The sequence below is a fragment of the Miniopterus natalensis genome, chromosome 11 (assembly GCF_054644295.1).
Source record: "Miniopterus natalensis isolate mMinNat1 chromosome 11, mMinNat1.hap1, whole genome shotgun sequence".
In the NCBI taxonomy this organism is placed as follows: Eukaryota; Metazoa; Chordata; class Mammalia; order Chiroptera; family Miniopteridae; genus Miniopterus; species Miniopterus natalensis.
Genome location: NC_142091.1, coordinates 44,504,234 through 44,631,250, shown reverse-complemented (window position 1 = coordinate 44,631,250; position 127,017 = coordinate 44,504,234). Strand labels below are relative to the sequence as shown.

Below are 127,017 nucleotides of genomic sequence, written 5' to 3'. Positions count from 1 at the left end.
ACAGCCTGGGGAGATGTCGATGGATTTACATGTGCCCCAAGGGTCCTAAGTGCTTTGTAATCAAACCTTCTTAGGTTGGGGTTGCTGCCTGTGTCCTTTTGCAATCACCGTGTGGGTTACCTGGAGGTGCCCAGTGGGTCATGGGGTTCCGCACACTTTTCTTCCAGCCCCTGTTATGTAAAAGCAGCCCCACATCTTCCTGCTGATCAAATAACCCTCTTGGTCCCAGGGCACAGGGATCCAAAGTGCACCAAGGGCAGCTGCAAACTGTAGTCCCACAGGACCCTCGCTGTGTCCCCTCAGATGCTGTGCTCTGTGGACGCCTCGCCTTTGCACCAGGCGAAGCCCAGGATGTGCTGACTGAGGCTGTGGTCAGGAAAGGAAACCCAGACCCGGAATGGGTCTCCATCCAGATGAAGACCGCGCTGGCCCTTCCAGGACTGAAGGGGCCAGTGTAGTTGACTTGGGCCCGAGGTGAGTCGGTGGCCTCAAGAAGTAGCCACATCGGGGCTCAGCACTGGTCTCTGCTCCCGATGGGCTGGCTGGACACTGAGGCAGCGGGACCTGGAATGGCCTTGGTATGTGGGAGTCTGAGCCGTTGGGCCCATGTTATCCGTTTTATGGCTTCTGGCTCTGTGACTGCGGCCACTCCACTCATATGCCCAGTGACAAGGACCGCCGAGTGTAGCCATCGAGTCGTCCTGTTCGTTTATTTCCCGGCTCCTGTGTGGGGGGCGCTTTCCAACGGACATTACCATGAGGCGCCAGAATCTCCGCGCTCATGCTTCCTCTGCATGTCACGCCTCCCCCACACCTCCTTGCCCCCATCTTCCAGTCCTGCCTCGCCAGGCCCCCGACCATGTCCTCTGCTCGCAGCTCCACCTGATGGCAGAATTTTCTCTTCCCCTTACACCTTGGTCATGCGGCCACTGTGCCGTGTCAGCCCATTTACAAACCAAGCTCTGATTTTCCCTCTTCTCTTAGCTGTTTGTACAGGACCCTATCTGTGACCAAAGGTACAAGCCAGGGGACAGGCTCTGGCTACATCCTCACGCAGTTTACTTGCGCCGTCAGCCCGCTCAGGCTCAGTCCTGGAGGTAGCCTTTCCATGTGGTGACCGACTGCTGCTGGGCCCATCTGACCTCATGACCTGATGCACCCAGGAGACCCAGCTCCCACGGGCGGTTTCAGGTGTCCCACCTGCTGAGCCATGGTCACCTGTTCTGCCAGAGCTGAGAGACATGCCAGAACTTGTTTCTCGGAAGGCGTGCCATCCTGCTGCCTACGGCCTGGCTTGCTTTGTGATTCTCCCGCTGGGACTTGCCACAAGCTCCATACGACATCTGTTTCTTTTCCCAAGACTGACACCCCTGACACCCAAGAGTCTGCCAGCCCTGTGACCAGCCCTGCAGGACTGCCTGCACCGAATCTGCACCTTCGGCAGAGCCTCTTCCTGTGAGGGGACCCACCTGCAGCCGGCAGCCTCCATGTCACCTAGAAAATGTGTCCTTTCTAACCCCAAAGAAGGGTACCATGCTCTGTTTTCTTCACTGTGCTAAGAGCTAGAAGAGGCGGCAATTTCTTTGACCTGGGCGGGGATATCCCGGCACACCCCTAACCACTGACCCCTGAAAGCTTCCCTGAAGTGGCAGGTCGGACTCCTCATCCTGAGTGCCTGTGACTCAGCTGTGGCCTCCAGCGTGGAGGCACCCCCTGCTCCCCCTGTGTAATCAGCATTGTCACTGACGTAATGGATCCGGGTGGTGTTCTGCGGGATCCAAACAGCCCTGAGCTCTTGGGATTATATTATGACAGAGAGCAAGACAGTTGCCATAGCCCTGTTACGGCAAAACTGTAAATGAATACTGTTGTCTCCCACATGGGTGTGAACTGTTCCCGACCCTCTTTTCTAATTGGAATGGAAAAGAACATTCGCTAAATGACTACAAGTGAGCACATACCAGAGACCTTTTGAACCTGCGCTGGCAGTGGCTCTGCGTCGGCCGCAGCAGCCGTGAGCAGCTACGACTTGGTTAAGCCCGAGGCTGTCCGCAGGCCTCCTGCAGGCTCCCGACGTCTGCAGAGGTCAGACTGGTGGATTCAATGGAGAAATGGCAGGACCGCCACCCCTTCACCATTTAAGATGTTAATGGCGACATAACTCGTGCCACATCCCCTGGGATGAGATGTTACTTTTTTCTTTTTCTTTAATGTTTTCATTGATTTCAGAGAGGAAGGGGGAGGGAGAGAGAGGAACAGAAACATCAGTGATGAGAGAGTCATTGATCGGCTGCCTCCTGCACGCCCCCCACTGGGGATCGAGCCCGCAACCCCGGCATGTGCCCTGACGGGAATTGAACCGTGACCTCCCGGTTCATGGGCTGACGCCCAACCAGTGAGCCACACCAACTGGGCGAGACGTTACTTTTAATTACTGTCTTGGGCAGGGTGAGGGAGTAAGGAGAAGGCAGTTTCAGAAGTTTCCACTTGGCCCTCTCTGCTCCTACCTACTTGGCCAGGGACCCAGTGTGGGGGTTACTCCGACTGTCAGCGCACATGAATGTCAATTAAACGCTAGGGTACAAGGGACTGCTGGCTAGCTTCATGGACCTAGTGAGCCCACTGCAAGCCAGACTCTAGCCAGGACTCCTCTTACAGCCTGGCCCCCACAGGCCCCGTGGTGCTGCTCTGAGTCTCCAGACGTTGATGTCAACTCAGGCTGTGTGTGTACGAGTCCTCAGGGGTTACGTTCTCCTTTCTCTAGTGGGCAATTACCCAGATAAATGGCCATAGGCCTTTCAGGGCAAAGCCTGAAGGAATCATTGGGATACATACCAGAGACCTGGCCCCTCTTCACTGGGTTCCAGCTCTGAAAACTGGCTCTGGTCCAGGAAATGAGCAAGGGACCATGAATTTATTGGCCCTGCCTCCTGCTCCTCCATCTCTGTCTGCTTTTTGGTTGTGTGGTGAGCAGTTAGACCCTAGCAGAGCAAAGACAATGGGCCAGGTACAGAAGGTCACAGGGGCAGAAAGCCCCAGGTGCTTAGCATTGGATAATTGTAGGGTGGGACCTTGCCCCCAGGGTGACTTTTCCTCCCCTGGCATATCTCTGGTCATATGGTTTGGACCCCCTGAACTTTCCTCCCCAGAGATAACCTCTAGGCCTCAGTTGTATTTCAGCTCTAGGCCCAGAAAAGCAACAAAGCCAGACCAGCGACCCCACGACTGACCTCAGGACCAGCTGCATTGGATAATGACCCCCTGCCCGGGTACAGCCACTCAATCAGTGGACGCCCAACCCTGAAAGGACACACCTGGAAAGCTGCTGAATATTCTATTAAGATCTTCCCCTGGGACCTCCCCTAAAATCTTCACCCTTAAAACCCTTGGGACGGAGGACCCAGAGGAGCAGGCCTGCACCTTTCCCTGTCCCTTCCCTTTCTCCCCTCGCCAAGCGCGTTACCATTAACTTCCTCACTCCCAAACCAAGGTCCCTTCTGTTGCCTCTATAACACATTTCCTCAGCCCATTTCTTCTACAAATTACTTTTTTTTACCTCTGTGATTTTATAAATCAATGTTCTCTTAAAGTTGGAGTCTCGACTCCGAATTCTTTCCTAGCCAGAAGTCAAGTACCAAGGTTGCTGAGCCAGGTCCCGTCTGACCTCACCAGTCTAACAGCTGGTGCTGCTCTGCCACCCACAACAGTTGTAGACATGAAGCAGAGCCGTGTCGGCCGCCCATCTGGTTTGCCCCCGGGGACGCTATGCTCCGTTCACCGTCTCCACAGCTTCCCGTGGGTCCAAGCCCCTTGCCTGCCCTGTGGCCTTCTCAGCCACACTGGCCTTATATGCTACATCCACTCCAGCAAGCCCACTTTCTCCGGCTTTTAAAATTTCTCCTCTCCCCTCTCCCAGGAGAACTCAGGTATTAACACTTGACTGAATGTTGGCTGCTACTTTTCCAGACTACTAAGAGCCACCCCAGGAGAGTCTGCCCCATGCCCTGGTTCCTAGCTAGGGTATTAAATCTCGTGTCTCAAGAAAGTGCTCCCGAGTCCATGGATTCTTGTTTATCCAATCATATATCCCAGCCCCCTCCACCAAGCACTGTCAAAATCCAGTCCCAGCTACGCCTGGCCCTTCCAGCCTCCATCATAGTTACTGTTTCACGGTGTCGTCTCCTACCTCCCTTATGGGGCCCAGTGTGTCCCTTGCCTGATCATCCTGGAATTCAACCCTAATTGTTGTCCTTGGCAGCCAAGAGAGGAAGTGGGGCAACTCCTGAGGGAGCACCTGCTGCCCTGCAGGGGCGAGGCCTCTGTGGCACCTCAGGACAGCAGAGGTGGTCACTCTTTCAAGGAAGGGGGGCCACTTCTGCAAGTCAGGGGGCCAGGGAGGCACAGCACCCCGTCCTTGGGGGCTCCCATCCACATGTCTTTATCTCACATTTCAGGGCACGACCTCCACATTGCTGGCTGAACACTCGGACTTATCAGGAGCCCCGCAACTTAACAATTTGTCTTCAGCCGCCACTCCGCTCTATCTGCTCTCCGTGGGAGATAAGGCCTCTTTGGAAGCACCCACAGAGACTGTCTGCCTCTCACGTTCACCGTTAGCTGCTTGTTAGTGGCCGCAGTCCCTCTTCGTCCCTCTGCAGGACGTCAGTATGAGTGGGCAGTATCCAGCGGTTTCTGAAGGCATGTTCCTCCGTATATGCCAAATGTCCACATTATCACAGCTGCCCCAGCACTCCCCTGCCTAGCACATTTTCCCAGGTCCTCCCCAGTGAGATATTTAGCATTTGAGCTGCTCCAGGGACTATGTGGGGCCCTACCAACCAGGATGTCACCTTCCTCCCCATTCCTTCTGATTGAAACTGTCCCAAATCCCATCTAACCACTGTTTCCTCAACCCCCTCATACTAGTTCAGGTCCTTGAAGAAACAGACACCAAGGCAGGATCCTGTGTGCAAGAGATTTATAGGGAAACACCTGTGAGGAAAGATGGGCAGGGAGCTGGGGGCAGCTGGGAGTGACTCAGAGTGTGATATAGGTTCGGCCCCTGTGGTTCAGATCCAAGAAAGTATCAAAGCTGGTGGGGAGTCTCTGCCAAAACTGAATTCCACACAAACAGTGATGGACATCAGCCCACAGCAGCAGGGGCCAGTCTGAAACCCAAGAGGTGCATTTTCAGGCTAACGCCTGGGTTCTCAGGGCTTCTCTCTTTTCGAGCTCTAGGCCCAGAGGAACAAAGGTGTCAGCGTTTTCTACCTGAGGTCAGTGTGTGCTGAAGCTTCTGGCTCTGTCACCTACCAGCTTCCTGGCCTTGGGTGGTTCCTAATGTCTCGGAGCCTCATTTTATTCTACTCTAAAATGGGAATAAAAACTGTGATGATGTATGTGGAAGTAGCCAGCACAACATGGACTCTCAGCAAATTGTTGGTTGAAGCAGATTCATTCAATAAATGGGTGATGACCACCTCGTGTAGTCTGGGCGCTGAGGGGTCTCTGGAGGAGTGAGATGCAGCCAGACCCAGAGCCCCCACTGAAAGAAGAGACAGGCCATCTGCGGTGGGCCCGGTGACGGCCCCCAAGACGTTCATGTCTCATCCTCAGGGCTTGTGAACATGCTACCTGGCAGGGCAAAGAGAATTCAGGCTGTGGTGGAACTAAGGCCCGCTCTTAGCTGATCTCGGGAGATTATCCTGGATGGACCCAACATGGTCACAGGGTCATGAGTGGAAGGGGAGGCAGAGCGAGTGTCCGAGTGACATGACATGAGACAGACTCCCCAGCCGTTGCTGGTGTGAAGATGGACGGGGCCATGCACCGAGGAATGCGGGCAGCCTCTGGAAGCTGGAAAAGGCAAGGAAACATTCTCCTCTGGAGCCCCCAGAAATGAACACAGCCCTGCCACCACCTGATCTCAGCCCAGTGAGAACCACGTTGACCTTCTGACCTCCAGAACCGTAAGATAATAAATCTGTGTTGTTTTTGAGCCACTACATTTGTAGTAATTTGTTACAACAGCAACGGGACAGCAACTGGTATAGCGTCATGCAGACGAACTACAGTGACGCACAGTGACAGGTGTGTGCAGGCACAGGAGCCCGGGGCAAGGAAACTCCGGGGGAAATGGCCCCGGGAGAGGCAGGAGGGAGGCAGAGGGCAGAGGCTGCAGGAGGTGTGGGCTCGGGGCTGAGCTGGGCCGGGAGCTGCGGCCGAGCCCTGGGCGGGGGGAGGTAACATGCAAACACATGCAGACACAGTCCTGACACACAGACAATGGACGAGGGCATGCCTGTTCACACATGTACACTTGTACACACCCTAGTGACATAGGCTCTTAGACACGCAGACCCTGTTGGACGCAGCCCACCATTGTCTGGATTCCACCTGGTGTTGGAGACCTGTCTCAACATCTCCATCTCCTGGGGCAGCTGAGTTTAGGGGGTGCGGCTGGGAGCTCTGCCCAGGCTCTATCACTGGAGCTTCAGCAGCTGGAAGTCACATCTCTGCCCAGGGCCTCAGATTGCGAGGTGCCAGGGTAAGCCCTGACCGTGCCCATGCTCCCCACAAACCCCCACTGTAGGATGGAACCTCCTGTGTGGCGGGTCACCTTCTAGGCACTTGTCCATTCCCCTGTTCAGCATCTACTCGTTCGTCCTGTATTTACTGATGCTCACTGGTGCTAATGCCTGTTCTGGCTCCTTTGATCCCCAAGTAAAATAAGCCATTATCTAAACCTGTGAGGTATGAAATCTACTGTAATCCGAACTGTGACAGGGCAGGGACAAGTAGGGGCCCGTAGCAAAGGGGGAGGAGGGCCCCGTCTAGCCCCGGGGAAGAGGGAAGACTTCCCTGAGTAAATGATATCTACGCTGAGTCTTATGACAAGAAGGAGCTGGCCCGGCAAAGGTGAAGTGCAGGAGGGCAAGAAAGGGAGTGAAAGGTCATTTTATTAACCAATGTTGCCCCAATACATTTAATTTTTAGAAAAGGAAGGAAGTTAAGCCAGGCTGTGATGTGTGTTTAGAAAGCTCTCCCGGGGGAAGACTGCACAGGGGCCGTGGAGCAAGGGAGGCATTAGGGCTGCAGACAGGACAGGAAGCTTCAGAGACACACCTGAGGTGGGGCCCGGGGGCTGGGGCCTAACTGGAGGGGCAGAGAGTGGGGAAGGGAAAGGGGAGTCAGGTTGATGCCTGGGACCCCTGAAAATAGCCCCAGCCTCAGAGTCAAGTGCCTGGAGTGGGGGAGATGGCCAGGCAGAGAACAGAGGCCCTGGTCCTGACTCCACAAGCAGGCCGCATGCCTCCCCAGGGGCGCTGGTGGAGAGGGTGTGGGCAGCGCTTCCTGGCCCTGGGTGGGGTTGTGTCCCACAGTGTCAGGCACGAGGCACCCTGCCCAAGTCACAGACCCACCAAACAACTTGATGGAGAGAAAGAAATTGAGTAGCCCCTCCCCTCTCTGCAGCTGAGGAGCCCGTGGTGTGGAGAGGTGAGACTGTCCGGGCCACACAGTGTCTCATGGAGCCAGTTGGAACCCAGGCTTGTGTGGCTGCACCCCGGGCTCACCCTCTCCACCCATCATACTTCAACCAGGCAGATCTTAGTTCCAGATCTGGAGTGGAGAGTACAGGGACCCATGACCCCTGTCCCACCCACCTGGCCAGGTCACTTAGGGTCATTCAGGGCCAAGAGCCCACCTCCAGGGCCTCACCCTCCTGGGACTGGACCAGGATGTAAAGGTCCCTCTGTGGGTGGAATTTTTGTAGGCAGTGGCATTAGACCGGTGGGGTTAGACTGGACCTGGGTTCTGCAACCTCAGTACTTGGGTTCTGGCTAGGAAATGAGCCAAGACTCCAACTATAAGAGAACATTTATTTGGTAAATGTTAGAAGTAATTCCTAGAAGAAATGGGCTTAGGAAACAAGTTAGAGAGGCAAAGGAAGGGCCCTTGGAGCTTAGGAATGAGGAAGGTAATGGTAATGCGCCTGGGGGAGGAGGTAGGAGGAGGGGGAAGTGGGTGTGCTCCCTTGGGGGAGAGAGTTCTGGGTCCTCAGTCCTAAGGGTTTTAAGGGTGAAGAATTTAGGGGAGGTCCCAGGGGAAGATCTCAATAGAATATTCAGCAGTTTTCCAGGTGTGCTTTTTTCTGGGTCCAGGTCTCCACTGATTGACCAGCGCCAGGGCAGGGGGTCATTATCCAATGCAGCTGGTCCTGAAGTCAGCGATGGGGTCACTGGTCTGGTTTTGCTGCTTTCCTGGGCCTGGAGCTGAAATACAGCTGAGGCCTAGAGGTTATCTCTGAGGAGGAAAGGTCAGGGGGTCCAAACCACATGAACAGCGATATGCTGGGGGAGGAAAGGTCACCCTGGGGCAAGGTCCCACCCTACAAGTGTCCTCTGCTAGGCACCCAGGGCTTTCTACCCTGGTGACCTCTGTCCCTGGCCCGTTGCCCTTGCCCCGTTCATGTCCATCTGACTGCCCAGCACAGAGTGAGCAGGAGCCCTCAGGAAGGGGACAGAGGGGCCCACGGCTGAGTCCCGCCCTCACGGCCCCCACACGGCCTTCAACCCACCACTGATCACCTAAGCAGCACGTATCCTGGTCTAGAAGTGAGGGTTCCTGCCTTCCAAGAGGGGTGCAGGCCTTGCCGGGCTTGTCGCCCACTGTCACACAGCTCAGCAAAGCAGGCCTCCCAGGAAATGCAGGCCTGGCCAGAGGAGGAGTTCAGAACCGGGCACTCGCGTGATCCTGGTGAGATCTGGTCCCCTCGGAACCTCTGTCTCCACATCTGAAACGTGAGGTTGGGCTCGTTCGTCCTACAGCTTCAGCAACACGACAGTCTTTGAGTCCACCCCACAGTCCTGGCCCCACTCCAGCCTACGGGTGGGGTCAGACAGCAGATGCCTGGTCCCCACAGAGAGCCCCCAACTCTGGCCCCAGCGGCTCCACCTCCTCACTCCCCGCAGGTCCCCCGAGGTCCGAGGTCCAGCGGAGCCCCAGCCAGAGGAATGTGAGCCATTCCCGGCATCTCCTCCCCTGTGGCCAGCACGGAGAGGGGCTGGGGCCTCTGGGCCGCTCTGACAGGAAATTAGCTGGGCCTGGCCTTCCCCACTACCAGCTGCTCTGCTGACCCTGACCCTGTGTTTTCCGAAACCTGATACTGCAGATTTCAGAGCCTCTGCTCCACTCCGGAGGGGGCCTGGCTGAGCTCCGGCTGAGCTCGGCGTCCATGGGGCCTCCAGCCTACACGCGGCGTGGCCTTCCTGCCTGGAAACAGGGCGCTTGGACTGCGGCCGGGCTGTGACCCTCGGCGCCCTGCCCTCTCCAGGACAGCGGCCCCCGCCCCTGAGCCGAGAGGTGCACAGCGGCTGCGACATGGAAAATGGGTTGGAGGCGGCCAGAGGGGACGTGGGGAGACCACTTAAGAGGCTATTGTGGTCTTGGAAGGATGACCGTGGTTTGGATTAGGATGGGACAGTGAAGGTGTGAAATACTGTATCGAGTCCAAAGCTACTGAGGAAATAGGAGGGAGAGAAGCTGGGGTAGCCTGGCCATGGCGGCTGAGGGGCAGAGGTGTGAAGGCCCCGGGGGCTGAGCTGCACAGCCGAGGGCTGGCTGTGGGGCTCACTGAGACAGGGACCCCGAGGGCCAACCAGGGCTGCGGCAGGAGGGGAAAAGATCGTAAGTTCAGCCTTGGACACATGGAGCTGAGGGGCCTTTCAGATGTCCCTGTAAACAACTGGATGTTCAGGGAGAAGTGAGCCGGAGATGCACGTTTGGGGGCAGAAAAGTAGAGCCGGTCATCCAGGCTGAGACGAGAATGGCAGAGCGTCGGGAGCAAGAGGAGAGGAGCTGTGCCTGCAGGACGCTGCTGCTGACACCAGGGGAGGGGGACCTGACAGGGAAACAGGAGGAGCAGCCAGAGCTGTGGAAAGAACCAGAAGGATGCTGCGCCATGCAAGGCGTGGGGAACAGCGTCTCAAGGAGCAGGCGTGGTCAGGAGTACCGGCGGCTCCGGGGAGCTCAGGAGAGCAAGACAGAAGAGTTACTTAGGATTTCGTGTCCCGCAGGTCACTGGAGACTTTAGGGGGCACGTTTTAGTGGAGAGAGGGGTGCAGAAACCAGGCTGCAGTGGCCGGGGAGGTGCTGAGAGGTGAGGAAACACGATGTGTAAGCCACAATCAGGAGGAATTTTGCTGTGAGTGGGAGGGAGCTGGGGCAGCAGCTGGGGGGATGTGGAGTCTAAGAGAGGGGTTTTGCTTGTTCTTTTTTAAAAGGCAAATGAAACCTGAGCATGTTTATATGTTGCTTAGGAAGTTTCTGTTGACAATGCCTGAGAAAGCAGGGATGACAAGCAGAAAAAATGGTTTTCAGCCAGCAGGGGGCTTGCCAGGGCCACTCCACAGGGCTGTGCTGAGCAAGAGGCAGCATGGGGCCCCTGGCCTCCTGGCCCAGCGGCTTCACTGGCCCCGCGGCCACACCGCTCCTCAGAGGCCAGGGAGCGGCTCTGCAGTCACCTCACCCTGTCTGTCCTGAGAGGAAGAACTTCTGTTGGCTGCTGAGGTTAGGGAAGGTGAGAGCAGCTTCCAGCAGGTCCAAGGGCAGTTCCTGAGGTGCAGCGGGCACTAGGGGGCTCAGAGGGAACCTCTCTGACCCATTGCACTGCCTGTGACTGCTCTACATGCCCCACAGCCAAAGTCCAGCACCTTCGATGGCCAAGTTCATGCACCTATGGGCCCTCCTTAACTCTCATGGAGAGCAGGGATTGGAGATAGCTGGACAGACTGTGGGCTGTGACCAAGGCCCTGCATCTCTGGGAAGAGAGCCATGGGCCCCTGGCCCATCCTGGGCATAAGGCTCATTGCCAGTGACAGGAAACCCGAGGCCTGCTGGACAGCATCCCTGACCCCTCCATTCCTGCCTCGCAATACCATCAGGCTGCGTGTGTGCAGGACAGTCCCAGGCACAGCACAGGACAGTGGTTCTCAGAGGGGAGTCCCTGGACCAGAAGACTCCCCTGGAAGCTTGTTAGAAATCCAAGTCCTCAAGCCCCACTCATCAACTGAATCAGAAACTCCGGGGGCCGGGTCCAGCAGTCTGTTTACCAAATATTCAAGCTGATTCTGAGACACCACTGCCATATACATATACATATACATATACATATACATATACATATACATATACATATACATATACATATACATATGCTTGTGTATGATATATATGTGTGTATAAACCCACATACATATGACACTTATCACTTGAGTAGCCTAAGACTCCACCCAAAAGAGGCTGTATTAGAGGTGACAGACTTAGCCAGTTATGCACATTCTCTCCCTCCAAGGATGGATTCCTCGAGGGCAGATGTTAGGTTTTCTTGAGAAGCTGGGTCACTTCAAGCGATTGTTCCACTGAGCTTTCCAGTAACTGAACTTTTCCGCTAGCCTGCTGCTTGCTTCTGCCTTGAAAGGGTTGGGAGCCAGAGCGGTGGTGCAGCTCAGGTGCCCTGGGTACCGCGGGCCCCTGCCCCCTGCCCTGAGCCCTCCTTATCCAGGACGAATGCAAAGCCTCCGCTGCTGAAGGGTGGGGCTGAGTGGCCACATTGTCCCATGTGTCCCTTTGTGCACAGGTGATCTGAGCAGAGCCGCCTCACCTGGGGGAGAGCCTAACAAACGCTGCCACGAGCGAGAACTGAGAATCCTGCCTTCACTCACTCCGGCCTCATCTTACCACAGCCATCGGCAGCTTGGACAACTCTCCTCTCCAGCTTCAACGCCTTCTTCATGCCCTGGTCTCCTGGTTTTCCTCCACCCTCGCTGGCCGCCTCTCCGTGCTGGTAATTCTCCCAAACCTCTCACAATGGGCTGGGCCCAGGGGTCCTTGAACCCATTCTCCATTTTCACTCTTCTTAGATCATCTCAGTGGTCTCGTGGCTTTAAATGCCATCTGGCTGGGAAGAAGTCCCAGCCTGGTAAGAGGCGTAAGCTCTTTCCTGAACCCCACACTCACATCCAGCTGCCTCTAACGTCCCCACCTGAGTACCAGCGGGCATCGCAGTCAGAACATGACTAGAATGGAATCCCTCTCCCTGCTCCCTCCCGCCAAAACAGAAACTGGCCTCTCTTCTTCAGCAACAGGAACTCCATGGTCACAGTGGCCCTGGCCAAAGTCTTAGGGGAGTCCTTGACAGAATGTTCCTTTCTCTCACACCCACAGCCCATTCATCAGCAATCCTGACAACTCCACCTTCAAAATGCACCGGACAGCTTGTCACCACCTTCACCACTGCCACCCTGGTCCCAGCCGCCCGGGTCCGTCTTCCGCCAGACTCCTGCGGGAGCCTCCTGACTGGTCTCCCGGCTCCCACCCCAGCCCCTTTCTTCTGTTCTCAGCATGACAGCCAGAGGGGCCTTTATAACATGTGAGAGGGTGGTATTCCCTGTGGGGCAGCCTCCAACACCTTCCTGTCCTTACAATGGCCTCGGCTCCTACCACGCCCCCTTGCTCACCCGCATCAGCCACACCGCACTTCTAGAATACTCTTCCCCGGGTATCTTTAGGGCTCACCCTCACCTTCTTCAGATCTCCTCTCAAATATTACCTGACCAGAGATGCTCTCCCCGAGCGGTCTGTATGTAACAGCAACGCCCCCTCCATGCCCACACTCCTGGCCCTGCTCTGTCATCCCACAGCAGGTATCACCACCTCACATACAGCTGCTTATATGTTATGTGTGCATGCAAATATAAAACTGACTCTTCTGCCCTAGCCCCTGGGGCTCAGCTGGTTGAGCGTCCTGTGCACCAAAGGGCTGCTGGTTGAGTCCCAGTCAGGGCACATGCCCAGGTTGCAGGTTCAGTCCCTGGTAGGAGGCAGCCAATCAGTGTTGCACTCTCATTTCCATGTTTCTTGTTTCTCTCTCTCTCCCTCTTCCTTCCTCTCTCTCTAAAAAGCAATAAACTTTTTTTTTTTAAACTGTCACTCCCCACTGGAAAGTGTGCTTTGCAGAGGCGGTAGCCATGTTTTGTCTGCAGTCCATTTTCCAGCACATAGAAGCATTGTCGAGGTGCAAACAGGTGCATGAATCCTCACTCGATAAAAATCTGTGGCGGGAGGAGCCACAGTGACTGGGAGGATGGCTCCTGGGCAGGGAGGAGGAAAGCTAAGCTGGCTGAGGGGAAAGAGAGCACACCGGGAACAGGGGAACAGAGCTCTTCTCCCACCTCCTGAGAGAAGAGCCCCATCTCTGACTCGCCAGTTCTGATCCTCACGAGGCCAAGGCCTGAACGTCAGCAAAGCCTGAGGGGTTGCACACTATAGCCCGCACTCATCCTTGCCCCTTTTTTTATGGCAGTCGGGTTTTTCTTCCTTGCAACCAAAATAGCCTTGATTTGCAGCCACCCACCCATCTATGTCACTATCCTACACCCAGCCTCCCAGTCACCTAGATATCTAATCATCTGTTTACAAATCAAACGGTCCACGGGGCCTTCCATCCCCAAAGCATCCATCAGCCTAGAGTCCATCCATCTACCCTTCTGCACATAACCAAACAATTCTCCCTCCGACAGCAGTCTTTTAAAACACACGTGATGGGGTGGGAGCCCGATAACAAAGGGCCTTGAGCACCCGGCTAAGGCAATCCAACCTTATTACTAAACAGTGCAGAACTATGGTAAGATTTTGGAGCAGAAATATTGCATACCCATATCTATATTTTAGAAAAATAACACAGGTAGCTATGAATAAGATGCATGGGGGGGTCTTAAAGGCAAGAAGACCAGTTGGGCAAATATTTCAGTATTCAGGTGATGAATTAGGGCAGAGGCATGACAGCTAGAGAAAAGAAGTTTCTAGGAGCACCCAAGGGAGCAGCCCTGGAGCACAGCCCTGCCAGCTGGGCCCCGGCACTGTGCTCCCCCCAGCTCTCAATGAGGCCGCGCCTTCTGCACATTCAGCCCACGCCATTCAGGATGAGGAGTTCGCAGGAGCTCCCGGGAGGCCCAGCCCAGAACCAGTTCTTTCTGGACCCATCTGCAGAGTCCTCTGTCCTACAGCCCAAGCTCCTGAGCAAGTAATGTTTCCAGAGAACACAGTCACCCACCAACCCGTCTCGCATCTCAGCCCTGGCTGCAGACGCCGGGGCCTCTTCTCTCTGAATTTTCTCCACCTCCTCAGAGGCTGGGCTCCAGCCCAGTGAGGTCAGGGTCTGGGAGGCAGCCCTGGCTCCCTGCCCACCCACGGAGGCTATATTTGGAACAGGACAGCTCCCTACAGACACAGGCTCAGGACCCACCCTGCAGCGCTGCCCCAACCCATGTTACCTAGTCTCCAAGCAGCGTGGGTGTTGCTCACATTTCACTTGTTTGTTCACTCATTTATTTATTCCACAAATAGGGATTGATCTCCCAGTGTGACGTAGCAGGCACAACAGGCTGGTGAGCTCCTATATGTACATATATACAGGTGTCTGTGTCTAAATACAAAAGGCAGAAAGTACTCTCGGCGCCTTCCCTCAGGGTTCGACGGTGCTGGTGAGTCAGAATCAGGTGCATCTGGCGTCTGTAGACACCCGTGTGCACGTGAGTGCAGGCACGAACTCTCCGAGGAGGCAGCCATGACTCAGCGGCACACCGCACGTACCTGTGAGGATGTGTCCTTGTGTGTGCAGGGACAGGCAGAGGCTCTTGCCCCCCAGGGGGTGGGGGAAGTGGTTGTGACTGACTCAGCTCTATACAGTGACTGGGCGCCCACAGGCCAGCTGTGATTTTACAGCCTTGCTCACTTGCCAAGCCAAACAGCCGGCGCTGGGTGCAAACATGCCATCACAGTGTGCAGGGGAAAAGCCCAGAGCCAGGAGCCTCGGGTAAGCAGGAGAGACTCAGAAGCCTGGGCCCGGCTGCACTGGTCCCTGGGCGCCCCCTACCTGGCCCTCCAGCACAGGTACAGGGCCCAGCCTCTCAGCCTCTCTGGCCTGGCCTCCCAGAGGCTGGGGGGCCACGGCCCACATTGATTCCTTCAGCACCTCACCCACCAGTCCCGGGTTGGCACACACACAGCAGGAACCAGGCCCAGGGGTGCAGAGCTGCCAGCCCGATCCATCTCTGCCACACCAAAAAGCCCTTCTGTTTCCGCCACGGCTGCATCTTCCTCCAACATCTGCACCCAGTCGTAGCCTCAGCAAGCACAGTCCCCGGACCACTCCTGACCTCCAGGCTCCAGGCCCACTGCCCGGCTGCGGCCCTGCCGGTCCCCCAGCTTCTCTCTCTGTGCTCCCTGCCCTCTCTCCCTGGCTGGCCGGCTCCTTATCTGCCCCAGTCTCTCTGTCTCCTCTCCAGGCAGGCTGTCTGCAGCGGGCGCTTCACCAGAGCCGAGGTGCTGACAGGGTGTGGGTGTGGGGAGGACACTCTATGTCCCTTCTTGGACCTTATCGGGAAAACTGAAGTAACTGCTCAGGCCTCAGGCTGGAATTTCGCCCTGGATGACCTTGCTGTGTTTGCTGGGGCCTCCCAGGGACAGCCGGGGTCACACCAGTCAGGAAACAGGCCCCTGCTTGTTGCTGCTCCTGCTCCTCACACACCCTCACCCACCCTCACCCAGTCTCACCCAACCTCAAGCACCCTCACCCAGTCTCACCCACCCTCACCCAGTCTCACCCACCCTCACGCACCCTCACCCAGTCTCATCCGCCTTCACCCACCCTCACCGACCCTCACCCAGTCTCACCCACCCTTACCCAGTCTCACCCAGTCTCACCCACCCTCACCCAGTCTCACCCACCCTCGCCCACCCTCACCCACCCTCACCCAGTCTCACGCACCCTCACCCACCCTCGCCCGCCTCCGGCCGGCGGGTCGCAGGAGGGCGCAGGGGCCGCGGCCGCCCCTTTCCTGGGCACGTGCAGAATCAGGACCCAGGCTGGGGGCAGGGGGAGGGTATGAATCGCGGTGCCCGGGCCCTTAGCCCGAGAGGAAGCCCTCCCGGCCGAGGGCGCGGGGCCCCCGGAATGCCCGGAGAGGCCCTGGGGTCGGGACGCGTGGGCTTCGGCCCAGCCGGGTCAGTGCCGCGTCCCCCGGGCAATTGCCTCACTCCCGCCGCTTGCCTCCTCTGTAAGCGGCGCCAGCTTTCCGGGCTGCTGGAGACAAAACGAGATCGGCGGGGTCGGCTCAGCGCCTGCGGGCCCCTCAGCCCCCCCCCCCCAGCCCTGCGGAGGAATTGAGGGGACGAGGCCGGGCGCACCCTGCGGGACCTGACCCCTCCGGCCCGAGCGGGACCGCGGGACCCCGGGCAGCCCGCGGGGGGGCGGCGGCCCGGTCCTGCCGGCCCGCGGCGCTCGCCTGCCCCCTGGCGGCCCCCGCCGGCCTCGCCCCGCGCGCCTGGGCCCGTGGCCTCGTCTCCCGCAGGCGCGGCCCCTTCCCCGCCCCGGGCCGCGCCGCGGGCCGCCGTGGAGGCGCCGGGGGCCCCCGCTGCAGGCGGCCGAGCTCCCGCGTCAAGCCCGCGGCCGCGGCCCGGGCGGTGCGCACCCGGCAGCCGCCTGGAGGGGGCGCTGAGCGGCCGCGTCAGGCTCTGCGCCTGCTTCTCTGTTTCCGCGCTCAGGGTGTATTACTTTGTGCTAAGGAAAAAGAACTACAAACTTCATTTTTTAAAAATCACATGGGGGCCTGATTGGCCGGCCTGTCCCGGGAATTCCGCAAGTTTGGGCCCAGTTTCTATGACCTCTACTTGAATGAAATCTGTGGGAGAAATGACCCATCCTTCACATGTGCTGGGACTCACTTTTAAAAAAAATATATCCTCACCCAAGGATATTTTTTCCATTGCTTTTCAGAGACGGGGATGGCAGAGAGAGGGAGAGAGAGGCATCGATGTGAGAGAGACACTGACTGGCGGCCTCCCGGCTCCATCCCGCCAGGCCCGGGATCAGCCTGCAGCGAGGTGCGTGCCCTTGGCGGGACTCAAACCCGGGACCCACGCTCTAACCACTGAGCTGAATCCCGCGTTACTCACTTTCTTCAAGAAGAAAAGAAGGGCCCTGGCTGGGTAGCTCAGTTGGTTAGAGCGCTGCCTGATAGCCAAGGTTTCGGGTTTGATCCCCGGTCAGGGCTCATACAAGAATCAACCGACGAATGCATGAATAAGTGGAACAACACATCGATGTTTCTCTCGCCTCTCTCTCTCTCAAATAAAGGAGGGGAGGGAGGGAGGGAGAGAGGGAGGGAGGAAAAAATTGCTCCCAACCTCAGGATAGGGTGGAGTAAATGTTCCAAATGGACCAGAAGCTGGTTTCCCTGTTGTCTCCGAGGACATATGACTATTGAGGATTGTTGAGGACAGGGACTTATTTCAGAAAGGGGCAGTTAAAAAGCCAGCATTTACTAAGCACCTACTAGGTGCCATGTGCTGGCAATGCAGCCATGAGGCCAGTGTCTTGCCCGTAAGGCGCTCTGGGCTGCCCTTTGAGGACGTTCATCAGAGCTGCGGTGCTGGGGGGCCTCACCCTCCCGCTGTTGAGGCAGAATCAGCAAGAACATCGAAAGTGGCCATGGGAGCCACAGCTGCTGTGCCAGGCCCCGGAGGTAGAGGGAACAGCTCTGGCCCCACAGCAGAAAAGCTGCACTGGCCACCCAGGAAGCCACGGCATCCCGAGGGAAAGCAGAGGCTGGGTCCTTCGGGCTCTGCTGGGAGGCAGCAGTCACAGGCCTCTGAGATCCACTTCACGACCAGGTTGGGCCCCCAGAGGGCTGCTGTGACTGGGGAAGTGGGGGCCTTCCTGGGCGGGAGCCCCCAACCTAGGACCTCATTTGTTCACTCAGCCATTCAAACGTGTCAAACGCCTCCCTTTGCAGGACACCTCGGAAGTGACACCTGCCGGTGGAAGTGCAGAAAAAGCAGCTGGTGTTTCCCAAGCTCTCGGGTCATCTTGCATGGCTGACCTGCCTCAGTCACCTGTGGGATTTTCTCAGAACTTGCCAGTCCACCCACAAAATCCCCATTTTTCGGCCTGGCCCAGCCAAGATGGAAAGCCCCTGGTCACATGAGTCTCTAAAGAAAATGCACCAGGATGAGAGGAGATGAAACTGTGGGGGTGAAGCATGTCTCTGCTATGTGGAGAAACCTTGACAGACCCCATGTGCCTCCAGATGTGACACTCAGAGGGCATGTGACCCATGCAGATCTAGAATCTCACTCAAGGTGACACAGTAAGGTAGAACCCATCTCTCCTTCCCAGCTCAGTGCTTCTGAAGACCAAGCACTGCCCGCTTGCTCTCAGGCCGTGAGGGCAGCCACTCGGAAAAGAAGCCATTCACTCTGTCCCTGTAGCTATGTTCCCGCAACTGTGCTGTGAGGAGTGCGGGGCCTTGGGCTCCGGGAGAAATCTTCCCCCGTACACCTTTTTTCAATAACTTGTGTTTTCCCTGTAAAATGTTTCAGACACCAATGCCCTCCAAATGGGAACAGAGAGCCCAGTGGGCAGCGTTGGACAGAGATGCTTCATGAGAGGAGGGTGCATGGCCTGGGCTTCTGAGGGGGTGGAGGGATAGATGAGCAGGGGCTGGCAGGAGTCCTGCCACCAGTCTGTGGGCAGACAGTGTGTCTTCTCAGGGAGCTAGCCCAGGACAGTCCTGGCTGACCCATCAGGAGGGGTGACCATAAAAGAGGAGGGGAAACATAGAAAGTGGGGCCCAGGGCCTTCTCTCAGAGACCCATGGGCTGCTGGTCAAAGCAGAGTGTTGGCTGAGGGGAAGAGGCTGGTGACATGGGACAGGAAATGAGGGATTCAGATGGGGAGGGGGCAGGCTACTGGACTGGGGCTGAACGTAAGGGGGTTTGCTAAACAAAGCTTCCCTCTCCTCACTCACTTCTCACACCCTGGGCCTTCAGCAGGGCACTGTGGCCTGCTGTTGAGGAGGTGGGCATAGCCGGGGAGGAGGACCCTCATTCCTATGGGCGCACACCCTTAAGAAACAGTGTGCATGGTGGGGACAGAAGGAACTGAGGCTAGCCCTGGTTGGAACTTAGTGTCCACCACAATTTACCCATGACCCAGGGCCAAAGGCTCAGCCACCACAGAAAGGTCAATAGAAGCTGAGCATGGAACTAGAGCGTGGACATGTGATTAGCTGGGTGGTGGGGGCTAGAAACAGAGATGAAAATGTTTGATACCTGCCCTGGCTGGTTGGGTTGAGGCGTTAGAATGCCCACCCATGAACTGAAGGGTCTCAGGTTCGGTTCCAGTCAAGGCCACGTACCTCAGTTGCAGGCCCTGTTCGCAGGGCCAGTTGCAGGCCCAATCAACGTGTCTCTCTCACATAGATGTTTCTCTCTCCCCCTTCCTTCTACTCTAAAAAAAAAAAAATCAATGGAAAAAATATCCTCAGGTGTGGATTAACAACAAAAATGTTTGACATCCAAATGTACTTAAAGGACCTGCAAGGAGGCAGGTGGTGTGATGACCCTCATCCTAGGAAAGGGTCAGGATCCCAGGGGCCTGGACCGCTGACCGCTGGGGACCAGCCAGCCGTAGCATTCTGGAGGCACTGTGGTTACGAACAGTAAGCTGCACACATCTCGAGTGTCAAGCTGATACATTTTACTTGTATAACCACTGCCTGTTTCCAGCATCCCGGAAGGTTCACTTGTGCCCTTTTCCAGTTAACACTCTCGCCCCCCCACACACCCCTGGGTAACCACGATTCTGACCTTGGAATCCACAGATTTTGCTGTGCCAGTTCCGGAGATTAATATAAATGGAATCATTCAGTATGTCCTCTGTGTTTGGCTTCTTTGCTCAACATAATGTCTGAGACTCATCCACGTTGCTGCAGCTCTCAGTGATGTTATTTTAATTAAATGCAGTGTCCTGTCTGACTACACAATTCATTTATCTGTTCCGTACTGATGGGCGTTCAGGTGTTCCTGGTTTGGGGCCATCCTAAAGAAAGCTGCTGTGACCCTCCTGTGGGGTCTCTGGTGGACATGTGCCTCCTCCTGGGAGTGGGACTGCTGGCCCGAAAGGCAGCTGTATCTTTAGCTTTAATAGGTACTACCCAATAGCTTCTCAGAGTTGAGGGGTGACTTTTATAAGCCTCGAAATGAACGTATAAAGAAGTAGAGGGGGAGAGGAAAGAAACATATTCCTTACACTGTGCCCAAGATGGATTCTTTCAGTAAGTTTTGAGCACCTGCTATGAATTGGTGAAAGCTGGGCAGAGCCTCTTCCCCCTCCCACGTGGCCTGACCTTCACCTGTCCTCACTCCTCCAGGGCAGCTGTACCTGGCCCCCGGCCGGCACTCCCGGGGGGCACAAGGGAGGCTTTGCCGAGTGGAACTGGTGCCAGGACTCCACAAGGTACATCACCAGTTGGCAGTACATCGGAACACATCCCCCACCAGCTGCTGAATGGTTCTGACAGACCCTCCCTGTGCTTAGCTCAGCCACGCAGGGAAAGAAATCAAGGTCATGGCAGCTCTTTCACGTCACGCCTCAGCAACCTGCATCACGGGCTTTCAGACAGATCCAGAGCAATTCCCTTCGATCTATGCGGAAAAGGCATTTACAGTTTCTGAAGCACAATGGCCCCACGGGTGCCAAAGCTCCTGCTCACCACTTTCCTCCAGCTCACAGAGCAAACGGCCTCTCTCCCTTCCAGATGCACCCTACTTATACCACAGAGGTCAGCTCCTGGGATGCCTAAAAGGGAAACCCTGCCTCCTAGAGCCTGCTGTGTTCTGGGCAATAAAACCTGCCTTTCTATTGAGCAGGTTTTCCCAACCGCAGCACTATTGACACCTTAGGCTGGAAAATTCTTTGAAACCCAGGGCTGTCCTGTGAATTGTGGGACACTTGGCAGTATCCCTGGCCTCTACCCACTAGCTGCCAGTAACACCCCCCTGTTGTGACAACCAAAAATGTCTTGAGACATTGCCAAATGTCCCCTGGGGGGCAAAAATCATGCCTGGTTGAGAACCACTGTAGTACAGAAACAAGTGTTTAAAGAAACGCCAACCAGTGCGTTCTCTCCCTAGAAGGGAAAGATCAGCTTCCCGAGACAATCAAGCTGGATCAAGTGGCCTCCTTTGTCCACAAAAGGGGTTTTAATCTTGGCAACCAAAGCAAAACAATCTTGGCAACCAAAACAAAAAACCACACTATTTACTCTGGTAAATCGGAAAGAAAAACTGAAAGACAAATGAATTTGGGAAACCAGAGGTAAGAGGACTCGGAGGTAAGAGGAACAATGGGGGAGAAATTGCCTCTGTAAATTCCCGTTGGGGAGGTGACACACCGGCCACGGTTTCCCACATCCGTGACTCAGACACCAAACACGAGGCCACAACTAACTTCATGATAGCACTGGTGTGGGGTTTACACTCCAAACCTTGTGTTTTCAGGAAGTGTCCCTACACCAAATCCCTCTCATTGTATAAAAATACATACGTGCGGGCACACATGCACACACACACACACACACACAACTTTGCCCTATTATTTTATTAAATCAGTTTTAAATGTACGTTCTGGTATTTTTTAATTTTCTTACTGAGTCCATTTTTTTTTAAAAACCATACAAAATATTTTTAATATATCTTAGAAAATTAGCAAAAAATTAAAGAATTTTCAGCATATTACATTGCACAACATTTAGGTAAGAATGTTTGAAAATCATAAATATTTTGTTCCCTTTCAACATGGCACATGACAAAAATACACTTTTAAAACTTTCTTCATCTACGATTCCTATAAACGATCACATTCCTGTTCATTAAGGTGAAGGCCTGATTACGATGAGCATGCCCACACTCCTGAAACACCTGTACAGTCACTGCAACAGTAAACCACAGGGTGCGTCAGCACGTTGACAGCTGAAACCAATTTAAATCTTAGGAGGCATTCAATTAGTCTCAAAATATCACTCCAAACGGGGTTTACTTGGTTCATCTATGTGCTTTGATTCAGAAATACAGCAGGTCCTTGAAAAACATGATTTTGTTCAACACTATTACAACGTTGATGAGATGCTAGGAAACTTAACTCTGGCCTTTATGAACCGGCCTGCAGTAAAACTGGTTTTGCTGTACGTCACTTCGCTTAGGGTCGGAAAGCCTGTTGATGACGTTAGGTGAGGACTCACTGTATCTACCTGAGCCAAAGCACTGTTTAAAGGATTTCTGCCGCCTAGACAGTGCTACCAAAGCCAGGATGTTAGTGACACCGTGCATTAAACAAACCTTCTGCACAGCCACACACACACGGACTGCGGCCGCTCAGTCGAGGGGGCCAGCTCGACGTGCAGCTGCTGACTTGTCTCGGAGCGGCACAGTCAAGGGCATCCCACATGAGCTGCCATGCAACTGGCCAATCTACTTTAGAAACAGGTACTCGGAGGGCACATGCTGGCAAAGGAAAAGACAGACCCCGGCCCACAGACGTCTGATCATCCGTGATCCTGAGCACCAGCCCCCGCTCCCCACAAACACGCCGACAAAGTGGCGCAGACAAGAATCTGAGAGCTGCACAGGAATTTCCAGAAGCTGCAGTTTTCAAAAGAGTGTATCGAGAGCCTGACGGTGTTAACGTTTTTCCTTTCCAGGTAAGTCCTTGTTTGCAGGGAGATAACCAGGCTTCCTCCGTATAGGGGCCCAACAGGAGAATGAAGGAAGAATTAGAAGCAGCAAAGCCAGTGCCTTTCGTCTTTCGCATAAAGCTTTCCAGCTACACACGGAAGCCACGTCGCGGCTGGGACGGCTGCCGGCGTCACTCTGTGCCCTTCTTTCCCTTCCAGCTCTTCTGTCGCTCTTCCAGTTCGGCCTGGGTGAACGCGGCAGGGCCCCAGTGAGTGATCAGGTGAGGGTTTTTGGAACCTGAGAGACAAACATGATTTAAATACAGGAAGTACCATATTCCTCAACTAACATGATCATGTTCCCTCAGACAAAGGAGTGATTCTTCTCTGAGGGACATCCATAAACGTCACAGCGGCCAGACAACCGGAAGATGTACACGAAGAGCATTACTGTGGCCTTCTCATCTGTTCAAGGGGAAGTCAGTCCAGAGAAATGTACCCTAAACAGCTTGGTTTCTGTATATTTGGACTGAAGAAGTTTCTTTGAACAATTCAAATATACATAATAAAACAGACAGATAAACTGCATAAACACATTTGAAAGACTGTCACCTGGTTCTATCAGACGGATCAGCCCTTCGTGCTGGGCCACTTTGTCCTTCCAGCTCTTGGTCTTACTAGTTGCCATCTCCAGCTTCTTTTTCACTCCCTGAAACAGAAGATTTTGGATTAGGCAACACACACTGGTAGTTTAAGAGCCAAATAACGACTGACACTCACTACCTGCTGTGGATTTCTCGTTAAGCCCTCCCAGCCACTCTAAGCAGAACTGTCAGCACTCCCACTTTACAGGTGTGGAAACTAGGATTCGGAGCAGGCAAGTGACCTGCCTGAGGTCACACAGAGGACCTAATCCACACTAATTACAGATGAGTGTAAAGTCCTGTGTGCCAGTTACAGCGGCCTGCCTCTTGGCTCCAAATCCACCCTCCCTTGTCCTGCTGGGACTCTCGGTAAGTCTCCCCCTCCAGCTGGCGCCAGTTAAGCTCCACCAGCAGAGGGGACAGAAGGGACACTGAGGGAGGAAGGGGCTCGGCTTCCTAGTTCCCCTGTGCTCTTCTCAGTGGCTCCTGTGGCATGTGGGACACTGGGGTGCTCACCCAGGGAGTTTCAGTGGCACCTTCCTGTGGCAGCTTAGGCCAGTGCCCCAGAGGCGGCCTCCCAGTGAGTTCGGCGGGCACAGCACCTCCACGGGCTCTCCTGCCACCCAGTGGGCCAAGGAGGTCCAGATTCCAGCACTGGGCTTACAGGGACCCTCTTCCAGATGTGTCCTTCCTGGGTGCTCTGCCTCCGTCCTGGGGGCAGTGGCTGCTTCCTGCACCTGCCATTCCCATGTTCTTAAGATTTTTATCGCTTCGTAGTTAATCCCTGTTATAGTTACTACTTCTTTATATTAAATTTCCCCGTTCAGTTTCTGTCTTCTGATTGTGTGGTTTCCACCTCCTGACTAGACTCTAGCTGATATGCCTCATCACCTGTAAAAGCTTCTTTCTTCTTACTTACAGCTGAACAAATGTTCTTATTAAAAAATGTTTGTTTCTAACAGTTTAAATGCACACATTTGCCGGGGTAAGTGTACCTCATATTGCTCGAGCGCCTCCTTGCGCTCCAACTCCAGCTGCGCCAGCTGCGCCATGGCTTCTTGCAGGGCCTGCTCCTTCATGACGCGCTGGTTCTCCAGCTCCTGCTTCTCCGCCTCTGTCATCTGGATGGCCTGCTGCTGCTCCAGGTGCCACCTCTCCAGCTCCGCCCTCTTGGAAGACTCTTCCTCCAACAATCTGCAATGTGGGAGCCCAGGATCGAAGGTGCCCGGGTCACACCTGACCCCGCACGTGACGGAGGCACTTCGAGCAGAAAAGAGTATCTGAGGTCATCTAGCCTCTGTCATTACAAGGAGGAAACTCGGAGCCAGAGAGGCCCATGTTCGCAGGAAGGCAACGTCACCCACGTGTCCTGCTCCAAACTCTTTTTCACCCTCTTTTGGAAAAAAAAGTAATAACATTTAGAAGGACTTAATGTGCCACGAACTGGGCCAAGAGTTGTGTGTTTTCTACATTAATCCTCACAATAAGCTGAAGTACTATTATTATCCCCATTTTAGAGATGAAGAAAGTGAGGCACAAACGTTAAGCAGCCTGTCCTAGGTCATTTGCCTGGCAGGTGGCAGGGCCAAGTTCTGAAATCTGCCTGGTTACTGTAACATTAAACATTTTTCATCTAGTAAAAATGTTTCATCTAGGAAAGGCTAACATCTGAACTCATAAAGGTGAGGGAAGGAGCTAACAAAATGTAGAATAACAACAGATACCATTTACTGAACAATTACTATATGCCAAGCACTTGACGTTCATCATCGCCAACCCCCCCAAAACAAGGCACTATTTCTACGTTAGATGGAGCAATCAAAAACCAAACTCACAAGTAGCAATGGATTTCAACCTAGGTCTGTGTGACTCCAAAATGTTACAATAATAGGCTGCCAATCTGCGCATTTCCAGGTACATAGGTATTTAAATAAACTAAACTAACAGACAGGCCAAACCTGTACCCAAAGCAAAGAAACTGTGGTCAGATGCCAGCCCAGGGCAGGATGCACCTCTAGTGTCTGGCCCATCAGTAACAAGTCCCACAGCAGGCCAGTCACTACCACCTAAAACCAACAGCAAAGGAAGTGAAGTAACAGATTGCACACCCCTTATCTGACCACCCTCCAACTCCTCCACCCCACCCTCCAACCACAGCACTGTCAAAATTCCCCCTACAACACCCTGCGAGGTGGTTACCCAATTCAACTTAGATACTCTGTGCGGTCGGCTGCTCACTGCTGCACCGATCAGGCCAGTTTATTTACGGGCAGCCTCAATCCTTAGAAAGTGCTTCCTCAGCTAAGATAAGCTCTCCCATCTCCTATCCCTAGCTCCACCAAGGGCCAACCTGTGCCCCTTGGCCTGTGTCTTGGACTGTGATGGCGGCACCTGAACACACACTACAAATGGGGTCCGACCAGTGCATTTATTTACTTGCTCCACCTGGATCTACTACCCACCTTCCGTGGTCTTTTCTAGGTACTGGGGGTGCAGCAGTGAATGAAACTGGAAGGAACCCTTTCTGCATGCCAGCGTAAAAGTATGGAGGGGGGATGGATGTTTGCAGTGTTTAGGCTGCCCGGCTTCTGAGTCCCCTTCACATTCTAGAAAACTTGGCACAGTAGGTGTCTTGACAGAGAGTAGGACGCATGCCCCACCTCAGAAGCCACAGGCGACACCTGCCCTCCCACCCCTCAGCAGCCAGGACACGGTGAAAGCTGGAACTGGGCCTGGCTAAGCAGCTGCCTCTCTTGGATCTTTGACTCTGAGGCAACTGACACAAAGAAGCAGAAACAGTAGAGAACTTATCTTGCTGGTGGCAGCAATATCCACTATCGAGTGGTGGCAGGGGCAACCACTGACACGCAGTGCTAATGTTGGCATCGGCGGCCTTCTGACTGGACTCTTCCCGTGGCCTGGGCTGGGCTGTGGTTTAGGCGGCTCGGCCACCCTTGGTTCCTGTCTGTGTTCCAGGCCTGGCCACCTGCTTCTCTGTGGAACTGGTAGATTACTCAAGAATCTTCCAAGAAAGTATTTACTTTAGCTAACCCAAGTTGATTTCTGTGGTTTGCAAACAAGCCCCTGACCAAAGAATTTAACCTCTCTGTGCCTCAGTTTCCTCATTTACAGAAAAGATATAGGAACGACACCCACCATCTGTTTGCTGATGCATTAAACACAATAGTGCCTATCGCGTAGAAAGTGCTGGCTACATAGCAGCTCTTATTATTACAGAGGGACTGTTGCCTCATTAGCTCCGGACCCTTCACACTCACTGAGGCTGCCTGAGAGCACATGAGGTCTTTGGCAATCACATCACAAGGAGGTAAAACTCCTAATCTTTTCCAGTGAATTGCTATTTAGCCAGGTCTCCTGCATCCTATGCTTGTTCTATTGATATTTTAAACGATGTTCTTGGTATCAAATCATCATTCCAGCCTGTCAGTATCTTTTACGAACGCTTATTTTGACATTCTACATATCATCTGTCTTCCTCATCAGCAAACGAGATAAAGGAACAGAAGCCAGCACTCTGACTACAAAGCCAGGCCTTACATCGAGCACTTTGCAAGCATTATCTCACTTAACCTTCACAGCCCTACGAGGCTGGCAGCTAGCTTTATTTTACAGACAAGGAACTGAAGGCTCAACGCAGTGGAATAGCTTTTCCAAAATCACACAGCTAGAAAGTAGCTGGGAATCAAACACACTCCAGAGCTCGGTTCCTAACTGCCTTCAAATACATGAAAAGTACTATCACACAGGAGAGACTGTTGCTCCACGTGGCCCCAGTGAAGAGAACTTGGACCTATTTCCTCATTCACAAAACACGCCGTGGGTGCCTGCCGTGTGCCAGGCACTGCGCCAGCTGCTGAGAACACAGACAGGACTGGAGTATGCTACGAGGCCTGACAGGCCCGAAAGTGCAGTGGGTGGGAGTTATAACGGGATGGATTATGGCTCGGCCTCAGAACTTTCCAATAGCTGGGTTGTCAAATGAACAGTTTTCTTCTGAGTTCCCGTTCAGAAGAGGCTAGATAACCTTCAGATTACACATCAAAAAAGCAAACTTCAATTTTAATATATTTAAAAAATGACGAGACCCAGATGGCTCAAGTCAAAGTCCCTGAACTTTGTAAATGTAAACAATTTAAGTATCTCTGGGGAAACTTAAGACACTGACAGAGAAAGGGTCACCCACTGGAAGAACAGGATGCCAAGTATTCTAAGAATGACTCGCTATTGCTGCCCTTGACTTTCCTACCCAGAAAGGCCTATTGTGACAACAGGACAGCCTCTGGGACTTCGGCAGAGGGACTTGTCTCACTTTAAAATGACCACTAGAGGGCATCAGTTTATCCATTTCAAGTTCCAAAAGCTAAGTTGAAAGAAAAATAATTTAGAATAGTAAAATAATTATATTCATAAAGTGGCCTTTGCACACCAAGAAAAAGTTAACTTTTGTGCAGTAATTTCAGCTTACTGGTGCAAATCTGTACATATGTACTAGCTACATTTGCATTCAAAAGGTTGAAACCATTTTGCTAGGCACTTAAATCTGAGTGTACAGAACAATTGGCCAGCGTTTTTTAAAATAACAATACTCATGCCTGGCTCCTACCCACGGATATTTTGACTCAGTAAATGTGGGACAGGCCCTACATGTGTATTTTTTTAAAAGCTTTGCAGGTGATTCTGATATTTAGCACTGGTTAAAAACTACAAGTTTTATTATCCAAAATTGTCCCTTATTCAAACGATCACTCATTCGATAAACAGAAAATAACTAATACTTCAAAAGCTTTCCAGAGTTACCTGGTTCCCTCTGTGATCTAATCTCTGCTGTGTTCTAATCAACCTCTCTCAAAACTGCAGGGAAGTAATACATATGGCATAGCTCACCTGTAAATTCTCTGCACAGGGTAATCTATCTATAAACTCCCAACATACCAAAAATTGTAAAGAGGCTCAAAAACCATCCTGTGTCCCTTAGAATGCCTCTTTTTGGAAGTCACATGGGACTCAAGCCTTCCCAATAAGTGGTTCTTGTGCCAACATCACTGCCAATGGCAACTGGGTGTTAGCTCCAAGAATCTAGTTAACATCACAGAACATGGAACACACACTTGTGGGCCTGCAAGTGCCAGGTAATATGCTAAGCGTTTAATTTTCTATTTAGAAGATAATTTTTCCTTAACAGAATTACAATTGTCAAAACCTGTTTATTTTTGAAGTCATTTTGGCGAAGTATACAACAAAGACCTCTTCTCCTCCTGCCTAAATATTAAACAAACCTCCTTAGCTGCTCCACGTGGAACGGCAGCCATGGGAAATCTACCCCAGGCCGTCCCACCACTGTTCCCCAAAACAGGGGGTCACAGCTCAAAGCCTGCGTGCACCTGCACTGACCCGCTGCTGCCACCAGGTAAGTTTTTAGTGCTGACAAGACATCTTAAAGGAACACAAATGGGGAAGCAGTCAGGAGCTGAGTGGAGAGCCGAATGCCCGCTGGGGCCTTCCTTCCACCTCGTCTTTCCTGCTGCTACAAAGGCCAAAAGTTCAGAGTTCTCACCCGAGAACACGACTATCATAAATAGCAAGCCTGACTTTAAAAGCTCTAAGGAGGCGGGGGGATCTAGGTTTTAAGAGCTTCTAAAAGTAAGATTTCAAATAATTATTATTTAAGGAATGTCACAATTCCTGAATGACCAAATGGAAACTGCTTATTTCCTCCTTACCCCCCAAAAGTGGCTGCAGCTCTGGTGTGAAGCAGGCCCTTCTCCCGACCAAGGGCCCTTCTCTGGTCTGGAACAGGCCGATGAAGCCAGGGTCTCACCAGAGCTGATCTGGGCCCACGGACATTCTGGAATATGACTAGGGGCACCCCACCCAGCATACCCGAGGCTGCTCTAGGATAGATACAGGTCGGTCTGCAGCCCAGAAGCAAGGCTCTGCCCGTGCCCCAGCCTGAGGACAAACAATGCAGCCACCGAGCCGCCAGGGCGTCCCATCTGGCAGACCCTCTCCCTCTCCGCCAGCGTGAGCCACTCCTGGAAGCCGGAGGTAAAGGCGCGGGGCACAAGCTGATCGGGCACCTGGCCTGGAGCTTCCGCACGGTCTCTTCGTCCTGCCGGGCTTGTCTCTCGTCCTCGAGCGCCTCCTGCAGCTTCAGGTACATGTCTTCCAGCTCCTGTACTCGCTGCAAATACTGTTCCAGTTCACAGGACTTTTGGGCAACCTGTTCTTCCATCTGCTGTCTGATCTGATGGTACAAAAGGGTCATGTTTAAATGCAGGTGCCTTCACCTTCAGGGACACCCACCCACTCCACCACCGTCCTGAGGGGTTGCCACAGCCCACAGCTGCAGCCCATCAGGAGGGGGGGCCCTGCCCTTCAGTCCTTGATCGGAAAACAGAGGAATAGAGCACCCCGCTCCCAATGCCAGCACCAGGACCACACCTGGGCCTGGGACGAACTGCAACCCCAGAGCCACTTTCCTGCCCCAGTACATTCTCCATCCCTTCCACTCCACACTTCAGAATCAAGTGAAGAAAAAAAATACGTTTCCCTGTAAAATTTCTCTTTAAATTCTTTTTTGTCTTAAAGCTACAAGCTCTTTTCCAACAGAGTCTTCTCTAAAAGGAATGAACCTTTCCCCAGGCAGAACTGCCAAAGGGAAAGGAAACACTGGTGGGCAGAGACTCCTGCACTTACCTAGCACCTAGCACCCCCTCCGTCTCCCTCCCTAGGGCACCTCCAGCCCTGGGGGGGATTCAAGCAGGTAACTTAGTGTCCTGACAAGTTTATGGTCTCTCCCTTCCGGATTTAAGAGTTTGAATCTCTGCCTTAACAATGAAAAGACAAGGACATCCTAAATATAGCAGCACACATGCACATATGTGTCTTCAGTTTATAAACTATTTTCACTTGTATTAGCTCACTTCATCCTCACAAGTCACGGCAGATCACATGATAACCCCTCTAATTCAAAGAAGAGAAACAAATGATCAGTAAGCAGCAGAGGAAACAAACCCAGACCCCTGGCAGTGTGTGTGGGACCCCTTTACATCACAGCTGCCCTCCTCGAGTGAGACAACTCGAGTATGTCCACCTCAAATCTAAGCCACAGAAAGTTCCCAAAGGCAACATGATGAGAACCTGTTTAATAGGCGCCGGGCCCCGCACTCTCCCACACGTTTAGGACTCAGTGTGAGAAGACCTGCCAACTACCTGAATCCTGGGTCCCTTGGGGACGGGAGCCTCTAGGATGAATCAGAGCTGCCGAGAGCAGCAGACCAGAATTCCTACGTTCTCATGATTTCAGAAGCCTCTACTTTGCTCATTAGAGAAGATATGTCATGGAACCTATGCGTACTTTTTCCACAGCTACTTATTTCCCAAGCGAAGACTCTTTGAGAAGGAAAAGGGATGCTATTAATAATTATACCAGGATGGCAGGGACTATCCCAGTCAAACCAAGACATACAATCACTCTAACCACAGCACTTATCACCCCATCCCTTAAATTTCCACTTCAGGGTCTCGAAAGCAAGGCTTATGTCTTTTACCTTTACATCCCTGGCATGGTGCCCGGCATAGAGAAGGTGCTCGATAAACTGATAATGGACGAAGGAACACACACATAATGTTCCCAGTAGCCCACTGCAAGCCAGTAGCAGAGCCAAGCTGACCCGAGGGCCTCACTGCAGCCTCCCAGGCCTCCGCCCTCCAGCCCAGGCTGGCTCTGAGCGGACGCAGCAGGAGCCTCCAGCCGCGTGGTACTCACAAGCTTCTCTCGCTCCAGCTCTGTGCTGAACCTGGCCTGCAGTTCCACTTGCGTCTCAAGGCGTTTCTTTTCTTCTTCTGCTGCCCGAGATGCTGCTTCTTCCAGTTTCTACCCAATGAAAACCCATCCACAGAGAAGCAGGACATGTTAGAGTGGAAGTGCATTTGGAGAGAGAAAGGGTCCCACTTAAACATATGCAAGAATCCAAACATTTTTAACACTCAATAAATATGGAAAACTTTTAGATCTGCTGGAGTTCCACTCTAACAGTTTCCCCAGTCAACATACAGAAGAAATTAGTTAAATGAATGACTACTGACAAGTCTGAGCAACATTTTGCAATGGAGTCACTGCGTTACATTCACTCGCAAATGCATTCATGAGGTTCGAGATCCATTTCTTGAGTTCGTCCTATACAGTTTTGTCATCTTACACATTACTCCTTAAAGCTTTTACCACAGCTCAATTTCCAGAAGGATGGCCTGAGGAACTCCATGGACCCTTTCCCTAGTGAACCAACGATTAAAAACAAAAACAACCATTTAAAGTCTCTGAGAATTATCCTAAGGGCATACAGCAAATGGAGAACATTGATCCAAAAAAGTCACCTAAACCTCAGCAGTGACAGTGAGAGTCTATGTTGAGCCACAGTGCAGCCCCTTCTCTTCCCCCTCAACGTCAGTGAGAAGGAAGCGCTGCCCCATGACAACGGAACCTGGAACACAAGGCTCCCCCACTCCTCACTGCCAGTCCGGGCCGCGGTATCTCCCCAGGAGGGGCTGGCCACCGGTATTTCTCATCCACCCAGCTTCGTGTTGCAGAAACCCTGTTCCGGGCAAGAGCGGCTGAGAGGCCTGGGGCTCTCTTCCTCCACCAGCCCCCACTTACAGGGTAGATGTTCTACCTGAAGTATGACAGGCATGAGCACCCTTGTCCCAACTCACTTGGAGGGCAGAGGCTCCACACTGGGAGAGGCAAACTGAGACCAGAGGTGACCACCGAGCAACAGCTCATCAAGCAGAGTATCCCTCCAAGAGAAGCAGACCACTGTCTCCACCCCAGCTCCAGAGCATTTGCCCAGGGAGAAAGGCAGGCTCTGAAGCTCTCCCCAAAAGAACTAACTTTATTTAAAACAGTGTAAGGAGTTCCAACCTTAAGATCTCTTGAAAACAATGGGAGGAAATCTTTTCACTAAATTCCTTTTTATATTTTTAAATTTTGAACCATCTGATTGCATTACCTATTCAAATAATTATATTTTTTAAAGAAACAAAGATAGAAATAAAAGCTATTTTGGAAGGAGGGATGGATAGATAGAACACAGTGAAAATATTCTGAATGGTACTCTAACGCTAGATACATGTCATTATACATGTCCAAACCCACAGAATGTAGACCACCAAGAGTGAGCCCTAACATAAATGATGACTCTGGGTGATATGTGCCAGTGTAGACTCATCAATGGTAACAAATGTACCACTCTGGTGGGGGATGTTGAGAATGGGGAAAGCTATGCATGTGGGGGGGCAGGAGGCTATGGGAAATCTCTGTACCTTCCCCTTAATTTTATCGAATCTAAAACCGCCCTTAAAAAATAAAGTTTTTTAAAAAATTATTTGATCATGGCCTTTAAAAAAAAATTTGTTAATTTATTTAAAAAATAAAATAAAAAACACACACCATGATTTCTTATTCCTTCTTCTGGATCAACTAAGGCCTAGGAAGGCATACAAAATTCACAAATATGTAACCTGATTCCAGGTGATTAAAATATTTATCTGAGCAGCATTTTTTTCTAAAAACGCTTCAATGAAAAATTAGAGAATTTTATTCCTTTCTCTTTATTTTATTTTAGAGAGAGGAAAAGGGAGGGGGTAAAGGGGGAGAGAGAGAGAGAGAGAGAGAGAGAGAGAGGTCTATGTGAGAGTGAAATATCGATCAGCCTCCTGCACATGGCCCCAACCAGGGATCAAACCCTCAACCTTCGGTGTATGGGACGACACTCCCACAAACTGAGCCACACCGGCCAGGGCAAGAATTATATTTCTTGACACACACAAAAAATGAAAGATTATTAAGGGATCTGTAATAATTTTCCAACACTTATCCATCAAATCCCAAATCAGTTGCTTATATAATTCCATAAAGCTGGGTAGTAGGAAAGCTGTCTAAGTGGCCGAGGCCTGGTCAGCTCAGGCAGGCACTCACACAACACGGAGCAGGGCACCCACATGCTGCTGGGAGGCCAGGTTCAGGAAAATTTAAAAGGACATCAGGGGGATGAATCTCAAATGCATGATGCTAAGCGAAAGAATCCAGTCTTGAAAACAAATATACCGAATTATTCCATTTATACGACAATTTGGAAAAGGCAAAAATGCAGGAACAGAACAGGCCACTGGTTTCCAGGCGTTGGGGTGGGGGAGGGCCTGAATACAAAGAGCGGTGTGAAGAAATTCTTTGGGCACTGGAATTGTTCCACATTCTGTCTGTGGAAGTCACAAGAACCTAGGCATGTATAAAAACTCATAAAACCATACATAAACCACAGACTTGCTGTTTGCCATTTCTTTCAAAGACAGAGGACACAGGAGCTTCTAAAATACTGGCGATATTCTATCTTAACTTGGGCAGTAGTTTCAGAAATAGTCGCTGTATTTGTACACACACATTTCACACTCTCCTTTGTATGCATGACCCATTTCGTAATTTTTAAGTTACAAAGGAAGGATGCCAAGCCCACATCCCCACTCTCCTAACACCCACTGCTGCTCTGAGCACCGTGGGTGGAGGAAGCAGCAATCTTATACTGCAGGTGCTCCTCCCGGCCTGTGGCGGGAGTATTTAAAGAGAATGTACTACAGCAGAAGGAGGCGAGGGGCAGGAAGAAGAGCAGCAAGACCTAAGGAGCTGTCTTTATTTATTATTATTATTACTATTATTATTATTCACCTGAGGATATTTTTTTCATTGCTTTCCAGAGACAGGGGAGGGGAGGGGAGGGGAGGGGAGGGGAGGGGAGGGGAGGGGAGGGGAGGGGAGGGGAGGGGAGGGGAGGGGAGGGGAGGGGAGGGGAGGGGAGGGGAGGGGAGGGGAGGGGAGGGGAGGGGAGGGGAGGGGAGGGGAGGGGAGGGGAGGGGAGGGGAGGGGAGGGGAGGGGAGGGGAGGGGAGGGGAGGGGAGGAACATCGATTGGTTGCCTCCCACATATGCCCCAACCGGGGCCGGGGATTGAGGCTGCAACTGAGGTGTGTGCCCTTGGCCAGGATCAAACTTGAGACCCTTCAGTCTGTGGGCCGTAGGAACAGCTATTTCTAAGATTGTATGTCCACATGGTTCTTAAGATTATAAAAGTATATAAAACTCTTTGCGAATCCACTCAGAGGAAGTCAGCATAAAGTGTGGCATTTTCGTGGGCTGCAAAAAGAGAATCTCACCAGGAATGCGGGGCCTTATACTGATACTGTGGTAATTAACCTAGTTATGAATAACTGGAAAGGACCACAGGGAAGGCCAAATAGTATAGGATGTCATTTGTGCAGCTTTGCCAGGAGGCTGCAGCTTTACACTCCCCAGGGGGCCACGGGTCTATTCCCTGCAGAGTTCTGGGGGAAGGGACTGCAGGGGCCAGGGTGGGGGCGTGGAAGACACATGCCCAGTAAAGTCTGGGTGAAATAGGGAGGGTGATTTCCTGTCATCACACCTGGGAACAGGTCGCTGACCAGAGTAGGCATGGCCACTGCAAGTACAGGAAGATTAGAGATATTTAATCCCCTAAACAAAGAAGCTCACTCTCCTGCTCTCCCAGCTCCCCTACATTCGCCCACAGGGCCCACACCATGTGGACCCCACGCACGATGGACTGATGGACTGCAACTAGCCTAATGCTGTAGGAACCCAATTCCAACATGGAACAGAAACTCTGGACACTGGCTCTGCTTTTACTCTACTGAATCCCCAGCTGCACGTCTTCCAGGACCGGATTAAGGAAAATGGGACTTTGGAAACCTAGAGATGTAATTCCATGAAGATAAAAATCACTCACCCTCCCATGCGAGTCTCAGAAAATTCCTTCTCTTGAGATATCCTAAGGATCCCACCCCAAGCATTCAGTGGGGAAAGGGACACCCCACTTCCACTGATAACATACTATAAGCAACCCCCATACCCAAGGGCAAAGGTGCTGCAGGACACAAAGGGTCTTTCAGTTCATGGTTAGCATGAGCTCAGCGATTCAGGCAGACAGGCTCTGCCCAGAGGTGTCCCAGGTAAAGACCGTGCCCACAACTGGGCACTCCCCGCCCCCCAAAACCATGACAAAACCAGGGAACAAGGTCTCCCAGTGACCGTTAACAACTACCCTGTACAGCCTGTGGCACCTGATCTCCTAGTCCTGAGATGGGAGCAGAAGCTGACCCGGCTCCACCTCTGACTCCACACAGTAAGTAAAACCCACAATTCTACACTAAAGGTCTTGCAAGGTCCTCACGAGTGAAGATGGGAGCAAAGAGGGAAAACGAAAAGAGCAACAGACTCTGCCCAGGTCACCAAAAGCGACCTTGACCTCTTAGGGAATAAAATTTCTCATCTTTCTCTGACAAAATTCAACTGTGCTCATTCTTATAAATATGCTTTTCTGATCAATGAAATGTCCCTGCTGCCCTGAGACCCTCACACTCGCGGGGCTGGGAAAACCAGGGTGTCTCGCGTGGTGTAGATACGCTTCCTGAGAACACAGTTCAACAACAGACAAATCTCCCTAAACTGCAGCGACCTGGTCTTGGTAAAAGCAAAGCTGGGAAGCGAGCAGCGGTGGCTCCTGCGATGCAGAGCCGCCCCGGCTCCCACCTTCCTCACGGCCTCCAGCTCCCGCTGCTTGTTTTCGTTGGCAGCCTGCAGCTCCTTCATCTGCCGCTCCAGCTCCTCCTGCTCGGCCAGCAGCTTCTTCCGGAGCTCTCGGCGGCGCTGGCGGGCTTCTTTGTGCGGTGGGGGGCTACCCACCTTCAGCAGATGGATGGTAGAGTAAATGGCTGTGAGAGGCATAGGAGGAAAAAACGGGAAGTACCTGTTATTCTCTGTAAGCCTAACATGCAAGTGGCACAGTAGGAAGAAGCCAGACAGGACCAGTGTAGACTCTGATTCTGCCCCTGAGGAGCGGGGTGACCCTGAGCAAGTCACACACTCTCCTGCGGTGTCGGTTTCCTCATCTCTAAAATGAGAGAGGTGATCTCTAAAGCCACTTCCAGCTCCAAAGTTCCAAAATTGCATACCTGTGCTTAAACAGATGCTTGTTTCAGGAATATCACACACATTTGAAGAATTTATTTAAAACACTTTCAACTCCCTTCTCCATACTTCTCAAAAGGCTAAATACAATTTAGCCAGAGTAAGGGCTGAGACTCGAAGTTCTGATGCCCGATTTGCTACCTGCTGTGTTTAGTTTGCCCGACAACTACACCTCTCAAAACCATCTCCCTGTACACCCCCTTCCTGAGATGATAACAGTAGCTACCATTCACTGAATGCCTGCTATATGTATACCCTTTACGTGCATTATCTAATTTTTATATAAAATCTAATTTCTTTCCTGATTGTTTCAATTATATAAATTTAATTTTTTGAATAGCTAATACTTTTGTTCAAATTCAAAAGCATGAAAGGACATAGAGGAAATCTCTCTCCTACTCCTACCCTTAACTACCCGGTTCCCCCTCCACTAGCAACTAATGCTAAGTTTTTCGTGCCTCTTTCCAGAGATATTTTAAGCATATACAAATAAATATGTATATACGCCCTCCACCTTCTTTTGACACAAACAGTGGCATAACATACTCTTTTGAGCCTTGGTTTTTTTCTTTAATTTATCCTGGAGAGCTTCCCATGTCAGTACACAAAGCACTATACATAAAGCACTGCACAGCACTCCACGAGCAGCTGTACCGTAATTTATTCAACCACTTCCCAATTAATAGACATTTAGGTGGCTTGCGACCTATCATGAACATTTCTGCAATGATGTAGCATTTTAAAATGTGCAAGTATACCTCCATTACTTAATTACTAACCTTCACAACAACCCTGAGAGCTAGTGCTGTTATTGCTCCCTTTCCACAGAAGAGGAAAGCAGCTACAGAATCACAGCTCAGCCCAAGTGACTCGGGAAAGATTCAAACCTCGCCGGGCTAGCCTCACGCTTAAACCACATCAAAAACGACCCTAGTTTTCAAGATACTATTTTTACTTGAAACTGAGGGTCCCTATGACTTTGATTAAATTTAGTTTTAAATCCTAGCTCTAGAAATCATCTCTCTCTCTACATATATATTACTCAGACCTAGCCTTGCCCCTAGATAATCAGCCCCCTAGATAATCAGAGAGGCAGCAGAAGGCAGGAGCCTAGGCCTGACTGACGTCACACGGTCTGGACCTGGGGCAGGCTAAGGATAACATCTTGACCTAAGTTATGTTTCAGCTCCTGAGCCCTAAGGTGGAGAGCCGCGGGCTACTTTCCCATGAGACCAGACAGAGGGCTGCCAAGCAGACCTCAGAACTGTCCTCAAGACCTGAAGAAATGACTTAGTATCCTCCCCTCACCTCCAACCGACCAGCTCCCAGCATGACCCTGAACCCCTAACCCCCGGTGTCTTGTGATTTTGCCCTATATAATCTCTAACCTACATGCCATAGGGGAGTCGGGTTTTTATCCTTAGCTCTCCACTTCCGTGTTGGTCATTCAATATTAAACTATTTTTCCTTCTGTACTGCAAACTCCTGCTCCTGCATTTCTTTGGGCCAGGGGTGTGCAAACAAACAGACAAACGAAAACACAAAACAAAACACTGAGGTCCTGGTAACTACCTATGTCCAAGAATATCATATTCAGAATCTCCCATGATTTAAAAAAAAATCTAATATATAGTGTCTCGTTCTTTATTAATTTTGGCATAATACGTTAGTTGAAAAGTTATTAAATCAAGTTTGTGTTCTTGAGATAATTATTTGAAACCAGCGATTTCTTGTGAAAATAGCTGATCTTAAAAAATTATTCAAAAGCTACTCTTGTTATTCCTCTTCTGCTTTATATATTACTCAAAACTCAAGATGGCCCCTTTACGATAATTCAGTTGTTAAAAGAGGAAATTCCATACTCTCCCAATAGTAGTAAATAAAACTCAAAATGTCCAGTTTACGATTTTCCCACAAGGTCATTATGAAAATGAAATTGATTAAAAATCTGGAAACGCCTCTCGATTCGTTTTTCTTTAAGCCTCCACGTTACATCCAGAAATAACACAGACAATGAGGAAACAAAGCCTTCGTAGGTTTTATGAGTTGGAAAAGTGGGCAGTCAGAGCTCCCAGGTTACAGCCCGGCCAATAGTAAAAGCTCCCTTACCCTGAATCCACTCCTGCTTCTTCTTCTTGTCCGAGGCACTGATCTCAAAGGTCTTCTCAAAGCACTTTATGAGGAAAAGGCATTTCTTTCCATCTTTGTCAGGCAAAGACTAAAACAGAAAGCTAAATTAGTTCTTTAAGATTTAATTTTATTTTTTAGAAAGAGGGAAGGAGAGATGGAGAGAGAGAAAGAGAGGGAAACATCAACTCGTTGTTCCACTCGTTTATGCAGTTCATTGGATGATCCTTGTATGTGCCTTGACCAGGGATCGAACCCGCACCCTTGGTGCAGCAGGATGACACGAACAACGGAGCTACCCGGCCAGGGCTAAGATTTTATTTTTAAGTGTTTAAATTAATTATTTACACAGATCTGGCTGAAATTCAATGTCAATGAAAACTATAAAAAAATGCATATTACGGATTCACTAATTCTGTCCCCTAGGCAACAATGCTTACAGGAACAATGACTCCTGATTAGTATATGACATCCAGACTGGGATGAGAGAACCATCAGCACCTGGTGGGGATGCCAAGCTTTGGGCTTTCCTAAGCACAGTGACTCATACCTGAGCACATTCCTTACAAGAACCCTGGAAGGTATGTCCATGGAGTTACAAGTGTTAACTCCTATGAGCTCCGAGGCTTCTAAGCCACGGTGATTCCCACGCCTGCCTGAGATGTGCCCTCCTCTCCTCTACCTGCGCCTGCGATATTGTTGCTGGCAAGCTGTGGCTCCTGGCCTGTATCCTTACAAGGAGACTGGTATGGCCTAGACTGGTATGTTATACATCCTGGGACATTAATATATCCATACCATTTCATCCATCAAAATACATTATCATTTATGAGTAACAGCTTAGGTATTTTAAATGTTCTCCAACAAATACAGACCTGGTGATAGTTCAGATATAAATACTCAAAAATGTATGCTCTTGAGGACTTTGTTTCTTTACAGAATTAACAGTTATGAATAAAGTGTCCTGAAAGTCACTCAAAATATTCAAAGGTATTGCTGACATCTTCTTCAGTTTTATTCATTGCACTCAAAATGGCCCAGATTTTCTGGCCTATTCATAATTTCAAACATTGTATTACTGATTTTTTTGCTTTAGTTTCTTTTGGTGACTCTATTTTATTCAATAAATGATTCCTTAAATGTTCAAACAAGTATGATTTAAGCTCTATACTTTGTTCACAAGTATAAGACAGAAAACAAACTCACATTAGAAAAAAATTTTGTCAGGAATCTTTAATTTTTAGTTCAGAAACTATTGTGACTTAATGCCTATATTATATTGGCAATGGAAGTTTTAAGGTTGTTTTAAGGCCCTGAAGTCTATAAGGAAGATAAACTACTTGAGCAGCAGGGGGCAGCACCAGAAAGAGGTACCAGTAGGCTCTTACCTCCACACAGCAGTTTCCATCCAAGACAATGTCTCCTTTCTTATCTTTCAGATCCTCACTCACATAATACGAAATTATGTTGGGTTTTAGTACAAACCAGCGTTCAGTCCAGTTTTTCCGTCTATGGCCTTTTTTCATCATGTAACCCTGTAAGATATTAAATCTTACATGAATGCCTGTCCTTTTATTTAAAAGAGCTGATACCTCTCTTCCTTGATATTGTTGCCTACTCCATTATCTGACATATGGTCCTCAAAACAATATCAGTGTTCTCGCCCTTTGTGGATCATGAGCCCTTTGAGGATCTATGAAGGCTAGGACACCACATCCAGTCATATTCACTCAAGCACATGCAGAAAAAGGCTACACGGAATTTTAGACACAGAGACCACCCCTCCCCTAGATAGAGAGTCGACTTTAGAATCCCTGATGTTAATAGCATTGTGGTTTTTTAAATTCCCTATCTTTTAGGGATGCTTATTGAAATATTTATAGATAAAATGAAATGTCTGAGATTTGTTTCAAGATAATACAGGAGAGGCAAAAGTAGGTAGGGTATGATTCACCATGTGATGGTGGTTACTGGGACTGGATGATGGGTATGTGTGGGAGTTCATTATACTATCAGTCTATTCTGTTACACACACACACACACACACACACACACACGCCAACAGTGATTCTCAGTAAATTAAAATCTCAATGAAAACGCTAAAAGGTGTCAACTTGGCCAAGTATTCTCTACTCAACCAATCGCATTCCCGCACCAACCCACCTTACTGCCTGACCTCACGCTATCCTGGAGGATTACCTCTGCTCCAGGTGAGCAGAAAAGAATGAACCAATAGGACACTGGCTTTTAAGTGCAGCTCCTATGCTCAGACCTATGAATCTGTACTTCCTTCCCATATATCAGCCTCAAAGGTATATCATTCAAATTTTTACTTCAGCAAAACTACACATTATTACAGCCCTTCAAGGCTGTTCAAGAAGAGCTGGAATTTACATATTAAATGTAACAGGGGTGGGGTGAAAAAAAGCAAGGGATTAAGAAGCACTAATCAGCAGTTACAAAATAAGCACAGGAATGTGAGGTAAACCATAGGGAATATAGTCAGCAATGCTGTAATTACTATGTATGGTGCCATGGGCACTTGCATTATCGGAAGGAACACTTTGTAAAGTATATGAATGTCTATCAGCTCTGCTGTACACCCGAAAGTAATACAAAATAGTATAGAATGCAAACTGTAATAAAAAAATAATAATAAATATATATTAAATGTATAGGTGTTGCCCAGCCGGGCGTGGCTCAGCGGTTGAGCATCGACCTAGGATCCAGGAGATCAGGGTTCTATTCCCGGTCAGGGCACATGCCCAGGTTGTGGGCTGCAGCCAATCGATGACTCTCTCATCATTGATGTTTCTATCTCTCTCTCTCCCTTCCTCTCTCTGAAGTCAATAAAAATATATTTAAAAAATAAAAAATAAATAAATGTCTAGGTGTTGATAGCCTATGGTAGAATATACCTACCATTAAATATATGATATTAGCTGAGCTGTAAATATCATTTGATTATTACACTAAGTTCTAATCATATTACTTGTTCAGTTTCCTAATCCTTGGACATTTAAGCAAAAGCTATCTCATGCTATAAACAAAACTGAAACAGTCTCATAGACACACAGAGAGGACTGGTGGTTGCCAGGAGGGAAGGAGGTTGAGGGACTGGGAGAAAGAGGTGAAGGGATTAAGGGGAACAATGGGCGGTTACAAAATAGTCACAGGGATGTAAAGTACAGCACAGGGAACACAGTCAATAATGCTGTGCAACACCACAAATATGTATGGTGCCATTTGGGTACTGGAAATATCAAGGGGAACACTTTGTGAAGTGTATGACTGTCTAACCACTATGCTGTAAACCTGAAACTAATACACAATATTGAAAGTAAACTGTAATTTAAAAAAAATTTTTTAAAGCTATCTCATACTGAAATTCCTCTGGAGTCCTACATCCTGCCATCCTGGTGGGCTTAGAAGTCTGCTTTGCACAGAGATCATGTCTCACATCTCTTCGAAGCACCAAAAACCTATACAAATGAAGCCTCAATTGCCGTTTACTGATGGGCTCCACTAGGAAAAAAAGAGTAAAGACAACAATACCACCTACTGAGCAAAAAAAAGACCAAAGTAAGGAAATCCCAAATTGGAGTTATTATTCGATACAATAATGTAAGAAATGTGAAAGATCCGCTAACACACATATAAATTCCATTTAACAAGCATTAGGCTTTCCATATGTATACCAGTTGCTTTGCAGGTGCTGAGAAAACAGACATCACAATCTAATAAGATAAATGCAATTTTGTTATATAAAGGGTTTTCCTTCCAAAAATAAGGGTATTTTCTGATTTTATAAAAATATATAATCTTATACATAGGTTAATGTATAGAATCACATATAGTAGTAAGTCCAGTAATAAGAAAGGAATAAAGAAGGAAAAGTTCACAGAAATTCCACAATCCAGAGGCGATCACTTCAGCACTTTGCTGAGCATCCTTCCTGACAGCTCTGCACGCACACATCACGCTGTGAAAGGGGCTACAAGACACCTGCTGCCCAACAACCTGGCTTTCTCCTCCGAACAATATGCCCTGGGGATCTTTCAGATCAATAAGTGTGGATGCACACATGACGTGAAAGTACTTTAAAAATAGTTTGGAAATGGGATCGTTTAAACAGTTCTTTCAAAATAGCAACTTTCCAATGCTTCACCGTACTTTAAAAATGCACCAGTAATTCCTTAAAATGAAAGTCTAAGAAAATAAGAAACTTTATTCCTGCTCTAAATCAGTGTGACAGTGTAAGGGACTTATATTCATCTTTGTGATGAAAGCTTGTCTTATTTCAAACATGTCAAGTTCCAAAGGTGAGCAGAAACACGGGTGATCGGATTCTCACCTGTTTCAGCACATCTAGTATAAGCTCATTAAAGACTTCGTTAACGGCCATCGACACGGTCTGCCGATCCATGCCTTTGCTGAACTGTCCGGTTCCGATCAGCTCAATCAGCTCCCACACAGAAAGGCCGTCTTTACCGTCGTCAAAGTTGATTTTATAATGTTCAAATTGTTCTTGCTGCCAGCCTCCTCCCATAGCTTCTGTCAGTTTCTTAAGCAGGTACTCAATCTATATAAAGAATTTAGAAGTTATTTACATTAGTAAAAAAAATAACGTTTTAACTTGGGCATGTTTCCAATTTACATTGATAAGGTTCATTTAAGAAATATTCTTTTACAGCACCAATCGTGGGTGTTTGAGAGGTCATGATGCTGTCAGGGAGAAGGGAATGGATCAACGCCCCTGGTTCTATATTAACTTAGAATAAGTAAAGGAATAAAAAATTGATAACCCTCTGAGCGTATATTTGTATATATAACTAAAACAAACTGCACACACACACTACCATACACAAACTCATTAATATGATCTGATTACTCTCTCTTGGATAAATATTTCAATATATCAGAATATTCATCTTACTGAACTAATATGCATGCACCAAATTAAATAAGTATCTCAAAGTTATATGTACAAGTTACTCCCCAATTTACACATTTTCCATATAAGCCAATTATTTTAAATTCATGCTGCTCCTCCCGTTAGAAGACTGACAATGTTGTAAACAATGTTGAATTCCTCGCTTGGCCTGGAAGAGCTTATTAAGTCCTGAAACACATACCTGTCTAGAAAAACAGTAGCAAATACTACTATTGAAATAATAGCAGTTAAACAAAACAGTGAGGTACTGATCGTCAGTAATAGTTATCTGTTATTTTCTGAAAACCCTGGGTATCTTTCAATGCTCTCAAACTCAGCATATCCAAAAATGAATGAATCATCTCTACCTTCCAAATGGCTTCCCTTTCTATTACTGATTTTGGTTGGGAGCAATACCATTCACCATGGCAGGATTCTTGTTTCCCACTCCCCTTACATCAAATCAGTGACAAAATCCTGTTTTTATCTCCCTACATCAGTGTGTTTCAAACTGTAGGTCATGACTCAATATGAAATCAACTAGTGGGTAGTAACCAGCATTTTCTTTAATAAAATGAAAAAATATTTCACTTTATCCACAATATAGACAAATATTGTTTTGTGACAAGTTGTGCTTTGTGTATGACTATATCTGTGTCCTGGGCCATGAAATAAAATGTTTACCTTCCTACAGGTTGCAGTCAAAAGAGAATGAAAAACTGCCCAAGACAGTTTTCAGCTCTGTCTCCTCCCACCCCATGTGCCTTTGTTCAGGCCTCCCAGTTGGTACCCTGGCCTCCAGCATTGTCCCCTTCTATCTATGATCTGGCAGAGACATTTTTCTAAAACAAAAGCTGAGCCAGTGACTCCCGTCTAAACACTGCTCTGGGTCCCTGTCACTTCAAAGCTAAAGGCTAAGCTCCTCTGCATCCCTTCCCTTAGCGGTCATCCCCTGCCTACTGTCTCTCGAATGTCTTCCACTATGCCCACGGCACACTTTACGTTCCACCAGTACCACCAATACCACCGATCAGGGGCCCAAGCTATCTATGAAGGACTGGAGAATATATATTTCAGGCTTTGTGCATCTCCATTTTATGTTCTTCTTTGTTTTGGGTTTGTTTGAGGTTATTTTACAACCCTTTAAAATGTAAAAACTATTCCTAGCATGTAGAAAATACAAAAACAGACCATGGATTCAGGCAGCGACCCATAGTTTGCCAACACTTGCCAGAGATTATAAGTAGTTTACCCACATAACACCCTTTGTTATGCTTCTGTGCCTTTCCCCATGCTGTCCTCTCTATCTAGAATACCTTTATCCGTTTCTCTACTGGGGCTAACTGGTATTTGTTCAAGTCCTACATCATCTAGGATATTCCTACCCAAAGTGAGATGCGTGGACCAGCAGCAGCAGCACTTAGAAGCCTATTAGAAACTAAGTATCTCAGATCCCACCAAAGACCCAAAAATCAGAATGTGCCTTTGAACAAGAACCCCAGGAACTTCCATTTGCACATTAAAGTTTGCGAAGCAAACCTGCTCTGACCACCCCTAACCCAGGGCAGGTGTTCTTCTATGTCACTGTACTTAGCATACTGAATTAAAATGACCTCTTTACTGACTGGCTTCCCCATGGTTTTCTGAATTCCATATGGAGGGACCATGTCTCACTCATCTCTGAGTCCCCAGAACTCAGCATGGTGCCTAGAATGTAGTAGAGTTCAATTAATGTTTGCTAAACTGAAATAAATTAAGCTAAGCCTCCATTTCTTCATTGATGAAATAAGCATAATGACACCCATCACCCATAACTACTATGGAAATAAAATGAAACAAACATAGGACATTTCGCACAGTGCCTGGCACGCTAAGTACTCCATCAATGCTACTTCCCTTCTGCACTGAGTGGAATATTATTCCACAATTTAAAATTACATTTAAGAAAGCGTTTATAAAATATCACAAGGTCAAAATAAAAATCATGAATTCTACCAATTTAATGTGATAAAATTGTAAAAATCCTCTAGTATGAAAATTATCTAATCCCCTAAGTCTAACATATGGCAGATGGTCAACAAATGTTTACTTGTTGGAGAAAAATACAGTTCTTTCCTTCTCTTGTTGGAGATCTATCATCTACTCTTAAGCTTATTAGATATTATTTTCTTGGCTCTTAAATAGAAGTAACAGGGATAGTCAGTGGAAGAGAGAAAAAGAAAATGGGTGAGAGGAAGACAAAGGAAGAGGGAAGGAGAGAATGGGACAGAAAAGAGAGAAAATATATAAAAGCAAGAAGAGATTGAAGAAAGATAAGAAAGATAAAGTTGAAAAGAACATTAAAATAAATGACTGCCCATGGTTCAACTTGGAGGCATTAACATGTAAAGAAATTCGATCTCCCTATGGCAGCAAAAGAAGGGCCCATGCTGCCTGATCACAACTTGGGGTAAGTGTAGTAACTATACAACTAGAAATTTTAGTAGGAAGGCCAATGTAAACATATGCATACGGCCACAAGTAGGATGAAAAGTGGGCATGGCCCTAGCAGGTTTGGCTCAGTGGTTAGAGCATCATTGCTCGGACTGAAGGGTTCTGGGTTCGATTCTGACCAAGGGCACACACCACAGTTGCAGGCTCAATCCCCGGCTCTGGTAGGCAACCAACTGATGTGTCTCTCTCACATCAATGCCTCTCTCTCTCTCTCTCCCTCTCCGCCTCTCTCTGAAAAGCAATGGAAAAAATATCTTTGAATGAGGATTTTTTTTTAAAGTGGGCGTGGCAAGATGGTGCATCCAACTGACCGCTTGTATTTGTACCATGTCAAGAAACTCAGCCTCAGCTCTTCCTCACCTCTCCCTTGTGAATGGACCCAAGCCCCTCACACTCGGAGCTTTAGTTCTTCTTGCCTATTGGATGACCTTGTATAACGTTTGTACCCCAGAAAGGACCTATGACTAGCAAACCTTTCTGAAGGTGGCCTCCCAAGCCCTCCGGAGCTGATCATCAGCACCCAGCATCTGCTCGGCATTGCCAGCAACTGTGCCAGACAAGCAATTAGATTCATTTCCTGCTGACTTTCAACACAATCATTTACTTCTCATAACCAAGTCACTTAAGGACCTCTTAGATCATTATATTGGGCCAAGAAGAGACAAGCATTACCATTCTCAACTATTCAATTATACTAAATAATAAATCACGTGCTGCGTGTTACTTTCGAGTGGCCTGCATCAATTCTAAGAGCTCATTCAGTTTCAGGAAGCAGCTTACTTCCTCCTTCCCAGCAAGTTTCACCAAAAATAACAAAGAATAAACCTTTAAACTGCATGTGATTTTCGATGCCTCTGGTTCCAAAATATATTTTGTTAAAAGTTCTTGCCCTGTCATCATTTAAAAGGGCCTTTATTAGAGTAACAACAATTCAGGTTTTATTTCACGGAGGGTCTCTTAAAACTATTTTAGGTTTGATATTTATTTCAAGGCAATTCTTCCAAATAAGCTCACAACGGACACATCCTGTTTTGTTCTTGGCTCTGTGGGAAGTGAATACTAAAGTAAAAACTGTACTTTACAGACACATATTTCCAGGAATACCATTTGACAAAAATTACAGAACCATCTCAAATAATGACATACCACTTCTTGACTTTTGTGTAGTAGGTCACTTAAATATTTATTCAATATTCTTGACACTACTTTCTGGATGATGGAAAACTAAGTCAAAAGCAAGCTTACTTATACCACTTATATTATTCATATAACTACCGCTGTTACTTATACAGCATTAATCAAAGCCGGAAGATAAAAATCTGACTTAAAAACATTCTGGACTTAAAATGCAAATGATCGTTACGGTAGGTAGATTATTGGAAAAATAAAATATTACTTTAAATGTATAAGGTCTAAAAACTATTGGTAAGATTACAATTAAATTTATGTATATACTCATAACAAAGACAGTCTATTTTCAAATTTTATACTTTAAATACATCTCTTTTCACATTAAATTTTGTTAGAATCTATATGTCTAAAACTAGACCAAAAAATATATATATATATTTAATGTTATTAAAATATTTAGGAAGGAAGCAAAATCTAAACTAGATAGCCACCTTAAGAAATATTATGACTCTGGTGTTTTCCATAAAATAGTGTGACCTCGAGTTTGCAGTGCTCGGTCAAAGAACAGGGATGTGCTGAGAGCTCAATAAATTCAAGGCCATATTTTAAACCTCAGGAAGCTGGTTCAGCAGCCAGACAAAGCATTTTCACATAAATCTGTCCCGAGGATCCCTTCTTTCCCTACCCAAGTACTCCTGGCCACAGAGGAACAATCTGTAAAAGTAACTCTAATCCTACTTTTAACTAGAAGAAACAATGAGGGAGTTCAGAATGTCAAAACACACCACAGGTCCACACAATAACATGACAAGGTACGCTGCCTGCTATTCCATCGGGTCAAAGAGAGGCCGTTTCCTTCCCAAACGAGATTAATTTGTTTGGAAAGAGGACCGACACATTCCTGTCAGCCTGCCAAGGTGAAGGTCAGCGGGCTGGGGCCCCGGGGTGCAGAGAGTCATCGCACACATCCAAGGCCCCGTGGGTCCCGGCTCTTCACCGAGCCACCTGGAGAAGAAATCTTTTGAGCTTCTTAAGCAGAGCCGTCTGGAGGCTGATGCTGACTGGCTCCCTTCACAGCCAGGGGCTCCGTGATGATTTAAAGCCAGTAACAAGTCCTTCACATCAATCAAGCGCTGCCTTGAGGAATGAGGAAAGACTCCTTACTAATTTCTAAATTCTGAAATCAGGACAAGGTCACTTTCAAGTTCACCATGAATATTTTAGTAATGGAAAGAACTAAAACATCACAGGCCAGAGACCCACCCCTCATCCAGTTACAAGGAAAACACAAAGAAATTTGGAACATTGAGTGTAACTACAAAATGTCTTAAAAGGTGATACTGGAGGCTTTACTGGCATAATTCTTCTAAGCAGCATCTAGGTTGGGTTTTTTTGTTTGTTTTGTTTTTTAATATATTTTTATTGATTTCATAGAGAGGAAAGGGGAAGGGGAGAGGGAGGGGGGAGAGAGAAACATCAATGATGAGAGGGTCATTGATCAGCTGCCTCCTGCACGCCCCCGGCTGGGGATCGAGCCCACAACCCGGGCATGTGCCCTGACCAGGAATCGAACCCTGATCTCCTGGATCCTAGGTCGATGCTCAACCGCTGAGCCATGCCCGGCCGGGCTAGGTTTTTTTTAATACCATTGGTATATCTTTTTCTCTATCTATAAATATTCTACCCCCTTCTATATTTCTCTGTGTTAAGCTAGATAATTTTTTTTAACTTTTCTACTCTTTTTTAAGATGTTTCAATTGATCTTTAGAGAGAGGAAGGCAGAAGGAAAGAGAAACATCCATCGGCTGCCTCCCACACACCCCCTACAGGGGGGATTGAGCCTGCAACCCGGGCATGTGCCCAAACTGGGAATCAAACTGGCAACTCTTTGGTGCATGGGATGACACCCAACGAACTGAGCCACCCAGCCAGGGCAAGCTAGATAATTTTTGAGGACAAAAATTCCACAGCATGTTTTCCTTTTTCTTTCCCCTTTAACACATATGCACAATTACATCGTTATGGTTATTAAGCACTAAGAAACTGTCCACGGCTACAGTGAATCTGCCTTCTCCTTGATTGCCAATGGCCACCTAATTGCTAAACCCAAGGGCAACTTCTCACTCATCACGCTCTAATTTTTCTGTAACGGCGAATGCCAGTAACTACTTTTCTGCTTCTTAGAACTTTTTCTTTCTTTAGTAACCATGACTCAACACTCTCCCAGTTCTCCTACCTCACCGGCTATTCAATTCAGCTTCCTTTACCAAATCTACTTCCTGCTCCTGCTCTCAAAAGGGCCCGGGATTCTCTCCCCAGCCTCTCCTCTCCCACTACCGTCTCTCCCTACCCGAGCCAACCTATTCCCACGGCTTCCCCATCTCTGTCCAGCCCTGGCCTCTCTCCAGCTCTAGATGTGCCCTTCAATTGAATACAGGCCAGCTCCACAAGGAAGTTCCACCTAAAATGCCCAACGTACCAAACGCATCACCATACACCGTATCCCCAGTTTGTCATCATCTTGTCATTCACACATACACCATTTAGTGAGTACCTACAATGGGACCAGATATTATGTTAAATGCTTCACATACATCAGCTATTTTAATCCTCACAAGAGTCCAATGAGGAAAGTAGTTATCACCATTTTAAAAATAGAGAATCCCAGACCAAGAGATTAAGTAATTTGTTCAAGGTCAAGTAGCTAAAAAGCGGTAGAGTCAGGATTCAAACCAGGCAGTATGATTGCTTTAAACAACTACACTAGATTACCTCCCAATTGCCCAGGCCTGAAACTTGTCTATATTTCCACACAGCAAGGCACTATGAGCTTGGTCCTGTGACCTCCAGGTCCCTCCTATCTTCCCTTCTCATTGATGCTACTTTTCTTCAGTCCTCAATAATACTTACCTTCTCTTAACTTCCCATCTCCCATCTCTCCATATTTCATCTATTTACCTGTCACTCTCTTGCCAAAAATCATCAATGGCTCAGAACTCCCTACTGCCTACAGGATAAAGTTAAAAATCTTTCCAGCCTCCTCTAACACCACTCTTCCTCACAACCATCATGTTTCACTTAGAAAGGATATGTATCATTCTTTTTGTCCAGCACCTACCCCCTTCTTATGTCTGGGAATTCCCTACCTCCCAATGTAGGAGCTAAAAATGCAGATGTACCCTTTCCAAGCCTCCTTTGCAGCTAGCTTATGGCACCTGACCTAGGCCATACCAATTAGATGCATTATCCCAATTGTGAATTGGGACACGGGCACCACAGAGAACCCTCCCTGGTAGCTAGAACAGCTGCAGGAAGACCTGAGTTCCTGGGATGCACCCAGTGTGCAGGGGAGAGGTGTTCCTTGGTCTAAAGGTGCAACACCTGCCCTCTTGGTGGCTGCAGCATTTTCCTTGTGGTTCCTCACTGGAGCGACCAGTATAGTTCAAGCCTCCCCACCTGGTTTTTAGGTCATCATGGCAATTCTGTGAACTACCCAACATCCTTTTAAAACATTCCTTTTTGCCTTAAGTCACCCAGTCCTGGTGTTTCTAAGCATCCTTCACTCATCACAGAACATGCCCTGTGCTTTCCTGCCTCACATAACCTCGCCCACTGTTTCTTCCGCCCAGATTTCTTCTCTATTAGTCAAAACTCTTTCCATTTTTTAAGACCCAGCACAAGAACTGCTTTCCCCATAAACAGCTAATACTTAATCAGCACTAAGGGCCAGGCATGCTTCTCATTTGATCTTCACAAGGAAGTAGGAGGTAAATATTAGTGTAGCCCTATTTTACAGTTGAGGAAAATGCAACAAAAACAATTAAGAAAATTACCCAAGGTCATGCATCTAGTGAATGGTGATAGAGCCAAAATCCAAATCCAGGAAATCTAACTCCAGACCCCTGCTCTTAATCAGGGAACAGCAAATTATGGGCCATGCATCAAATCTAGCCCAGCAGCCAAATCTGGATCACAGCATGTTTTTATACACCCATGATCTAAGAAAAGTTTTTTACATTTTTAAGTGGTTGGGGGGGAAAAATTAAAATAATAATATTTCATGACCCATGAAAATTCTATAAGATTCAGATTTCAACATCCATTTCATTGTAGCTCAGCAATATAGTGTCTATGCTGCTTTCATGCTTCAACGCAGAGCTGAGCACCTCAACAGAGACAGTATGGCCCAAAAAGCCCACAAAGCCTCAAATATTTACTGTCCGGCCCTTTAAGACTCTGCTTTTAACCATTACCTTGTACTGCCTCTCGTTCCCTTACTTCCCCCAAGCTGGGAAAAATCTTGCCCTTCTCTGTATTTGCCTGGCATTTGCATCTTTCTTAGAACAGGTTGTCCATTCTGCTTTGAATTACACGTCACTTGTTTTTTTCCCTCCAGCAGACTAAGTTCCTTGACGTCAGGAAGTAATCTTTCTCACCTTGTATTCCTCTTGGTGCCTCGCTTATTGTTGGTAGTTGATAAATGCTTGCTGATTTTATTTATTTACTTATTTTAAAAGAAGCCAACCGTATTTTTTGGTTTTTTTAATTGATTTTAGAGAGAAAGGAAGGAAGAGGGATAGACAGAAACATAGATGACAGACACAGATTGGCTGTTCCTGCACGCCCCCTACAAGAGATCAAGCCCCAAACCTGGGCATGTGCCCTGATCGGGAATCAAACCTGTGACCTCTTGGTTCATAGGTCAACGCTCAACCACCGAGACACACCAGCTGGGCCACACTACAGTAGTTTATTTAAAGCCAGCAAGCACCCAGCCGGTGTTTCTCTCTATCCCTCTCCCTTCCTCTTTCTCTAAAATCAATAAAAACACAGTTAAAATATGTATATATATATATATATTGTAGTGTGAAGTTTTAAAAAGATTTTCCCTACATGAACAAGGATCATAGAAATCACAGTCTAGACTCTGTATTGGCAGGATGGGTAATAAAGGGCACCCTCAACCACGACTGGTAGGTGTATAAATTGGTACAGCCTTTCTGAAGGGCACTTCTGCCTTGTTCATCTAACACCTAGAAAGTGTGTGTTTCTTAGGACTCAGAATTCCACTGCTGGAAATTTATCCTCAGGAAATTTGCAGACCCATGTGCAAAAGTGTAGGCAATAACAGTAGTCACGGGAGTTAACACATGTACTGAGTACATACTACCTCCTGGGCACTGAGCTAGTCCTTTAAATGCACAATCTCACACCCCTTAGAGGTAACATTGTTATGAGCCCTGTTTTATAAAAGAGGAAATTAAAACCCAAGAGGTTAAATAATTTGTACAAGGTTAAAGGATTATAGATGACTAGTTTTTAAGGGGAAGACTACAGCTGATTTTAATTTTGCACATTATGAGGCTTTTCTAAATTTACTACTGTAAATTAGTATGTATTACAGGTATAATTTTATAGGGCAGGATAGCACAAAATCTTCCTCGTCTGTTTTTCTTTGGAAGCTTAGGAAAAGTAACCCAAAACAAAACAAGCAAATGTCCTTTTTCATTTACTTTGGAAAGTACGCTTAAAAGTCACCATCTTGGAGAATAGTATTTCCTTACGTAAAACAGCCTTAAAAACATTCTGGATCCTACGTGCTTCCCATATAGCATCACTTAGCCAGTTCTTATGGTTTCACCAATATGCAAGTAGACAGAAAATTATGTTGTGACTTATAATGAATAAATATTCTTTGGACATGAGGATGGATTCATCTATAATTACAGCAATTCACAAAGGAAGAGTCCCACCCTGTCTGCAAATCTCCAGGGTTATTACATAACCCCAAATCACTAAGTTTTTTGGATTCAAGCTGTTTTGCCTCTGATCCAAAAAGACTAGTCTGGGATCTCCTTCTGTATCTATACTGACTTAACACAAATACTTCCAACTTAGATCTATTAAATGCGAAGATGGCCCAGAGCCAACCCTTACCTCTTCTGGAACAATAATTAATGGATATTTGTCCTCAGATAAAAAGTTGAAAATAACCCATACTTTAAACGAATCTTCTTCCGAAATGAGCAAGGGATTCTTTGTGAGGTTTTTTTTGACACAGAGTGTCCAACACATCCTATTGAATTCGATCTTGTCAAAGTTGTCTTGGACCTAAAAGAGAATAAGGAAAATTCCAATGAACCAGTCCAAAATAAGTAGCATAATATAAGCCAAGTAAAACAGAAAGACAAAGCCTACTACAGGCTTCCATTTAACCAATAACCATGTTCAGTGTCTATGCTTAGGTACCACACTTTCAAAGGCCCAATTAAGAATGTTTTTTTAGCCTGACACTGACGTAACATATGTCACTCACCTGGCACATAAAATACTGACTTGTCTGCCCTGGCTGGGTGGCTCAGCTGGTTGGAGAGTCGTCCTGTATACCAAGAAGTTGCAGGTTCAATTCCCGGTCAGGGCACATACAGGAGGCAAGAGATCGATGTTTCCCTTTCACATGGATGTTTCTCTCTCTCTCTCCCTTCCTCTCTCTCTAAAATCAATAAAAACAGCACAACCGGCATGGCTCAGTAGTTGAGCATCGACCCATGAACCAGGAGGTCAGGGTTTGATTCCCAGTCAGGGCACATGCCCGGGTTGCAGCTTGATCCCCAGTAAGGGCCATCCAAGAAGCAGCAGATCAATGAGAATTCTCTCTCATCACTGATGTTTCTATCTCTCTCTCCCTCTCCCTTCCTCTCTCTGAAACTAATAAAAACATATTATTTTTAAAAATAAAATAAAATAAGAACATAACCTCAGGTGAGGGTTAAAAAGAACTGACATGTCTAATAGTTTTTCATGTGTACACACTATCTTCTAAATAGACTCTTGGTCCTGGTACAGAGGAGTCGAGAATGCCAGTTACTCGAGATGAGCCACATGCAGACACCCCATCTTTACCTCTACAGTCAAAAATACTTTCTTTTGGGAAAAACTGTTTAACTGAAATTCGAAAAGGCAGCCCTGCCATTCAGTCATTCAATCGTGCATTCAACATTCCCACAGCATCTACAGTGAGCCAAGTACTTTGCTACAACTTAAGGATATAAAGATGAAGCACTTAGTCTCTCCTCTTAGAACATTCACAGTTTATTAGGGAAAACAGATATGCAAATAGATAAATTTTAGTATTACACAGTGTATAATTCAATAGCTTTTCACTAATTCAATAGATAAAATTTGGATGGTAGTTACCTGCCAGGGACAATGCAAAGATATTTAATATAATACTAGCCCATGTCTCCAAGGAATATCAAGACAATTACAGGATAGTGTGATAAGTACTAGAATAGATATAAGCAGAGCGTTTTGTGAGAACACTTGGGGAGCCAATGCAATCTTAAGAACTGGGGGAAGACTTGCAGAAAGCATGACATGACAAAAGAGCTGAGTCCTAGAGGACCATCAGGAGTTAAGCAGTTCAAGGATGGAGTAAAGAGTGTCCCAGGTAGAACAGAATACAAGAAAGCCCAGAGGTGGAGACCACCACGGTCAGATTGGAACAACTATGAGAAGTCTAATGTGAATCAGGCCCCTGGTGCTAGAAGGTAGTATGAATTAAGGCTCCTCAAATAACAGAAATGCAAATAACAGAAACTATCTCGGGTTCCTTAACAGAAAAGTAAGTGATTGAAAAAATAATGGGTAACCTCAAAGATCAAACACAAGCACTGGAAAATCTAGGCTCCAAAACTAAGCTGTTACCAAGCTAGGCAAGGCAGTCAGAACCGTGGCAAAAAATACTCATGGGAACAGTGTGGTGGAGACACCGCTGCCAATGTGACGATGTCTTCACCACGAGGCCATCACTGTTTCCACTGACCCAGCTACAGATTCAAAGTCCCACTGGCTGGGCCTGGGTCACATTCCTTCACTCTAGCTGCCAGGGGACAGGGAAAAATGAGTATCTGAACTTTTCAAAATATGAGCTGTGAGATAGGTCCTGTTCCCCACTGGGACGCTGTGGAACTTCACAGACATTAAGAGCTCAGATACTGGACAGATGTCAAATGTCCACTGCATGGGGCACAGTGAAAACTGAGGCTAGATAAGTAGATGAAGATCAGCTCACAAAGAGCCTTATAATTCGTTAGGATTTACCTGTATAAAGAGTGGAGGGGAGCAACACACAAAAAGCCATGATCTGGGACAACATGGAAGATGCACTAGAAGCAACAGGACAAGATGAGCAAAGCATTTGTTTTTAGAGAAATATAAACGAAGTGCTGTATGTACTATAAGGAAGAAGTCACTCGCTGGCCGTAGGGAGGTGTTCCTCTGAATCTCCAACTAGAATTTGTGGTTTGTAAACCAGTTCCCCAGGAGTAGCAAGGTGTCCTCCGCGCTCCGCGGTCAGCGCCGTCTCGCTCAGTCTGGCACCACTTCCCACGCCTCCCATTGTACACAGTGGATCCCACGGAGGGAAAGCAGTAGCTGCTGCAGCATCTCTCCTTTCTTGTTCTTTAACACCATTTATGAGGACTTAGTATATGTTTGACACTGTATTTGCATTTTCTCACTTGAACCTCATATTAGCCCTAAAGGGTTAAATACTGTCCCTATTTTACTGATCAGGAAATAGAGGTTCAGAAAAATGAATACTTTTACCAAGTTCACATGACTAGTGAATATCAAAACCAGAGTCCAAGTCAAAGTCCAAATGCTGTGTTTCCACTATGCCAAACTGCTCGTAGGACGCAGTAGATGGACGACCCCTACATGATGAAAGACATCTCTATAGGATTCATTTCAAGGGCCACCACCATGAACTCTATCCACCCGCACCCCCAAAAATAACATGAAGTGAAAGATACGGCACACGGGAAGTGACATGCGCACGAAAGCACACAGCCTCGCCCTGAGGACCCGGAGGTTCTGTGTGGATTATGGGGTGAATTGTAGGGTTTCTTGGGGACTGGCTAGATTTATGGCTGGAAAAGCAACATAGAACAAATCACTAAGAGCTTTATCTTTTTTTTTTTTTTTTATAGCTTACAGGAAACCCCCAATTGAAGGATTTTGGAGCAGAAAACAAGCAGGTCATCTGCAGCCCAGATTACTACTTGCAGAAAAGAAGGTATGTGAGGTGACCCTTGAAATATACTTCAGAGTGACAGGTAACGTATTCCAAAGGCAGGAAAGGAAATGGCAGGAGCAGCACACCAACCGTGTTTGGGGAACACTCATGGGACGAAGGAGACGAAACCAAGGGAGAAGGAAAGATGGAGTTTTCCATTTTGGAAGCTCTGGTAAGACATTAGACGGTGGTGTCCAAGGACAACCAAAGAGGTGAAGCTGTAACCTAAGAGGAGGGGCAGGTTTGTGGATCAACTGCAGGCCAGCGATGGCTGAAACCGTGACAGCCGAGGAGATCGGAGAGAGAACATAAAGGGAGCAAACGGATGGGATCAGAAACGGGACCTCAGGGGACACGCACGTCGGCAAAGCAAGAGGAGGAAGAGGAATTGTGATAACTGCAAAAGCAGTCAAAGCGGTAGGAGGACCACAAAGATATGAGAACCGAGTGAGGAAACAGTCGAGAAGATGGTTTGATAAGTAGTGCGAAATGCCGCAGAGAGATCAAGGAGGAGTTGCTTAAGAAAAGACCACTGATTTTGCACTTCAGTGGTCTCGAGTTACCTTCAAGGCAGCCGAGAAGCGTGGGTAAGTCAGACTGCTGCGGTATCAGAAAGCAGCAAACTCCCCGTAAATTCCTAGGAAGTAAGTCGTCTGTTTGGCTCATTCCCCCTCTAAAACCTAACCCACTATTCCTTAGTTTAATCGTGCTCAAAGGAAGAAGCGTATCAAATGATAGTACGCACACCTATTAAAAAGGTACAAAAATCAGATCACGTATGAAAAGCCCACAGCTAACATCATATTTACCAGTGAAAAACTGAAAACCTTTCCTCCAAGATCAGGAACAAGACAAAGATGCCCACTCTCACCACTTCCTTTCAACACAGTACTGAAAGTCCTGGCCAGAACAATTAGGCAAGAAAAAAATGAAATAAAAGTCCTCTAAACTGGAAAGGAAGAAGCAAATGATCTCCATTTGCAAGTGACATGCTCTTTTTTATATGTAGAAATCGCTAGTCTACAAAAAACTGTTAGAACTAATAAACAAATAGAGCAAAATTGCAGGATACAAAATCAACACTCAAAAGTCAGCTGTATTTCTGCCCAGCCGGGTGTGGCTCAGCAGTTGAGCGTCGACCTAGGATCCAGGCGATCAGAGTTCGATTCCGGTTCAGGGCACATGCCCGGGATGCGGGCTGCAGCCAATCAATGACTCTTATCATTGATGTTTCTCTCTCTCTCTCTCCATCTCCTTTCCTCTCTCTGAAATCAATAAAGATATTTTTTTTAAAAAAAAAAAAAAGCTGTATTTCTATACGCTAATAATGAACAATCTGAAAAAGAAATTTTTTTTAAAATCCCATTTATAATAGCACCAAAAAGAATAAAATACTTAGCAATAAACTCTACCAAAAAGGCAAAAGACCTGGACATTGAAAAATACAAAACATCACTGAAAGAAATGACAGATGACAGATAAATGGAAAGACATCCTATATTCGTGGGTTAGAAGACAATATTGTTAAAATGCCCAGACCACCCGAAGCAATGTAGAGATGCAATGCAATCCCTATCAGAATCCCAATGGCATTTTTTGCAGAAACAGAGACGTTATCCTAAAATTTACACGGAATCTCAGAGGACCATGAATATCAAAACAACCTTGAGAATGACAAAGCTGGAGGCCTTACACTTCCTAACTTCAAAACAGATTTCACAGCCACAGTAGTCAAAATAGTACGCTACTGGCATCAAGACAGACAGACAGACCAATAAAACAGAAGAAAGGGCCCGGAAACGAGCCCTGGTGCATATGGTCAAACGACCTTCAACGAGGGTGCGGAAACAACAGTGAGGAACGGACAGTCTCTCTTCAACAAATGCAGCTGGAAAAAAATATCCACATGCAACAGAATGAAGGCGGGCCCTTTCCTCGTATCATATACCAAAATTAATTCAGAATGGAGTAGAGATCTAAGTGGGAGACCCGAAACCGTAAAACGCCTAGAAGAAAGCACAGGGGGCGAGCTTCATGACAATGGAACGGGCAACGATTTCTCGGATGCGACACTAAAAGCACAGGCAACAGAAGCAAAAACAGACAAAGGAAACTACATCAAAAACACCTTCCGCACACACAGAAAGCAGCCAACAGAGCTGGCCAGCGGGGGACCGGTCCTTGCCGTCAGAGAACCCTCACTCCCAGCCGGAAGTCAGATACCGAGCAATGCAGCCATAGCCACCATGAGCCACCTGCCTGATCAAGCGCAGCCAGCGCGACGAGGCGAAAGCCGAGGAGGCTGCTGCGCCCCGGGAAGGGCGGGCGCTACCTGCAGAAACCTCCTGAGGGAGGGCCGGCAGGCGGGGCCTGAAGGCGGGGGAATGCGCTGCAGGGTGGGCGCAGGAAGCCCCACAGCGGAGGAAGCAGCGCGCCCGAGGCCCTGCGGCAGGAAAGGTCTCCGTCATTTGCGGAACAGAGAGGAGACGGCTGGGGAGCACGGGGGCCGGGGAGCCCGGCAGAGCCACACTCGGAGCCAAACGCAGCGCAGGCCTGCGGCCGACAGCAGGGCCCCGGACGGCAATCGGGAGGGGCCCCGGGGCCATGCAAGCAAGCAGGAGCTGGAAATCTATGATTCCGCCCCGGGGCCATGCAAGCAAGCAGGAGCTGGAAATCTATGATTCCGCCCCGGGGCCATCCAAGCAAGCAGGAGCTGGAAATCTATGATTCCGCCCCGGGGCCATCCAAGCAAGCAGGAGCTGGAAATCTATGATTCCGCCCCGGGGCCATCCAAGCAAGCAGGAGCTGGAAATCTATGATTCCGCCCCGGGGCCATCCAAGCAAGCAGGAGCTGGAAATCTATGATTCCGCCCCGGGGCCATCCAAGCAAGCAGGAGCTGGAAATCTATGATTCCGCCCCGGGGCCATGCAAGCAAGCAGGAGCTGGAAATCTATGATTCCGCCCCGGGGTCCATCCAAGCAAGCAGGAGCTGGAAATCTATGATTCCGCCCCGGGGCCATGCAAGCAAGCAGGAGCTGGAAATCTATGATTCCGCCCCGGGGCCATCCAAGCAAGCAGGAGCTGGAAATCTATGATTCCGCCCCGGGGCCATGCAAGCAAGCAGGAGCTGGAAATCTATGATTCCGCCCCGGGGCCATGCAAGCAAGCAGGAGCTGGAAATCTATGATTCCGCCCCGGGGCCATCCAAGCAAGCAGGAGCTGGAAATCTATGATTCCGCCCCGGGTCCATCCAAGCAAGCAGGAGCTGGAAATCTATGATTCCGCACCCGGTCCCAGCTAGATTCCAAACTGCCCCCGAGTCCCCGTTTATATCACACACAATGAGAGTCTCACATCCTTTGGAAAACTAGTAACAGCTGTCAAATGGAAGATTATTCCCTAGAAAGAAATGCATAGTTCTCCTGTGTGTGTTTTTACACTGACTAAGCCTACAGAACAGCGTCTCATGGAGGGGAGAGCGCACGTCACCGCCACGGCGAGCTCACCTGTGTCAGGCAGCTGAGCTCTTCTTATTTTAAACATATATTTGCTTTTCACCAAAACTCATACATATGGATAAGACAGCAATTATGACTCAAAGTACTAAACGTATTTACAAAACTAAACTCACATGTTCTCTGAACTGGAATTTTCATCTGAACTAGTAACATTTAGCAGTGCCTGATACACAGTAGACTAAAAACATGTTAGCGTTTTAATCTTTATACTAATGTTTTCAAAAAGATTTTAATGACATGGGAAAGGGAATATTCATGGAAAGAGTTCGATATGATCCCAGTTTGAAAAATCATACAAATGTATTTTTTAAAATAAAGACTCCAGCCCGGCCGGGCGTGGCTCAGCAGTTGAGCGTTGACCTAGGATCCAGGCTATCGGGGTTCGATTCCCGGTCAGGGCACATGCCCGGGTTGCGGGCTCGATCCATGACTCTCTCATCATTGATGTTTCTCTCTCTCTCCCTCTCCTTTCTTCTCTCTGAAATCAATAAAGATATATTTTTTTAAAAAAAAAATAAAGACTCCAAGCAAACAGACCAAAATTTTAACAGTGACTGACTACCTCTAAATGGTTATGGGTAATAAATACTTTCTGAATAAGCTCCTTTTTAAAAAATGTACAACCACAGCCTGTATTTACAATACAGAAAACCACTTTACAATAAAGAAAACCACTTTAAACACAACATTTCACATTAATTATCAGGGAGATACAAATCAAAACACAGACTCCGCACCTCACATCCACAAGGATGGCTATAATCAAAAAGACAGAGAATAACAAGTGTTGGTAAGGACATGAAGCAACTGGAAGCCTCACATATTACCAGGAGGAAAGTAAAATGCACAGCTGCTTTGGAAAACGCTTTGGCAATTCCTCAAAAGGTTAAACATATAGTTGCCATATGACTCAACACTTCCATTCCTAAGTATATACTCAAGAGAACTGAAAACATACATCCACACAAAAACCTTGAACATGAGTGCTCAAAGCATCAAATTCATAATCACCAAAAAGTGGAAACAACTCAGATGTCTGTATCGCCTGTTGGCTATACAAACAAAATGTGGTATATCCAAAATGGAATACTATCCAGCCGTAAGAAGGAATGACTGCTGTTACATGCTACAGTGTGGCTGGACCTGGAAAACATTATGCTAAGTGGAAGAAGGCAGACACAAAAGGCCACACACAGTACGATTCCATTCATGTGGGATGAGTCCAGAATAGGCAAATCCAAAGAGACAGAAAGTAGATTAGTGGTTGCCTAGGGCTCCGGGGAAGGAGGAGGTGAGTGCTAATGGTACAGTTTTTTCGGGAGAGGGCGATGAAAATACTCCAAAATGGATTGTGGTTGCACAAAAATGTGACTATATTAAAAACCACTGATTGCACACCTTAAAAACTTAAATTGTATGGTATGTGAATTATATCTCAATAAAGCAATTATTTTTTTTAAATCCAGTTATTTCTTTAAGCTGCATCACTCTTAGATTTGTATTGCTGGCCGAAGTGTCCAAGGGCATGAAGTCATGCACAGCACTCAGCATTGGACCCCTTTATTCATTCAGAAGTTTTGCCCGGCCGGGCGTGGCTCAGCGGTTAAGTGTCGACCTAGGATCCAGGCGATTGGAGTTTGATTCCCCGTCAGCGCACATGCCCGGGTTGCGGGCTGCAGCTGATCAATGACTCTCTCATCATTGATGTTTCTGTCTCTCTCTCTCCCTCTCCTTTCCTCTCTCTGAAATCGATAAAGATATATTTAAAAAAAAAAAAGTAAAAGAAGTTTTGAAGACGTTTTGAGCGCTGAAGGCATATTCATTCATCTAACAGAAATCCGAAACCTCGTTTTATAAAAGAACTACAGCTGACAAATGAAGTCAAGCATCTGGTAAAAAAGTATACATGCCAGCCTAGGAAAACAGAATGCAGGGGCTGCTAGCCTCTAGAGAAAGGACATTGTATTAAACTCAAATATTTCTCCTTGTGTGTTTATCTTTTGCATGTATATATGTTTCCAAAAGACAAAAAAAGGATTACGTTAGAAAGTAGCAGATTCCCCAGTTAGGACTTAGCATTACTGCCGATGGAGTATTGATTTTGATCAAACAGCCCAGACTAACTTTTAACATGTCGAATCAGGGAAAAGAACTGGCAATGATTGGGACCAAAAAACCTAATAGGTAATTAAATCTCATGAAAGAATCATATTGCCTCGTACACATGCTGAAGTAGAACTAATTTTTGATGTAGTCTAGGGGCTCAATAGTAAAAAGCTAACAAGATACCACTTTCTTCAGTTATTCATGTCTGATAATCCAGCTATGGTGTCTCTTTGCCAAAAAGGGGAAGGGGGGAAGCTCACAAAAAATTCTTCCTAGCCCTGGCCTGGTAGGTCAGTTGGTTGGAGCCATCATCCCAATACTCCAAGGTTGTGGATTCAATCCTTGGTCAGGGCACATACAAGAATCAAACAATGAATGCATAAATCAGTGGAACAACAAATTGATGTTTCTCTCCCTTTCTCTCTTTAAAATCTATTTAAAATTTTTTTTTTAATTTTTTCCTAGATGCTTACAGAATTCCATTCTTTACTAAAGAAGGACCGGAACAAACAAGCAACAACCAAAAATGTTAACACTTAGGGGAGGCAAAATATTTGATACAAGAACAGATATATATTAATCATTTGACGTCCTAATAAATTCTGTCAATGTGAAGAACAACAGGAACGATTATCTCAGAAGAAGCAAATAATAGAAACCAAGTGGAAAAATTACTTTTTAGAAAGCAAATGTCAATATAATTTTTCTCTCGGTCCTGGCCCCTTCAGGACCTAAGCAAAGACAGAGAACTGCTAAAACGGCCGGGGGGGAAATGACCAAAATGAACACTAAGGAACACCAGATGCTAAGGAAGAAAAAAGAATCCTCTTAAAACACTTGAGAGAAAGCCTAAGGGAACTAGATGGTGGCTGAGATAGTTGGAGATTATCCCTATTTTTCCCCTGCCCTATTTTTCCAAACTGGGAAACATGATAATTCTGGAAGGGAATACTTTAAATCCCTCCATAGTACAGATAAAAGAACACTGGTCTAGAAGTAAATGGCCTAAGTTCGCAAACTCTCTACCTCTTATTAGCTAGGCAACCTTATGCTCTTTTTCCTCCTGAGTTAAATGGGGAGAAGAATTCCAACTATGCATCACAGGATTAACCTGAGGATCAAATGGGACGGTATATATAAGAAAGCACATCTTGCAAATACGTAATCATTACTATATATTTTCTTTGCATAACTGATGAGAGTCTCTAAACTTCATGTTATCAGGCTTCAGTCACCACTGGCATTTTTTTCCACCACGTTTCAAAACAAAGCACTAATCTTTGCTCAATTTAAACTCACACCATGGAAACCTTGGCAGCTTTATTTGGATGGAAGGACTGGCAAAACTCCACTCCAGGTGGCTAAGCAAGAGGAAACAAGGGCTCACTGTTCCATCACATCCTCGCCCGCTCTGTGAATAAGGTTTTCTCCGAATTTAGAGGCTGATTTTGGACTTTTTAAATACTGCTATATTTTCTCTCCTGTTTACAAAACTTTAAAATACCTAAATACCAAAATAAAGAACATTTTAAAGTGTAAAACTCAAAATGCTTAAAGAAAGTTACACCCAGGAGAACAAAATGCAGTCTTAGGGCAGCACCTGAAGACATTAAACCATGTTTCTCTATCCACTGGCTCCAACCACACAAACTCTAGCCCTGAAAAACAGCCGTTTCCAGATTTCTGAGGCTTTCCCAGTATGTCCTATATTTTTAATAGCAGACGTTTATTGTCTTTAATTTTTAAGATTAAACACGTGCACACAGCCCAGCCGGCGTGACTCAATGTTGAGTATTGACCCATGAACCTGGAGTTCATGGTTCGATTCCTGCTCAGGGCACATGCCCGGGTCGTGGGATCGATCCTCAGTCGGGAGAGCGCAGGAGGCAGCCAATGGGTGATTCTCATCATTGATGTCTCTCTCTCTCTCTCCCTTCCTCCCTCTGAAATCAATTTAAAAAACATATTTATATATATAAATAAAAACAAAAACATGTACACAGCAGGTCATCAAATATTTGCTGAATATGAGACATATTTACATATAATGCAACTATGAGCTACCTGATCAATGAACAGAACAGCAGCCAAAAAAGGCTCTAGAAGACAATACAGCGTCAACTGTGAGGTTTTGAGAACTCACACATCAGTTTCTGCACAATTTGATCGCATCTTTTTTATTGAGATATAACTTACGTACCATAAGTGCGACTCTTTAAAGTATACGATACAGTAGGTTTTTAGTATACTCAGAAGGTGGGTTTTTTTAGTGGTCAGGCAATCATATACTTTACATAGTGTTCCCCTCGATATTTCCAGTACTCCACCTGGCATTATACATAGTTATCACAATATTATTTTGGGGTGGTTGTTTTTTTAATCCTCACCTGAGGACATTTTTTTTCCATTGCTTTTCAGAGACAGTGGGAGAGAGAGAGAGAGGGAGAGAGAGAAAGAGAGAGAGAGAGAGAGGCATCGATATGAGAGAAACACATCGATTTATTGCCTCCTGTATGCACCCCAACCGGGGCAAGGGATCGAGCCAGCAACCAAGGTACGTGCCCTTGGCCAGAACTGAACCCAGGACCCTTCAGGCCAAGGGCGCACACTCTAACCACTGAGCCAGACTGGCCAGGGCTATCACAATATTACTGACTGTATTTCCTATGCTCTACTGAATTCCCCGTGACTATCCTGTTAACTACCAATTAATTTGTGCTTCTTAATCCCTTCACCTTTTTCACCCAGTGCCCCAACCCTCCCTCCCACCTGGCAACCACCAGTTCTCTCTTTGTATCTATGAGTCTGTTTCAATTTTGTTTGTTTGTTTGTTTTGTTCTTTACATTCCACATATAAGTGAAATCATATGGTATTTGTCTTTCTCTGACTGACTTATTTCACATTTTACCCCATCCTGCCCATGCTTCCACAATCGTTGCCAGTACATGTGGAACTTAAAGAAAAGAAAAAGCACCCTAAGGGAAAACAGGTACAGATTAATACAAAATGCAGTTCTTAATCTCCAAAAATGAACCAAGATGGGGAAACAGCAAACCAAGTTTTAGAGGACAGTGGAGAGGGAGAAAGAAAGCGTGGCCGGTGTCTCCTTCTTCCTTTCTGACTTGCCCTTGAAGGTTCACCACTGAACTCCTTAGTGAACTCACAGCCGGGCTCGGGGGGGCTCGGGGCCCCTGTGAAATATGCAAATGAAACAGCGCTGTGAGCAAGAGGGGGCCAGACCCATACCTTTTCCAGAATGAACTTGTTTAAATACGGCATGTAGCCCTGATTGGACACGGGCCCCTCGTCGTCATCCCTGAAGTGCTCTTCCAGGGCAACAGGATCGTGCGGAACCTTCAGCACCGTGCACAGGTTGTGGGACAGGACCTACGGGGGAGAGAAAGGCTTTTAAAGGCCACCGGGAACCAGCACGTGGCACCTTCACTGTATGAACACAACGGGCTGCCCCCGCCCCGGGAAGGGAAAGGTGGAGAATAGACTAGCAAATGCTGGCTGAGTGCTGCTCAGCTGCCAGCCCCCACCTGTCACCCATGAGTGTCTCTCACTCCCTCCCCGGTTCTGCTTCACTTCAAACAAGTCTCTCTTACATGCCCGCACTGAGCCAGGCTCCACGCAAGAGCCGTGACTATAATGCTTGTAGTCTTTTCTTAATCGTCCCACATTAGAAAGAAAAACGGGGAAAGAGCAAGAGAATGTGTTCAAAATGAACCTTCTCCCCACGCAGAGCAGGGCCAGTCAATCAGAGCCGTAAGAAAGGACCTAGTCCTGGCTGGGCAGCTGCAGCCAGGGGCTCTGGGCGAGGTGGTGGCCTGAGCCAATCACAGCCCCTCTGGGCTGCGGCTTTCTCATCTGTCCAGTAGAAAGAGCCAAGTTAATATACAAATATAACAAATATTAACTGGTAGTCTCTGTGTCCAAACATCTCTAAACATCTATGATGTTAAGCAGTTTTCAGCATTAGTATTTAAAAGTGTAAATGTAAAAAGAGAAAGACATCAAGGGAAAAATCAATAGCAAAAATATCTCAGGACTACATCTGTAATACTCTCAACAATAAAATACACATTTTAAAAAACATCTCAGGAGTTACTAAAATGGTTGAAATATTTTGTAGAAAATTAGCATTCCATATATAAAGGGTTACTGGTCTCGGTGATAACCTAAGTAACACACGTTAACATTCAGGTAGTTGAATTAGCAGTTTGTGTTATCTCTAACAAGTACTAATTTTGTTTCATATTAAATAAAAATTTAAAAATAAAACTTAAATTCCTTCAGTTTCACTTGTGCATTCTCAAAAGGTCAAATTACATACTTCCTTTAACAGAGATTATTACTAAATGTTAAATCCCAGGTTTAAAAATTTTCTACTCTTCTCAGCCCTACCCACTTAATCACTTAAACAGCCACATTCATGTCAATGAAGACTTTCAATTCTATTAAGCAAGTCATTTTTTTCTGCATAGACATATTTCAGTTAGAATTTTTTAAGATTCAAAAAACTGAATCTATAAAAAGAACATTTGCATATCTTCTTTCTACATTTGTTTTGTTTCTCAAAGCTTCATCTCTGTGCAGATCTTTTTCTACATGCTCCACTGGTTTTAAGGAAGTAAGTAAAGGAAAGGAAGTAAACTCACAAATGGCCATAAATGAAATAATAAAGACTTTTACCAGCCCCTATAAAGCAGGCTGTGTTTCTCAAGCAAACCCTCTATTTGCCAGTAGTACGCACACCAAGAGCACGGTGGAGCTTTTACTAAAGAATCTTACACCAGAGTCAGCAAAATCCTACGTAGGTATTTCCTTTATTTATCTAGTAAAACCTACAGAGTAATTATCGACCCCAAATAGGTTTTGTGAAGATTAACTTTAAGAATGTGAAGTGCTTAAAAATTGTACTATACTACAGAAATAAAAGTTTTAGATAAATAAAGAGCAAATTTCTTATGTAAGGCTCAAAGGTCATTCAAATTTTAAAGTCACTTGGGGCTTTACACAAATAAAAATTTCCAAGCACTGGTTAAATTACAGTCCATCCATAAAACTTCAATAACAGTGAGGAAGCTCACTGTGTCGTGATATGAAGAGATCTCCAAGATAAATTTGGTGAAAAAAGCAACATACCTAAGACTACATTAGTGTGTCATCTTCTGTGTAAGAGAAAAAGGAAGAAAAAATAGGAAACTCCAGGAGGATATACAGGAAACTAACAACAGTCAGGGAAAGACTAGTTTGATGTGAGACTAGGGGTAGAAGATGACTTTTCGCTGTACCTTCCCCTTTTCATTATCTTGGGGGGGGGGGAAATTACCTATTTAAAAATGTGCTACCTATTTAAAAAAGGAAATATATATTTTTAAAATGTGCCCAGCCTAAGAGCACACAGCTAAATGTATTTCTCTTCACAGCCTATCCTTTGTTTTCCACACTATCCTACTCCCTAGAGATTAGGTACAAAAGGAAGACACATTCCACAGCAACGTAGAGCGATTAACAGACAGGAGATGTAAGGCCCGTGAGCGAGTTCAGAAAGGAGAAGCTGCGTGTGCTACAGTGACTCCCCAGAGGAAGTGAAAAGTAATCTGGGCCTCAAAATAAGGAGAGCCTTGGATAGGAAAAGGTTTGGGGGAAATCAGAAGGCTTTCCAGATAGGGAAATAATATGAAAAAGTAATTGATTAACACAAAATCCTCAGGATATAAAAAGGAGACACCAATCTCTCCCATGCCCACCCCTCTCTCTGCTTTTGGGTTTCATAGATTCCCCCAATTTAAAGTCCTGACAGGGGCCTTGGACATCATATTGTCCACCTTGTCATTTTATAGCGGGTGAGTACTGGGCTCAAAGAGATTCAATTTGTTTTTCTTGACTAAGGTTACTCAGCAGAACCGAGACGAGAACTCGGGTTTTGTAATCCCTGGTCCAACACTCTATAGTAAGAGGAACATTATGTTTTTAGCAGGTAGGTAGTTCAACTCGTTGATCCCACTGAAAAAGATTTAGATTTGAACTTCAGATTTCGGCCTTGGGCAATTAAACAGTAATTTTGTTAAATATAGAGATAGCCGAATTCAGTGACAATTTTCTTAACCACCTTCATTTAGTTAAGCAAATTGTGAGGGAGGCAGCACATTAGAGAAACAAGGACCCTATATAAGGAGGCGTGAGTGCTGGCCCTGCTCGTGTGGTCTGTTCCTGTTCAGTGGTTTGACATTTTCCAGTTTTAAATATTTTAATATTTTGCTACTTAATCACTTAGTCTCAGTATACTCACTGCAAAATGAGAAGTTGGACTTGTCTCTAAAATTTTAAAAGCCCAACCCTTAACTGTCAACCCAAACTCGTTTCATGAACTCAACGAAAGAACTATAATTTAGATCGGAAGCTTATCTTTTTTCATTGTTAGCAAGGCCTAGAATAGGGAAGTCTTCTTTAAACAAAATAACAAACTACATAATAGGTAACTGAAAAGGTTTTGTTACTAAGAGAGAGAGAAATGTGTACTGTCTTCAAAACTTTTTAAAACTTTTTATCAGCGATTTTTTAAAAGCCTAGACAGTATCTCAAGTTTTTTTTTAATGAAAAGTAAAATGTATAAAGAAGCCAAAATCTCGGAGGTCAGAGTCTAAACCAGTCACGAGACGCAAACGCTCCGTAAGCTTGTGCAGCAGTTGGTGCTGTTTAGAGCAGACTCACACCTGTTAGTTGGTCTTGGTCTCGCCCCTGGGAGAGCAGATATTACCGCCATTCTATAGATGAAGGGGTGAAGTCAGAGGTTAGGAGATGTGCCCCAAGTCAGAGTCGCATGTGTTGAGAAACTGGTACTAGGACTAGACTAGACTACACCTGCAGCTGTGCCTCCTTCCCTCTTTCTGGAAAGAGCCCGGCCTATACAAAAGTGACTCTGGCCCCGCATGCTGGTGGTTGCGAAGGTGCAGTGATGGACTGGTGCTCTCCAGGACCTAACCAGACAGCTGGCGCTACTGGGCAGAGCCAAGATACATGGTGAAGCCATGCCAGAGAGGCTCGGTTGGGTAAGCATCGTCCTGTGCACCGAAAGGTTACCAGTTGGATTCCCAGTCAGGGTATATACCTGGGCCGCAAGTTCGATCCCAGTCGGGACACATACGTTAGGAAACTGCTCAATGTTTCTCCCTCTCTCCCTCCCTCTCTCTGAGCATGTCCTGAGATGAGGATTACAAAATAATAATAATTAAAAATAAATAAATCCATCGGTGAAGAACTACATATGCCTAGAAATCTGGGACCGTTGTCTCTCTGGGAGCACCCATCTCCCTGCACCCACCTTTGGAGGAAACTGTTAAGGAAGCCGGAAAGCAGATCAGGACAAAAGCAATCACGAGGAAAGAGGAGTACACATTCTCAATTTGTGGAAGAACGGCCCCCTTCTAAACTGAGTGTTTGCAAGTTCCTTGAAAAAGCTGAATATATCCCACTTCAAATGCCTGCTCCTCCAAAGGCCATTCTTTTAGCACCCACATGATTGCTAAGCAACTTTGCTCTCATTCCCCTGATTTGAAAAATAAACTATTGTTACTACAATAAAAGATCCATAACCATGCCAGAAACTTCTCTCCAGCTCCTTCCTAGCGTCTGCTATGGCTCTGCAGGGCCTCCTCTGACGAGATGACTAATTAGCTGCATGAGCCCTGCTTGTGTGATCTGTTCCTGTTCAGTGGTTTGCCATTTACCCTTTTTAAGCATTTTGCTCCTGAAAATGAAATCAAGAATGATAGACGACTAACAGTGTTTTAACACACAAGAGTGCATAATGTTTACCCCCCTCCCTCCCAAAGATGTAGAGATTATAAAGGTTCTCTGAAATGTGCCCCCCTAGTCACGTTTCCCTTTACAGGATGTGCGTAATGGGCAAAATTTAACACTGAAAAAAAAGGGGGGTGGAGATCTCTATCCCAACAAGCTTATCTGAACGGGGACAATTAAAGAATTATAATTCATAATAGGCAATCTTTTTTTAAAACATGAAAATTCCTTTCTGACTTAGAAAATTTCAAGCTGATGGCAAATTACCAGAAAACTCTTCCTAACAATGAACCAGAATGACCAATTTCCTACCAGTGCTATGCCCTGCCTTAAGAGCATTGTCTTAACAGAAGGCCCGCCCCGTATCACATGGAGTCATTTTCCCTTTCCTGACAATATTCTTCATCCTGCTTGTCACAGCTTAAGTCCTGCTGCCTTCTCTTAAATACGGGTGGAACAAAAGGAGGTTTACAGTTGTGAGTACACGAAACACAGTTTATACTTATTATTGTTTATTTATTATTGCATTATTTTCCATACAAACAACTGTAAACTTACTTTTGCCCCACCCAGTAATCTTTATTATATTTAGCCTTGGAAATCTCAAAGTCATCATTCACTCATGATATTTGCTGTGGGAATGCCATTAATCGCCACTCTAGACACTTTTACCAAATTCACCTTCAGGTGCTGCTTATTTCACATTACCTTCTTGTCTAAAATTCATCAAAAGCCTACAGAAGTAAAAACCAAATGAGGCAGGTTAGTAAGAAGCTAGAAAAACTCCTTTACAAGTGGAATGGGGAAACTGAGACAGATAGCTAAACAAGGCTGAGCAATTTTACAACCAGATCATAAATCACAAGCTCTTATCTTCCCTAACCAAGGACACTTAGGAGCAAATGGTTTACACATTCCAAACCCTGCTGAGCAGACCAAAGTGGGCCCCAGTCCAGGTAGTCCCTCTGCAGTGACATTCTTTGAAGGTGAAACTAACCAGAGAATGACCCTGATCCCTCTATACACTCACTTTGATGCACCAGTATATCAAAGGACATACCTGGAAAGCTGATAAATATTCTGATTGAGACCTCCCCTAAAATTCCCGCCTTTAGAAAACAGATAAAAACCCTTAAGACAAAGGACCCAGTGCTCTCTCTGCCTTGAGCACGCCTGCACTTCCCCCATCCCCCTTCTTTTCTCAGGCCTGTACCTTCACTTTCTTTCTCCTAAGCTCTAAAGGTTCCCAGGAGACTTGGAACCAGGGGAGCAGCAGGCAGCAGCAGCTCATCCCAGGCTAACCCCATGAACGTGTCATCAAGGGCTCTCCTTTTGCCTCTGTAACTTGTTTCCAGTGTCCACGCAGCCCAGCTGACACACTTCTGTCTCTGTGACTTTCTTTTTAAAGAGCCAAAGCAACCTCACCTAGGCTCGCCTCTTCCTCACATTTCCAAAGGGCTAAGGCAGCTCCACCTAGGCCCACTTCTGTTGCTATGAACTTGCCTCTTCTATCTTAAGTCCTAACTTTGTTTCACTGTCCCCAGCTTTAATAAATGTACTCTCAAAATTGCCTGGACTCAAATTGTGAAATCTTTCCTGAACGAAGTCAAGAACCCACACATTCCAGATGTCCAGGACAGACCTACCTCAGCTCAGTCCCTTTCCAGTGACACAAGTATCTGAGCTCCACATTTAACTCACTCAACAAGCCAGCCCCACTTTACCTTTCTAGCCTTATTTTTTTCCTACCCTCTGCACCAACTATACAAATTCAGTCAAATAAGTTTACTCAACTGCACCCCAAACCAACCCTATACCTCCCCTCTTCCTCCTCCAGGCTTTTGCTCCAGCGGCCCCTACCTAACATCCCTTTCTAAAGTCTCCACCACCCAAACACTCTGTTTTCCAAAGCACTCTGCATTTCTTGTTTTACCCTACCACACACAATTTTTCTCTCCCATAAGACTGTAAATTTCTGAAAGAAAGCCCATGTCTTATCCATCCTTGCATTCCCACAGCACCAGAATGCAGAAGGCTTTCAATAAGGGTCAAATGCATTAATTCCAAAAATTCCCAGTAAACAGTAAAACCGTAATACTTTAATAATGTCAACAACTTGCCCAGCAAGTGTGGCTCAGCAGTTGAGCACTGATCTATGATCCAGGAGATCGAGGTTCGATTCAGGCCAGGGCACATGCCCAGGTTGTGGGCTCAATCCCCAGCAAGGGGCATGCAGGAGGCAGCCGATTAATGACTCTCATTGATGTTTCTATCTCTCTCTCCCTCTCTCTTCCTCTCTCTGAAATCAATAAAAATATATTTTAAAATAATAATAATGGCAACAATCTTAGTTAATAGCCTACTGCTATCTCGTTTCATAGATAAAAACACTGGGGCCTAAGACTTGGCCTTAATCACACACTGATTAGTGCCAAAAGTAGGGACAAGAGCCCAGTCTCCTAACTGCCTGTCCCATAGTGATGCCCTGTGCTGGAAACATTCCCTTCTGCCTAGTCATATCCTTCAAGACTGGGTCATTCCCCATAAACTCTAGGACACCTTCACTGCCCGCCCAGTCTGCTGAATTCCTATTCAGCATTTAAAAGAATTCTGTTTCATATGCTAGTGGTAGCTCAAAAATCTAACTGCAGCTCAGTGAGGGAGGAAACCCTGCCTAATATTTTCCTTCCGTACCCTTCAAAGTGAGTAGCATAGGGCTAAGGGGGAATTCAGTAGGAGCATAACACGTACAGATTAAGGCAGGAAATCTAAGTCAAAACCATCTGTTGTGATGTTGCCCACAGAATATATTCCACATAACTACAGATGCCGCCACTGGATTACATTCTAAATCAGGGGTGGGGAACCTTTTTCCTGCCAAGGGCCATTTGGATATTTATAACAGCATTCTCGGGCTATACAAAATTATCAACTTAAAAATTAGCCTGCTATATTTGGTCAAACATTTTATTAACTCACCCCTAATATGATGGCTGGAACTGCTTCTCTTTGGTGAGGCCTCGGCAGGGCCAGGCCAAATGACTTTGAGGACCATATACTGCCCCATGGGCCAGACGTTCCCCACCCCTGTTCTAAATGAGCCACCTTTAATAAGTTACTTTGGATAATTAATAACTTAGCCCTCTTCAGAAATCAAACAGAAGATACTGCCAAATTTGACCACACAAAAATTTTTAATTTCCCTTTAAAAAGAGAAACCATAAACAAACAAAAAAATCTAGTGGCTCCAATATTCAAATTACCCTTGGAAATGCTTAAATAAAAGATGAACACCTAATAAAAAAATGGACAACGGACATGAATAGAAAATTTACAACAGAAAGTAATGACTAATAAATATAGGAAAAGATGCTTAACCTCACTAGTAATCAAAATAATGCAAACTAAAAGAGCTATTACTTTTTGCCTGGTATTTGAGCACATAGGGGAGTAAAGATTTCCAACACCCAAACACTGGAGAAAGTATAGAGCAGGTTTTCTCTAACACTACTGGCATTTTGGCCAGATAATTTCTTCGGGAAGCAGGAGGAGGTGTCCTACGTAGGATGCTGAGCAGCATCCCTGGCTGAAAACATCAAACCATCTCAAATATCTGTGAATAAGAAAGTGCTTAAACAAAGCATGACATCAACACAGTGAACTAATTTATAGCCATTGTAAAGAATGGTGTCTGTATCCTTGTGCATTGATGTGGAAAGATGGCACTAACACACTGTTTAAGAAACTAGGAAACACAAAAAGGCAACCAACCAAACGGGAGAAGGTTTTTGCAAACAATACGTCCGATAAAGGGCTAATACCCAAAATATATAAAGAACTCATACAGCCCTGGCTGGTTTGGCTCAGTGGTTAGAGCCGATGGACTGAAGGGTCCCGGGTTCGATTCCGGCCAAGGGCACGTACCTCGGTTGCAGGCTCAATCCCTGGCCCCGGGTTGGGGTGTGTCCGGGAGGTAACAAATCGATGTCTCTCTCTCACATCAATGTTTCTCTCTCACTCTCTCTCTTCCCTCCCCTCTCCCTTCCACTCTCTCTAAAAGTCAATGGAAAAATATCTTGGGGTGAGGGTTAACCAAAAAACAAACAAACAAACAAAGCAACAAATGAACAAACAAAACAAACAAATCCATAGACACAGACCACAGAATGGTGATTAGCAGAGAGGAAGGAGGGTGAGAGGAGAAAGAAGGTGAAGGGAGTCGAATCTGTGATGATGGAAGAAGACTAGACCTGGGGTGGTGAGCATGCAATGTAGCATACAGGTGTTGTATTATAAAGTTGTGCACTTGAGATTTGTTATTAGCCAATGTTACCCCAATAAATTTAATTACAATTTTTTAAATGCTGAAGATGGTAAAGGAAGGTTACAAAAGCATGCGAAATATGATCCCATTTATACAAAAGGATATATGTGCATGTAGGGGTAAAGGGATAGGGAGGGGAGGGGAGGGGAGGGGAGGGGAGGGGAGGGGAGGGGAGGGGAGGGGAGGGGGGGGGAGGGGGGAGGGGAGGGGAGGGGAGGGGAGGGGAAGGGGAAGGGGAAGGGGAAGGGGAAGGGGAAGGGGAAGGGGAAGGGGAAGGGGAAGGGGAAGGGGAAGGGGAAGGGGAAGGGGAAGGGGAAGGGGAAGGGGAAGGGGAAGGGGAAGGGGAAGGGGAAGGGGAAGGGGAAGGGGAAGGGGAAGGGGAAGGGAAGGGAAGGGAAGGGAAGGGAAGGGAAGGGAAGGGAAGGGAAGGGAGATGTTAGATATTCACTGAAAAGTTCACTGCAACTGCCTAAGGTGGTGGAACTTCCTGTGCTTTTACCTTTGTCTCTGTATTTTAATGTGTTGTTGTATTCTAGGTATTATCTTTATAATCAGAAAAAAAGGTGAAGCTTTTCTGTTTACAGAAAATTTTAAATATGTCTGGGGATTCCAGCTATACAGCACCAATAAAATTATAAAATGTGAAGAGATCACTGTAGGACTATAAAGCTGATGGGATTAACTCACTTGAGTCATCCATGAAGAGCCATGCTTTGCCATGCCTCTTGAAGAAACCACTCGATAGGCAACAAAGCCTCCCAGTCTGAGACAGCCTTAGATTCCAGCCTCCCGCAGCATAACAAATGTCTTTAAGAAGGTAAATCATTTGTAAGAAGCTTCTGTGTCTATCTCTCCTGCTACTCTGTAAGTTCCTTAAAGAGAGGGTTTGTATTTTATCCGTCTGTGTAACACCAAAACCTGATGAGAGGGTGCCTGATGTCCAGCAAAAGTTAGCTAAATGAGTCCCCTTTAAGAATCTTCTGGGTTTTTTTCTTTTCCATCACCTTTATCTAGATCTGGGTCTTTATATTTATTTCACTATACCACCAGTATATTCTTTCCAGAAAGAATTTTTGTTTAATTGGAATCTCTCATTCAGATTACTTTTAGATTAAAAAACAATGCCTCCAGCCTGGCCAGCATGGCTCAGTGGTTGAGTGTCAACCTATGAACCAGGAGGTCATAGCTCCATTCCTGGTCAGGGCATATGCCCGGGTTGTGGCTCGATCCCCAGTAGGGGGCGTGCAGGAGGCAGCCGATCAACGACTCTCTCATCATTGATGTTTCTGACTCTCTCATCATTGATGTTTCCCTCTCTCTCCCTCTCCTTTCCTCTCTGAAATCAATAAAAACATATTTTTTTTTAAAAAATAGACAATGCCTCCAATTAGTTTTTGACAATACCGGAGCTAGCAAGCATAACTCATCTGTCCTGAGATCTAATAATGCAGTCCACTTCCTCAAAATTCAAACAGAGATTTTTGAAGGAAGGACTCAATAAGAATTAACAAGTATGCGAGAGAGAGCTCCACAGAAGAGAAATTAGGAAGCTCAGTTTAGTAGTGCACACATACTCTTCTCCGAAGCCCTGATGTACACCCAAGGTGATGATAAAGATCCCGAATCTGAGGTTTACCTCTACTACCCCTCTTCTGACCACTCTGTTCCCTTATGGTCCCTATAATATGGCTTCTATCCCTATCAGCCTTGTGACATTGCTTTCTCGAAAGGACTCAGGTTCCTCCTCACAGAAGGAGCTGCAGCCCAACTACAAGGACTGTGGTTAGCTGAGAGCCGCCAGCCGTTAGGACCTTCAGGGCCCATCTCAGCCAATGACTGAGCCAAGTGGTGGCATCATTTCTCCCATGGGGGCCCTCTAACAGGCCGCCTGCGTTCCAGCGCTCCCAGTTTTGTCAGGTCCATAGCATGGTTTGACGGCTTTTCCCAGTCCTGCCTCCTCGCTCTCTTCCCCCCACAGGTGTTTCTCCCCTACAGCCCTTCGGAACTCCCAACACTGCCTCGGCGTCTGCTCCCTCGAGAAGCCAGCCTGGGACAGACACGTCGGAACGAGGCACTCTCCCAAGTCTCTGGCACTCTGCAACCTGGGTCATTCCCTCATCTTAGAATTGTTTTGGTGCCATAGCAAATACCATTCTCTGTTTTCCTTCCTCTACCATGGGGCCTTTATGGGACCACCTCCTTCCCTCGTCATTCACCCAATCTGGACATTTTCCAGAGCCCAACTCTGGAGCCCTGGATGAGTGCTTTTATTCGGATGTTAAGTCACTTCTAGTCTACCGCCTCGCCAATATCTTTCTGGTTTTGACCTCTCAGAGGAGCTTTGGTTTATATCACTAATAGTAGAGATTTCTATGCTAAATCTGCTTCACATCCAAATAACCCAAATGAGAACTCAACACATTTCTCCCCCAAACAGGTTTCCCACCCTGACTGTGACTTTGGTACCACCATTCCCCTAACAACAAAACTATGGACTCTCCTCTTCTTGTACTCCTCTTACTTACAGTTTGCCCTCTTTCCGGATCTAAGTCAGCCCCCCACGCCCCATGCCAACTCCTGTCTCCATGGAGTGAGCTGCTCTGCCAGCTTAGGGCTGACGGAGAACGTGAGGCCGGGGAGTCAGGGCTCCTGGCCCTCAGAGCGGGTCTCATTCCTCTTTCTCAGGCCCTAACAAAGAGTTGCTGAACAGCAACTACTCACCAGGATATGGCCGTGGTAAACACACCAAGCTAATAAAGTTAAGTTAGAAGGCTAACGCTGGAAGATCACCCTCTATCCACATTTCACAAATGAGGAAACTGAAGCCCAGCAAGGAGAAATGACTTCCCATGGCCACCCAAGTCTCCTCACTCTCCAACCAGTGCTCTCTCTTCTGATTCTTTTTTTCTGTTCCTCCAAAAGATTTACTTTCCAAATCTTTCATCATAAATGTTCTCATAAAGGAGTTTCACACATCCCTTGAGGTCAGTGACAAACGTCTCTTCCTCCAGAAGCATTCTCTGACTTAACCCCTCTAATCCTCACCACAGGCTGGTTAGCTTCCCTTCCACTGTGTTCCCCAGCACTGTGGACTTTCTTCAATTCATCTCACTATATTTGAACTGCTGGTTTGCTGGTCTGTATCACTCACGAGACTGTACACTCTGTAAGGGTAGGGAACATACCTGTTTTGATTCCCACTGCCCCCATCCCCAGCCAGCATTCATCAACTTACTCTTCAGCTTTCACAGCAGCCCCAAACTGGTCTCCCATCTCCAGCTTCTTGCCTTTAACCATCACCCCCACATTACCAAAATAATCTCAAAACTCTACCTTTGTCATATATCTACCCAAAAAGTTTTAACTTCCCCTCTTTACAGGATCACTTCTGAACTCACTCTACCACAGTCGGTCAACAAATACATATTAACCATCTATTCTGTGCAAGAACAAAAACATCTAAAATATAACCTTACCTCCCCTGAAATCCTAATTTTCCACTACGTCTCAAAACAAACATTCTACACGCAGAGTACTTTCTTACTGCTCACAAATCTCTGGGTTTGGGGTTCTTGCTCTTATCTACAAAGCCACCACCATACCTGCCATCCTTCTGTGACTACACTAGAAAAGAGATCTATCCCATCCCCTCCAGAAACAGCTGACGTTTATCTCCTCCATGAAACTTTCCTTGTCTACAAATGTCTGGATTTCTTTCTCTATTTCCTTTGAACTTCTACAGCAGCTCTCTATATTGCATTACATAGAAATATAGTGCAGCCCAACCGGTGTGGCTCAGCAGTTGAGCATCGACCTATGCGGGTCGGGGCACATGCTCGGGTTGCGGGCTCCACCCCCAGCAGGGGGCGTGCAGGAGGCAGCCGTTCAGTGATTCTCATCATCGATGTTTCTGTCTCTCTCTCCACCTCCCTTTCTCTCTCTGAAATCAATAAAAATTATTTTTTTAAAAATATATGTATATATATAGTGCAAACCTCATAGGAAATTAAAATTTTTTAATAGTCACATTATTTTCTAATCCTCACCAGAGGATATTTTTTCCATTGCTTTTCAGAGAGAGTGGAAGGGAGGGAGAGAGAGAGAAACATCGATGTGAGAGAGACACATCGATTGGTTGCCTCCCACACTCGCCCCAACCAGGGCGGGGGATCGAGCCTCCAACTGAGGTACGTGCCCTTGGCTAGAATTGAACCTGGGGCCCTTCAGTCCATGGGCTGACGCTCTAATCACTGCACCGAACTGGCCAGGGCCACATTTTTTAAAAGTAAAAGGAAATAGATAAAATTAAATTTAATAATATATGCAAAACATTATAACTTCAACATATAATTACTATTTTTAAATTACTAAAAGACAGCTTACATTCTTTTCTTATACTAAAAGTTTCTAAAATCCAGTGTATATTTTATATTTACAACTCATCTCAATTCAGACTAGCCACTTTTCAATGCTTAACAGCCAAATGCGGCTAATGGCTAACGCGCTGGACAGCTTGGTCTAGAGCACTCATTTTCCACTCTACAGAGCCTGTTTCTATATTGTCTTATTGGGTTCATTTCATGTATCATCTTCTTTACTAAACCACACACTCATCAAGGAAAGGAACGATGTTGTATATTTATTTCTTCCCCAGAGTCCCTAACAAAAGGTGCTCAGAAGATTAAAACCTTTAAATTCATATAATGTTTTGTAGATCAATTTTCTTCAACATTATTGTTTGGTAGGAAACAGACTGCTATCAAATGTTCTGTTGTCACCCATAAAGGCTGTGAGCTCCATCTGTGCACGCATGCATGTTGTTAAATGTCTTATTATTCCCATTTAACAGATAATCTTAAAATAAGAGAAGCAAATACCCCAAAATCACCCAGGTAAAGAATCTCAGAATTCCAGTCTAGTTCTATCTACTAAATGTCTGGTGCCCCATTACCTGACAGCGTTTTCTCAAATCACCACGGAAGAAAGTCACTGAGAGTTAAGTCAACTGGCCAGCAGCTCCTGCACTCAACTGCAAATTAACAGCCATCTGGCCAAGACAGCCATCATCCTGTGAACTGAAAGAAGTGATGGGATGTGCTCCCCAGTAAGGCAAACAGTTTTCCAACCTCCCACAGCTGTCTTCCAGCGAAATATTACAGCTTCTACCATCTGGCGAGTTGTCCATCTGAGCAGAACCACTCTTATCCTAACTGATATCACTTCTTCTGGCTGGTACGCCAGGCCCACTGTCCTGGTCCCAATCCAACACAGTCATAAAGCTCATTATTCCTACAGAAGCAAAAGGTATGAAGACATAGGAGAGCCCTAAGATGAAAAAATTAGTTCTTCTGCCCGGCCGGGCGTGGCTCAGTGGTTGAGCGTTGACCTAGGATCCAGGCGATCTGGGTTCGATTCCCAGTCAGGGCACATGCCCAGGTTGTGGGCTCGATCTATGACTCTCTCATCATTGATGTTTCTATCTCTCTCTCTCCCTCTCCTTTCCTCTCTCTGAAATCAATAAAGATATATTAAAAAAAAAAAATAGTGCTTCTAATATTGCAGAAATCTCTCCCTAATCACAAGATGCTCTTGTATGAAATTCAACTATACTCAGATTTACTCCTAAATACCTTTCTATAATTAATTAACTGCTGAAGACTGCAGTTTCAAGTAGACATAGATTTTGAGGCGTGTTTTGTTTTGTTTTTTTAACACAACCTGAAAGTAGAATGAGAAGAAAAAATAAGGCAGAGCAGAAAAATAGATTTCTGGAATGAAGCCTTGGGGCAGATGAAAGCTGAGGCAAAGGGCTACCTTAGACTTCTGTGCAGAAAGGAGCAGGGACACACATGAGGGCCTGAGGAGGCAAGTCGGAGCACACTGAGTTCCCAGGTACTGAGCAGAACCAGGGGACTGTACCAATCTTCCTGCGGGAGGGAATGAGAAGCACCTACTCAGGGAGGGCAAAGGGTCCCGGCAAAGCCTCTTTCATCTCTAGCTTCCAGCTACGTACCTCTGGGACTGTGGTGAGACCCCAAAGGAAAGAGACGATGGGAATCAGAAAAGTTAAGACCTCTGAGTCATTAGGTTAGAAATGCTCAGGTTGTTAAGACAGAGCCGCGCACACACACAGAAAGCGCCTCATGGCTGCATATCACCTTCAGTAAAGCAAAAGCTTACATGTATTTCCAAAAAACAATAATTTCCAAGCTAGCTCACATAAAGTGTCTACTAAGAAAGAAATGGAGAAAGGAAATAACCCAGAATCCATTATTATCATTTAAAAAATTTTTAAACGTCTCTTATATGCTCTTTATTTGGAGAAGTGTCTTTTCTATTTCAGTGAAATATAAAAAATATTCACAAGACTTCTAAAGGCTCACTCATGACTCCAACCCCCTAACCCCATTTTTTTAAATTAGATTTTTAGTTCCTCCACAGAAACAGCTTTTACAACATGGGTTAACAGAAACAGAATCACTAAAGACTAGGGAGGGACTACTATACATGCCAAGTTCACAAGAATTAACCATATCTTTTACATTGTGCTTCACACAATAAAAGCCATTTACTGCCACTTGCTTCCTTTATATTTTTAAGCTGACCACTGGCCTGACTCATTTACTTTTGTAACTAGCAATGTTAAAAATTTTTGAGGCTAAATGCCTACATGAGAACAGAATACAGGTCATTATTCACAAGATACATCAAACGACAAGGCAAAGAATAAAAGTATTTAGTTGAAAATCTATCACTGAGAAATGAATAGATTCAAACTACCCATGTTGTTCCTAAAAAATGTTTTTTCATTTAGATCCTCACTAGTTGTAAGCCCTTTCATTTCTAAAGGGCAAAATAAAACAAAACCTTGTGTTTCTAAAAACAACAGAATAAAAGTGCAGAGCCAACAGGTTTATTTCAAGACATTTCCAGCACTGACACGTAATTTACCCTGTGACCACAATTGCAAAGTGAAGCTATAATAGAAGTTACAAAAATGTCACTAGATCCTGCTATATTTAAGAGAATGAGGACGACACTTACCATAACAAGAGTATTAATTTTAAGGTACATTTTGATCTCTGGAAGGAACCTAAGAAACCAGTAATAATGGTTACCTCCAGGGCAGGGAACTAGTAGGGCCAGGTGTTGGAGGAGACTTTTCACTTTTGTGAATGCCCTTTTGAACTTTATGAATTTTATACCATGTAGTTATATAAACTATTCAAAAAGCTTCTTTTTGATGTACATGTTTAAATAACCTTCATCTTTTTGCCTTGTATGTAACATTGCACGTATTTCTAAGTAACACTGGAGATTTAGTATCCTTCAGCAAGACCACTAAAATTCTAAGTAATTTGAAGATGATTGTAAACATCAGTGGAGAAAATAGCTATTGCCATTACTTCAAATAATATGCCCTATACCTATTTCCATTATGACTTCTGCAAATTTACATCATAACCTAAATGTAATGTTATTTCAAATGGCACATTAATAAGGTTTCTTAAAATATGGAATGAACACACACACACACACACACACACACACACACACACCCCAAAACCAAACCAAGGAAAACGTTGATTAAAAAAAAAATTTCTAACATTAAACTCAATGATATTTACTCAGCTACCTACAGATCTGGCAGTTTCCTATAAATATTTTTCTTAAGTTTCCATCAATCTCTCTCAGTAGTTTTTAATACTCCCAGGGAGTACACCAAAATTGCATTAAAAATGAATACAGTTTGTTCTAATGAATACATGAATACAAGTTTAAAAGCAAGTAGAGAATGTGCTCCTGAAGATTTCTTTCCCCACCATTATCCTAGGGCTATCTACTTTAGCAGCTGTGAAAACTAGATAGCTACACAATTAGAAAAAGCTTAACTTAAAACAATAACTTAGCTTAGTGTCTCTCTGTATTGCAGCCTAAAAAATAGACTAACACCAAATCAATGTAACAATAAAAAAATGAGCTGCCTTCCAACAATCCAAATGCAAATTAAGCTAATACAGCTGATGACTTCTAAGGGGTGCATAGGCTGAGTGTGGGGGTGAAGGCTAGAACAGCTGTCACTCAGATGGGGAGCCAGACATCCCACAGCTGGAGCCAGAGAGACAGAGGTCCCCTGCAGAGGGTGCAGGCGCTGCCAGGAAAAAGCCCACGGAGATCACAGGAAACGCAGGAGGAAGAGGGAGAGGAATCGGGTAAGAAAGAGAGGCAGCAGCGGTTCTGGGTTTTTTGTTGGTTTTTTTTGGGGGGGGGGTAGGTACTTTAATAAAGATCAAGAAGATGTTGACCTGCCATGACCTCATGCTTGGTTGTTTTAAGAAGGAAATATCACTGTGACTAGATGACAGCCCGACATCTGCTTCCCTAGTAGCTTACATAAGTCACAAGCGGTTTTTACATTGTGTTCTGTATTTTTACCTTAGTAAGTTTAATGAATGTCTACGTGTATGACCAACAAAATAATATCTTTCTTATATCGCTAATTATTTCTTTGGATTTTAAGTTTCAAATTTTATTTAGACAGTACTTTTTGTTTTACTCAAAAATATGCTATTAGTTAATAACAAAAATTAAGTATAAAAAAGAAGCTTTTTATGGTACTAAATTGAGGGTCTTCAAGGGAAATATTTAATGACAGCAGTGACCCAAACACATTTATCGAAATGAGTACTGTACTGCAAAGTAATCTCCTTAAAGGTAAAAAATAAAGTTATTTCCCAGATGACGTCATTACTCCAAACTTTTCAGAACTTCTTTTTTAGAAAAGAAATATGTAGTTTATGAGCTATGGCAAGGAAGACTCAATCTCATTATTTTATCATCTCTAAACTCTATGTATTAAGTTAACTCTCACAGAGAGGAGACCAGGTCTTCCTTCAAAATCTCCTCCCTCAGCTGCAATGTTGTCCCAAAGTGTTCTTACCTCTCATTATTTCTGGCCCCTATCTGCTGTTCTTCCTCTCACCACCTACTGAAGCCATTCCCCAAGGACATTATGACTCTCTTCTCTCCTTTTTCCAGGCGTCAACCACCAGCTCCTGTACCGACAGCCCCACACTTCCCAACCTCATCATCTCCACCGAAACGTCCATCTGCCAAAGAACTCAAAGACAAAACAAAACTCTACGTGTCCAAAGCTAACCAGTTTATTCTCTAAACAGTTCCGTCTCATCACTTTCCTGTTGCTAGTAAAACCATGACTGTCCACTGGTCATCCGTAGTTGAAACTGGAGACATTTCTGACTCTGTCCTTTCCATTTCTCTTCACACCCAACCAGGTTCGGGCCTGTGGAGAGCAAAGTTCCTTCACTCACCATCTCCCCCGTCCATCCTCACTACCTCTGACTCCCATTACCTCTCATCTGGGCTATCGCAATAGTTGCTCAATCCATTCCAGCCCAGAACATAAATTACTGCCCAAGTGCCTTCCTCAAGAGCAACTCTGATCATGGCTCAGCACCTCTGAGAAATTTGAAGGCCCTATGGCATCGACCTAACTAGCCTGGCACTCAAATCCATTAACCCAAATCTATTTCTACAGCTTTCCCACCAGCAATAACTCTCTTATACATACACACAAACACATACCCACTCGTATTCTATACTCCAATCAAAATAAGCTACACAGAAGAATGTCTAATTAATTCCTGTCTGCTGCATCAGTTCACAGGGATGCCTTAGGGTTAAGAGCAGTCAATAAATATCCAATGAATGAATGAATGAATCAATGAATAAATGAATGAATGAATGAATGAATGAATGAATAGAATGGGCTTAATTCTCCCCATTACTACATAATCGCATCCTAGCTTTCTTCAGAGTTCCTTTCAAAGAAGATTTTTTTTTAATGAAGTAATCCCACCGGTAAAAAGCAATCACCTCTTTCTCTAAAATCTCATGGTCCCTTATCTTCTGTCACATCCAACATTTTCTATCATATGTGTGTGCCTTAGAGTAATATATGCAGGCCGAGGGAGGGAGGGAGGGAGGGAGGGAGGGAGGGAGGGAGGGAGGGAGGGAGGGAAAGCCTTCTTTAATCACCCTCGTGGTCATTCTCTTATGTGCCTACCAAAATTTAAACCCTTTGAAGGCAAAGATTCGCATTTGTTTCTTCTTCCTCCACCTTTGCTATTAGCCGTTGGGTACAGTACCTAACACATTAAGTACCCTTTAATAATTAGTGAATGTATCCATTCATTGTGTCAAAAATTGTGAAGCTACAGTAATTCAAAAAGTAGCAAAATACTTTTGAATGCCCATAGTTTTCCAAAGTGATAAATTTTAACCTTTATGTTGGATATGTAATTTTTAGTCTGCCATTTAGTAAAATAATTACAGTCGTCCCTGTGTTTGGAGGATACGCTCCAAGACCCCTAGTGGTTGCCAGGAACCACAAATAATACCGAACCCTATATACACTATGTTTTTTTCTAGACATACATATCCATGTATGGATGGATAAAGTTTAATTTGTAAATTACGCACAGTAAGAGATTAACAATAATAACTAATAATAAAAAAGAACAACTTTAACAATACTGTCATAAAACTTATATGAATGTGGTCTCTCTCTCCTTCAATAACTGACCTGATAACCAAGACTGCTGCTGAGTGACTGACAGAGAGACAGCGTATATGGCTCGGATATGCTGGACAAACAAAGGATTCACATCCAGGGCTGGACTGAGCGGGATGGGGGGAGGGGGGCCGGCTGGATGGGGGAGGGAGGGAACCACACTGCATCAGATTTCATCACACTACTCAGAACGGTGGCGGGCAACTTAAAACTTATGAATTGTTTATTTCTAGAATTTTTCATTTACTATTTTTGGACAATGGTTGACAACTGATAACTGAAACCATGGAAAGTGAAACTATGGAAAGCAAAACCACTGGGGGGGGGAGGGGGCTACTGTATAAAATATTTCCTCCCAGGAGATATTAACTATTAAGAGCATACTAATCTTTTTATATAATTATCATGATACCTTACATAGAGTAAACACACAAAAGGTTGTTGTACGAATGAATGAATGAACAAAATAAGGCAAAAACCCTATGCCTGGTCAATAAATCGATGAACATCAAACTTCAAAGTCAAAACAAAAGATAAAGAGCTAAATAGCTTTTTTAAATATTTTCAATTCCAGGAACATCTGCAAGATGAAACAGAACTAAATCAATCCCAAAGTCTCTCAGTTGGGTAGACAGGAAGAAACAAAATACAACTGGCACAGTTGCATTATCAGCATCTTGTGGGTGAAAGCAATGAACTGGAATTTTAATACTTCCTGCCAAGCCTGAAGTCAAGAATAATCTGAATACTTTTTCTACTAGCAGCCATAAGGACAATTATGAATTGAGTGTAACAAAAGTAATAGAAAATATCTCATTTATGCAATCAACTGAAAGAGGAAGAAATGCAGAAATGCTGGCTCAAATGTTTGAAGATCTTGGCTCTAGATTTAGCTACTACTTACCACTGGGAGTTTGGGCAAGTCACCAAACATCTCAGGAGCTTCATCTATCTTACCTATAAAATTAAGAAGTAATCTGGGAGTATCGGGAGAAAAAAATACTGTTTTTCTCTTGAGATATCTTTAAAAATGATGGTTGAAAAATTTTAACATTGTTTGATGGGGTTTTCAATGTGTGAAAATTAATCACTATGACAACTACAAAATAAAGCAGGGAGGTAAAAGGGGCCTATGTAGTGATAAGGCTTCTACCTTCCTCTTAAAGTGGTAAAATATTAATTCTAAGTAGATTGTAAAAAGTTAGGTATATCCATTATAATCCCTAGTGCAATCACTTAAAAAACTATACAAATAAATAGAGTAAAAAACTCAGTATTAAAAAAGAATCCTAAGCCCTGGCACAGTAGCTCAGTTGGTTAAGTGTCATCCTGATACGCCAAGATTGCGGGTTCTATCCCCGGCCAGGGCACAAACAAGAATCAACCGAGGAATGTATAAATAAGTGGAACAAAATCGGTTTCTCTCTCTCTCTCAAATCAATCAATAAAAAAATAAAAGACAGCCTGGACAGGCATGGCTCAGCAGTTGAGCATCAACCTAGGATCCAGGACAAAGAGGTTCGATTCCCGGTCAGGGCACATGCCCAGGTCGTGGGCTCAATCCCCAGCCGGGGGCGTGCAGGAGGCAGCCAATCAATGACTCTCTCATCACTGATGTTTCTCTCTCTCTCTCCCCCTCTCCCTTCCTCTCTCTGAAATCAATAAAGACATATTTAAAAAAATAAATAAAAATGAAAAAATAAAAGACAAATAAAAGGGAAGACTAAAATATATTCAAATAATCTAAAAGGAAAAGAGAAACAGAGGAACAAAAAATGATAAACAGAAACCAATAAAAAAATAGCAGACCTAAATCTAACCATATCAATAATTACATTAAATGTAAATCGTCTAAACACACCAAGTAAAAGACAGAGACTGTCCAAATAGATTAAAAAACAAGACACAACTAAATACTATCTACCAGGAACTTACTTTAAATATAGTAGTATAGGTAAATTAAAAGTAAAAACAGTAAAAAGTGGCACACTCTCCCTCCCAGGAGCACACCCGCGCCTTTCTTCCCTCTCAGGTGAGTAACTCCTAAACTCTAAGGGTCCCCACAAGGCTTGTAACCAGGAGAGCAATGGGCAGCCACAGCTCTTTCCAGTATAACCCCCTGAACCTGTTTCTAAGGTCCCCTGTTATCCAACTTTCCAGTGAGCCAAAGCAGGCCTGCCTAAGTTCATTTCTTTCCTATAACATTTCTAGGGAGCCAAAGCAGCCCTGCCTAGTCCCTCTCCTGCTGCTCCTTCTAACGTAAGCCCTTCCTTGTTTCACTGTCCCCAGCTTTAATATATGTGCCCTCAAAATAAAAATAACAGTAAAAAGCAAAATGCAGCTCTATTCATGATCACCAAAAACTAGAAATAATACAAATATTCTTCAAGGGTGGCTGCATTATGGTACATCCATACAATGGATTACTTAGCAATAAAGAATTTTTTTTTTAAACATATCTTGATTGATTTCAGAGAGAGGAAAGGAGGGGGAGAGAGAGAGAGGTATCAGTGATGAGAGAGTCATTGATCGGCTGCCTAGCCTGCAACCCGGGCATGTGCCCTGACCGGGAATTGAAGCCCGATTTCCAGGATCCTAGGTCGATGCTCAACCGCTGAGCCACGCCCGGCTGGGCACAATAAAAGAATTATTGATACACACAACAATACAGATGAATGGCTAAGGCATTACCCTGAGTAAAAGAACCAGTGTTGCCCTGGCGGGTGTGGCTCAGTTGGCTGGGCACCCTCCCAAGCACCGCAAGGTTGCTGGTTCAATTCCCATGGGCCTGAGGGCACATACCCGTGTTGTGGGCTCAGTCCCCGGCAGGGGCGGGCAGGGGGCAGCCGATGGACGTATCTGATGTATCAGTCTCACATGGATGCTTCTATCTCCCTCTCCCTCTCCCTTCCTCTCTAAAAATTCATATAAAATCTTAAAAAAAAAAAAAAAAGAACAGTTGAGGGTGAGGGGTGGTAGAGGGAGCTTCCTGGGATAACAGGACTGATGGAAACCTGACTTTGATGGTTCTATACAAATCTATGTGTTAACACTCATAGAACTGTACACCAAAAGTGTCAATTTTACTGTGTTAATTTAAAAAATAAAGTAAAATAAAGATTAAGCGGATGATTTCGGTGGACCCTTCCAGACTTCCAGGGACTCTTCCAGAGTATGATTTTATAAATGAGAAAAAGAGAGGAGTGCAAAGGAAACCCGGGGAGAATGCGAAATCTCACCGGCACAAAAGCCACTACTCATAAGAACCTCCTGATCGCTGCACGAAACACACGCAAAGCAAGTCCAATCTGCAGAAAGGAGCTCCAGGAGAGCCAAGGAAACCAGACAGTCGGATCCCAAACGTGCATGTTTGAAAATGCCTGTGAGCGGCCCTTCTTGTCCGTCCCCACATTTCGCACGGTCAGACGCCGCCAGTTCCTCCGGGGCCCCCCGCTGGGGTGGCTCGGCTCGCGGGCGTCCCCTCGGTGACGGGGTGCTCGGCGGGCACCGCGAAGGCTCCGCACGAGCAGCGGTGTCCGCGGGGCGCCGGGGGGAGCCCTGCAGGGCGGGCTCCGTGGGCACAGCCCGCCCGGGGGCGCGGGGGAGCTGCTGCCTCGCCAGTCTCCGCGCGCCCCCCCCAGGCCCCGAGGAGGCGGGGCGGCCCTGGGGCACTTCTCCCTGCTCTGAAGCGCCAGGTCGCCTCGGGCGCAGCCGGCGGGCTCGGGGGCAGCCCAGCGGCAAAACCTCCGCCCGGCGACCCGGGGCGAGTCCCTCCCCCTCCCGGGGTTAGGGGTAAACTCCGGGTGGGCTCCCCGGGGGCGCGTCCACCGCCCTCTCCGAGCCTGGAACTTCTGGGGGCCCCCCGCCTCCTCCCGCCCCCCGGCCCACCCGAGCCCTGAAGGGCCGAAAGCATCGCGCCGGCCGAGGGCAAGCGGGAACAAGCGCCGCGGAACCCCGGCCCGCCCGCGCCCGCAGCCGCCCGCAGCCGCCCGCCCGGCCCCGCTCCCCCGCGCCGCAGCGCCCGGGCGGCGCGCCCACCTTGAGCTGGGACTTGGAGACCTTGCCGCTGCGGTCCAGGTCCAGCGCGGTGAAGGCGTGCCAGATGGGCTTGAGCAGCTCCTCCTTCAGGCCCCCCATGGCGCGGCGCCGCTCCGCACTGCCGCCGCCCGCGTCCCCGCGCTCTGACACCCGGCTCCGCGGCCCGGTCACCTGACCCCGAGGGCCCGCCCCGCCGGGACCCGCCCCTGGCGTGCCCGCCCCCGGGCGCCCGCCCCGGCCGCGCCGCGGTGGGGGTGCGGGGTCTGCCCGCGGGCCCTCGGCCCGGCTGGGACCCCCGCCCCCCGCCCCCCGCCGCCCTCTGCTGTGCTCCCCGAGCCGGCTCGGGCGCCCCGCCAACAAGCGCCTCCCTCCCGAGGGGGAGCCGGAGAGTCCGAGCGAGCACCCCGGATTCCGCCGGCGCCCCGCCGTGGAAACGGGCGCCCTGGTCCTGCCCCGGGGACCACGTCCCCGGCTAAGGAGACTGGACAAGATCCCGAAAAGCCCGGGCCGGGGCTCCGGCGCCCTTGCGGTCCCCAGGGGCGAGGGGTGTGGGGGATGGGAGGCCGAGGCGCGGCGGGCGGGCCGTGCGCCCCGCAGACCTCCCTGCCGCGCGGGGAGGCCTAGGTGCGCTCGGACGCGGAGTCAGGCAGCCCTTTCTTCAACCCTCAGCAGGCGAGGGTCAGTTTACAATGGAGGGAGGGTTTGGCCTGGGCTGGGCTGCTGTTCTGGTGTTTCTGAGCCTGCCTGGAAGTCTGGGAGGACCGCCGCAAGTCGTTCCACCCGCCTGCTAATCGGAGTGGGTGGGCCTCTTCACAGTAGCCAAGGCCAGGGGAGAGGCCTCCTCGCTGGAGCTGGTCAGCGAATGTCTGTTCATAGTAACTTGAGCTCTTTGGCTTCAGATTTCCCACATGTGCAGTGAACATGGTGGCACCAGATGCTCTGGCAAGGTTCTCCTGGTGCTTGCGTCTTGGGAGAACTGGTGCTGGCGATTCCAACATGGTTAGGTCACCAGGCACAGCGCCGCGCCTCGCTGACCAAGACCAGATCCGAACAACACGGAGAGAAGAACAAGTACCAAGAGTTTGCAAAAGGAGATGGCTCGCAGATAAAGGTCGAGGTTGTTCCTCTCTGATGTTCCTAAATGCACACATGCATACCTATAAAAAAGGGAAAGTGCGTCACAGGGAAAAGGAATTTGGAAAGAGCAGGAAAGGAAGGGGCTGCTTCAATGAGCTTGGGGCCACGGGGAATGTGGTGGGGCCGAGGAGAGGATGACCTAGTTGAAGGGAAGGGGCAGGCGCAGAGGGACTGTCCCGCGCTGGCCCTGCCAGAATGCAGTTTCTGTCATTTTTCTTCCCCAACTCCAGCCGAGTCTGCTAGGCGGCAGAAGCACGTGATTTGACTTCTACCTTCATGTGGGCTCCACTTTCCCTGGGTAGTGACAGAAAAAAGAAACCCTCCTAATTCTCATGGTTTGGCTTAACCACTAGATGACACCTTCTCTCCCAGTATCTGGAAACCCAAACAGATATTTGAAAGTTGTGTTTTTTTTTTAATCACATAACCAGGACATTCTGAACTACCAAATTCCTCCATCTTCCCCAATCCCCATTCTCATAACCCAAACCAATTTTAAAGCGGAATGAAGTCATGGGTAAAGCTGTGCTTTGGAATCTAACAGGCCATATTAGTTACCTATCGCTGTGTAGCTAATTACCCCCAAATTTAACAGCCTTGAGCAATAATAAACATCTTGTATTTTCTATGGGTCCAAAATTTAGAAGCCACTTAGCTGCATAGTTCTGGCTCGAGGTCTCTTGGAAGATTTCAGTGAGGATACAGGGCTGTCGTCATCTGAAAGCTAGGCTGGTGCTGGCGGATCCACTTCCAATATAATTCACCCACATGTACTCGTTCACAAAAGGCTTCAGTTCCTCCCTGTGGGTCTGCTCACAGGCTACTTGAGTATCCTTACTGTGTGGCTCTGCCCCCCTACACACACACACACACACACACTCACTCACACACTCCCCAGCACGTCATCCTAGAAAGAGAAAGGTAGAAAGATAGAAGCCGCAATGTCTTTTATGATCCAGCCTTGAAAGCCACTCACCATCATTTCTGCAATATTCTCAGTGCTCAGGTCAGACCTAGTTAACATGGGAGGGGAGCTACAAAAGAGCATGAACACCAGTAGGTAAAATCCCTGGGCCGTCTTGGAAGCTGGCTACCACACAGCTGTGGGGCAGAATCCAGGTCCACCATTTGCTTATCTAGGAGCAAATACGAGGCTTCATTTCCTAATATATAAAAAGGGGGTGCTAATATTTACCTTACCAAACTGCTATGAGGCTTAAATGAAAAACTAAGGTATGCGGGACGCAGCATCATGGTATCTGGCGACCGTTGATGTGGTCGTTTTGTACTGTGCCAGTTTAGCTAAGCTGGAATTTAGTTTCCCAAGTTTCCCTTCCCAGCCTGGTTCCAGGACAGGATTGGCCACAAGAGAAGTTCGGTAAGGTTTGGAAGGAACAAATGAAACTACCTTGTGCTCTGCTGGTTGGTGTAGATACCAGGTCTGCTGCACATATGGTTGGTGCAGAGCAGCAGCCAGATCCCCGCTCCTCCATCTCCCGTCACATCTCCTATTTCTTCTTCTCCAAGCCCTGGGGCAAGGCATATACGGGGGGGAAAGGACATCAATGTCTGCAGGCTACCTGCATCACAGTGTGACAGCTAGGGGTTCCATTTGTCCTTATGGGTTCCAGTCTGTCCTTGTGGATTCTGACTCATCCTCACTCCCCCCGCCCCCAGTTCAATCCGACTTTTCTTTCTGACTGCTAGCCATGACGACCTATCAATTTCGGCCCATTACTGGATGCAGAGATGACATAGACTTCCATAGACTTTTTCACCAGCTTTCTCTGTGACCCCTAGTTAATCACTTTTCTCTCATCCCCTAGACCTTTTCTTCCTTAGTTTCTCCTGCAGTTGTGATGTATATAATCTCTATAATAAATCCTGCCTTCCACAGTGGTGCTGCTTCCCCGATCTGCCCCTAACTGCTTTTAACATCGGTGAAGTTAGATACAGCTGACAAAATATATGTGCTCTATTGGCTTTGGACAGGCAGTGAGCAGGAGCTAAAATGGTTCAAGTAAAGGCTTAAAGGACAGTAGGGAATTGTTATTGAAGTTCATGGGTTGAATTGTGTCCCTCCCAAAATTCATATGCTTAAGTCCTAACCCCAGTACCTCAGAATGTGATCTTATTTGGAGATAGAGCCTTTATAGAGGTAATCCCTTTAAAATGAGGTCATTAGAATGGGACCTAATTGAATATGACTGGTACCCTTATAAAAGGGGAAATTTTTATATAAAACGCGTACATAGGGAGGAAGACAGAGATCAAGGTGATGGGTCTTCAAGCCAAGGAATATCTACAATTGCCAGCAAACCACCAGAAGCTAGGAGAGAGGAATGAAACAGATTCTTCCTCGCAGCTTAGTAGGAACAATCCTACTTGATCTTGGACTTCTAGCCTCCAAAATTCTGAGAAAATAAATTTCTGCTGTTAAGCCACCCAGTTCTGTTGTTTAAGCCTCCTAGTTTTAGACAACATATTATAGCACCCCTAGAAAATTTATGCAGTTGCATAAAAGGTGGCCAATGTTTTATAGTGTCAGAAAGCTTGACGGCAGTGTTGCCTGAGGAAGTGTTGAAATTAGAAAGAGAATCTAATGAAAAATAGAAAGGATACTTAGTGATCCTGTGGATGTGGCTAAGGAGATGTCCAATAAGTATGCTGAAATTACCATTGGCTTCTTCTATTTGTCTAAGACAAAGTACAAGAAAGGGGTTGAATTAAAGAAGAAATTGTTCAATTGTCAAGCAGACATTGAAGGGACTATAAAAGAGCCAAAAATTGCTAGGTTCAAAAATAGAACTATTTCAAATCCCCAGTCTCTCCCAGTTTAAGACTCTCAAAGCAGGCTATGGACTAATAGCAAAGATTAAATTCGGCACACTTCAAGTAAAGTATGACTTCTGGGTAAAAATTACTTCAAGATTTTTTTCAGCTAATGGAACAGATGTAACATTGAAGGGTATGCTTCAGAGACACTCCCAATTAGACAAAAAGGCTCTATGACTTTTAAGAGCATTATCTCAGAATATCTTGATTCTTAGCCCTAGGAAGAGATGATTGTCTTAAGCTATTTTAGGATGTGGCTTTTATCTAATAGTGTGAACTTAAGTACTATTAACAGAAAATTCACAATGGTGCTAACAGAATTGTGTCAGTAAAAGCAATACCAACTTGGATTAAAAATAACAAAGCTAATTCAAAATGAAAAGAAGCCTTGGGACACCCAAGTTTATGTGAAAAAGAAACAGGCTGAAAAAGCAAATCATTGAAAACACAAGCTATCTCTTATAGAAAAGGAAGAATGACTAAGTGCAGAGCCCAGAGCCCAGAGGGAAGAGCTGAGAAACACTGCTATGGAGCAGGATTGGGTCTTAGTTGAGGAACTAGAAACCTGTACCTGGATAGATTTCAAAATTGCTATGGACCAGTGACAGCTATGTGTCTCTCATCCCTCTTCCCTCCACTTTTTTAAGTGGGAGTGTTTATTGTAGTTATGATGTCCCTGTATTACCAGTACATGTTGGCCAGTGTGCAAAAAGGAGTTAACATAGCAGACCTGACTATTTATCTTTAGAAAGTTTTGCTTATAAGACTGGCCTTTGGCTAGCAACTGGGAACCTAGATTTCAGGAAGGTTCCCACCATTAACTGATAAGAGTGGCTCTCTATGGCTAAACTGTTTATACAAATAATATGGTTTATGTTGAACACCTTCTGGGAGTCTGCAATTTGGGTGCATGTCAGGCAAAGGCTACCTACATGACTAGCCTTCTGTAGAAACCCTGGGCATTGAATCTCCAATGAATTTCCCTGGTTGGCAACATTCCACATGTGGTTTCACAACTCATTTTGGGGAGGAAATTAGGCATGTCTTTGTGACTATTCTGGGAGAAGACTCTGGACATTGTCCAGCTGATTTTGCTCTGTATCCTTTTGTTGTAATAAACCTTAAACATGAGTATCACTATATGCTGAGTCCTGTGAGTTCTTCTAGTGAATCATCAAACCTGGTGGTGGTCTTGGGGACCCTCAACAAGGCAGGGAAGGGACAAATAACTTGTCTCTTTAATTCACAGTTATTCAGTTGAAGAAGAGTTGCAATCAAGGAGCCTCACCCACCTGTGCCTGATTTTGATGGGCTCCTGGACTTCAAGTCAATTCCATGGAAGGTATGTGATTTGTGGTAGCTGGGTTGGGGTGAGGACTATGTTGAACAGTCTCCGAGATGGCTGTCATCAACTCTGTTCGTCTGTATAGATCCATACTGCACGATACACCAAGAGGTGAAGCCTAATTCCCTTCTTGGATATGAGCTGGACCTGGTGTCATGTGGCAGGAGTAATAGCCTGGGACTTCTAAGGCCAAGTCATAAAAGCTTTACAACTTTCACCGATTTCTTGGGATTCCCACACTTTGAACCTTGCTGCCATGCTGTGAGAAGTTAAAGCCACATGGGAAGGCCACGTGGAGAAAGTGAACCATGCTGGCCAGATCCCAGCTGTTTCAACCATACCAGCCCAGACATGGCACATCTGAGTGAAGGAGCCATCTCGGACATTCTAGTCCCAGCAGACACTATATAGAGAACCAAAACTCCAGACGTATTACTCCAATCAAGCTGTCCCTGCCATCTCCAACCATTTGAGCCAACTCGCTAAGGCCCCAGACCCTGGGAAACGAAGACAAACCATCCCCTCTATGCCCTGCCCAAACTTCCCACCTACTGAACCATGAGCATAATAAAATGGTTTTTGTTCTGTGCCCTTACACAGCGTTAGGTAACCAAACCATAGTGACAGGATAATGTTTCCTTCCCTTACCCACCAAAGAAGACTGGGGTTTAGCCTACTCAGACTGGGCTCCTCCCCTGCCTTTCAACAAGGGTCCTACCTGCCCAGACCAGTTCTTGAGCTGGGGTTTTTTGTTTGTTTGCTTGTTTTTTTTGTATTGAAGAATTAGAAAGAAAGAAAAGAAGAGGGGCGAAAGCCCACAATGCAGAGTCTTTTAGGGGAAGGGACAGCTGCTGAGAAGAACGGAAAAGCAGCTGTAGAATGTGAAGCAGAGGATAAGAAAGCGGCTCTTCTACGAGATCTGGCAGACTACATGGCTCTACTGTGTTTGAAAGATACCGATAAAGGACTTGGAATCTTTTTAAATTCCTTTGGCTGGGTGGCCTGCGTTCTTTCATTCATGGCTAACATTTATGGCTTTCTAAGTGTTACAAATAAATGGCATTCTCCCCACTCTTCCCCCCCCCATGGACTTTTTCTACTAAGTGACACAAAAGGAAAATTATGGGCTGATAGGAGTGTGTACGCAGGTGAACATGCTGCTCCGCTGGGGACAGGGTAGCCTGCAAATTAGAAGTGACAGTGAGCCTGAGCCCTGAAGGATGGGTTGCAGTTAACTGGGGGGAAAGCCAGGGAATACCCTTACAGACAGAAAGAACAGCCTGGACGGAACATGGTTTAGTCAAGAAACCCGAGGGGAGGCCAGTGTGACTGGAGTGTGGAGGACAATGGCAAGAGTGCAGAGATGGGAGGAGGAACTGAAGGGGTCAGCATCCGAGGCCTCATAAGACAGGAGCACCAGGCCGATCAGTGAGCTCTGCAGAGCTCCTGTCTTCCCCAAAGGTCAGTGGGCACAATCTGGCAGCAAGAAGTAGAAACACTGACCGATTGTGCCTGAAGATGGCAGATGTGGGAGTGGGGTCCCCGACGCTGGCCACTCAGCAGCCAACAGCATCTTCGTTACTGCCATTACCCCATAGATGTCCCCGGGGCAAGAGGAAACTTCTGGTCCCACGGGAAGTTTCATAAGCCCATCCCAGGGTTTAAGCAGAGCCTCAGGGAGCCAGGCTGCCTCCTGTCCTCAGCGCCAGGTGAAATTGCAGCCGCCTCGGCTGGCTCGTCTGCCACACCGGGTCGGGTTATTGTGAGGAACACATGAGAGACCGGCTGGGAAAGCAGAATCGCTAAAGCCCGTCCAGATGGGAGGGGCAGGGGCGATGCACAAGCAGGAGGAGACTAATAATAGGGTTCTGATGCCAACTCGGACAAAGCCTCTGAGGCCCTAGGTGTGGGTGGTTGGTTCAAGGTGCAAAAGCAGCAAACCTGACCTTTTAATTATAGGAAGTGTGACAGAGCTACCTCTGAGAGCCGCTCAGACTTCACTAGCTGAGCCCAAAGCTCTAAGGAAAATCCAGTTCAATGATCTCTCACTGGGACTGAGGCAGGGTAGTATGAAGCTGGGAAAGTTCCTTGGCCGGTGGAATAAGCAAACTGAAAGAGTCAGTTAAACAAGTGGTTTGCAGCTGTCTAGTAAAGCCTGTCTTCCCTAAACCAAGGACACTTAAGAGTAAGTGGTTTGCATTTCTCCTCCCCAACCAGAGGGTAAATAGCTCAGATCACTCTACTCAGGGACACAGACGGCGGAAATCCAATTAGTGCCATTTGCTAACCACACCCAAGGACAGATGAAGTTAAGGAAATCACATTGTGACACATCAGCATAAAACTGATGGATATTCTACTAAGATCCTCCCCGAAGACCTCCCCTAAACTCCCAGCCTTTAAAACCCCTCCAAACGAAGGCCCCAGTGCGAGCTCTCCATCCCAGGGGCACACCCACGCCTTGCCCCTCTGAATACCCCTCTTTCTCCCCGCCAAGCACACGTCTCCTAAACTCTAAGGGGCCCATGAAGCTTGCAGCCAGGGTAGCAATGGGCATCTGCAGTTCATTCTGGGCAAACCCCCTGAACCTGTCCCCAAGGCCCCTTTTTCTCTAACTTCTTAGTGAGCCAAAGCAACCCAGCCTAGGCTCATTTCCCTACTTAGTCCCTCTCCTGCTATCCAGTCCCTTCCATGTTTCACTGTCCCCAGCTTTAATAAACATACTCTAAAATTCACCCAGACTGATGGTGTGAAATTTTCTCTGCACAGAGTCAAGAACCCACACACTACTCACTAGGGCCAGGTCCCCTTTCCAGTAACAAGACCAAGGCCAGATCTACTGCCCCATCAAATGTGTGATAGGGATGAGGGCAGGCTTCTTGAGGATCAGTAAAGGTTCACAGACAGCCTCAGATGAAAAGGAAGAGCATTCCAGAAAGGCAGCAGCAGGTGCAAAAGGATGGAAGAAAGAGGGGGGAAAACGTGGGAGATGAAGGGGAAATGTAGTGGTGTTTTGGCTGTGATATTGTGATCTATCATAGGAAATATATTTGGTCTTCTTTTTTAAGACTTCTTTTTTTTAAATTTTTTAAATATGTTTTTATTTATCTCAGAGAGAGGAAGGGAGAGGGAGAGAGAGGTAGAAATATCAACATTAACCAGCTGCCTCCTGCTCACCCTCTACCGGGGATTGAGACTGTGCCCCGACCAGGAGTCCAACCAGCCACCTCCTGGTGCACGGAGCAGTGTTCAACCAACTGAGCCACACCAGCAGCCAGGCTATATTTGGTCTTTGTCCCCAACACAGAGCTCCCCTTGGAATTCCCAAGGTTGTGAGAGTATAAAGGTGTCTTTTGTTATGTTAATGATGTAACTTTCGGAAAGCACCTAAGGGTGAGGGCTGGTTGACAGAGTAATCAATCACATGGCTAGAGGGTTAGAACTTTCAGTCCCACCCCTTTGACCTCTGGGAAGGAAGAAAGGGCTGGAGGTTGGAACAGTCACGACTGGCCAATGATTTAATCATTAATGCCTTTGTAATGAAGCCTCCATAGAAATTCAAAAGGACAAGGCAGAGAGCTTCCCGGTTGGTGAACCTGAACACATCCACATGCCAGGCCCCAAACTTCAAGGAAACAGAAGCTTCTATATCTGGGACCACCCCCTACGCATCTCTTCATCTGGCTGCTCATTCATATCCTATAATATTCTTTGCAATCTAATAAGCAAACTGGTTTCCTGAGTTCTGTGAGCTGCTCTAGCAAATCAAAGGCTGGTCATGGGAACTTCCCTCTGATTTCTAGCCAGTCGGGCAGAAGCACAGATAATAACCTGTGCTTAGACGAGATTGGCATCTGAAGTCTGGGCAGTCTTATGAGATTGAGCCAGTAACTTGTGCGAGTTGATGCTATCTCCAGGTAGTGTCAGAGTTGACACCAGCTGGTGTTGGGGAATTGCTTGGTATAAGCGAAAAACCCACACATGGGAACTGGTGTCAGAAACATAGGCTAAGAAACCTTGGTCTTTGTAGTCAGAAAGGTGATCCAAGAGAGGTGTTTTTTAGGAGAAACTGAATCCAAAAGCCAGGGGGACCCTCCAAATGAGTAGTGAAATCTGAAAGAACTAGACAGAAAGGAGGGGAATCTGATATAAAAGCAGTGGTGCAGAAATCAGAGAGGGTGACCAAAGTCCAAACACAAGGGAGGCAGAGCCTGAAAGGCCTGATTTGTACACGGTTCCTGAGATCAGAGGCAAGAGTGTGACCTGAGGGCTGTTGGGTAATGTCCAGCCCAGGTGTGATATAACAAGTACAGGAGATCAGCTAGAAGAGAATAGAAAGTAAGATAAAACAAGGGTAGAATCCCAGCAAACACCAAAATTTAAGGACTGGCTTAAAGAAGAGTTCATGAAAGAGGCTAGGAAAGTGGAGCCCACTCTCCCTTCACAGTGCCCCTCATTCCTGAGCTAATTTTTTTTTCTTTTTTTTTTTTTAATTCTCATCTGAGGACATTTTTTCCATTGCTTTTCAGAGAGAGAGGAAGGGGGAGAGAGAAAGAGAGTAAGCGAAACATCGAGGTGAGAGACACATCAATTGGTTGCCTGCAACCGAGGAACGTGCCCTTGGCTGGAATCAAGCCCTGGACCCTTCAGTCTGAGGGCCGACGCCCTAACCATGAGCCAAACTGGCTAGGGCCCTGAGCTGTTCTGGGGGGACCCGCGACAGACCACCAGAGTTTGTGTTTGAATTTTGGAGCCTTTATTAGCTGGCCCGCGGCTACAGTTGCAGCATCTCACCCATGTGAGAGCCGAACTGCAGGCCTGACCCTCAGTTCTTCCCTCACTTTAGGCTCAGTAACCACAAAGGCACTGCAGTAAAGGGGTTTCCAAGAATTTGTCAGGCTGTCAGCTTTTGGTACAGGAAACAAGGGGGGACCTTTAGCAACACAAAAGGAACGATTTAAACACAATGTCTTACAATGAGTAATGGGGTTATGCTTGGCCGGAGTGTGACTGGTTTGTTCTTTCTATGGGAACTCAGGGGGGCGGTAATTATTGGGCTAGCTTGTCGGGCTTGTTCTGTACAATGGGGATCTTGCTCTACCTTTACTGTTAGTTCCTTAGGTATATTCTTCTGGCCATGGTGGCCAGAACAGAGCTAATTCTTAATCTTTCCCCTCTTCAGCAAAGCGCCCCTTCTCCTGAGTGTAGGAAAGCAATCTAAGTTAAAGCTATCCACACTTAAGTTTGAATGGCCAGTGCTTCTCTGTCTTCAGCCAGTCCTTGAGTATTATACATACATACAGTTATGTAACCTATAATTGTAATTTAAGCCCTAGCTGGTTTGGCTCAGTGGTTAGAGCTTCGGCCTGCAAACTGAAGAGTCCCAGGTTTGATTCCAGCCAAGGCATGTACCTTGGTTACAGGCTCGATCAAAGCCTGATCTGGGTACTTTCAGGACTCAACCAATTGATGAGTGTCTTTCTCTCTTTCTCCCCCTTCTACTTGCTGTGAAAAGCAATGGAAAAAATATCCTCCCATGAGGATTAAAAGAAAAAGAAAAAGAAAATTAATTTCTAATGGATGAAATGTCAGCCTATTTGACCTGGGAATGGTAAAGAAAGCTTCAACTGTGGCTCCTCTGGCCATTTTCTTCAGCTTGGGGGGAAAAAGCAGAGGAGCAGCTCTGAAGCCCCTCTGAAGTCCTAATTCAGTGATATTCATGTGGTTCCCTCCTTCTCACCACCTTTTTCTAATGGGGGCAACTATGGTTTGAATCTACCAGAAAACTCTAACTGAGCCACATATACTATGTACTCTGGGAGCTAGTGTTACCGTCAAAACTAGCTAGCTAATATCAATAATAGGAAGAAGGCAAAGGGGAGGCCAGCATGGGCATCTGGGCAGCTTCAACAGGAAGCTTCAGTCTTCACACTCCCAGGAAACCACGGGTCTTCCCTGCAGATCACTGGGGAAAGGGGTCAAACACAGGGGAAGATGGGAGCATTCCCAGGGAGGCGGTGACACAGGGAAGGGCCTTATCTGTCAGTTTACCCCGGGAACAGAGATCATTGGCTAGGAGGTGCACCCCAGTGCATGCCCGTGAAAACGTGGGGCTCCCTAATCCCCGGACAAAGAATTCTCACTCTCTTGCTTGCTCTTGCGCTCCTGTTTCTCGCTTGCTCAGTGACCGGCACTTGCCTGTGCGCTAGCCCGCCCTGTGGCCTTAGCAGTCACGTGGCCCATGGCCATGAGGACCCCACATGCAGTGGACTGCAGCTGGAACACAAGCTAACCTAGCCAGATGCTGGGCGGGGCTGTGCTTTAATACGGAGCAGAAACTCTGGGGAGTGGCTTTGATCTTAGCCCTGCTAAAGACAAAATTGGACTTTTTCCATGGCCGGACAGAGGGAAATGGGACCTTGGAAGGGAACCCCTTAATTTTACATCACCAATAAAGCTTTCTGTGATAGCTCATCTTCTCTGGGGGCCTCAGGAAGTTCTTTTCCCCATGGCACCCCGAGAACTCCACTTCCACTGGTCACTGGTGGGACACAGAGGGCACCCCACGGATAACACTAGGACAAGACAAACACTGGTGCCCTAGGTCCAGTTCAACTTCAGGCTGAAGATCCTTCTTTGTTGACTCTCAGCAAGGACAGAACGACTCAGGCCTCACACGGGAACCTGATGAAGAGTAGTAAAGAAGGGGTCACCTCTTTCCATCTGTTTTCTCCTCTGGAAGAGGCATCCAACATTTTCCTTCTGTTACAGCCATTATGAAAAACAGTATCGAAATTCCTCAAAAAATAAAAACAGAACAACCTTACGATCCAGCAATCTCACTGTGCATATATATATATCTCCAAAGGAAATTAAATTAGTATCTTGAAGCCATGTCTTCACTTCCGTGTTCACTGCAGCATTATTCACAGCACTCAGGACATGGACGCCACCTAAGTGTCCACCGGCAGGTGACCGGATAAAAAAAGGTGGTATGTACACATGTAACAGAATATTATTCAGCCTTTACAGACATGGAAATCTTGATGTCTGTGCAACATGAATGCACCTGGAGGACATGCTAGATGAAATAAGTGAGACACAGAGAGATCTCACTTACATGTGAATCACAGAAGCAGAGTGTAGAATGGTGGTTGCCAGGGGCCTAGAGGGAGGGGGAAATAGGGAGATGTGGGTCAAGGCTGCAGAGTTCCAGTTTCGCAAGATGAATAAGTTCTGGAGATCCAGTGTGAGTATAATTAACAACACTGTACTGCGTACTTGGAATTTGCCAAGAGGGTAGATCTTAAGTGTTCTCACCACACACACACACACACACACACACACACACACACACACACACAGGATAAAAAAGTAACAATGTGAGGTGATGGATTTGTTAATTAACTTGATTGTGGCAATTATTTCACAATGTATATCAAGACATCAAGCCATACATCTTGAATATATACAATTTTTATTCAATACCTCAATAAAGATTGGGGTGGAAGGGCAGTGATGCCAAAAATAATCTTTTTTTCTTCCATTCTCCATGCTCCTTCTTCCTCCTCTATACCTTCCTTCCTTCTTCCTTTCTATGTTCCACAAATAAGTATTGAGCATCTTCTCTGCATCAGGTATTGTGCCAGGTGCTCAAGATAGAACAGTGAACACGCAGGCCCTTCCCTCGCTGGGCTTGCAGCTGGGGGGAGGTCCTGTCCCTTCTGCTGAGTTCCCATCCTACAGCTGTCCAGGGGCCCCAGAGCAGCCTCCTGCTCCTTCCCGTATTTCCAATCTTTCCCTCTCTCATCATCTGACCTTGAATATATTAGAATCATCCAAAGGTCTTACCTCCCAGCAACAAAGGGTTGAGCCTGCACAGTCAGCTTTCCTTATGGCAGTTGATTAATGTGCGATCCTGTAACATATTATTAGACTCTCTTTCTACCTGGTTATTATATGACTATCAGTTTAATCATTTTTTCTGCTCTTGGTACAATTCCTGCTTTTACTTAACTCTTTGGCTCACTCACAGTTCCCTGTACATACCCTTCCCTCACTACACAGAGAGAAATAGATATTTACACTTTATACACAAAACGTACTTAACAGAAGAGGCAAAGCAGCCAAAAATATTAACACCTACCTTGAAAATTTATAAGACCTGAAATATATTTTATTATATTTATACTCCTTTTGTATTATAATTACCTTTTCATACACACTTTCAAAACTTTTGACTTTGTCACGTGGACTTTTGCAAATGTTATAATAACTGTAATTATTTTTTTTTTGATGTTCAAAAGAATCACATGGCCAGTGAGAATGCTGTTATGCAGGTTTCATTGTGCAATCAACACTATTTCAAATATTTTTTGGAAGCATCTTTTTCTCGGGTGTGACAAGCCCTTCTGAACTTTTCCCTGCTCCAAGACATGGAATTGGCTGTGCTTCTAAAAGCCGTGGTTTCTTTTTAAGAAGCATATTAGAATCCAAAGTCTGGTGGCTGTGTGTGCAAATGAATTTGGTAGTGAGTAAAGCTGTTTCCAGGTGATGAACCTGAAGAATATTGTACTTTTAAAGTCCATCATTTTGCATTAAGACTTTCCATTTTTATCAAACTCTAAATCATTTTTGTTCTAATATAAAAGTGTACTTCCTTAGTATGCCATATACTTCCTTAATTTTTTACTCCTTACCAACCTATGATTTGTAACCTTTTCTATCATCTTTATTTGAATCACCCATCACCATTCAGAAGTCTCTTCATTGATGCAAATCTGTTTGCATTCTTTTTTTGGTCCAAGATACATTTAGTACTCAACTGTAAGAAAGATTTTACAGTTCTTATCTATACCTTGGCTATTTATAAGTGGCCTGTTTTCTGCTTCAACTGTAACCCTTTTTGGGAAGAATCTATGTATAAATATGAACCAAATGCACAGTTTAGTGTTGTAATCAAATAGAAACTGGTAACAAAGCAAATCTTACACAGGTTTCCCGCGCTGTTATAGTAATAAGATAATTGAGCATGTAGGGGAGAAGTTTGCAGAGATGATGGTAATTATATACCTGAAGATAGTATGTCAAGGGTTGGACGATGGGAGAGAGGGGGAGAGATTGGAAATAGGGGGAGGAGCAGGCGGCTGCTCTGGGGACCCACTGAACAGTTACAAATGGTTTCTCCGCAGCACCCACACGGCCTGGCCTCAAATCGGCGGAAGGGACAGGACACCCACCCAACTCCACGTTCAGGAGAGGAAAGGCCAGCCTTACGTTCATCACTGTATCCCCACTGCCTGGTATAAAACCTGATTCCGAGAACACGCTCAGTCCTTACTTGTGGAATAAAGAAAGAAAGAAGAAAGGAAGGAAGGCAGGCATGGGGGAGAGAGGAAGGGAGCGAATGCCCAATACGTAAGACACATTTACATTTCCCTCATTTCAAACGGTTGGGTCAGTATATAACAGGGGCATACAACCAATTATATAATACTAACTGAGCAAAACTTTAAAAATACATAATTTCAGGAAATCTCTGAAAGGTACAGGCATGACAAGTGCCACTGAAAGAGCAAGTAAAGTCTAATGACAAAGGGGGTCCAGCCTCCGTATGGTGTGTGACCCAGAATAGGCAGATCCATACAGATGGAGAGTAGATGCGTGGTCAGCTGGGGCTTGGAGGAAGGGGAAATGGAGAGTGGCCACTAATGGGTTTCTTACTGGAGTGATGACAGTGTCTAAAACTGGTTGTGGTGATGGTGGCACAACTGTGAATCTACTAAAAACCATTGAATTGGACACTTTAAAAGGTGAATTGTATGGTGTGTGAATTTTATATCAATAAAGCTGCTATAAAGGGGTGAGCAGCCTGGTGCATGCCAGCTCAGGTTTAGAAGGTTCAACCACATCCCCCACTTCAGCAAGAAACCATTATAAATAACCTCGGCCTACATAAATAACCTAAAATAACCAACCTACAGTCTTGGCCAGTGAGAAATGGTATCATTTTAATTTGAGGTCTAGTAAAATTACTGAAATCTTAGAAAAGTATCTAAATAAATATTACTTATAAGAGTAGGATAGCCCAGCTGGGTGTGGCCCAGCTGTTGAGCATCGACGTGGGATCCAGGAGATCCAAGTTCGATTCCCGGTCAGGGCACATGCCCAGGTTGCAGGCTGGATCTCCTGGGGCGTGCAGGAGGCAGCCGATCAATGACTCTCTCATCTTGATGTTTCTGTCTCTCTCTCTCCCTCTCCCTTCCTCTCTCTGAAGTCAATAAAGATATTTTTTTTTTAAAATTTTTAAAAACTGGGACTTAAAAAAAAAAAGAATAGTATAGAGGTAATCAAAGAGAAATTAAAATATTTTAAAATAGATTTAAATGTGGCTATAGCCTTTGTGATTATTTTATTTTTGTGTTTCTGTCTGCTATTTGGTGTGTTAGGATGTTTTAAATGTTCAAGGAATCAGTTTTATTGGACTTATGATTATAACTTGGATTGTTTAAGGGAATTTAATTATGTCGTGATCAGTATGTTGGACTCCCCAACACTCATTCCACTCTGAGACAATTAGTGAAAGCCAACGCCCAGTCCCATTCTGGTTGCCAGTGACTGGTTTAGGAATGGGCATGTGCCACAATGCCGGCCAACGAGATGAGAGTAAAACTCCACTGAGGGGCTTCTGAGAGAAATTTCCATAGTCTCCCAAAAAGAGAAATAAGAGTCCCACTTCCTCTGCTAAATTGTTGTGTCTTCATATGATAATACTGCAGTGCTACAAGCCTGCGGGGGCTGCCAATACGTGGAGAAAGGCAGAACCAAGGGTCAGAGTGCAGTGGAGCCAGAGCCTGGGCACCCTGCGCCCACAGTCCACCCCACCTCGGGGCTTCGTGTTATGTGAGATCATGCATTTCCTTACTGTTGAAGCCATTTTGAGTCAGGGTTTTCTGTTAGTTTCACCCAGAAGAAATATAATTTGTAATAAGGATTTAAATGTAAGAATGTAGTTTAAGAAATTTTTATTTTGAGCTACCTGTTGGGGACCCTTCTCGCTGCAGTGGGAGCTTTTGTCTCTCCTTCAATAAACTTTTGCTTTTTCTTAAAAAAAAATTTATTTTTTAAGTTTTGTTTATTAGGCATATAAATTTGATCCGTTGAGCATCAGTTATATTGGAAGTTGCAGAGAGTTTTCTTCTGCACACACAGGAGCCCCCTGGATTTTAAAGAACCTAGAAACATGCAGAGAAGCAAATTTCAAAGAGAGCTTGATCCCCTTGACCCTTGTATGAGGATCTACTGGTAGCATGACACATGTCTTCAACTGTGGCATTAAATATAAACTCAGGGGAGGCATAGCTGCAGGAATCAGAAACGTTGATCTGCTAGTATCATTTCAGGTGGAGAAAGAGAAGAGAACCCGGAGGGACGCATCCCTAGCAGCTGTGGTCTCTATCAATGACCAAAGGGGAGGGACTTCACAGGCCTCACGTCCCCAGTTCAAGTGCCTTCAGGGCCCAGGCAGGCTCTGAACATGAATGAAACTGAGTGGGGCTGAGGCAGAAGGAAAGAGTGGTCCCATCCACAGGGAGCATCTCTGCTCAGACCCAGGTGATGCTGCTATAGAAAAATGCAACTTCTTCCCTTTTTCAAAACAATGCCAAATCTTCCCTTTTTCAAGAAAAGCCAGAAACCTGGATCATGTGAATCTATCAAGTTTTAGACTAAGGCAACGAATTCAACTAAAAACAACAACAAAAAACCACTAGGGCCAGACAGAACACATCTACAGGATGCCTGTGGCCTACAGGCTGCCAGTGTGTCACCTCAGCCCACAGGCTTAGAGCACGTCCATAGAGTGGACCTATGCGAAAGGTGAGACACCTGGCCTGTGCTGCCAGGCAGGGCATACAGACTTTTCCCACAGGAGCCTCTTTGACACTTACATTCTGGGCCACAGGGCTGAAAAGACGTGATTCATAATAATAGCCCAGCAAGAAAGATTAGCTGCAAAATGCACCTGCATAGTTGAATGAAATGATCTATTGCATGGTGCCGGCTAGTGTCGTCTGCTTAAATGACAAAAACTGACACACAATTTTCATTTCAATCCTTGCCAGAGCGAATTTGCTATCAGATTAGCCACCGATGTGATCAGTCCTATTAAATGTCTTTGCTGTGTTGCTAGGTGTTATAAATTAGGATAAGTCGACCTAGCTGGTTTGGCTCAGTGGTTAGAGTGTTGGCCTGTGGACTGAAGGGTCCCAGGTTTGATTCCGGCCAAGGGCATGTACCTCAGTTACAGGTTCGATCCCCAGCCCTGTTGGGACATGTGTAGGAGGCAACCAATGGATGTGTCTCTCTCATATCCGTGTATCTCTCTCTCTCTCTCTCTCCCTTCCACTCTCTCTGAAAAGCAATGGAAAAAAATATCTTCAGGTGGGGATTCAAATAAATAAATAAGGATAAGTCATTTAGTTTAAACTGAAAGAATAAGAGAGAGAGAAAGAGACTGAGATTGCTAGTCAAAACAAGACATGAGTCTCAAGAGGGTCTTGTCACACCTCTCCAAGCTTCCCAGCACAGCACAGCACTGTCCCGTCAGCAGTGGTCACACAAATGTTCCCTGGTTTCTTTTTCCACCCCCTGGTCTTTTGAAGATAAGAGTAAACCCAAGGCCTGTGAATGCCTCTGACTCATAGAAAAATCTGCTCATTTTCATGGGTCTATTCGTGTGTTACAGTATTTTAAAATAAATGTGATATGACACATTGTAGCAGGAGGAACTTAGGTTAGATATTAAAAACACTGTCCTGACTAACAGATTGTGAAACATTAGAGCAGGTTACAAATGAGGAAGTGGAGGCTCCATCTATGCAGGACTTGTCCGCAAGGTAAACAGCTGACTCTGTTGGTCAGATGCTATCACTGCTGAGGTGGGAAAGTGGTATTTGTGCGATGCGTCTGCTCCAGGCAGGTCTTCAGTCTTTTTTTTTTTTTTAAGTCTTCACTCTATTTTTTTTTTTTAAGATTTCTCTTTCTTTCTCTCTTTCTTTCTTTCTCTTTCTTTTTTTAATTTATTGATTTTAGAGAGAGAGGAAGGGAGAGAAACAGTCTGAGAGAGGAAGGGGGGGAGAGAGAATCACTGATTTGTTGTTCCACTTATTTATGCATTTATTGGTTGAGTCTTTTTGTGTGTGTGTGTGTGTTTCTTTTTTTTTTAAATATATCTTTATTGATTTCAGAGAGAGGAAAGGAGAGGGAGAGAGAGAGACAGAAACATCAATGAGAGAGCCATTGATCGAGCCCACAACCCGGACATGTGCCCTGACCGGGAATCGAACCCCGATCGCCTGGATCCTAGGTCCACGCTCAACCGCTGAGCCACCCCCAGCTGGGCTTGGTTGATTCTTGTATGTATCCTGACCAGGACCTAATCCACAACCTTGGCGTATTGGGATGATGCTCTAACCAACTGAGCTACCCAGTCAGGGCCAGATCTTCACTTTTTTTCTAATTTTTAAAATATGTTTTTATTGATTTTTTTGAGAGAGAGAGGAAGGGAGAGGAAGAGACAGAGAGGAACATCTGTTGGCCACCTCCTGCACACTGAGCCCACAACCTAGGCATGTGCCCTGACTGGGAATCGAACTGGTGACCTCTCAGTGCATGGTACAATGCTCAACCAACTGAGCTACACCAGCCAAGGCCAGATATTCACTCTTTTTTTTTAAAAAATATGTCTTATTGATTTCAGAGAGAGGAAGGAAGAGAGCCGAAACATCAATGATGAGAGAGTTATCATTGATTGGCTGCCTCCTACACCACCACCCCTCCCCCCGACTGGGGATCCAGCCTGCAACCTGGGCATGTGCCCTGACCGGGAATCAAACCATGATCTCCTAGATCCTAGGTTGATGCTCAACCCCTGACCCACGCCTGGCTGGGCCAGATCTTCACTCTTAATAAGAGCTGCATTTACAAAGAGGCAGCCTGCTCACTGTTCCATGTCCTTTATCTTATCAAATTCTCATAGAAACCCAGGAAGATCAATTATCCCCATATTACAGATGAAGAAACTGAACCTCAGAGAGATGAAATAAGTTGCTCACATTCTCCCTGTTAATAAATACCAGCTAGGATTATGACCCAACTCTGTGTGGCTTCCAAGGCCAGGCTCTTTCTCTGGGGTCATGCTGCTACAGGTCCCTGGACAGAGCAGCCGCAGCTGCTTGTGGGGAAGAGAGACCAAAGGGCAGGTTCAGGCAAGGACAACATTAGCACAAGAAAGTGATGAGCCCTGGCCGGTTGCTCAGTGGTTAGAGCGTCGCCCAGCGGACTGAGGGTCCCCGTTCGATTCCGGACAAGGGGAATCCATCAGTTGCAGGCTCGATCCCCGGCCCTGGTCAGGGCACATGCAGGAGGCAACCAATCTGTGTGTCTCTCTCACATCGTTGTTTCCCTCTCTTTCTCTCTGAAAAGCAATGGAAAAAATATCCTCGGGTGAGTATTAAAAAAAGAGGAAGAAGAAAATGGTGAGAGCATTGCTGAGGTCCAAGGAGGAAACCAGTGTCAGGAAGAGAGAGGAGGTGTCCACTGGGGAAAAGACAGAGACACCAAAGGGAGGCACCTCGCTCAGAACCTGGAAGTCAAGGGAGATCTTTCCAGAAAGGAGCTTGCACTCGCTCGCACAGTGCGGGAAGCGGAGACAGTGAACAGGGAGATCCTTCTCAGCAACACTGCGTCACTGCTGAGCCTGCCCAGCGCCAGGCCCAATGCTGCTGACCGGCCCAGCGCAGATTTTCCTTTGGCGCCTCCTGACCTGCTAGCGCTGCGCTTAGACAATTCTCATTCCCACTCCCGCTTCCCCGTCCGGCAACTGTCTCTGCTGTACAGGGTCTGACACACTGTTTCCAGCAATGACTCTGCGACTTGAGCAAGTGCTATAAAGTCCTTGTGCAGAATACCTGAACTCACGGACCTTTCCTTCTCTAAAACCGTGTCCCTGTGGTTTCCGCCCTGCTAGGGCCCGACCCCTGGAATAGAGTCATTGCTACAGCTTCAGAGAAGGCAGGCTGAAACTGCTAGGTCCCTGCAACCTCAGTATACCGTGTGTTAAGCCACATGGCCTTTCCTACCTAACACTTGTGGCTGGGAAGAGTTAGTGTCCCTATTGCAAAATCAGCCGAAAAAACAGCTTCAGGTCACCTCTGGAGAGGGGGCCACCTGTAGACCGGGTGAGCTGGGTCCTTCATTCTCTCTTTTAAGAGCTCGTTTCCCAAACTCCTGCATGGGCCCCGTAGCTCCAGGCTCTGCGTTCGGATAGGAAATCTAAGGAAATGAACACAACCCCACAGACATCGGGGAGCAGACTCACTGGCTGGGCTTCCAGTTGTTCGACTAGAACTGATATCCAGTTCCTTTCACTAAACTCAGAACTTCCTGGGAGCTCAGGCCTCAGGGAGGGAGCCCCGAATCTACCCTGATGGTCAGTGCCTTCGGGAAGTTCGTTCATTCAGTCTGCACTTTCCTGAAGCCCACCCCTTTACAGGAGGGCAGGAAGAGGAACATTAACCAGAAAGAAACTAAACAAATAAATCAATAAACCAGAAGGAATCTTCTCTGGCCTTGGGTTGGCTCGGTCCACAAATCCACCAATGGGAGGGCACATCTTCCTGAAATAATGTATCTCCCCCACTCCCACCCCACCCCCACCATGAAAAGCTCGAGAGAGCTGACTCCCCTGTGCCTGCAGTGAAAGGTCACTTCTCACCGGGAGTCCCCACCCACCCACCCACCCTCGTGCCATGTGCTGCCCTCAGGGCTGACCCCAGGGTCCCAGGCAGGACCAGTCTCCTGAGCCCCAGCAAATTCAAGCGCCAGGTGCTCCTGGCCACAGTGACTACCTCAGGAATGGGAACATGACTCAGTGAGAGTTCACAAGAATTTAGCTGGGCCTTCCAACAGGGCGGACCTCAAGCTCCCCTGGACTCGAGGCACATGCAGTTCAAAGCCTGGTTCTGGGACTGCGGCCCGTCATCCTGCCCCTCTTCGAACCCGCGTCTGAAGGTGACAAGATGAAAGCCAGAGCTGAGAGAGAGGTACAGAGTCCAGACGATTTTATTTGAGTTTCGTACCCATGCCTGAAGCCATCTCTACCCCGACCTAGACTTTTCACTTGTATAAACCAAGAAATGCCCTTTTGCCAGAAGCCAATTCGGTATGGGTTTTCTGTCACTCAAACCACAAGAATAACAAAAGAAACTTTACCTCTATGGGGTAGTTATTTCCATCTGTTTTTTAAAAGAAAAATAGAAGCAAAGAAGGAAAAAAAAGACGTAGGTTTGTAGCAAGACCAGGTCCTGACATCAACTGGCAGAGTCAGTCCTTTGGCCACAGCTGCCTCCCTCGGTCACAGAGTCCGAGGAAGCACAGGTGAGGTCAGGCTGGAAAGGTGAGCCAGGCCTCCTAGGAACACCAGCTGAGCTGGACTCTGAAAGACAGGTGGGATTGGCTGGCAGAGCTGGTAAAGGTGTTACAGGTAAAGGGAGCGTCATATGCAAGATCGTAGATGTGAGAAAACTCAGGGGTACAGAGACAATAGCAAGGACTTTGGTTTGTTAAAAGTATTGGTGTATAACAGGAAACAGAGTTAAGAACATATTAGAATGTTCGGGGAACTTGAACTTTATCGTGAAGGTCAGAAATTCCCGAACCCCACTGTACTAAAATTGGCTTCCGTGGGCTGAAAGTCGATTTTGGCTAGATGAGTTGTACTAGCTCTTGGAGATGAGTTTTATTGACGCAGGAAAGGAGACTCAAAAGAATCCAGTGAGGGGCAAGAGACAAATTCTTGGCTTTGAGTCCCACAAGAGTGTCTTAAAACTAAGACAAGCTGGTGGAACTGAAGCAGGACTCGCCTCTCACACAAAGCGAAATGCTGGACAATTTTTCTTAAGGCATGTCTGAGACTGAAAGCAAGAAAGGGAAACTCCAAGGTGCCAGAAATCAAAAGGGAACCCAAAACTAGCATGGTGAGCAGAATCCTAAACTCAAACAGGAGAGGTCGTACGGATTAAGGAGGGATTTTAATGTTGATGTGGCAACAGGAGATGAGGACTTGACTCGGGGAAGTCCTGGAGTTGGAACAAAGGCCCTGTCTACTCCCCACAGGACAGTAAAACTCTGCTTACCAGGCTGGAGAAGGCGCAAGAAAGCTCGCCACGGGCCTGCGCCACGGGCGAAAATGAGTCATCGAGGTTAAGCTGGAACCCAAGCCTGTTTCTACACCATGTGGGACCTGCGCCCGAATTGTCCATCAGGTGCAGGTCACAAGATACTGAGCCAAGTGTAAAAATTTCACACCTGGACAGCAGGTTAAAATTGGAGAACAACAAATACAAGAAACAAAAATCTTCAAAGCAATCTATGAAAAATGACGAGATTGCCTACAAAAGGCTAACAAACTTCAGCAAGCTGCTCACCAGAAATAATGAGTGCCCGAAGACAAATGAATCACTCGGAATTGCTGATCTACTGAGCTGCAAACACAAGGACACGAGAACCAGGAGAATGCTGGGAGCCAGAGAGTGATGTTTTAAGGACGGAGCAGTTATGCCAAAAGCTTCCGAGCAGAAAAATACAATTAGGACAGAGAAATGTCCATTGGATTCGGCAACCGAGAGCCAAGAGATCACTAGTGACTGAGTTAGTGGTTTCACTAGGAAGGTGGGAGGCAGAAAGCAGGTGTGAGGACTTTGAAGTTAACACAAGGAAGTGAGTTTATGTCTCTAAAAACCCCCTGGCTTCAAACACATAGCCAGCCATGACATTTAAAATATGAAAATTATTTTAAAAACACACAACTGGCCCAGCTGGGCGTGGCTCAGCAGTTGAGCCTTGATCTAGGATCCAGGAGATCACAGTTCGATTCCCGGTCAGGACACATGCCCGGGTTGCGGGCTGGGTCCCCGGTCGGGCGCATGCAGGAGGCAGCCGATCAATGACTCTCTCATCACTGATGTTTCTCTCTCTCTCTTTTCCCCTCCCTTCCTCTCTCTGAAATCAATAAAGATATATTTAAAAAGAAGAAAAGAAAAGAGCTTGTGGACCATAATTCCAAAACATGAAAGAAGCTACTTGGTGAGAAAAATAGCCTTTGAAATTAACAATTAGAAATGTTCTCAAATATCCTCTGGAAATTTATAAAAGAGTATAAAAAGACTTTAAAATGGAAGATTGGAAATGTTCAGAGGGGACTGCACACCTTCCATTTCAAAAGGAAATTATTAAGCAAAAATAAGCTGAAATGAAATGATATGGAGGGTAACCAATTAGAAATCCTCGAATTGAAAAATACCCTAATTGAAATATTTTAGGCCACAAACGGGAGAAACTCTAGATTAAATACATTCAAAGAGTAAATTAGAGAATTGGGTGAGAGAACTGAGGAATTTGCTCAGAACACGGCATGAGATGAACAGAAAGAGACAGCAGTTAAAATCATGGAGAGCAGATTAAAAGGCTTAAATGTTTATATAACAGGAGTTCCAGAGAAAGAGAATTGAAAGTACTGGTAGAATTGCTGAGGATCCCCCTACCGTCCCCTAGAATTGAACAAAAAAGCCTTAGGAATGAGAGAAATTTACACTCCCACAAAATTTAAGAATGCTGGGGGAGGGGAAATTTCAGCATATAGGAAGTAAGAAATTCCTCCTCCTGACTGTGGGTGTGAGGGCTTTGATCTGAGGCCCAGGGGGTCCTGGTCAGCTGAGGAAAGAGTCCCTGTGCTGCCCCGTGTCAGGCAGTGATTCCCCAGGGCCCACCCTCCTGTTCACCCTCCCGATCATGGCCACCCACAGAGTCCTCATGCCTTTTTATCAGAAGAATCCACAATGCTCAACCCCTTCAGACCCACAGTGAGACCCAGGGCCTGGAGCTGCACAGGTCTCCAAGGCCCTGGAGGAGACCTGCCTCCTCCCATCCTGTAATCCCCAGCACGCCTGAGAGTCCTCAGAGTTTCTGCTTGTCTTCCATGCCATCACAGCCACCTCGCAAGCAGATCAGATGAGGGCCCCAGTAGCCAAGAGGAAGAAGACAGCATCTCAGAGTCTGGGCCAAACCCCACAAATGTGTCCGTAGGTGCTCTAGATAGGAACGTGCCGGTGAATTTCAAAAAAGAGCCAGTAACGAAGCAGATATGTTGGTACAAAGACCACTTCATTGAGATCTTTCTGAGAGCCTCTGAGCTCATGACGATGATCTTTGGCCTCCATGTGAAGGAAGTGGGTCCCACCCCCCACTCCTCTGGCCTCCCCATCAAAATGGGCCTCACCTATAAGAGGATGCTGCTTGGTGAAAAGGTGCTCCCAAGACCCCATCCCGATGCTTATCCTGAGGTGATCTTCCTGAGGGGCAACCGTGCCACCAAAGAGGAAGTCTGGGAAGTTCTGAATTTGACAGGGACACATTCTGGGAGGAAACACTTCATCTCTGGAGAGCCCAGGGAGCTCACCACCAAAGATTTCATGAAGGAAAATACCTGAAGTACCAGCACGTGGCCAACAGGGATCCTGCGCAATCTGAATTCCCGAGGGGCCTGAGAGCCCATGCTGAAACCACCAGGATGCAAGGCCTGGAGTCTCCGGGCACGGTTCATGGGACGGATCCACGTTCTTTCCCATCTCAGCATGAGGAGCCTTTGCCAGATGAAGAAGAGAGAGCCAAGCTAGCATCTGGGCCAGGGCTGTCTCAGCCTCTGGGGCCACTGCCAGTTCTAAGGCGAAGCCCAGCAGCTCCTCCCACACCTGGGAAGTCGGGGGTAGTTTCCTTGTGCATTGTTTGAAGAGGCAGTTCCTGTTCATAGAACTTAGGTCTGAGATGGAACTGAAAGGAACACAGTATATGTGCCTGTGTGTTCCTATTTTATCTGTGTAACTTGAAGATTAATTTTTTAATTTTTTTGACATATGTATTAATGAAATATTATTTCTTTTAATATAGATTTAATTAGCTTAAAACTTCCAGGTTTATGATGATATTGATCACACATTTAATGCTCTAATGAGGTTTAGTAGGAAGAGCTTTGTTATTTCTATTTTTTTAATTTAATTTAACTTCTTCCATCACTTTTTATGCCCTCTACCACCCCCACCCATCCCCCTCCATCCCTGCGACCACCACACGGCTGTCCATACCCATGAGTTCTCTCTCTCTCTCTCTCTCTCTCTCTCTCTCTCTCTTTTTTCCTCAGTCCCTCCATCCCCTCACCCCCACCCCCAGAGCTGTCTGCTTGCTCTCTGTCTATGAGTCTGTCTCTGTTTTGCTTGGTAGTTCAGTAAGAGCTTTGGTGTTTCTAAAACAAACTGCTAAAGCTTCTCACTTCGTTACTTGGAATAAGGTAAGAGGGCATTGCTACCGGCATTTACTGAAAATGTGAAAGAAATCACTTTTAAGATAGTTGGGTTCAAGAAGCAGAGATCAAATAAAAGGTTATCCATTTATTGCCCTCAAACCTTTTATTTTTTTGTTTTATAAAATTAAATGATATATGCTTTAACTTGCTTAATTGTATGTGAATGTGTAAGAAATATATCTCAATAAGTTAGAAAAAAATTAAGAAATTCTTGCCTCTCATAAGCCCTTACTAAATGAGCTACTGGATTTTGATTCTAACATATTTTAACGTTTCTGAAATCATGATGCATATTACAATCAATTGGCAACTTCTTTTTTTCATTTTGTTATCCCTTTTTTTTTAAGTCCATTTTAATTTGCTCAGTTTTCTCTGTTCTTCTTACCCTAGTGTGTCTTCAAACTTTCCACCTGCTGTGTAAACCTCCTCTCAGGCATATTTATACCCGTTAGGAGCTCTGTCTCCCATTGACTTGAAGAAGCCTCCCCTGGGGCCTCTGACTTGCTCCAGCATGAACTGGTTGTCCTGCAAACCCTCAGCATCGTCATCTTGGATTCTCCATCCACCATCGTTGGGGGATTTCCTCTCTCTTGTGATGAAGACCTGGCCTCCTGGTTCCTATTCTTCTTTCCTCTTGGGTTAGGCCTTGTTTTAGTGGAGCAAATTCTCCTCTTGTGTCCCAAAAGTGCATTGGAAGTAACATTTCTTGAGACTTTGCATGTCTGAAAATATTTTTTTTCTACTGTCACTTGGTAGCTTGGTAGGGTTAGAATTCTAAGTTGAAAATGATTTTTTTCCTCAGTATTTTGAAGGCATATTCCACTGCCTCCGAGTTTTCCTTGAGAAAGTTGAGAATTCAGATGCGTTCTTTTTAAAATATATCTTTATTGATTTCAGAGAGAGGAGGGGAAAGGGAGGGAGAGAGAGACACATCAATGATGAGTCATTGATCGGCTGCCTCCTGCACGCCCCCAACCCCGGCATGTGCCCTGACTGGGAATCAAGCCCCAGTCGCCTGGATCCTAGGTCACTGCTCAACTGCTGAGCCACACCCAGCCGGGCCAGATGCATTCTGATCTTCAAGCTTTTGTAGAAAATGGTTCTTTCTCTCTGAAAGGTTTTAGAAACATCTCTTGTCCACACTGTTCTGGAATTGCTCCATGGAGTGCCAGTTTTCATTCACTTGGCTAGGCTTTTAATAGACTCTTTCATACTTTATGATGGGACCTTCATTCCAGCTCTAACGCTTATCAAGGCCGAAGCCTCATCTCCTGTTGCCATGTCAACATTAAAATCCCATCCTCAGTGCCTAGGACCTATCCTGCTTCAGCTTCAGCTTCTGCTCACCATACTAGCGCTGGGCTCCTTTTTGGTTGCGGGCACCTGGGAATTTCCCTTTCTTGTCTTCAAGCTGCCCTAGTGATGTCATCCTGTCTCATACTTTTACAGTTCATCTATATGCTGACAACCTGCAAATTATATATCCACACTGGACTTCTCCAAACCTGCATATTCACCTGCTCCTCGATATCTCCACTTATGCGTCCAATAGAAATCTCAAACTCAAAATTCCAAATCAGAACTCGTGAAAATCCCCCTAAATCTGACCCTTCCTCAGTCTTTGGCTTCTCCTTAAATGGCATTCTTCCAGGTGCTCAATCTGAAAATCTCAGAATTACCCTTGACTCTTCTCTGTCTCACACATTCAATGCCATCAGCAGATCTTCCCAACTTCACCTTCAAAACACATCCAGAAAACAGCAAATTTCCACAATCTCCATTGCTAACACCTTGAGCCAAACCACCACCACGTCGTGCCTCAATTATTGAAAGAGCTTTCGATTCAGTGGTGTTGGGCTGCCACTTTGGTGTCTCTGGTGAACTATAGCCTCTGTATTCATGTCCTTGAGAGGGCCCTTTCCCCAAAACTGGGCTGGTCCTATACCCTGCTTTAAATAAGAGAATGTGGCAGCACTGATGCTTGCCAGTGATCAGACGAAGCCTTAAGAAGTCCTGGCAGCTTCCACTTGTGCACTTTTGGAAGCCCTGAGCTGCCGTGTAAGAGGCCTGGCTCTCCTGTTGGGGAGGCCACATGCAGAGGGAGAAGCTAGAGACCACCTGGAAGTGAACCAGGGAATTCAGCAAGAACCCAGCTGTGAGAATATGACCCCGGTATTGCCATTACAGCCAGCCCCCAACTATTTGTGAACACATAGTGGACATTTGAGGCCCAGCAGAAATTGCTAGCCCTGCTGTGCTCCGCCCAAGTTCCTCATGGCCCACAGAACCACGAGTAATAATCAAAGTTTGTTGTTTAAGCCTCTAAGTTATAGGGTAGTTTATTTTGCCACAATATATAACCTAAACTCTAGTGTCCCTGCTTCTTCCTTCACACACCCCTTCAGCCTCTTCTCCCTACAGCCGCCAGGGAGAGTCTTTTAAAATATGAAAGGTCATGTCACTCCTCTGCTCAGAATCCTCCAGTGCTTCTCCTCTGACTCAGAGTAAAACTAAATTCTTTTTCTTTTGTTTTTTTACAATATTAATTGAATTTATTGGGGTGACATTTGTTAGTAAGGTTATATAGGTTTCAGGGGTACAATTCTGTAGTACATCATCTGTATAAAACCAAAATCTTTACCACAGCCTCAAGATCCCAGCAGTGGCAAACAAAGGCCAGTGGGCAAATCCTTTACTGTCAAAAAGAAAACTTTTGCACTTTTAAATGTTGTTTAAAAATGAAAGATAAGAGAGAACCCTCAATAGAGACCATAGTGGCCTGCAAAGCTTAAAATATTTACTACCTGGCACTTTACAGAAAGGGTTGTTAACCTCTGCCCTGATGACCCTGGGCTCATCTCTCCCCCCACATTCCCCTTGCTCACCCAGCTCCAGGAAGACCGGCCTGACAGCGATTTCTTGAGATTATTCCAACCGGCCAAGAACGCTCTTGCCCTGAGGCCTTTGTCCCTGCTGTTTTCTCTGCCTGGAATGCCCCTCTCCAAGATACCTGCCCAGCTGACTACTTCTCTTCCCTCAGGTGTTTACTACAATGACCCCCTCAGTGGACCTTTTCCGACCACCTTTTAAAATTACAACCCTCCTGCATATACTTCCCAACTCTGTTGGCTTTTTTTTTTTTTTTTTGATCATGTATCCCTATCTGGTGTACATTTTTGTCTTTTTGTTGTCTTGGCTTATTTTCTATATTCTGCCACTAAAATGTAAACAGGAACCTTTGTCTGCTCTCTGTGGACAGGAACCTTTGTCTGCTTTCTGTCTTTTTATTTATTATTTATTTATATTTATTTTTTAAACCTTACCCAAGGATATTTTTTCATTGTTTTTCAGAGACAGTAGAAGGGAGAGGGAGAGAGAAAAAGAAACATCAGTATGAGAGAGACACATCAATTGGTTGCCTCTCGCATTCGCCCTGACCAGAGCCAGGGATCGAGCCTGCAACCTAGGTACATGCCCTTGGCTGGAATCGAACCTGGGACCCTTTAGTCCACAGGCGGATGCTCTGACCACTGAGCCAAACCAGCTAGGGCTATTTTTAATTTTTATTGATTTCAGAGAGAGGAAGGGAGAGGGAGAGAGAGAAATAGAAACATCAATGATGAGAGAGTCATTGATCGGCTGCCTCCTGCATGCCCCCCTGCTGGGGACCTAGCCCGAAATCCGGGCATGTGCCCTGATTGGGAATCGAACCCCGATCTCCTGGATCACACATGTTGATGCTCAACCACTGAGCCACACCGGCCGGGCTGCTTTCTTCACAGATGGGTTCTGTCGTTGGTGCTTTGTGGGTGCTCATTATGTATTCTTGAATGTCCTCATGAGTCATGAAAACCACCACATCCCTCTGTTTTCTACGCAGCACTTCTCAATACCACATTTAGGAATTAGTCCATAAACTCACGAGAGCCAGGGCCACAGAACAATGCTCAACAAGTATCAAGTATCCAATGTAATATTTATTCAATAAAAAATACACCTCCCACACGTATCTTTAAAAAGTGAATGGGGCTCTGGCCAGGTAACTCAGTTGGGTAGAATGTCGACCCTATACACCAAGGTTGAGGGTTCAGTCCCCAGTCAGGGCACGTACAAGAAGCAACCAATGGATGCATGAATGAGTGGAACAACAAATCTCTCTCTTTCTCCCCCCCCAAAATCAATAAATAGAAAAATAAAAATAAAAATAAAAAGAGTGAATGGGAAGCTAACAACTTTTTCAAAAATTTTTACTGTGAATGGGAGCAGAGAAATGGGATGGTGGCTGGAAGAGAATACATGGTGAAGGGAGGGTTAAAAATGGGGATACAAGGAATAATCCAGATTGACACAATCAATAGGGATTAAAGAAGCAGAGTTCTTGGAGAGGAGGGAGCAACGGGGATGCAGAGCATGGGAGGAGAGGTTGGCTGGTGATGGGCAGAGACCTGTCCTTCCACTGATCAGGAGGGAAGGGCCGCTTCCAGCAGAGTTAGAGCCTGAGGAAGTTCCCTTCTCCTGGCTTCTAGTTCCTCACTGACGTGTGGGAGGTGAGGTTATCTGATGGATAGAGAACAGATACTGGAGGTTTGAGAAGAGAGGACAGATTGTAGAGAAAGATAAAGCATTTACTAGGGAAATAGGAGAGGACAGCTACAAGTTACTGAGGGCCCCTTTGGGGTCTGTAATCACAAATTTAAATGGAAGCAGGCAGCCCAGTCTGTAATTTTTCTTGAGCAGCATCCAGCTGCTTGGTTGTAGGTGCACTAAAGACAGAGCTGAGTTCAATTACAGTAACTGGAGCAAAGCAACGGTTCTCAGTGTGTAATCTCCAGACCAGCAGCAGCAGAATCATTGAAAGCTGGTAAGAAATGCAAATGTCCAGGCCTCACCACAGCCCTCCTGAATCAGAAACTCTGCAAGTGGGGCCCAGCAAATGGTGTTCTAACAAGCCCTTCAGATGAGTTTGGTGCTATGGCCCAGTCAAGTCTGAGCAGCACTGCAATAAAAGGAAAGAACACGAGAGCCGAGGATGCTTACAGGGGAATACTTATAATCACAGACTAGAGAATCTTAATTAAAAATGAAAGAAAATTAAAACAGAAGGGAGCTGATCAGCAGTCATAAAGTGGTGGGGTCAATATCTTAGAACATAATAAGGTCAAATAAGTGTAGTGTGGTGTATTTATTTTCTATTGTTGCCAAGGCAAAGTACCACAAACTAAGTGGCTTTAAAAAACACCTGCTGATTACCTCACAGCTCTGTAGGTCACGAGTCCAGGTAACAGTATGGCTCAGTGGGGTGGTCTGTGCACAGTGTCACAGAGGCTGAAATCATGTGCTGATGGGACTGCATTCCTCTCTGGAGATTCTGGAGATAAATCTTCTTCCAAGCTGACTCAGGTTGTTGGCAGAATTCAGTTCCTTGTGATTACAGGGCGCAGGTCCTCATTTCCTTGATGGTTGTCAGCCTGGAACCTCTGTCAGCCTCTTAAAACTGCCTACATTCCTTGCTCCCTGCATCTTCCAACCCACAGTTGGTGATCAGAACTGTGATTTAAGGTAATGATCTTTAAACCAGGGTTCCCAGGAGTATGCAGGCATGGACAGTGGACGGGAAAAGTCAGTCTATTGACTGAAATAGGACTCCAGGAACTCCTCTGTAAGGACTGGCTCTGATGGAAGGAACACAGTGCAGGCAGGGAGTTCAGCGCAGAGGCAGGTGGTTCAGTGCAGGTTTCTCTCTGAAGTGCAGTTTGTGCGAGAGACCCCCGTGTAGAAATGGCTGCTAGGCTGTTTCTTTAAGTTTGGGCGCAGTTAAGCCACCAGAAGTCCTTCTCGGTAGGAATCTTCTTTTTCAGGGTCCATAAGGTCCATTTATCTCATAAAGAGAGAAATTTTCACTGAATTTTTTTTTATGTTTAATAATTATCATAATTTATAACACATTTATACTGTTTTGACCAGTTGTGTACTACTAATAATCATCCTAATAATAATCCAGTACAGAAGAAATTTAACATCTATAATCTAATGATCAAAGGAGATAGTTTTTATTTTAATTCATATATATTTTGTTATTGCAGGAAGAATAATAAGGTAAACACTAAAAGGCTTTCAAGGATAAAAATGTGTTGTGTCAGGATAAAATTCTGGGTGGAGAAGTGCAATGGATTTCACAAGTTTAAGGAGAAAAAGGCACCATAAAATTGCAATGTTTTTTTGTTTTTTAAAAATATATATCTTTATTGATTTCAGAGAGAGGAAAGGAGAAGGAGAGAGAGAGATAGAAACACCAATGATGAGAGAGTCATTGATCGAGCCCGCAACCCGGGCATGTGTCCTGACCGGGAGTCGAACCACAATTGCCTGGATCCTAGGTCGACACTCAGCCGCCGAGCCACGCCTGGCCGGGCAAAATTGCAATGTTAAAGAAGACCTTGTTTGTCTTTTTTTTCAATGAATAATGGCGGGCATCAAGCTGCCATGGTATTTAGATTCTATTAGATATGTTTTTCTTAAAGTGTTATAACAGCCCAGCTGGCATTTCTCAGCGAGCAGTTGAGCATCAGCCTAGGATCCAGGAGATGGAGGTTTGATTCCCAGTTGGGAGGTTTGATTCCTCGTCCGGGTTGTGGGCTAGATCTCCAGCCAGGGGCGTGCAGGAGGCAGCTGATCAATGACTTTCTCATCATTGATGTTTCTATCTCTCTCTCCTTCTCCTTTCCTCTCTCTGAAATCAATAAAGATATATTTTTTAAAAAACAAAAAAACAAAAAAAATTGGAATTTTATAGTGCCTTTTTCTCCTTAAACTTGTGAAATCCATTGTTTCTTTCTCTCTCCCTCTCCCTTCCTCTCTCTGAAATCAATACTTAAAAAAAAAATAGAAATAAAAGTATTACAACAGTTTTAAATGTCAATATATATAATAAACCAGAAATTACATCCTTTGAAATTATTTTAAAATTATAATACAGCCCGGGCTGGTGTGGCTCAGTTGGTTGAGCACCATCCCATGCACTAAGAGGTCACCAGCTCGATTCCTGTTCAGGGCACATGCCTGGGTTACAGGCTGGATCTCCAGTAGGGGGTGTGGAGGAGGCAGCTGATTGACGATTCTCTCTCATCTATGTTTATCTCCCTTTCTCTCTCTCTAAAATCAACTTTAAAACATTTAAAATTATAATACAAACTCTAAAACTGATTTGGGAAATACAGAAGCTGAAAAGTTTGACTGCTGACTGAAGACAATAGTAGGAAATACCTGGCCTATAGTAGGTGCATAAGTGATCTTCATTGAATTTAATTAGCATCACAATGTAAAACTAGAGTCTGGGAGATAAGAGGATGTTGTCATAGTTCATTCACTTTTAATATTTATTGATGCCTGGACACTCTGGGCTGGGAACTATAGGTACTATGTATGATCCAGAGATCAAACAATAACCACAGGTTTGCAATTGTGGAGTTTACAGGCTGGAGAAAGGCAATGAGGCCAAAACCAAGCCACTTGCTGGCTTATTTGCATGTCTGTGTTTTTAGCCCCATATTCCTTTTTTAAAAATAAGACAAACTTGCTGAAAGTACTTAAATGCAGGACCTCCTTGAAACTGAGTGATTTTGTTACCCAGCACCCATTCAGCACCAATTTTTTTTTTTAAATATATCTTTATTGATTTCAAAGAGAGGGAGGGAGAGGGAGAGATAGAAACATCAATGATGAGAGAGTCATTGATCGTCTGCCTCCTGCACACCCCCCACTGGGGATGGAGCCCACAACCTGGGCATGTGCCCCAACGGGGAACTGAACAGCGATCTCCTGGATCATAGGTCAATGCTCAACCGCTGAGCCACGACGACTGGGCCACCACCAATTTTTTAAATAACAAAATAACTCCTGCTCATTTAAAGAATTCAAATAACACCAAAGTGTAAAAGGTGAAAGATTAGCTCTTTTATCCCATCTAATCTCATCTGCATAAAGCAACCAGTTTCAAAATGGGATGACTTTTATGACACCAGGCCCCAGGTGGGAGAGGGCATGGAGTAGGCTATGCACATGTGCACACACTCAGGGTAGTAGAAGAAGACACTGCTGCACCCTTTGTGCTTCCAGCTGCCTCTAGACCTGGGGCCCAGTAAACTTTGTGCAGAGTCCCTGCAGGCAGATTCCCCGGTCCCAGGGTTCTGCTAACCCTAGTTCCCGTACAGTCCTTTGGGGGATTTGCATGTTTGAAAACCCTTTGGTTAACCCAAATGAATCTCTAATTGGTGTAACTCACAGGTCTTCCCAGCATCGCCTCCACCAGCTAGCATGTCCTGCCCCAAGATTTGACGGGCCTCACACAGTTCACAAGGAATGAAGGAAGGAAGAGATGTAGCAGGGCCTCAGCCTTTGGAGTTCTGATTCCATATTTGTACCCTCCAGAGGAGCACCAGCCAACTCACTTCACTCTTCTTTCACTTCCCGCCTTGGAGATGTTTGGCAGCTCCTACAGAGCATTGGTAACCCTATGAGACTGAGACACATGCCCTGCTCAAAGAATACACCACACTTTTCATCCACTTGGGCACTTGACATTTTAATTCAGGAAGATGCAGACTGGACACAGCATTGATACGCCCAGTATCTTCCATATTGTAGATGCACAGAAAGCCTGAATGACTGAATGAACAAATAACTAGATGGTTTCTCTAACTTTCAGTTTTGTAAAACTGTCATTCTTTTAACTTTATTTTTTTTATTTATTTTAATTTTTAAAATTGATTTGAGAGAGAGAGGAAGGGACAGAGAGAGAGAAACATCAATTTGTTATTCCACTTATTTATGTATTCATTGGTTGAGTCTTGTATGTGCCCTGATCAAACCTGCAACCTTGGTGTATCGGGATGACACTCTAACCAACTGAGCTGCTACCCAGCCAGGGCAAAATTATCATTCTTTTAATATGCTTCCATTCCCTGCCTTGGTTCAGGTCCTTATAATTTTTTAAAAATATGTTTTAGCTGATTTCAGAGAGAGGAAAGGACAGGGAAAGAGAGAAATATCAATCAGCTGCCTCTTGCACACCCCCCACTGGGGATCCACCCCACAACCCAGGCATGTGCCCTGATGGGAATTGAACTGGCGACCTCCTGGTACACGGGATGACACTCAACCAACTGAGCCACACTGGCTGGGCAGACCCTTATAATTTTTTATCTGTACCCTTCACTTAGCCCAGGAGTCTCAGTATTATACCTGCTCTTGGAATCCTCCATCACTCCCATATCACAGTCTGCCTTGGAGACCATCAGACTCAGTATCTCTTAATGCTTTACTTTCCACCATTCGTTAATTCATTCAACAAACATGTATCGAGCATCTGCCACATTCCAGGAACTGTTCTGGGCATTTGGGAAACCCCAGTAAACAAAAAAAGACAAAACAAAGATTCCTGCTCTGGAAGAGCTCACTTGCAAATTAATACATTATATAATGTTGTAATGTGAAAAGTTATTTTAAAAAGAAAAAGAAAAAGGTAGAGCACAGAAAACAGGATCAGCTTGCAGGTTGAAAGGTGTCGTATATTAAAAAGGATGGTCAGGAACAGTCTCTCTGAGAAAGTGAGACTTGAGCAAATCTTAAGAAGGTGAGGGAATGAGACAAGTAGGAGAGCTAAGGAAAGGGCATTCTAAGCAGAGCGCACTGGGGCCGGAGTGTGTCTGGCAGGTGGGAACAACAACAAAGAGACCAGTGTTTCTGGAACAAAGTGAACCATGAAGAGAATAATAGGAGGAAGGCAAAGGTGGAGGCCCTGGGTCAGATCACATAGGCCCTGGTGGGTTATCAGAAGGATTTTGTCTTTTTCTCTGAGTGAAACAGCAGTGTTGTGGGATTTCAAGCAGAGGGACTAGCTCTGACCTGTTTTAAAAGAATCCCTCTGGCTCCGGGGTTGAGAAAAAGGCTGGTGGGGGAAGGGTGGGGTGGAGGTGGGGTGCGGGGTCTAGAAGCAGAGGAAATTTAAGAGGTTATTGCAGCAACCCAGGCAAGAAATAACTGGTAGTGGCTCTGACCAGGATAGTGGCAGTGGAGGTGGTGAGAAGTGTTTGGATAAGATTGAATGAGGGAGGTGAGAGAAAAAGTAAACTGGAACTGCCGCTCTGAGCAGTGGAAGAGTGACACCATCATCAGCCAAGATGGGGGAGGCTGTGGGCGGAGCAGGTGAGGGGTAAGATCAGATGTTTGGGTTTGGACACATTGACCTTGGGTTGGCTTTGAGGCATCTAATGGAGATGTCAAGTTGGCAGCTGGACAAATGATTGGGGAGATAGTTCTTGGCTAGATCTCATGCTAATTCATGCTTTAAATATCATGTACTCCCTGACATCTCCAAAGCTGGTTCTGACTTCTCCCCTAAGCTGCAGCCTCTTATATTCAACTGCCTACTTGGCTTACTCATTTAGCTTTCTAACAGATGTCTCAAATTTAGCATGTCCAAGACTAAATTCCGAATTTCCTGTCTCCCTCTACAAAACACAAATGAATGAACAACAAAACTCAAAAGCTCAGTGGCAATCTTATTCTTCCTAAACCTTTGTCATCTTTGACTCTTCCTTTCAAACATTGCATTCAAACCATGGACAGGTCCTGTTGCGACCATCCCCAGGCTATCCCCACCACCTTCACCATGGTGCCCTGGGCCAAGGAAGCACATCACCACTTACCTGGATTATTATAACAGCCTCTGAACTCTGACAGTCTGTTCTCCACATGACTAAATTGATTCTTGTAAAAGGTAAGTCAGAGCATCTCATTCCTCTGCTCAAAACCCTCTAATCTCTCCTGATCTCAGAGTAAAAGTCTGTAGGCCTCACAGGATGTGGACCCTCACCCCTTACAACACACCTCTATACTCACATCCCCTTTCACTGTTTTTTAAAACAATACATCTTTATTGATTTCAAAGAGAGGAAATGAGAGGGAGAGAGAGAAACATCAATGATGAGAGAGTCATGGATCGGCTGCCTCCTGCACGCCCCCTACTGGGGATGGAGCCCCTAACCCAGGCATGTGCCCTGACAGGGAATGGAACTGTGATCTGGATCCTAGGTAAATGCTCAACTGCTGAGCCATGTCTCCTGGGCCCCTTTCTCTCTTCCCTACTCATTTCATTCCTGTCACACTGGCCTCCTTTAACATGCCAAGCATACTCCTGCCTCAGGACCTTTGCACTTGTGTTCCTCTGCCTAGAAAGCCTTTTCCCAGATTTGCAAAAATGTTGCTTCTTCACTTTCTTCATGTCTCTGCTCAAATGTCACCTTATTAAAAACCTGTTTCCTGACTACTCTACAAACAAGAGTAAATTCAATCTCCCTTACCTTGCTTTATTTCCCTGTTGCACTTATCATTGCCTGACATTATATATGTTTGTTGTTTGTTTTTACTAACTAGAATACAAGCTCCATGGTAGCAGAGATTTTGTTTTGTTTACATCTATGTTCTCAGTGCTTGGACTTGTCATGTAGTAGACATTCATTAAATATGTGCTGGATGGATGGACGGATGGATGGACGGATGGATGGATGAATGGATGAAACATGGCTTTTCTGGAGCTTAAAGGTTTATCAAGACGTTAGAAATTAACCAGAGAAAAGGGACCTCAGCATGAACTCTCTGAACACAAGTTCATGGCAATAACATCACACACAGCCGCACATACACACACACACACACACACACACACATACACCCAATACCCTGAAACTCCTACAAATGTAGAACAAAGGGAAATGATGAAGTGTGCCTGTAGGGTGAAAAAAAGTACGCATTTATTAAACACTAATTATGAATATGGAAAATTGTTTATGGTATATTAAGGAAAAGTAGTAGATTGTAAAACAGAACATTTATTAATATATAATTACTGTACTGCTATAATCACAGCAATGCAAAATGTAATTATGTTTTGCAAAATGTGATTGTATGTTAAATGACAGCTCATATTAAAAATAAAATTAGTTACTGTTGTTAGGGCTATTAGTGGGATTGTGGAGGTTTTGTAATCTTTTTTCTTCACAATTAAAAAAAAATCTTGTATTCTTTTTTCCATAAAAGGAACATGTTTTAACTCTCTGGGCACATTGGCTGAGGAAAATCCCAGCCCAGTGAAGTCAGCACCCAAGTTCCCCCAGAGACTCCCATGGGAGGCAGAGGGGTCCTGGGCCAGGCCAGTGCACTTTCTGAGTGGTAACTGAAGCAGAGAGCATTTGCATGACTAACCCCGGGGGGGAAAAAAACCACCAGAGAGTTATTTCTATTTAAGCTCAGAGAAATGCAGAAGTAAACCTACTTGAGACTAACTTGGCTTTAAAATGAAACCAACCATGCCAGTGGAGTTTTTGTGAGGGGGACGGGTGGAGAGAGGGGAGGGAGTCTGTAAGGAGGGACAGCCAAGTTCAGGCTCTCGTGGCACAGGAGAACCAAGCTCTTCCACGGGTCCAGATTCCTGGGCCTCCTCTCCTCAGCTGGGCCTCAGTGTTAGGCAGAGGGTTCTGAAACCACAAACCACTGACCTGTGACAGGCCAGCATTTCTTCACCAAACTGTTATAAACTCTTTGGTTATCCTGTAAGCTATGGAGCTTCTTCCCAGAAAAATGCACATCAACCCAAATTTCTGAAACAATTTCAGGGTCTCTATGGACCCCCTGAATCCTAGACCCTCCTATTTGTCCCTGTACCCCCCCCCCCCCCAAGAATCTCTGCTGGCCCAGCTGGGCGTGGCTCAGCGTTGAGCATGGACCTAGGATCCAAGAGATGGGAGTTTAATTCCCGGTTAGGGCACAGGCCCGGATTGCG

General features: G+C 46.2%; 1 protein-coding gene and 1 pseudogene across 1 annotated transcript; one reads left to right on the top strand and one right to left on the bottom strand.

The window, feature by feature from the left end:
• Positions 1-21,559: 21,559 nt before the first annotated feature.
• Positions 21,560-88,545, bottom strand: SWAP70 (switching B cell complex subunit SWAP70). The gene is made up of 12 exons (XM_087821724.1): positions 88,447-88,545; positions 64,928-65,068; positions 52,914-53,087; positions 42,774-43,001; positions 39,808-39,954; positions 38,402-38,510; positions 35,855-36,036; positions 31,008-31,115; positions 29,317-29,483; positions 24,214-24,412; positions 23,187-23,283; positions 21,560-22,872 (listed from the first exon to the last, which is right to left on the bottom strand). Exons 1-12 carry the CDS (start codon positions 88,543-88,545, stop codon positions 22,766-22,768), a joined length of 1,758 nt encoding a protein of 585 aa, XP_087677850.1. The 3' UTR covers positions 21,560-22,765.
• A 24,088-nt stretch (positions 88,546-112,633) lies between these two features.
• LOC107532267 (melanoma-associated antigen B16 pseudogene) lies at positions 112,634-113,609 on the top strand (annotated as a pseudogene).
• The last annotated feature ends 13,408 nt before the right edge of the window (positions 113,610-127,017 follow it).

What these genes read in the sequence shown, in the direction of transcription:
- SWAP70 (XM_087821724.1), bottom strand. Translation starts at nt 88,545, where the DNA reads ATGGGGGGCCTGAAGGAGGAGCTGCTCAAGCCCATCTGGCACGCCTTC. An exon ending in TCTCCAAGTCCCAGCTCAAG is followed by an intron (nt 65,069 to 88,446) that starts GTGGGCGCGCCG and finishes TCTCCCCCGTAG; the next exon opens with GTCCTGTCCCACAACCTGTG. An exon ending in AGCTGGAGCGAGAGAAGCTT is followed by an intron (nt 29,484 to 31,007) that starts GTGAGTACCACG and finishes TTGTACCATCAG; the next exon opens with ATCAGACAGCAGATGGAAGA.